This window comes from Pleurodeles waltl, chromosome 12 (assembly GCF_031143425.1).
Source record: "Pleurodeles waltl isolate 20211129_DDA chromosome 12, aPleWal1.hap1.20221129, whole genome shotgun sequence".
Classification (NCBI taxonomy): domain Eukaryota; kingdom Metazoa; phylum Chordata; class Amphibia; order Caudata; family Salamandridae; genus Pleurodeles; species Pleurodeles waltl.
The window spans coordinates 8,276,562-8,420,421 of record NC_090451.1 but is presented as its reverse complement, the minus strand read 5'-3'; positions in this window follow the sequence as shown (position 1 = coordinate 8,420,421).

The window sequence follows — 143,860 nt, the reverse complement described above, 5'->3', positions numbered from 1 at the left end:
TCCTCTACACCAGAGGTATGGCTGAGGTGGACCCCCGATTTCCACACTACCACTACCTGATTTCCACACTACACCTGAGGTAGTGCTGAGGTAGCCACCTGATTTCCATACTACACCTGAGGTACTGCTGAGGCGGGCACCTGATTTCCACACTACACCTGCGGTACTGCTGAAGCTGGCACCTGATTCCCATTGTACACCTGAGGCACGGCTGAGGCGGGCACCTGATTTCCACCCTACACCCGAGGTAGTGCTGAGGCGGGCACCTGATTCCCATCGTACACCTGAGGCACGGCTGAGGCGGACACCTGATTTCCATCCTACACCCGAGGTAGTGCTGAGGCGGGCACCTGATTTCATGCTACACCTGAGGTAGTGGTGAGCGGGCACTTGATTTCTCTCCTACACTTGAGTTATGGCTGAGGTGGGCACCGGATTTCCACACTACACCAGAGGTAGTGCTGATGTAGCCACCTGATTTCCATCCTACACCTCCGGTACGGCTGAGGCGGGCACCTGATTTCCACACTATCCCTGAGGTAGTGCTGAGGCGGGCACCTGATTTCCACACTACACCTAAGGTAGTGCTGATGTAGCCACCTGATTTCCACACTACACCTGAGGTAGTGCTGAGGTGGGAACCTGATTTCTACACTACACCTGAGGTACGGCTGAGGCGGGCACCTGATTTCCACACTACGCTTGAGGTAGTGCTGAGGCGGGCACCTGATTTCCACACTACACATCAGGTAGTGCTGATGTAGCCACCTGATTGCCACACTGCGCCTGAGGTACTGCTAAGGCGGGCGCCTGATTTCCACACTACACCTGAGGTACGGCTGAGGCGGGCACCTGATTTCCACACTACCCCTGAGGTACTGCTGAGGCGGGTGCCTGATTTCCACACTACACTTGAGGCAGTGTGAGGCGGGCACCTGATTTCCACACTACCCCTGAGGTAGTGCTGAGGCGGGCACCTGATTTTCACACTACACTTGAGGCAGTGTGAGGCGGGCACCTGATTTCCACACTACACCTCAGGTAGTGCTAATGTAGCCACATGATTTCCACACTACGCCTGAGGTACTGCTGAGGCGGGCACCTGATTTCCACACTACACTTGAGGCAGTGTGAGGCGGGCACCTGATTTCCACACTACCCCTGAGGTACTGCTGACGCGGGCACCTGATTTCCACACCACTTGAGGCAGTGTGAGGCGGGCACCTGATTTCCACACTACCCCTGAGGTAGTGCTGAGGCGGGCACCTGATTTCCACACTACCCCTGAGGCAGTGATGAGGTGTGCACCTGATTTCCACACTACCCCTGAGGTAGTGCTGAGGCGGGCACCTGATTTCCACACTACACCTCATGTAGTGCTGATGTAGCCACCTGATTTCCACACTACGCCTGAGGTACTGCTGAGGCGGGCACCTGATTTTCACACTACACTTGAAGCAGTGTGAGGCGGGGCACCTGATTTCCACACTACCCCTGAGGTACTGCTGAGGCGGGCACCTGATTTCCACACTACACTTGAGGCAGTGTGAGGCGGGCACCTGATTTCCACACTACCCCTGAGGCAGTGATGAGGCGGGCACCTGATTTCCACACTACCCCTGAGGTAGTGCTGAGACGGGCACCTGATTTCCACACTACCCCTGAGTCAGTGCTGAGGCAGGCACCTGATTTCCACACTACCCCTGAGGTACTGCTGTGGCGGGCACCTGATTTCCACACTACACTTGAGGCAGTGTGAGGCGGGCACCTGATTTCCACACTCCACTTGAGGCAGTGCTGAGGCGGGCACCTGATTTCCACACTACCCCTGAGGTAGTGCTGAGGCAGGCACCTGATTTCCACACTACCCCTGAGGCAGTGATGAGGCAGGCACCTGATTTCCACACTACACTTGAGGCAGTGTGAGGTGGGCACCTGATTTCCACACTGCACCTCAGGTAGTGCTGATGTAGCCACCTGATTTCCACACTACGCCTGAGGTACTACTGAGGCGGGCACCTGATTTCCACACTACCCCTGAGGTAGTGCTGAGGCGGGCACCTGATTTCCACACTGCACTTGAGGCAGTGTGAGGCGGGCACCTGATTTCCACACTACACTTGAGGCAGTGGTGAGGCAGGCACCTGATTTCCACACTGCACCTCAGGTAGTGCTGATGTAGCCACCTGATTTCCACACTTCGCCTGAGGTACTACTGAGGCGGGCACCTGATTTCCACACTACCCCTGAGGTAGTGCTGAGGCGGGCACCTGATTTCCACACTGCACTTGAGGCAGTGTGAGGCGGGCACCTGATTTCCACACTACACTTGAGGCAGTGGTGAGGCAGGCACCTGATTTCTACACTACACCTGAGGTACGGCTGAGGCGGGCACCTGATTTCCACACTACCCCTGAGGTACTGCTGAGGCCGGTGCCTGATTTCCACACTACACTTGAGGCAGTGTGAGGCGGGCACCTGATTTCCACACTACCCCTGAGGTAGTGCTGAGGCGGGCACCTGATTTCCACACTACACTTGAGGCAGTGTGAGGCGGGCACCTGATTTCCACACTACACCTCAGGTAGTGCTAATGTAGCCACATGATTTCCACACTACGCCTGAGATACTGCTGAGGCGGGCACCTGATTTCCACACTACACTTGAGGCAGTGTGAGGCGGGTACCTGATTTCCACACTACCCCTGAGGTACTGCTGACGCGGGCACCTGATTTCCACACCACTTGAGGCAGTGTGAGGCGGGCACCTGATTTCCACACTATCCCTGAGGTAATGCTGAGGCAGGCACCTGATTTCCACACTACACTTGAGGCAGTGTGAGGCGGGCACCTGATTTCCACACTACCCCTGAGGCAGTGATGAGGTGGGCACCTGATTTCCACACTACCCATGAGGCAGTGATGAGGCGGGTACCTGATTTCCACACTACCCCTGAGGTAGTGCTGAGGCGGGCACCTGATTTCCACACTACCCCTGAGGCAGTGCTGAGGCAGGCACCTGATTTCCACACTACCCCTGAGGTACTGCTGTGGCGGGCACCTGATTTCCACACTACACCTGCGGTACTGCTGAAGCTGGCACCTGATTCCCATTGTACACCTGAGGCACGGCTGAGGCGGTCACCTGATTTCCACCCTACACCCGAGGTAGTGCTGAGGCGGGCACCTGATTCCCATCGTACACCTGAGGCACGGCTGAGGCGGGCACCTGATTTCCATCCTACACCCGAGGTAGGGCTGAGGCGGGCACCTGATTTCATGCTACACCTGAGGTAGTGGTGAGCGGGCACTTGATTTCTCTCCTACACTTGAGTTATGGCTGAGGTGGGCACCGGATTTCCACACTACACCAGAGGTAGTGCTGATGTAGCCACCTGATTTCCATCCTACACCTCAGGTACGGCTGAGGCGGGCACCTGATTTCCACACTATCCCTGAGGTAGTGCTGAGGCGGGCACCTGATTTCCACACTACACCTAAGGTAGTGCTGATGTAGCCACCTGATTTCCACACTACACCTGAGGCAGTGATGAGGTGTGCACCTGATTTCCACACTACCCCTGAGGTAGTGCTGAGGCGGGCACCTGATTTCCACACTACACCTCATGTAGTGCTGATGTAGCCACCTGATTTCCACACTACGCCTGAGGTACTGCTGAGGCGGGCACCTGATTTTCACACTACACTTGAAGCAGTGTGAGGCGGGCACCTGATTTCCACACTACCCCTGAGGTACTGCTGAGGCGGGCACCTGATTTCCACACTACACTTGAGGCAGTGTGAGGCGGGCACCTGATTTCCACACTACCCCTGAGGCAGTGATGAGGCGGGCACTTGATTTCCACACTACCCCTGAGGTAGTGCTGAGGGGGGCACCTGATTTCCACACTACCCCTGAGGCAGTGCTGAGGCAGGCACCTGATTTCCACACTACCCCTGAGGTACTGCTGTGGCGGGCACCTGATTTCCACACTACACTTGAGGCAGTGTGAGGCGGGCACCTGATTTCCACACTCCACTTGAGGCAGTGATGAGGCGGGCACCTGATTTCCACACTACCCCTGAGGTAGTGCTGAGGTGGGCACCTGATTTCCACACTACCCCTGAGGCAGTGATGAGGCAGGCACCTGATTTCCACACTACACTTGAGGCAGTGTGAGGTGGGCACCTGATTTCCATACTACGCCTGAGGTACTACTGAGGCGGGCACCTGATTTCCACACTACCCCTGAGGCAGTGATGAGGCGGGCATCTGATTTCCACACTAACCCTGAGGTACTCCTGAGGCGGGCACCTGATTTCCATACTACCCCTGAGGTACTGCTGACGCGGGCACCTGATTTCCACACCACTTGAGGCAGTGTGAGGCGGGCACCTGATTTCCACACTACCCCTGAGGTAGTGCTGAGGCGGGCACCTGATTTCCACACTACCCCTGAAGCAGTGATGAGGTGTGCACCTGATTTCCACACTACCCCTGAGGTAGTGCTGAGGCGGGCACCTGATTTCCACACTACTCCTCATGTAGTGCTGATGTAGCCACCTGATTTCCAAACTACGTCTGAGGTACTGCTGAGGCGGGCACCTGATTTTCACACTACACTTGAAGCAGTGTGAGGCGGGCACCTGATTTCCACACTACCCCTGAGGTACTGCTGAGGCAGGCTCCTGATTTCCACACTACACTTGAGGCAGTGTGAGGCGAGCACCTGATTTCCACACTACCCCTGAGGCAGTGATGAGGCGGGCACCTGATTTCCACACTACCCCTGAGGTAGTGCTGAGGCGGGCACCTGATTTCCAACCTACCCCTGAGGCAGTGCTGAGGCAGGCACCTGATTTCCACACTACCCCTGAGGTACTGCTGTGGCGGGCACCTGATTTCCACACTACACTTGAGGCAGTGTGAGGCGGGCACCTGATTTCTACACTACACTTGAGGCAGTGATGAGGCGGGCACCTGATTTCCACACTACCCCTGAGGTAGTGCTGAGGCGGGCACCTGATTTCCACACTACCCCTGAGGCAGTGATGAGGCGGGCACCTGATTTCCACACTACACTTGAGGCAGTGTGAGGTAGGCACCTGATTTCCACACTGCACCTCAGGTAGTGCTGATGTAGCCACCTGATTTCCACACTACGCCTGAGGTACTACTGAGGCGGGCACCTGATTTCCACATTACCCCTGAGGCAGTGATGAGGCGGGCACCTGTTTTCCACACTACCCCTGAGGTACTCCTGAGGCAGGCACCTGATTTCCACACTACCCCTGAGGCAGTGATGAGGCGGGCACCTGATTTCCACACTACCCCTGAGGTAGTGCTGAGGCGGGCACCTGATTTCCACACTGCACTTGAGGCAGTGTGAGTCGGGCACCTGATTTCCACACTACACTTGAGGCAGTGTGAGGCGGGCACCTGATTTCCACACTGCACCTCAGGTAGTGCTGATGTAGCCACATGATTTCCACACTACGCCTGAGGTACTGCTGAGGCGGGCACCTGATTTCCACACTACACTTGAGGCAGTGTGAGGCGGGCACCTGATTTCCACACTACCCCTGAGGTACTGCTGACGCGGGCACCTGATTTCCACACCACTTGAGGCAGTGTGAGGCGGGCACCTGATTTCCACACTACACCTGAGATAGTGCTGACATGGCCACCTGATTTCCATCCTACACCTGAGGTAAGGCTGAGGCGGGCACCTGATTTCCACACTACACCTGAGGTACTTCTAAGGCTGGCACCTGAATTCCACACTACACCTGAGGTAGTGCTGAGAGAGCCACCTGATTTCCATCCTACACCTGAGGTATGGCTGAGGCGGGCACCTGATTTCCACACTACACCATAGGTAGTGCTGAGGCTGGTAATTGATTTCCACACTACATCTGAGGTTGTGCTGACGTAACCACCTGATTTCCATCCTACACCGGAGGTATGGCTGAGGCAGGCACTTGATTTCCACACTACACTTGAGGTAGTGCTGAGGCGGGCACCTGATTTCCACACTACACTGGAGGTAATGTTGAGGTAGCCACCTGATTTCCACAGTACACCTGAGTTGGTGCTGAGGCGGGCATCTGATTTCCACACTACACCTGAGGTAGTGCTGAGTTAGCCACCTGATTTCCATCCAACATCTGAGGTACTGCTGAGATGGGCACCTGATTTCCATACTACACCTGAGGTAGTGGTGAGGCGTGCACATGATTTCCATCCTACACCTGAGGTACAGCTGAGGCGGGCACCTGATTTCCACACTACACCTGAGGTAGTGCTGAGGCAGGCACCTGCTTTCCATACTACACCTGAGGCACGGCTGAACAGGCACCTGATTTCCACAGTACACCTGAGGTACTGCTGAGGCGGGCACCTGATTTTCATCCTACACCTGAGGTACGGCTGAGGTGGGCACCTGATTTCCACAGTACACCTGAGGTAATGCTGAGGTAGCCACCTGATTTCTTTCCGACACCTGAGGTACTGCTGAGGCTGGTACCTGATTTCCAAACTACCCCATAGGTAGTGCTGAGGTAGCCACCTGATTTCCACACCACACCTGAGGTACTGCTGGGGAGGGGCACTTGATTTCCACACTACACCTGAGGTACGGCTGAGGCGAGCACCTGATTTCCACACTACACCTGAGGTAGTGCTGAGGCGGGCACCCGATTTCCATGCTACACCTGAGGTAGTGCTGAGACGGGCAGCTGATTTCCATCTTACATCTGAGGTAGTGCTGAGGCGGGCACTTGATTTCAATCCTACATCTGAGGTAGTGGTGAGGTGGGCACCTGATTTCCACACTACACCTGAGGTAGTGCTGAGGTAGGCACCTGATTTCCTTCCTACACCTGAGGTAGTGCTGAGGCAGGCACCTGATTTCCATTCTACTTCTGAGGTAGTGGTGAGGCAGGCACCTGATTTCCATTCTACTTCTGAGGTAGTGGTGAGGCGGGCACCTGATTTTCATCCTACACCTGAGGTAGTGGTGAGGTGGGCACCTGATTTCCACACTACACCTGAGATAGTGCTGAGGTAGGACCTGTTTCCTTCCTGCACCTGTGGTAGTGCTGAGGCAGGCACCTGATTTCCTTCCTGCACCTGAGGTAGTGCTGAGGCGGGCACCTGATTTCCATTCTACACCTGAGGTAGTGCTGAGGCGGGCAGCTGATTTCCATCCTACACCTGAGGTAGTGGTGAGGAGGACACCTGATTTCCACACTACACCTGAGGTAGTGCTGAGGTAGGCACCTGATTTCCATCCTACACTTGAGGTAGTGGTGAGGCGGGCACCTGATTTCCACACTAAACCTGAGATAGTGCTAAGGTGTGACCTGTTTCCTTCCTACACTTGAGGTAGTGCTGAGGCGGGCACCTGATTTATATCCTACACCTGAGGTAGTGCTGAGGCGGGCACCTGATTTCCATCCTACACCTGAGGTAGTGGTGCGGCGGGCACTTGATTTCTCTTGTACCCCTGAGGTACGGCTGAGGCGGGCACCTGATTTCACACTACCCCTGAGGTAGTGCTGAGGCGGACACCTGATTTCCATCCTACACCTGAGGTAGTGCTGAGGCGGGCACCTGATTTCATGCTACACCTGAGGTAGTGGTGAGCCGGCACTTGATTTCTTTCCTACACCAAAGTTATGGCTGAGGTGGGCACCGGATTTCCACACTACACCATAGGTAGTGCTGATGTAGCCACCTGATTTCCATCCTACACCTGAGGTACGGCTGAGGAGGGCACCTGATTTGCACACTACCCCTGAGGTAGTGCTGAGGCGGGCACCTGATTTCCACACTACACCTGAGGTAGTGCTGATGTAGCTACCTGATTTCCACACTACACCTGAGGTAGTGCTGAGGCGGGCACTTAATTTCTACACTACACCTGAGGTACGGCTGAGGCGGGCACCGAATTTCCACACTACACCTGAGGCAGTGCTGAGGCGGGCACCTGATTTCCACACTACACCTGAGGTAGTGCTAACGTAGCCACCTGATTTCCTCTACACCAGAGGTATGGCTGAGGTGGACCCCCGATTTCCACACTACCACTACCTGATTTCCACACTACACCTGAGGTAGTGCTGAGGTAGCCACCTGATTTCCATACTACACCTGAGGTACTGCTGAGGCGGGCACCTGATTTCCACACTACACCTGCGGTACTGCTGAAGCTGGCACCTGATTCCCATTGTACACCTGAGGCACGGCTGAGGCGGGCACCTGATTTCCACCCTACACCCGAGGTAGTGCTGAGGCGGGCACCTGATTCCCATCGTACACCTGAGGCACGGCTGAGGCGGACACCTGATTTCCATCCTACACCCGAGGTAGTGCTGAGGCGGGCACCTGATTTCATGCTACACCTGAGGTAGTGGTGAGCGGGCACTTGATTTCTCTCCTACACTTGAGTTATGGCTGAGGTGGGCACCGGATTTCCACACTACACCAGAGGTAGTGCTGATGTAGCCACCTGATTTCCATCCTACACCTCCGGTACGGCTGAGGCGGGCACCTGATTTCCACACTATCCCTGAGGTAGTGCTGAGGCGGGCACCTGATTTCCACACTACACCTAAGGTAGTGCTGATGTAGCCACCTGATTTCCACACTACACCTGAGGTAGTGCTGAGGTGGGAACCTGATTTCTACACTACACCTGAGGTACGGCTGAGGCGGGCACCTGATTTCCACACTACGCTTGAGGTAGTGCTGAGGCGGGCACCTGATTTCCACACTACACATCAGGTAGTGCTGATGTAGCCACCTGATTGCCACACTGCGCCTGAGGTACTGCTAAGGCGGGCGCCTGATTTCCACACTACACCTGAGGTACGGCTGAGGCGGGCACCTGATTTCCACACTACCCCTGAGGTACTGCTGAGGCGGGTGCCTGATTTCCACACTACACTTGAGGCAGTGTGAGGCGGGCACCTGATTTCCACACTACCCCTGAGGTAGTGCTGAGGCGGGCACCTGATTTTCACACTACACTTGAGGCAGTGTGAGGCGGGCACCTGATTTCCACACTACACCTCAGGTAGTGCTAATGTAGCCACATGATTTCCACACTACGCCTGAGGTACTGCTGAGGCGGGCACCTGATTTCCACACTACACTTGAGGCAGTGTGAGGCGGGCACCTGATTTCCACACTACCCCTGAGGTACTGCTGACGCGGGCACCTGATTTCCACACCACTTGAGGCAGTGTGAGGCGGGCACCTGATTTCCACACTACCCCTGAGGTAGTGCTGAGGCGGGCACCTGATTTCCACACTACCCCTGAGGCAGTGATGAGGTGTGCACCTGATTTCCACACTACCCCTGAGGTAGTGCTGAGGCGGGCACCTGATTTCCACACTACACCTCATGTAGTGCTGATGTAGCCACCTGATTTCCACACTACGCCTGAGGTACTGCTGAGGCGGGCACCTGATTTTCACACTACACTTGAAGCAGTGTGAGGCGGGGCACCTGATTTCCACACTACCCCTGAGGTACTGCTGAGGCGGGCACCTGATTTCCACACTACACTTGAGGCAGTGTGAGGCGGGCACCTGATTTCCACACTACCCCTGAGGCAGTGATGAGGCGGGCACCTGATTTCCACACTACCCCTGAGGTAGTGCTGAGACGGGCACCTGATTTCCACACTACCCCTGAGTCAGTGCTGAGGCAGGCACCTGATTTCCACACTACCCCTGAGGTACTGCTGTGGCGGGCACCTGATTTCCACACTACACTTGAGGCAGTGTGAGGCGGGCACCTGATTTCCACACTCCACTTGAGGCAGTGCTGAGGCGGGCACCTGATTTCCACACTACCCCTGAGGTAGTGCTGAGGCAGGCACCTGATTTCCACACTACCCCTGAGGCAGTGATGAGGCAGGCACCTGATTTCCACACTACACTTGAGGCAGTGTGAGGTGGGCACCTGATTTCCACACTGCACCTCAGGTAGTGCTGATGTAGCCACCTGATTTCCACACTACGCCTGAGGTACTACTGAGGCGGGCACCTGATTTCCACACTACCCCTGAGGTAGTGCTGAGGCGGGCACCTGATTTCCACACTGCACTTGAGGCAGTGTGAGGCGGGCACCTGATTTCCACACTACACTTGAGGCAGTGGTGAGGCAGGCACCTGATTTCCACACTGCACCTCAGGTAGTGCTGATGTAGCCACCTGATTTCCACACTTCGCCTGAGGTACTACTGAGGCGGGCACCTGATTTCCACACTACCCCTGAGGTAGTGCTGAGGCGGGCACCTGATTTCCACACTGCACTTGAGGCAGTGTGAGGCGGGCACCTGATTTCCACACTACACTTGAGGCAGTGGTGAGGCAGGCACCTGATTTCTACACTACACCTGAGGTACGGCTGAGGCGGGCACCTGATTTCCACACTACCCCTGAGGTACTGCTGAGGCCGGTGCCTGATTTCCACACTACACTTGAGGCAGTGTGAGGCGGGCACCTGATTTCCACACTACCCCTGAGGTAGTGCTGAGGCGGGCACCTGATTTCCACACTACACTTGAGGCAGTGTGAGGCGGGCACCTGATTTCCACACTACACCTCAGGTAGTGCTAATGTAGCCACATGATTTCCACACTACGCCTGAGATACTGCTGAGGCGGGCACCTGATTTCCACACTACACTTGAGGCAGTGTGAGGCGGGTACCTGATTTCCACACTACCCCTGAGGTACTGCTGACGCGGGCACCTGATTTCCACACCACTTGAGGCAGTGTGAGGCGGGCACCTGATTTCCACACTATCCCTGAGGTAATGCTGAGGCAGGCACCTGATTTCCACACTACACTTGAGGCAGTGTGAGGCGGGCACCTGATTTCCACACTACCCCTGAGGCAGTGATGAGGTGGGCACCTGATTTCCACACTACCCATGAGGCAGTGATGAGGCGGGTACCTGATTTCCACACTACCCCTGAGGTAGTGCTGAGGCGGGCACCTGATTTCCACACTACCCCTGAGGCAGTGCTGAGGCAGGCACCTGATTTCCACACTACCCCTGAGGTACTGCTGTGGCGGGCACCTGATTTCCACACTACACCTGCGGTACTGCTGAAGCTGGCACCTGATTCCCATTGTACACCTGAGGCACGGCTGAGGCGGTCACCTGATTTCCACCCTACACCCGAGGTAGTGCTGAGGCGGGCACCTGATTCCCATCGTACACCTGAGGCACGGCTGAGGCGGGCACCTGATTTCCATCCTACACCCGAGGTAGGGCTGAGGCGGGCACCTGATTTCATGCTACACCTGAGGTAGTGGTGAGCGGGCACTTGATTTCTCTCCTACACTTGAGTTATGGCTGAGGTGGGCACCGGATTTCCACACTACACCAGAGGTAGTGCTGATGTAGCCACCTGATTTCCATCCTACACCTCAGGTACGGCTGAGGCGGGCACCTGATTTCCACACTATCCCTGAGGTAGTGCTGAGGCGGGCACCTGATTTCCACACTACACCTAAGGTAGTGCTGATGTAGCCACCTGATTTCCACACTACACCTGAGGCAGTGATGAGGTGTGCACCTGATTTCCACACTACCCCTGAGGTAGTGCTGAGGCGGGCACCTGATTTCCACACTACACCTCATGTAGTGCTGATGTAGCCACCTGATTTCCACACTACGCCTGAGGTACTGCTGAGGCGGGCACCTGATTTTCACACTACACTTGAAGCAGTGTGAGGCGGGCACCTGATTTCCACACTACCCCTGAGGTACTGCTGAGGCGGGCACCTGATTTCCACACTACACTTGAGGCAGTGTGAGGCGGGCACCTGATTTCCACACTACCCCTGAGGCAGTGATGAGGCGGGCACTTGATTTCCACACTACCCCTGAGGTAGTGCTGAGGGGGGCACCTGATTTCCACACTACCCCTGAGGCAGTGCTGAGGCAGGCACCTGATTTCCACACTACCCCTGAGGTACTGCTGTGGCGGGCACCTGATTTCCACACTACACTTGAGGCAGTGTGAGGCGGGCACCTGATTTCCACACTCCACTTGAGGCAGTGATGAGGCGGGCACCTGATTTCCACACTACCCCTGAGGTAGTGCTGAGGTGGGCACCTGATTTCCACACTACCCCTGAGGCAGTGATGAGGCAGGCACCTGATTTCCACACTACACTTGAGGCAGTGTGAGGTGGGCACCTGATTTCCATACTACGCCTGAGGTACTACTGAGGCGGGCACCTGATTTCCACACTACCCCTGAGGCAGTGATGAGGCGGGCATCTGATTTCCACACTAACCCTGAGGTACTCCTGAGGCGGGCACCTGATTTCCATACTACCCCTGAGGTACTGCTGACGCGGGCACCTGATTTCCACACCACTTGAGGCAGTGTGAGGCGGGCACCTGATTTCCACACTACCCCTGAGGTAGTGCTGAGGCGGGCACCTGATTTCCACACTACCCCTGAAGCAGTGATGAGGTGTGCACCTGATTTCCACACTACCCCTGAGGTAGTGCTGAGGCGGGCACCTGATTTCCACACTACTCCTCATGTAGTGCTGATGTAGCCACCTGATTTCCAAACTACGTCTGAGGTACTGCTGAGGCGGGCACCTGATTTTCACACTACACTTGAAGCAGTGTGAGGCGGGCACCTGATTTCCACACTACCCCTGAGGTACTGCTGAGGCAGGCTCCTGATTTCCACACTACACTTGAGGCAGTGTGAGGCGAGCACCTGATTTCCACACTACCCCTGAGGCAGTGATGAGGCGGGCACCTGATTTCCACACTACCCCTGAGGTAGTGCTGAGGCGGGCACCTGATTTCCAACCTACCCCTGAGGCAGTGCTGAGGCAGGCACCTGATTTCCACACTACCCCTGAGGTACTGCTGTGGCGGGCACCTGATTTCCACACTACACTTGAGGCAGTGTGAGGCGGGCACCTGATTTCTACACTACACTTGAGGCAGTGATGAGGCGGGCACCTGATTTCCACACTACCCCTGAGGTAGTGCTGAGGCGGGCACCTGATTTCCACACTACCCCTGAGGCAGTGATGAGGCGGGCACCTGATTTCCACACTACACTTGAGGCAGTGTGAGGTAGGCACCTGATTTCCACACTGCACCTCAGGTAGTGCTGATGTAGCCACCTGATTTCCACACTACGCCTGAGGTACTACTGAGGCGGGCACCTGATTTCCACATTACCCCTGAGGCAGTGATGAGGCGGGCACCTGTTTTCCACACTACCCCTGAGGTACTCCTGAGGCAGGCACCTGATTTCCACACTACCCCTGAGGCAGTGATGAGGCGGGCACCTGATTTCCACACTACCCCTGAGGTAGTGCTGAGGCGGGCACCTGATTTCCACACTGCACTTGAGGCAGTGTGAGTCGGGCACCTGATTTCCACACTACACTTGAGGCAGTGTGAGGCGGGCACCTGATTTCCACACTGCACCTCAGGTAGTGCTGATGTAGCCACATGATTTCCACACTACGCCTGAGGTACTGCTGAGGCGGGCACCTGATTTCCACACTACACTTGAGGCAGTGTGAGGCGGGCACCTGATTTCCACACTACCCCTGAGGTACTGCTGACGCGGGCACCTGATTTCCACACCACTTGAGGCAGTGTGAGGCGGGCACCTGATTTCCACACTACACCTGAGATAGTGCTGACATGGCCACCTGATTTCCATCCTACACCTGAGGTAAGGCTGAGGCGGGCACCTGATTTCCACACTACACCTGAGGTACTTCTAAGGCTGGCACCTGAATTCCACACTACACCTGAGGTAGTGCTGAGAGAGCCACCTGATTTCCATCCTACACCTGAGGTATGGCTGAGGCGGGCACCTGATTTCCACACTACACCATAGGTAGTGCTGAGGCTGGTAATTGATTTCCACACTACATCTGAGGTTGTGCTGACGTAACCACCTGATTTCCATCCTACACCGGAGGTATGGCTGAGGCAGGCACTTGATTTCCACACTACACTTGAGGTAGTGCTGAGGCGGGCACCTGATTTCCACACTACACTGGAGGTAATGTTGAGGTAGCCACCTGATTTCCACAGTACACCTGAGTTGGTGCTGAGGCGGGCATCTGATTTCCACACTACACCTGAGGTAGTGCTGAGTTAGCCACCTGATTTCCATCCAACATCTGAGGTACTGCTGAGATGGGCACCTGATTTCCATACTACACCTGAGGTAGTGGTGAGGCGTGCACATGATTTCCATCCTACACCTGAGGTACAGCTGAGGCGGGCACCTGATTTCCACACTACACCTGAGGTAGTGCTGAGGCAGGCACCTGCTTTCCATACTACACCTGAGGCACGGCTGAACAGGCACCTGATTTCCACAGTACACCTGAGGTACTGCTGAGGCGGGCACCTGATTTTCATCCTACACCTGAGGTACGGCTGAGGTGGGCACCTGATTTCCACAGTACACCTGAGGTAATGCTGAGGTAGCCACCTGATTTCTTTCCGACACCTGAGGTACTGCTGAGGCTGGTACCTGATTTCCAAACTACCCCATAGGTAGTGCTGAGGTAGCCACCTGATTTCCACACCACACCTGAGGTACTGCTGGGGAGGGGCACTTGATTTCCACACTACACCTGAGGTACGGCTGAGGCGAGCACCTGATTTCCACACTACACCTGAGGTAGTGCTGAGGCGGGCACCCGATTTCCATGCTACACCTGAGGTAGTGCTGAGACGGGCAGCTGATTTCCATCTTACATCTGAGGTAGTGCTGAGGCGGGCACTTGATTTCAATCCTACATCTGAGGTAGTGGTGAGGTGGGCACCTGATTTCCACACTACACCTGAGGTAGTGCTGAGGTAGGCACCTGATTTCCTTCCTACACCTGAGGTAGTGCTGAGGCAGGCACCTGATTTCCATTCTACTTCTGAGGTAGTGGTGAGGCAGGCACCTGATTTCCATTCTACTTCTGAGGTAGTGGTGAGGCGGGCACCTGATTTTCATCCTACACCTGAGGTAGTGGTGAGGTGGGCACCTGATTTCCACACTACACCTGAGATAGTGCTGAGGTAGGACCTGTTTCCTTCCTGCACCTGTGGTAGTGCTGAGGCAGGCACCTGATTTCCTTCCTGCACCTGAGGTAGTGCTGAGGCGGGCACCTGATTTCCATTCTACACCTGAGGTAGTGCTGAGGCGGGCAGCTGATTTCCATCCTACACCTGAGGTAGTGGTGAGGAGGACACCTGATTTCCACACTACACCTGAGGTAGTGCTGAGGTAGGCACCTGATTTCCATCCTACACTTGAGGTAGTGGTGAGGCGGGCACCTGATTTCCACACTAAACCTGAGATAGTGCTAAGGTGTGACCTGTTTCCTTCCTACACTTGAGGTAGTGCTGAGGCGGGCACCTGATTTATATCCTACACCTGAGGTAGTGCTGAGGCGGGCACCTGATTTCCATCCTACACCTGAGGTAGTGGTGCGGCGGGCACTTGATTTCTCTTGTACCCCTGAGGTACGGCTGAGGCGGGCACCTGATTTCACACTACCCCTGAGGTAGTGCTGAGGCGGACACCTGATTTCCATCCTACACCTGAGGTAGTGCTGAGGCGGGCACCTGATTTCATGCTACACCTGAGGTAGTGGTGAGCCGGCACTTGATTTCTTTCCTACACCAAAGTTATGGCTGAGGTGGGCACCGGATTTCCACACTACACCATAGGTAGTGCTGATGTAGCCACCTGATTTCCATCCTACACCTGAGGTACGGCTGAGGAGGGCACCTGATTTGCACACTACCCCTGAGGTAGTGCTGAGGCGGGCACCTGATTTCCACACTACACCTGAGGTAGTGCTGATGTAGCTACCTGATTTCCACACTACACCTGAGGTAGTGCTGAGGCGGGCACTTAATTTCTACACTACACCTGAGGTACGGCTGAGGTGGGCACCGAATTTCCACACTACACCTGAGGCAGTGCTGAGGCGGGCACCTGATTTCCACACTACACCTGAGGTAGTGCTAACGTAGCCACCTGATTTCCTCTACACCAGAGGTATGGCTGAGGTGGACCCCCGATTTCCACACTACCACTACCTGATTTCCACACTACACCTGAGGTAGTGCTGAGGTAGCCACCTGATTTCCATACTACACCTGAGGTACTGCTGAGGCGGGCACCTGATTTCCACACTACACCTGCGGTACTGCTGAAGCTGGCACCTGATTCCCATTGTACACCTGAGGCACGGCTGAGGCGGGCACCTGATTTCCACCCTACACCCGAGGTAGTGCTGAGGCGGGCACCTGATTCCCATCGTACACCTGAGGCACGGCTGAGGCGGACACCTGATTTCCATCCTACACCCGAGGTAGTGCTGAGGCGGGCACCTGATTTCATGCTACACCTGAGGTAGTGGTGAGCGGGCACTTGATTTCTCTCCTACACTTGAGTTATGGCTGAGGTGGGCACCGGATTTCCACACTACACCAGAGGTAGTGCTGATGTAGCCACCTGATTTCCATCCTACACCTCAGGTACGGCTGAGGCGGGCACCTGATTTCCACACTATCCCTGAGGTAGTGCTGAGGCGGGCACCTGATTTCCACACTACACCTAAGGTAGTGCTGATGTAGCCACCTGATTTCCACACTACACCTGAGGTAGTGCTGAGGTGGGAACCTGATTTCTACACTACACCTGAGGTACGGCTGAGGCGGGCACCTGATTTCCACACTACGCTTGAGGTAGTGCTGAGGCGGGCACCTGATTTCCACACTACACATCAGGTAGTGCTGATGTAGCCACCTGATTGCCACACTGCGCCTGAGGTACTGCTAAGGCGGGCGCCTGATTTCCACACTACACCTGAGGTACGGCTGAGGCGGGCACCTGATTTCCACACTACCCCTGAGGTACTGCTGAGGCGGGTGCCTGATTTCCACACTACACTTGAGGCAGTGTGAGGCGGGCACCTGATTTCCACACTACCCCTGAGGTAGTGCTGAGGCGGGCACCTGATTTTCACACTACACTTGAGGCAGTGTGAGGCGGGCACCTGATTTCCACACTACACCTCAGGTAGTGCTAATGTAGCCACATGATTTCCACACTACGCCTGAGGTACTGCTGAGGCGGGCACCTGATTTCCACACTACACTTGAGGCAGTGTGAGGCGGGCACCTGATTTCCACACTACCCCTGAGGTACTGCTGACGCGGGCACCTGATTTCCACACCACTTGAGGCAGTGTGAGGCGGGCACCTGATTTCCACACTACCCCTGAGGTAGTGCTGAGGCGGGCACCTGATTTCCACACTACCCCTGAGGCAGTGATGAGGTGTGCACCTGATTTCCACACTACCCCTGAGGTAGTGCTGAGGCGGGCACCTGATTTCCACACTACACCTCATGTAGTGCTGATGTAGCCACCTGATTTCCACACTACGCCTGAGGTACTGCTGAGGCGGGCACCTGATTTTCACACTACACTTGAAGCAGTGTGAGGCGGGGCACCTGATTTCCACACTACCCCTGAGGTACTGCTGAGGCGGGCACCTGATTTCCACACTACACTTGAGGCAGTGTGAGGCGGGCACCTGATTTCCACACTACCCCTGAGGCAGTGATGAGGCGGGCACCTGATTTCCACACTACCCCTGAGGTAGTGCTGAGACGGGCACCTGATTTCCACACTACCCCTGAGTCAGTGCTGAGGCTGGCACCTGATTTCCACACTACCCCTGAGGTACTGCTGTGGCGGGCACCTGATTTCCACACTACACTTGAGGCAGTGTGAGGCGGGCACCTGATTTCCACACTCCACTTGAGGCAGTGCTGAGGCGGGCACCTGATTTCCACACTACCCCTGAGGTAGTGCTGAGGCAGGCACCTGATTTCCACACTACCCCTGAGGCAGTGATGAGGCAGGCACCTGATTTCCACACTACACTTGAGGCAGTGTGAGGTGGGCACCTGATTTCCACACTGCACCTCAGGTAGTGCTGATGTAGCCACCTGATTTCCACACTACGCCTGAGGTACTACTGAGGCGGGCACCTGATTTCCACACTACCCCTGAGGTAGTGCTGAGGCGGGCACCTGATTTCCACACTGCACTTGAGGCAGTGTGAGGCGGGCACCTGATTTCCACACTACACTTGAGGCAGTGGTGAGGCAGGCACCTGATTTCCACACTGCACCTCAGGTAGTGCTGATGTAGCCACCTGATTTCCACACTTCGCCTGAGGTACTACTGAGGCGGGCACCTGATTTCCACACTACCCCTGAGGTAGTGCTGAGGCGGGCACCTGATTTCCACACTGCACTTGAGACAGTGTGAGGCGGGCACCTGATTTCCACACTACACTTGAGGCAGTGGTGAGGCAGGCACCTGATTTCTACACTACACCTGAGGTACGGCTGAGGCGGGCACCTGATTTCCACACTACCCCTGAGGTACTGCTGAGGCCGGTGCCTGATTTCCACACTACACTTGAGGCAGTGTGAGGCGGGCACCTGATTTCCACACTACCCCTGAGGTAGTGCTGAGGCGGGCACCTGATTTCCACACTACACTTGAGGCAGTGTGAGGCGGGCACCTGATTTCCACACTACACCTCAGGTAGTGCTAATGTAGCCACATGATTTCCACACTACGCCTGAGATACTGCTGAGGCGGGCACCTGATTTCCACACTACACTTGAGGCAGTGTGAGGCGGGCACCTGATTTCCACACTACCCCTGAGGTACTGCTGACGCGGGCACCTGATTTCCACACCACTTGAGGCAGTGTGAGGCGGGCACCTGATTTCCACACTATCCCTGAGGTAATGCTGAGGCAGGCACCTGATTTCCACACTACACTTGAGGCAGTGTGAGGCGGGCACCTGATTTCCACACTACTCCTGAGGCAGTGATGAGGTGGGCACCTGATTTCCACACTACCCATGAGGCAGTGATGAGGCGGGCACCTGATTTCCACACTACCCCTGAGGTAGTGCTGAGGCGGGCACCTGATTTCCACAGTACCCCTGAGGCAGTGCTGAGGCAGGCACCTGATTTCCACACTACCCCTGAGGTACTGCTGTGGCGGGCACCTGATTTCCACACTACACCTGCGGTACTGCTGAAGCTGGCACCTGATTCCCATTGTACACCTGAGGCACGGCTGAGGCGGTCACCTGATTTCCACCCTACACCCGAGGTAGTGCTGAGGCGGGCACCTGATTCCCATCGTACACCTGAGGCACGGCTGAGGCGGGCACCTGATTTCCATCCTACACCCGAGGTAGGGCTGAGGCGGGCACCTGATTTCATGCTACACCTGAGGTAGTGGTGAGCGGGCACTTGATTTCTCTCCTACACTTGAGTTATGGCTGAGGTGGGCACCGGATTTCCACACTACACCAGAGGTAGTGCTGATGTAGCCACCTGATTTCCATCCTACACCTCAGGTACGGCTGAGGCGGGCACCTGATTTCCACACTATCCCTGAGGTAGTGCTGAGGCGGGCACCTGATTTCCACACTACACCTAAGGTAGTGCTGATGTAGCCACCTGATTTCCACACTACACCTGAGGCAGTGATGAGGTGTGCACCTGATTTCCACACTACCCCTGAGGTAGTGCTGAGGCGGGCACCTGATTTCCACACTACACCTCATGTAGTGCTGATGTAGCCACCTGATTTCCACACTACGCCTGAGGTACTGCTGAGGCGGGCACCTGATTTTCACACTACACTTGAAGCAGTGTGAGGCGGGCACCTGATTTCCACACTACCCCTGAGGTACTGCTGAGGCGGGCACCTGATTTCCACACTACACTTGAGGCAGTGTGAGGCGGGCACCTGATTTCCACACTACCCCTGAGGCAGTGATGAGGCGGGCACTTGATTTCCACACTACCCCTGAGGTAGTGCTGAGGGGGGCACCTGATTTCCACACTACCCCTGAGGCAGTGCTGAGGCAGGCACCTGATTTCCACACTACCCCTGAGGTACTGCTGTGGCGGGCACCTGATTTCCACACTACACTTGAGGCAGTGTGAGGCGGGCACCTGATTTCCACACTCCACTTGAGGCAGTGATGAGGCGGGCACCTGATTTCCACACTACCCCTGAGGTAGTGCTGAGGTGGGCACCTGATTTCCACACTACCCCTGAGGCAGTGATGAGGCAGGCACCTGATTTCCACACTACACTTGAGGCAGTGTGAGGTGGGCACCTGATTTCCACACTACGCCTGAGGTACTACTGAGGCGGGCACCTGATTTCCACACTACCCCTGAGGCAGTGATGAGGCGGGCATCTGATTTCCACACTAACCCTGAGGTACTCCTGAGGCGGGCACCTGATTTCCATACTACCCCTGAGGTACTGCTGACGCGGGCACCTGATTTCCACACCACTTGAGGCAGTGTGAGGCGGGCACCTGATTTCCACACTACCCCTGAGGTAGTGCTGAGGCGGACACCTGATTTCCACACTACCCCTGAAGCAGTGATGAGGTGTGCACCTGATTTCCACACTACCCCTGAGGTAGTGCTGAGGCGGGCACCTGATTTCCACACTACTCCTCATGTAGTGCTGATGTAGCCACCTGATTTCCAAACTACGTCTGAGGTACTGCTGAGGCGGGCACCTGATTTTCACACTACACTTGAAGCAGTGTGAGGCGGGCACCTGATTTCCACACTACCCCTGAGGTACTGCTGAGGCAGGCTCCTGATTTCCACACTACACTTGAGGCAGTGTGAGGCGAGCACCTGATTTCCACACTACCCCTGAGGCAGTGATGAGGCGGGCACCTGATTTCCACACTACCCCTGAGGTAGTGCTGAGGCGGGCACCTGATTTCCACACTACCCCTGAGGCAGTGCTGAGGCAGGCACCTGATTTCCACACTACCCCTGAGGTACTGCTGTGGCGGGCACCTGATTTCCACACTACACTTGAGGCAGTGTGAGGCGGGCACCTGATTTCTACACTACACTTGAGGCAGTGATGAGGCGGGCACCTGATTTCCACACTACCCCTGAGGCAGTGCTGAGGCGGGCACCTGATTTCCACACTACCCCTGAGGCAGTGATGAGGCGGGCACCTGATTTCCACACTACACTTGAGGCAGTGTGAGGTAGGCACCTGATTTCCACACTGCACCTCAGGTAGTGCTGATGTAGCCACCTGATTTCCACACTACGCCTGAGGTACTACTGAGGCGGGCACCTGATTTCCACATTACCCCTGAGGCAGTGATGAGGCGGGCACCTGTTTTCCACACTACCCCTGAGGTACTCCTGAGGCAGGCACCTGATTTCCACACTACCCCTGAGGCAGTGATGAGGCGGGCACCTGATTTCCACACTACCCCTGAGGTAGTGCTGAGGCGGGCACCTGATTTCCACACTGCACTTGAGGCAGTGTGAGTCGGGCACCTGATTTCCACACTACACTTGAGGCAGTGTGAGGCGGGCACCTGATTTCCACACTGCACCTCAGGTAGTGCTGATGTAGCCACATGATTTCCACACTACGCCTGAGGTACTGCTGAGGCGGGCACCTGATTTCCACACTACACTTGAGGCAGTGTGAGGCGGGCACCTGATTTCCACACTACCCCTGAGGTACTGCTGACGCGGGCACCTGATTTCCACACCACTTGAGGCAGTGTGAGGCGGGCACCTGATTTCCACACTACACCTGAGATAGTGCTGACATGGCCACCTGATTTCCATCCTACACCTGAGGTAAGGCTGAGGCGGGCACCTGATTTCCACACTACACCTGAGGTACTTCTAAGGCTGGCACCTGAATTCCACACTACACCTGAGGTAGTGCTGAGAGAGCCACCTGATTTCCATCCTACACCTGAGGTATGGCTGAGGCAGGCACCTGATTTCCACACTACACCATAGGTAGTGCTGAGGCTGGTAATTGATTTCCACACTACATCTGAGGTTGTGCTGACGTAACCACCTGATTTCCATCCTACACCGGAGGTATGGCTGAGGCAGGCACTTGATTTCCACACTACACTTGAGGTAGTGCTGAGGCGGGCACCTGATTTCCACACTACACTGGAGGTAATGTTGAGGTAGCCACCTGATTTCCACAGTACACCTGAGTTGGTGCTGAGGCGGGCATCTGATTTCCACACTACACCTGAGGTTGTGCTGAGTTAGCCACCTGATTTCCATCTAACATCTGAGGTACTGCTGAGATGGGCACCTGATTTCCATACTACACCTGAGGTAGTGGTGAGGCGTGCACATGATTTCCATCCTACACCTGAGGTACAGCTGAGGCGGGCACCTGATTTCCACACTACACCTGAGGTAGTGCTGAGGCAGGCACCTGATTTCCATACTACACCTGAGGCACGGCTGAACAGACACCTGATTTCCACAGTACACCTGAGGTACTGCTGAGGCGGGCACCTGATTTCCATCCTACACCTGAGGTACGGCTGAGGTGGGCACCTGATTTCCACAGTACACCTGAGGTAATGCTGAGGTAGCCACCTGATTTCTTTCCGACACCTGAGGTACTGCTGAGGCTGGTACCTGATTTCCAAACTACCCCATAGGTAGTGCTGAGGTAGCCACCTGATTTCCACACCACACCTGAGGTACTGCTGGGGAGGGGCATTTGATTTCCACACTACACCTGAGGTATGGCTGAGGCGAGCACCTGATTTCCACACTACACCTGAGGTAGTGCTGAGGCGGGCACCCGATTTCCATGATACACCTGAGGTAGTGCTGAGGCGGGCAGCTGATTTCCATCTTACATCTGAGGTAGTGCTGAGACGGGCACCTGATTTCAATCCTACATCTGAGGTAGTGGTGAGGTGGGCACCTGATTTCCACACTACACCTGAGGTAGTGCTGAGGTAGGCACCTGATTTCCTTCCTACACCTGAGGTAGTGCTGAGGCAGGCACCTGATTTCCATTCTACTTCTGAGGTAGTGGTGAGGCAGGCAGCTGATTTCCTTCCTACACCTGAGGTAGTGGTGAGGCGGGCACCTGATTTTCATCCTACACCTGAGGTAGTGGTGAGGTGGGCACCTGATTTCCACACTACACCTGAGATAGTGCTGAGGTAGGACCTGTTTCCTTCCTGCACCTGTGGTAGTGCTGAGGCGGGCACCTGACTTCCTTCCTGCACCTGAGGTAGTGCTGAGGCGGGCACCTGATTTCCATTCTACACCTGAGGTAGTGCTGAGGCGGACAGCTGATTTCCATCCTACACCGAGGTAGTGCTGAGGCGGACACCTGATTTCCACACTACACCTGAGTTAGTGCTGAGGTAGGCACCTGATTTCCTACCTACACCTGAGGTATTGCTGAGGCGGGCACCTGATTTCCATCCTACACTTGAGGTAGTGGTGAGGCGGGCACCTGATTTCCACACTAAACCTGAGATAGTGCTAAGGTGTGACCTGTTTCCTTCCTACACTTGAGGTAGTGCTGAGGTGGGCACCTGATTTATATCCTACACCTGAGGTAGTGCTGAGGCGGGCACCTGATTTCCATCCTACACCTGAGGTAGTGGTGAGGCGGGCACCTGATTTCCACACTACACCTTAGATAGTGCTGAGGTAGGACCTGTTTCCTTCCTGCACCTAAGGTAGTGCTGAGGCAGGCACCTGATTTCCTTTCCTACACCTGAGGTAGTGCTGAGTCGGGCACCTGATTTCCATCCTACATTTGAGGTAGTGGTGCGGCGGGCACTTGATTTCTCTTGTACCCCTGAGGTACTGCTGAGGCGGGCACCTGATTTCACACTACCCCTGAGGTAGTGCTGAGGCGGACACCTGATTTCCATCCTACACCTGAGGTAGTGCTGAGGCGGGCACCTGATTTCATGCTACACCTGAGGTAGTGGTGAGCCGGCACTTGATTTCTCTCCTACACCAAAGTTATGGCTGAGGTGGGCACCGGATTTCCACACTACACCATAGGTAGTGCTGATGTAGCCACCTGATTTCCATCCTACACCTGAGGTACGGCTGAGGAGGGCACCTGATTTGCACACTACCCCTGAGGTAGTGCTGAGGCGGGCACCTGATTTCCACACTACACCTGAGGTAGTGCTGATGTAGCTACCTGATTTCCACACTACACCTGAGGTAGTGCTGAGGCGGGCACTTAATTTCTACACTACACCTGAGGTACGGCTGAGGCGGGCACCGAATTTCCACACTACACCTGAGGCAGTGCTGAGGCGGGCACCTGATTTCCACACTACACCTGAGGTAGTGCTAACGTAGCCACCTGATTTCCTCTACACCAGAGGTATGGCTGAGGTGGACCCCCGATTTCCACACTACCACTACCTGATTTCCACACTACACCTGAGGTAGTGCTGAGGTAGCCACCTGATTTCCATACTACACCTGAGGTACTGCTGAGGCGGGCACCTGATTTCCACACTACACCTGCGGTACTGCTGAAGCTGGCACCTGATTCCCATTGTACACCTGAGGCACGGCTGAGGCGGGCACCTGATTTCCACCCTACACCCGAGGTAGTGCTGAGGCGGGCACCTGATTTCCACACTGCACTTGAGGCAGTGTGAGTCGGGCACCTGATTTCCACACTACACTTGAGGCAGTGTGAGGCGGGCACCTGATTTCCACACTGCACCTCAGGTAGTGCTGATGTAGCCACATGATTTCCACACTACGCCTGAGGTACTGCTGAGGCGGGCACCTGATTTCCACACTACACTTGAGGCAGTGTGAGGCGGGCACCTGATTTCCACACTACCCCTGAGGTACTGCTGACGCGGGCACCTGATTTCCACACCACTTGAGGCAGTGTGAGGCGGGCACCTGATTTCCACACTACACCTGAGATAGTGCTGACATGGCCACCTGATTTCCATCCTACACCTGAGGTAAGGCTGAGGCGGGCACCTGATTTCCACACTACACCTGAGGTACTTCTAAGGCTGGCACCTGATTTCCACACTACACCTGAGGTAGTGCTGAGGGAGCCACCTGATTTCCATCCTACACCTGAGGTATGGCTGAGGCGGGCACCTGATTTCCACACTACACCATAGGTAGTGCTGAGGCTGGTAATTGATTTCCACACTACACTGGAGGTAATGTTGAGGTAGCCACCTGATTTCCACAGTACACCTGAGGTGGTGCTGAGGCGGGCATCTGATTTCCACACTACACCTGAGGTAGTGCTGAGTTAGCCACCTCATTTCCATCCAACATCTGAGGTACTGCTGAGATGGGCACCTGATTTCCATACTACACCTGAGGTAGTGGTGAGGCGTGCACATGATTTCCATCCTACACCTGAGGTACAGCTGAGGCGGGCACCTGATTTCCACACTACACCTGAGGTAGTGCTGAGGCAGGCACCTGATTTCCATACTACACCTGAGGCACGGCTGAACAGGCACCTGATTTCCACAGTACACCTGAGGTACTGCTGAGGCGGGCACCTGATTTCCATCCTACACCTGAGGTACGACTGAGGTGGGCACCTGATTTCCACAGTACACCTGAGGTAATGCTGAGGTAGCCACCTGATTTCTTTCCGACACCTGAGGTACTGCTGAGGCTGGTACCTGATTTCCAAACTACCCCATAGGTAGTGCTGAGGTAGCCACCTGATTTCCACACCACACCCGAGGTACTGCTGGGGAGGGGCACTTGATTTCCACACTACACCTGAGGTACGGCTGAGGCGAGCACCTGATTTCCACACTACACCTGAGGTAGTGCTGAGGCGGGCACCCGATTTCCATGCTACACCTGAAGTAGTGCTGAGGCGGGCAGCTGATTTCCATCTTACCCCTGAGGTAGTGCTGAGGCGGGCACCTGATTTCCACACTACCCCTGAGGTACTGCTGACGTGGGCACCTGATTTCCACACCACTTGAGGCAGTGTGAGGCGGGCACCTGATTTCCACACTACACCTGAGATAGTGCTGACATGGCCACCTGATTTCCATCCTACACCTGAGGTAAGGCTGAGGCGGGCACCTGATTTCCACACTACACCTGAGGTACTTCTAAGGCTGGCACCTGATTTCCACACTACACCTGAGGTAGTGCTGAGGGAGCCACCTGATTTCCATCCTACACCTGAGGTATGGCTGAGGCGGGCACCTGATTTCCACACTACACCATAGGTAGTGCTGAGGCTGGTAATTGATTTCCACACTACACTGGAGGTAATGTTGAGGTAGCCACCTGATTTCCACAGTACACCTGAGGTGGTGCTGAGGCAGGCATCTGATTTCCACACTACACCTGAGGTAGTGCTGAGTTAGCCACCTCATTTCCATCCAACATCTGAGGTACTGCTGAGATGGGCACCTGATTTCCATACTACACCTGAGGTAGTGGTGAGGCGTGCACATGATTTCCATCCTACACCTGAGGTACAGCTGAGGCGGGCACCTGATTTCCACACTACACCTGAGGTAGTGCTGAGGCAGGCACCTGATTTCCATACTACACCTGAGGCACGGCTGAACAGGCACCTGATTTCCACAGTACACCTGAGGTACTGCTGAGGCGGGCACCTGATTTCCATCCTACACCTGAGGTACGGCTGAGGTGGGCACCTGATTTCCACAGTACACCTGAGGTAATGCTGAGGTAGCCACCTGATTTCTTTCCGACACCTGAGGTACTGCTGAGGCTGGTACCTGATTTCCAAACTACCCCATAGGTAGTACTGAGGTAACCACCTGATTTCCACACCACACCTGAGGTACTGCTGGGGAGGGGCACTTGATTTCCACACTACACCTGAGGTACGGCTGAGGCGAGCACCTGATTTCCACACTACACCTGAGGTAGTGCTGAGGCGGGCACCCGATTTCCATGCTACACCTGAGGTAGTGCTGAGGCAGGCAGCTGATTTCCATCTTACATCTGAGGTAGTGCTGAGGCGGGCACCTGATTTCAATCCTACATCTGAGGTAGTGGTGAGGTGGGCACCTGATTTCCACACTACACCTGAGGTAGTGCTGAGGTAGGGACCTGATTTCCTTCCTACACCTGAGGTAGTGCTGAGGCAGGCACCTGATTTCCATTCTACTTCTGAGGTAGTGGTGAGGCAGGCAGCTGATTTCCTTCCTACACCTGAGGTAGTGGTGAGGCGGGCACCTGATTTTCATCCTACACCTGAGGTAGTGGTGAGGTGGGCATCTGATTTCCACACTACACCTGAGATAGTGCTGAGGTAGGACCTGTTTCCTTCCTGCACCTGTGGTAGTGCTGAGGCGGGCACCTGATTTCCTTCCTGCACCTGAGGTAGTGCTGAGGCGGGCACCTGATTTCCATTCTACACCTGAGGTAGTGCTGAGGCGGACAGCTGATTTCCATCCTACACCGAGGTAGTGCTGAGGCGGACACCTGATTTCCACACTACACCTGAGGTAGTGCTGAGGTAGGCACCTGATTTCCTTCCTACACCTGAGGTAGTGCTGAGGCAGGCACCTGATTTCCATTCTACTTCTGAGGTAGTGGTGAGGCAGGCAGCTGATTTCCTTCCTACACCTGAGGTAGTGGTGAGGCGGGCACCTGATTTTCATCCTACACCTGAGGTAGTGGTGAGGTGGGCACCTGATTTCCACACTACACCTGAGATAGTGCTGAGGTAGGACCTGTTTCCTTCCTGCACCTGTGGTAGTGCTGAGGCGGGCACCTGATTTCCTTCCTGCACCTGAGGTAGTGCTGAGGCGGGCACCTGATTTCCATTCTACACCTGAGGTAGTGCTGAGGCGGGCAGCTGATTTCCATCCTACACCTGAGGTAGTGGTGAGGCGGACACCTGATTTCCACACTACACCTGAGGTAGTGCTGAGGTGGGCACCGGATTTATATCCTACACCTGAGGTAGTGCTGAGGCGGGCACCTGATTTCCATCCTACACCTGAGGTAGTGGTGAGGCGGGCACCTGATTTCCACACTACACCTTAGATAGTGCTGAGGTAGGACCTGTTTCCTTCCTGCACCTAAGGTAGTGCTGAGACAGGCACCTGATTTCCTTTCCTACACCGGAGGTAGTGCTGAGTCGGGCACCTGATTTCCATCCTACACCTGAGGTAGTGGTGCGGCGGGCACTTGATTTCTGTTGTACCCCTGAGGTACGGCTGAGGCGGGCACCTGATTTCACACTACCCCTGAGGTAGTGCTGAGGCGGACACCTGATTTCCTTCCTGCACCTGTGGTAGTGCTGAGGCGGGCACCTGATTTCCTTCCTGCACCTGAGGTAGTGCTGAGGCGGGCACCTGATTTCCATTCTACACCTGAGGTAGTGCTGAGGCGGGCAGCTGATTTCCATCCTACACCTGAGGTAGTGGTGAGGCGGACACCTGATTTCCACACTACACCTGAGGTAGTGCTGAGGTAGGCACCTGATTTCCTTCCTACACCTGAGGTATTGCTGAGGCGGGCACCTGATTTCCATCCTACACTTGAGGTAGTGGTGAGGCGGACACCTGATTTCCACACTAAACATGAGATAGTGCTAAGGTGTTACCTGTTTCCTTCCTGCACCTAAGGTAGTGCTGAGACAGGCACCTGATTTCCTTTCCTACACCTGAGGTAGTGCTGAGTCGGGCACCTGATTTCCACACCACTTGAGGCAGTGTGAGGCGGGCACCTGATTTCCACACTACCCCTGAGGTAGTGCTGAGGCGGGGACCTGATTTCCACACTACCCCTGAGGCAGTGATGAGGTGTGCACCTGATTTCCACACTACCCCTGAGGTAGTGCTGAGGCGGGCACCTGATTTCCACACTACACCTCATGTAGTGCTGATGTAGCCACCTGATTTCCACACTACGCCTGAGGTACTGCTGAGGCGGGCACCTGATTTTCACACTACACTTGAAGCAGTGTGAGGCGGGCACCTGATTTCCACACTACCCCTGAGGTACTGCTGAGGCGGGCACCTGATTTCCACACTACACTTGAGGCAGTGTGAGGCGGGCACCTGATTTCCACACTACCCCTGAGGCAGTGATGAGGCGGGCACTTGATTTCCACACTACCCCTGAGGTAGTCCTGAGGCGGGCACCTGATTTCCACACTACCCCTGAGGCAGTGCTGAGGCAGGCACCTGATTTCCACACTACCCCTGAGGTACTGCTGTGTCGGGCACCTGATTTCCACACTACACTTGAGGCAGTGATGAGGCAGGCACCTGATTTCCACACTACACTTGAGGCAGTGTGAGGTTGGCACCTGATTTCCACACTACGCCTGAGGTACTACTGAGGCGGGCACCTGATTTCCACACTACCCCTGAGGCAGTGATGAGGCGGGCATCTGATTTCCACACTACCCCTGAGGTACTCCTGAGGCGGGCACCTGATTTCCACACTACCCCTGAGGCAGTGCTGAGGCGGGCACCTGATTTCCACACTACCCCTGAGGTAGTGCTGAGGCGGGCACCTGATTTCCACACTGCACTTGAGGCAGTGTGAGGCGGGCACCTGATTTCCACTCTACACTTGAGGCAGTGGTGAGGCAGGCACCTGATTTCTACACTACACCTGAGGTACGGCTGAGGCGGGCACCTGATTTCCACACTACCCCTGAGGCAGTGATGAGGCGGGCACCTGATTTCCACACTACCCCTGAGGTACTCCTGAGGCGGGCACCTGATTTCCACACTACCCCTGAGGCAGTGCTGAGGCGGGCACCTGATTTCCACACTACCCCTGAGGTAGTGCTGAGGCGGGCACCTGATTTCCACACTACACCTCAGGTAGTGCTAATGTAGCCACATGATTTCCACACTACGCCTGAGATACTGCTGAGACGGGCACCTGATTTCCACACTACACTTGAGGCAGTGTGAGGTGGGCACCTGATTTCCATACTACCCCTGAGGTACTGCTGTGGCGGGCACCTGATTTCCACACTACACTTGAGGCAGTGTGAGGCGGGCACCTGATTTCTACACTACACTTGAGGCAGTGATGAGGCGGGCACCTGATTTCCACACTACCCCTGAGGTAGTGCTGAGGCGGACACCTGATTTCCACACTACCCCTGAGGCAGTGATGAGGCGGGCACCTTATTTCTACACTACACTTGAGGCAGTGTGAGGTGGGCACCTGATTTCCACACTGCACCTCAGGTAGTGCTGATGTAACCACCTGATTTCCACACTACGCCTGAGGTACTACTGAGGCGGGCACCTGATTTCCACACTACCCCTGAGGCAGTGATGAGGCGGGCACCTGATTTCCACACTACCCCTGAGGTACTCCTGAGGCAGGCACCTGATTTCCACACTACCCCTGAGGCAGTGATGAGGCGGGCACCTGATTTCCACACTACCCCTGAGGTAGTGCTGAGGCGGGCACCTGATTTCCACACTGCACTTGAGGCAGTGTGAGTCGGGCACCTGATTTCCCCACTACACTTGAGGCAGTGTGAGGCGGGCACCTGATTTCCACACTGCACCTCAGGTAGTGCTGATGTAGCCACATGATTTCCACACTACGCCTGAGGTACTGCTGAGGCGGGCACCTGATTTCCACACTACACTTGAGGCAGTGTGAGGCGGGCACCTGATTTCCACACTACCCCTGAGGTACTGCTGACACGGGCACCTGATTTCCACACCACTTGAGGCAGTGTGAGGCGGGCACCTGATTTCCACACTACACCTGAGATAGTGCTGACATGGCCACCTGTTTTCCATCCTACACCTGAGGTAAGGCTGAGGCGGGCACCTGATTTCCACACTACACCTGAGGTACTTCTGAGGCTGGCACCTGATTTCCACACTACACCTGAGGTAGTGCTGAGAGAGCCACCTGATTTCCATCCTACACCTGAGGTATGGCTGAGGCGGGCACCTGATTTCCACACTACACCATAGGTAGTGCTGAGGCTGGTAATTGATTTCCACACTACATCTGAGGTTGTGCTGACGTAGCCACCTGATTTCCATCCTACACCGGAGGTATGGCTGAGGCAGGCACTTGATTTCCACACTACACTTGAGGTAGTGATGAGGCGGGCACCTGATTTCCACACTACACTGGAGGTAATGTTGAGGTAGCCACCTGATTTCCACAGTACACCTGAGGTGGTGCTGAGGCGGGCATCTGATTTCCACACTACACCTGAGGTAGTGATGAGTTAGCCACCTGATTTCCATCCAACATCTGAGGTACTGCTGAGATGGGCACCTGATTTCCATACTACACCTGAGGTAGTGCTGAGGTAGGCACCTGGTTTCCTTCCTACACCTGAGGTAGTGCTGAGGCAGGCACCTGATTTCCATTCTACTTCTGAGGTAGTGGTGAGGCAGGCAGCTGATTTCCTTCCTACACCTGAGGTAGTGGTGAGGCGGGCACCTGATTTTTATCCTACACCTGAGGTAGTGATGAGGTGGGCACCTGATTTCCATACTACACCTGAGATAGTGCTGAGGTAGGACCTGTTTCCTTCCTGCACCTGTGGTAGTGCTGAGGCGGGCACCTGATTTCCTTCCTGCAACTGAGGTAGTGCTGAGGCGGGCACCTGATTTCCATTCTACACCTGAGGTAGTGCTGAGGCGGGCAGCTGATTTCCATCCTACACCTGAGGTAGTGGTGAGGCGGAAACCTGATTTCCACACTACACCTGAGGTAGTGCTGAGGTAGGCACCTGATTTCCTTCCTACACCTGAGGTATTGCTGAGGCGGGCACCTGATTTCCATCCTACACTTGAGGCAGTGTGAGGCGGGCATCTGATTTCCACACTACCCCTGAGGTACTGCTGACGCGGGCACCTGATTTCCACACCACTTGAGGCAGTGTGAGGCGGGCACCTGATTTCCACACTATCCCTGAGGTAATGCTGAGGCAGGCACCTGATTTCCACACTACACTTGAGGCAGTGTGAGGCGGGCACCTGATTTCCACACTACCCCTGAGGCAGTGATGAGGTGGGCACCGATTTCCACACTACCCCTGAGGCAGTGATGAGGCGGGCACCTGATTTCCACACTACCCCTGAGGTAGTGCTGAGGCGGGCACCTGATTTCCACACTACCCCTGAGGCAGTGCTGAGGCAGGCACCTGATTTCCACACTACCCCTGAGGTACTGCTGTGGCGGGCACCTGATTTCCACACTACACCTGCGGTACTGCTGAAGCTGGCACCTGATTCCCATTGTACACCTGAGGCACGGCTGAGGCGGGCACCTGATTTCCACCCTACAGCCGAGGTAGTGCTGAGGCGGGCACCTGATTCCCATCGTACACCTGAGGCACGGCTGAGGCGGGCACCTGATTTCCATCCTACACCCGAGGTAGGGCTGAGGCGGGCACCTGATTTCATGCTACACCTGAGGTAGTGGTGAGCGGGCACTTGATTTCTCTCCTACACTTGAGTTATGGCTGAGGTGGGCACCGGATTTCCACACTACACCAGAGGTAGTGCTGATGTAGCCACCTGATTTCCATCCTACACCTCAGGTACGGCTGAGGCGGGCACCTGATTTCCACACTATCCCTGAGGTAGTGCTGAGGCGGGCACCTGATTTCCACACTACACCTAAGGTAGTGCTGATGTAGCCACCTGATTTCCACACTACACCTGAGGTAGTGCTGAGGTGGGAACCTGATTTCTACACTACACCTGAGGTACGGCTGAGGCGGGCACCTGATTTCCACACTACGCTTGAGGTAGTGCTGAGGCGGGCACCTGATTTCCACACTACACATCAGGTAGTGCTGATGTAGCCACCTGATTGCCACACTGTGCCTGAGGTACTGCTAAGACGGGCGCCTGATTTCCACACTACACTTGAGGCAGTGGTGAGGCAGGCACCTAATTTCTACACTACACCTGAGGTACGGCTGAGGCGGGCACCTGATTTCCACACTACCCCTGAGGTACTGCTGAGGCGGGTGCCTGATTTCCACACTACACTTGAGGCAGTGTGAGGCGGGCACCTGATTTCCACACTACCCCTGAGGTAGTGCTGAGGCGGGCACCTGATTTCCACACTACACTTGAGGCAGTGTGAGGCGGGCACCTGATTTCCACACTACACCTCAGGTAGTGCTAATGTAGCCACATGATTTCCACACTACGCCTGAGGTACTGCTGAGGCGGGCACCTGATTTCCATACTACACTTGAGGCAGTGTGAGGCGGGCACCTGATTTCCACACTACCCATGAGGTACTGCTGACGCGGGCACCTGATTTCCACACCACTTGAGGCAGTGTGAGGCGGGCACCTGATTTCCACACTACCCATGAGGTACTGCTGACGCGGGCACCTGATTTCCACACCACTTGAGGCAGTGTGAGGCGGGCACCTGATTTCCACACTACCCCTGAGGTAGTGCTGAGGCGGGCACCTGATTTCCACACTACCCCTGAGGCAGTGATGAGGTGTGCACCTGATTTCCACACTACCCCTGAGGTAGTGCTGAGGCGGGCACCTGATTTCCACACTACACCTCATGTAGTGCTGATGTAGCCACCTGATTTCCACACTACGCCTGAGGTACTGCTGAGGCGGGCACCTGATTTTCACACTACACTTGAAGCAGTGTGAGGCGGGCACCTGATTTCCACACTACCCCTGAGGTACTGCTGAGGCGGGCACCTGATTTCCACACTACACTTGAGGCAGTGTGAGGCGGGCACCTGATTTCCACACTACCCCTGAGGCAGTGATGAGGCGGGCACTTGATTTCCACACTACCCCTGAGGTAGTGCTGAGGCGGGCACCTGATTTCCACACTACCCCTGAGGCAGTGCTGAGGCAGGCACCTGATTTCCACACTACCCCTGAGGTACTGCTGTGGCGGGCACCTGATTTCCACACTACACTTGAGGCAGTGTGAGGCGGGCACCTGATTTCCACACTCCACTTGAGGCAGTGATGAGGCAGGCACCTGATTTCCACACTACCCCTGAGGTAGTGCTGAGGTGGGCACCTGATTTCCACACTACCCCTGAGGCTGTGATGAGGCAGGCACCTGATTTCCACACTACACTTGAGGCAGTGTGAGGTGGGCACCTGATTTCCACACTACGCCTGAGGTACTACTGAGGCGGGCACCTGATTTCCACACTACCCCTGAGGCAGTGATGAGGCGGGCATCTGATTTCCACACTAACCCTGAGGTACTCCTGAGGCGGGCACCTGATTTCCACACTACCGCTGAGGTACTGCTGACGCGGGCACCTGATTTCCACACCACTTGAGGCAGTGTGAGGCGGGCACCTGATTTCCACACTACCCCTGAGGTAGTGCTGAGGCGGGCACCTGATTTCCACACTACCCCTGAAGCAGTGATGAGGTGTGCACCTGATTTCCACACTACCCCTGAGGTAGTGCTGAGGCGGGCACCTGATTTCCACACTACACCTCATGTAGTGCTGATGTAGCCACCTGATTTCCAAACTACGTCTGAGGTACTGCTGAGGCGGGCACCTGATTTTCACACTACACTTGAAGCAGTGTGAGGCGGGCACCTGATTTCCACACTACCCCTGAGGTACTGCTGAGGCAGGCTCCTGATTTCCACACTACACTTGAGGCAGTGTGAGGCGAGCACCTGATTTCCACACTACCCCTGAGGCAGTGATGAGGCGGGCACCTGATTTCCACACTACCCCTGAGGTGATGCTGAGGCGGGCACCTGATTTCCACACTACCCCTGAGGCAGTGCTGAGGCAGGCACCTGATTTCCACACTACCCCTGAGGTACTGCTGTGGCGGGCTCCTGATTTCCACACTACACTTGAGGCAGTGTGAGGCGGGCACCTGATTTCTACACTACACTTGAGGCAGTGATGAGGCGGGCACCTGATTTCCACACTACCCCTGAGGCAGTGATGAGGCGGGCACCTGATTTCCACACTACACTTGAGGCAGTGTGAGGTAGGCACCTGATTTCCACACTGCACCTCAGGTAGTGCTGATGTAGCCACCTGATTTCCACACTACTCCTGAGGTACTACTGAGGCGGGCACCTGATTTCCACACTACCCCTGAGGCAGTGATGAGGCGGGCACCTGTTTTCCACACTACCCCTGAGGTACTCCTGAGGCAGGCACCTGATTTCCACACTACCCCTGAGGCAGTGATGAGGCGGGCACCTGATTTCCACACTACCCCTGAGGTAGTGCTGAGGCGGGCACCTGATTTCCACACTGCACTTGAGGCAGTGTGAGTCGGGCACCTGATTTCCACACTAACCTTGAGGCAGTGTGAGGCGGGCACCTGATTTCCACACTGCACCTCAGGTAGTGCTGATGTAGCCAATTGATTTCCACACTACGCCTGAGGTACTGCTGAGGCGGGCACCTGATTTCCACACTACACTTGAGGCAGTGTGAGGCGGGCACCTGATTTCCACACTACCCCTGAGGTACTGCTGACGCGGGCACCTGATTTCCACACCACTTGAGGCAGTGTGAGGCGGGCACCTGATTTCCACACTACACCTGAGATAGTGCTGACATGGCCACCTGATTTCCATCCTACACCTGAGGTAAGGCTGAGGCGGGCACCTGATTTCCACACTACACCTGAGGTACTTCTAAGGCTGGCACCTGATTTCCACACTACACCTGAGGTAGTGCTGAGAGAGCCACCTGATTTCCATCCTACACCTGAGGTATGGCTGAGGCGGGCACCTGATTTCCACACTACACCATAGGTAGTGCTGAGGCTGGTAATTGATTTCCACACTACATCTGAGGTTGTGCTGACGTAGCCACCTGATTTCCATCCTACACCGGAGGTATGGCTGAGGCAGGCACTTGATTTCCACACTACACTTGAGGTAGTGCTGAGGCGGGCACCTGATTTCCACACTACACTGGAGGTAATGTTGAGGTAGCCACCTGATTTCCACAGTACACCTGAGGTGGTGCTGAGGCGGGCATCTGATTTCCACACTACACCTGAGGTAGTGCTGAGTTAGCCACCTGATTTCCATCCAACATCTGAAGTACTGCTGAGATGGGCACCTGATTTCCATACTACACCTGAGGTAGTGGTGAGGCGTGCACATGATTTCCATCCTACACCTGAGGTACAGCTGAGGCGGGCACCTGATTTCCACACTACACCTGAGGTAGTGCTGAGGCAGGCACCTGATTTCCATACTACACCTGAGGCACGGCTGAACAGACACCTGATTTCCACAGTACACCTGAGGTACTGCTGAGGCGGGCACCTGATTTCCATCCTACACCTGAGGTACGGCTGAGGTGGGCACCTGATTTCCACAGTACACCTGAGGTAATGCTGAGGTAGCCACCTGATTTCTTTCCGACACCTGAGGTACTGCTGAGGCTGGCACTTGATTTCCACACTACCCCTGAGGCAGTGATGAGGCGGGCACCTGATTTCCACACTACCCCTGAGGCAGTGATGAGGCGGGCACCTGATTTCCACACCACCCCTGAGGTAGTGCTGAGGCGGGCACCTGATTTCCACACTACCCCTGAGGCAGTGCTGAGGCAGGCACCTGATTTCCACACTACCCCTGAGGTACTGCTGTGGCGGGCATCTGAGTTCCACACTACACCTGCGGTACTGCTGAAGCTGGCACCTTCTTCCCATTGTACACCTGAGGCACGGCTGAGGCGGGCACCTGATTTCCACCCTACACCCGAGGTAGTGCTGAGGCGGGCACCTGATTCCCATCGTACACCTGAGGCACGGCTGAGGCGGGCACCTGATTTCCATCCTACACCCGAGGTAGTGCTGAGGCGGGCACCTGATTTCATGCTACACCTGAGGTAGCGGTGAGCGGGCACTTGATTTCTCTCCTACACTTGAGTTATGGCTGAGGTGGGCACCGGATTTCCACACTACACCAGAGGTAGTGCTGATGTAGCCACCTGATTTCCATCCTACACCTCAGGTACGGCTGAGGCGGGCACCTGATTTCCACACTATCCCTGAGGTAGTGCTGAGGCGGGCACCTGATTTCCACACTACACCTAAGGTAGTGCTGATGTAGCCACCTGATTTCCACACTACACCTGAGGTAGTGCTGAGGTGGGAACCTGATTTCTACACTACACCTGAGGTACGGCTGAGGCGGGCACCTGATTTCCACACTACGCTTGAGGTAGTGCTGAGGCGGGCACCTGATTTCCACACTACACATCAGGTAGTGCTGATGTAGCCACCTGATTGCCACACTGCGCCTGAGGTACTGCTAAGGCGGGCGCCTGATTTCCACACTACACTTGAGGCAGTGGTGAGGCAGGCACCTAATTTCTACACTACACCTGAGGTACGGCTGAGGCGGGCACCTGATTTCCACACTACCCCTGAGGTACTGCTGAGGCGGGTGCCTCATTTCCACACTACACTTGAGGCAGTGTGAGGCGGGCACCTGATTTCCACACTACCCCTGAGGTAGTGCTGAGGCGAGCACCTGATTTCCACACTACACTTGAGGCACTGTGAGGCGGGCACCTGATTTCCACACTACACCTCAGGTAGTGCTAATGTAGCCACATGATTTCCACACTACGCCTGAGGTACTGCTGAGGCGGGCACCTGATTTCCACACTACACTTGAGGCAGTGTGAGGCGGGCACCTGATTTCCACACTACCCATGAGGTACTGCTGACGCGGGCACCTGATTTCCACACCACTTGAGGTAGTGCTGAGGCGGGCACCTGATTTCCACACTGCACTTGAGGCAGTGTGAGTCGGGCACCTGATTTCCACACTACACTTGAGGCAGTGTGAGGCGGGCACCTGATTTCCACACTACACTTGAGGCAGTGGTGAGGCAGGCACCTGATTTCTACACTACACCTGAGGTACGGCTGAGGCGGGCACCTGATTTCCACACTACCCCTGAGGTACTGCTGAGGCGGGCACCTGATTTCCACACTACACCTTAGATAGTGCTGAGGTAGGACCTGTTTCCTTCCTGCACCTAAGGTAGTGCTGAGTCAGGCACCTGATTTCCTTTCCTACACCTGAGGTAGTGCTGAGTCGGGCACCTGATTTCCATCCTACACCTGAGGTAGTGGTGCGGCGGGCACTTGATTTCTCTTGTACCCCTGAGGTACTGCTGAGGTGGGCACCTGATTTCACACTACCCCTGAGGTAGTGCTGAGGCGGACACCTGATTTCCACACTACCCCTGAGGCAGTGATGAGGCAGGCACCTGATTTCCACACTACACTTGAGGCAGTGTGAGGCGGGCACCTGATTTCCACACTCCACTTGAGGCAGTGATGAGGCGGGCACCTGATTTCCACACTACCCCTGAGGTAGTGCTGAGGCGGGCACCTGATTTCCACACTACCCCTGAGGCAGTGATGAGGCAGGCACCTGATTTCCACACTACACTTGAGGCAGTGTGAGGTGGGCACCTGATTTCCACACTACGCCTGAGGTACAACTGAGGCGGGCACCTGATTTCCACACTACCCCTGAGGCAGTGATGAGGCGGGCATCTGATTTCCACACTACCCCTGAGGTACTCCTGAGGCGGGCACCTGATTTCCACACTACCCCTGAGGCAGTGCTGAGGCGGGCACCTGATTTCCACACTGCACGTGAGGCAGTGTGAAGCGGGCACCTGATTTCTACACTACACTTGAGGCAGTGGTGAGGCAGGCACCTGATTTCTACACTACACCTGAGGTACGGCTGAGGCGGGCACCTGATTTCCACACTACCCCTGAGGCAGTGATGAGGCGGGCACCTGATTTCCACACTACCCCTGAGGTACTCCTGAGGCGGCCACCTGATTTCCACACTACCCCTGAGGCACTGCTGAGGCGGGCACCTGATTTCCACACTACCCCTGAGGTAGTGCTGAGGCGGGCACCTGATTTCCACACTGCACTTGAGGCAGTGTGAGGCGGGCACCTGATTTCCACACTACACTTGAGGCAGTGGTGAGGCAGGCACCTGATTTCTACACTACACCTGAGGTACGGCTGAGGCGGGCACCTGATTTCCACACTACCCCTGAGGTACTGCTGAGGCGGGCACCTGATTTCCACACTACACCTTAGATAGTGCTGAGGTAGGACCTGTTTCCTTCCTGCACCTAAGGTAGTGCTGAGGCAGGCACCTGATTTCCTTTCCTACACCTGAGGTAGTGCTGAGTCGGGCACCTGATTTCCATCCTACCCCTGAGGTAGTGGTGCGGCGGGCACTTGATTTCTCTTGTACCCCTGAGGTACTGCTGAGGCGGGCACCTGATTTCACACTACCCCTGAGGTAGTGCTGAGGCGGACACCTGATTTCCATCCTACACCTGAGGTAGTGCTGAGGCGGGCACCTGATTTCATGCTACACCTGAGGTAGTGGTGAGCCGGCACTTGATTTCTCTCCTACACCAAAGTTATGGCTGAGGTGGGCACCTGATTTCCACACTACACCATAGGTAGTGCTGATGTAGCCACCTGATTTCCATCCTACACCTGAGGTACGGCTGAGGAGGGCACCTGATTTGCACACTACCCATGAGGTAGTGCTGAGGCGGGCACCTGATTTCCACACTACACCTGAGGTAGTGCTGATGTAGCTACCTGATTTCCACACTACACCTGAGGTAGTGCTGAGGCGGGCACTTAATTTCTACACTACACCTGAGGTACGGCTGAGGCGGGCACCGAATTTCCACACTACACCTGAGGCAGTGCTGAGGCGGGCACCTGATTTCCACACTACACCTGAGGTAGTGCTAACGTAGCCACCTGATTTCCTCTACACCAGAGGTATGGCTGAGGTGGACCCCCGATTTCCACACTACCACTACCTGATTTCCACACTACACCTGAGGTAGTGCTGATGTAGCCACCTGATTTCCATACTACACCTGAGGTACTGCTGAGGCAGGCACCTGATTTCCACACTACACCTGCGGTACTGCTGAAGCTGGCACCTGATTCCCATTGTACACCTGAGGCACGGCTGAGGCGGGCACCTGATTTCCACCCTACACCCGAGGTAGTGCTGAGGCGGGCACCTGATTTCCACACTGCACTTGAGGCAGTGTGAGTCGGGCACCTGATTTCCACACTACACTTGAGGCAGTGTGAGGCGGGCACCTGATTTCCACACTGCACCTCAGGTAGTGCTTATGTAGCCACATGATTTCCACACTACGCCTGAGGTACTGCTGAGGCGGGCACCTGATTTCCACACTAAACTTGAGGAGGTGTGAGGCGGGCACCTGATTTCCACACTACCCCTGAGGTACTGCTGACGCGGGCAACTGATTTCCACACCACTTGAGGCAGTGTGAGGCGGGCACCTGATTTCCACACTACACCTGAGATAGTGCTGACATGGCCACCTGATTTCCATCCTACACCTGAGGTAAGGCTGAGGCGGGCACCTGATTTCCACACTACACCTGAGGTACTTCTAAGGCTGGCACCTGATTTCCACACTACACCTGAGGTAGTGCTGAGGGAGCCACCTGATTTCCATCCTACACCTGAGGTATGGCTGAGGCGGGCACCTGATTTCCACACTACACCATAGGTAGTGCTGAGGCTGGTAATTGATTTCCACACTACACTGGAGGTAATGTTGAGGTAGCCACCTGATTTCCATACTACACCTGAGGTACTGCTGAGGCAGGCACCTGATTTCCACACTACACCTGCGGTACTGCTGAAGCTGGCACCTGATTCCCATTGTACACCTGAGGCACGGCTGAGGCGGGCACCTGATTTCCACCCTACACCCGAGGTCGTGTTGAGGCGGGCACCTGATTTCCACACTGCACTTGAGGGAGTGTGAGTCGGGCACCTGATTTCCACACTACACTTGAGGCAGTGTGAGGCGGGCACCTGATTTCCACACTGCACCTCAGGTAGTGCTTATGTAGCCACATGATTTCCACACTACGCCTGAGGTACTGCTGAGGCGGGCACCTGATTTCCACACTACACTTGAGGCAGTGTGAGGCGGGCACCTGATTTCCACACTACCCCTGAGGTACTGCTGACGCGGGCAACTGATTTCCACACCACTTGAGGCAGTGTGAGGCGGGCACCTGATTTCCACACTACACCTGAGATAGTGCTGACATGGCCACCTGATTTCCATCCTACACCTGAGGTAAGGCTGAGGCGGGCACCTGATTTCCACACTACACCTGAGGTACTTCTAAGGCTGGCACCTGATTTCCACACTACACCTGAGGTAGTGCTGAGGGAGCCACCTGATTTCCATCCTACACCTGAGGTATGGCTGAGGCGGGCACCTGATTTCCACACTACACCATAGGTAGTGCTGAGGCTGGTAATTGATTTCCACACTACACTGGAGGTAATGTTGAGGTAGCCACCTGATTTCCACAGTACACCTGAGGTGGTGCTGAGGCAGGCATCTGATTTCCACACTACACCTGAGGTAGTGCTGAGTTAGCCACCTCATTTCCATCCAACATCTGAGGTACTGCTGAGATGGGCACCTGATTTCCATACTACACCTGAGGTAGTGGTGAGGCGTGCACATGATTTCCATCCTACACCTGAGGTACAGCTGAGGCGGGCACCTGATTTCCACACTACACCTGAGGTAGTGCTGAGGCAGGCACCTGCTTTCCATACTACACCTGAGGCACGGCTGAACAGGCACCTGATTTCCACAGTACACCTGAGGTACTGCTGAGGCGGGCACCTGATTTCCATCCTACACCTGAGGTACGGCTGAGGTGGGCACCTGATTTCCACAGTACACCTGAGGTAATGCTGAGGTAGCCACCTGATTTCTTTCCGACACCTGAGGTACTGCTGAGGCTGGTACCTGATTTCCCAACTACCCCATAGGTAGTGCTGAGGTAGCCACCTGATTTCCACACCACACCTGAGGTACTGCTGGGGAGGGGCACTTGATTTCCACACTACACCTGAGGTACGGCTGAGGCGAGCACCTGATTTCCACACTACACCTGAGGTAGTGCTGAGGCGGGCACCCGATTTCCATGCTACACCTGAGGTAGTGCTGAGGCGGGCAGCTGATTTCCATCTTACATCTGAGGTAGTGCTGAGGCGGGCACCTGATTTCAATCCTACATCTGAGGTAGTGGTGAGGTGGGCACCTGATTTCCACACGACACCTGAGGTAGTGCTGAGGTAGGCACCTGATTTCCTTCCTACACCTGAGGTAGTGCTGAAGCAGGCACCTGATTTCCATTCTACTTCTGAGGTAGTGGTGAGGCAGGCAGCTGATTTCCTTCCTACACCTGAGGTAGTGGTGAGGCGGGCACCTGATTTTCATCCTACACCTGAGGTAGTGGTGAGGTGGGCACCTGATTTCCACACTACACCTGAGATAGTGCTGAGGTAGGACCTGTTTCCTTCCTGCACCTGTGGTAGTGCTGAGGCGGGCACCTGATTTCCTTCCTGCACCTGAGGTAGTGCTGAGGCGGGCACCTGATTTCCATTCTACACCTGAGGTAGTGCTGAGGCGGGCAGCTGATTTCCATCCTACACCTGAGGTAGTGGTGAGGCGGACACCTGATTTCCACACTACACCTGAGGTAGTGCTGAGGTGGGCACCTGATTTATATCCTACACCTGAGGTAGTGCTGAGGCGGGCACCTGATTTCCATCCTACACCTGAGGTAGTGGTGAGGCGGGCACCTGATTTCCACACTACACCTTAGATAGTGCTGAGGTAGGACCTGTTTCCTTCCTGCACCTAAGGTAGTGCTGAGACAGGCACCTGATTTCCTTTCCTACACCGGAGGTAGTGCTGAGTCGGGCACCTAATTTCCATCCTACACCTGAGGTAGTGGTGCGGCGGGCACTTAATTTCTCTTGTACCCCTGAGGTACGGCTGAGGCGGGCACCTGATTTCACACTACCCCTGAGGTAGTGCTGAGGCGGACACCTGATTTCCTTCCTGCACCTGTGGTAGTGCTGAGGCGGGCACCTGATTTCCTTCCTGCACCTGAGGTAGTGCTGAGGCGGGCACCTGATTTCCATTCTACACCTGAGGTAGTGCTGAGGCGGGCAGCTGATTTCCATCCTACACCTGAGGTAGTGGTGAGGCGGACACCTGATTTCCACACTACACCTGAGGTAGTGCTGAGGTAGGCACCTGATTTCCTTCCTACACCTGAGGTATTGCTGAGGCGGGCACCTGATTTCCATCCTACACTTGAGGTAGTGGTGAGGCGGACACCTGATTTCCACACTAAACCTGAGATAGTGCTAAGGTGTGACCTGTTTCCTTCCTGCACCTAAGGTAGTGCTGAGACAGGCACCTGATTTCCTTTCCTACACCTGAGGTAGTGCTGAGTCGGGCACCTGATTTCCACACCACTTGAGGCAGTGTGAGGCGGGCACCTGATTTCCACACTACCCCTGAGGTAGTGCTGAGGCGGGCACCTGATTTCCACACTACCCCTGAGGCAGTGCTGAGGCGGGCACCTGATTTCCACACTACACCTCATGTAGTGCTGATGTAGCCACCTGATTTCCACACTACGCCTGAGGTACTGCTGAGGCGGGCACCTGATTTTCACACTACACTTGAAGCAGTGTGAGGCGGGCACCTGATTTCCACACTACCCCTGAGGTACTGCTGAGGCGGGCACCTGATTTCCACACTACACTTGAGGCAGTGTGAGGCGGGCACCTGATTTCCACACTACCCCTGAGGCAGTGATGAGGCGGGCACTTGATTTCCACACTACCCCTGAGGTAGTGCTGAGGCGGGCACCTGATTTCCACACTACCCCTGAGGCAGTGCTGAGGCGGGCACCTGATTTCCACACTACACTTGAGGCAGTGATGAGGCAGGCACCTGATTTCCACACTACACTTGAGGCAGTGTGAGGTGGGCACCTGATTTCCACACTACGCCTGAGGTACTACTGAGGCGGGCACCTGATTTCCACACTACCCCTGAGGCAGTGATGAGGCGGGCATCTGATTTCCACACTACCCCTGAGGTACTCCTGAGGCGGGCACCTGATTTCCACACTACCCCTGAGGTAGTGCTGAGGCGGGCACCTGATTTCCACACTGCACTTGAGGCAGTGTGAGGCGGGCACCTGATTTCCACACTACACTTGAGGCAGTGGTGAGGCAGGCACCTGATTTCCACACTACACTTGAGGCAGTGTGAGGTGGGCACCTGATTTCCACACTACGCCTGAGGTACTACTGAGGCGGGCACCTGATTTCCACACTACCCCTGAGGCAGTGATGAGGCGGGCATCTGATTTCCACACTACCCCTGAGGTACTCCTGAGGCGGGCACCTGATTTCCACACTACCCCTGAGGTAGTGCTGAGGCGGGCACCTGATTTCCACACTGCACTTGAGGCAGTGTGAGGCGGGCACCTGATTTCCACACTACACTTGAGGCAGTGGTGAGGCAGGCACCTGATTTCTACACTACACCTGAGGTACGGCTGAGGCGGGCACCTGATTTCCACACTACCCCTGAGGCAGTGATGAGGCGGGCACCTGATTTCCACACTACCCCTGAGGTACTCCTGAAGCGGGCACCTGATTTCCACACTACCCCTGAGGCAGTGCTGAGGCGGGCACCTGATTTCCACACTACCCCTGAGGTAGTGCTGAGGCGGGCACCTGATTTCCACACTGCACTTGAGGCAGTGTGAGGCGGGCACCTGATTTCCACACTACACTTGAGGCAGTGGTGAGGCAGGCACCTGATTTCTACACTACACCTGAGGTACGGCTGAGGCGGGCACCTGATTTCCACACTACCCCTGAGGTACTGCTGAGGCGGGTGCCTGATTTTCACACTACACTTGAGGCAGTGTGAGGCGGGCACCTGATTTCCACACTACCCCTGAGGTACTGCTGAGGCGGGCACCTGATTTCCACACTACACTTGAGGCAGTGTGAGGCGGGCACCTGATTTCCACACTACCCCTGAGGTAGTGCTGAGGCGGGCACCTGATTTCCACACTACACCTCAGGTAGTGCTAATGTAGCCACATGATTTCCACACTACGCCTGATATACTGCTGAGGCGGGCACCTGATTTCCACACTACACTTGAGGCAGTGTGAGGCGGGCACCTGATTTCCACACTACCCCTGAGGTACTGCTGATGCGGGCACCTGATTTCCACACCACTTGAGGCAGTGTGAGGCGGGCACCTGATTTCCACACTACGCCTGAGGTCCTGCTGAGGCGGGCACCTGATTTCCACACTACCCCTGAGGTACTGCTGAGGTGGGCACCTGATTTCCACACTACCCCTGAGGCAGTGTGAGGCGGGCACCTGATTTCCACACTACCCCTGAGGCAGTGGTGAGACGGGCACCTGATTTCCACACTGCACTTGAGGTAGTGTGAGGCGGGCACCTGATTTCCACACTACCCCTGAGGCAGTGATGAGACGGGCACCTGATTTCCACACTACACTTGAGGCAGTGTGAGGCGGGCACCTGATTTTCACACTACTCCTGAGGTACTGCTGAGGCAGGCACCTGATTTCAACACTGCACTTGAGGCAGTGTGAGGTGGGCACCTGATTTCCACACTACACCTCAGGTAGTGCTGAGGCGGGCACCTGATTTCCACACTACCCCTGAGGCAGTGATGAGGCGGGCACCTGATTTCCACACTACCCCTGAGGTACTGCTGAGGCGGGCACCTGATTTCCACACTGCACTTGAGGCAGTGAGAGGCGGGCACCTGATTTCCACACTACACCTCAGGTAGTGCTGAGGCGGGCACCTGATTTCCACACTACACTTGAGGCAGAGTGAGGCGGGCACCTGATTTCCACACTAACCCTGAGGCAGTGATGAGGTGGGCACCTGATTTCCACACTACCCCTGAGGTACTGCTGAGGCGGGCACCTGATTTCCACACTGAACTTGAGGCAGAGTGAGGCGGGCACCTGATTTATACACTAGACTTGATGCAGTGTGAGGCGGGCACCTGATTTCCACACTACCCCTGAGGCAGTGTGAGGCGGGCACCTGATTTCCACACTACCCCTGAGGCAGTGCTGAGACGGGCACCTGATTTCCACACTGCACTTGAGGTAGTGTGAGGCGGGCACCTGATTTCCACACTACCCCTGAGGTACTGCTGAGGCAGGCACCTGATTTCCACACTGCACTTGAGGCAGTGTGAGGTGGGCACCTGATTTCCACACTACACCTCAGGTAGTGCTGAGGCGGGCACCTGATTTCCACACTACCCCTGAGGCAGTGATGAGACGGGCACCTGATTTCCACACTGCACTTGAGGCAGTGTGAGGCGGGCACCTGATTTCCACACTAACCCTGAGGCAGTGATGAGGCGGGCACCTGATTTCCACACTACCCCTGAGGTACTGCTGAGGCGGGCACCTGATTTCCACACTACCCCTGAGGCAGTGATGAGGTGGGCACCTGGTTTCCACACTACCCCTGAGGTACTGCTGAGGCGGGCACCTGATTTCCACACTACCCCTGAGGCAGTGCTGAGGCGGGCACCTGAGTTCCACACTACACTTGAGGCAGTGTGAGGCGGGCACCTGATTTCCACACTACCCGTGAGGTAGTGCTAAGGCGGGCACCTGATTACCACACTAGCCCTGAGGCAGTGATGAGGTGGGCACCTGGTTTTCACACTACCCCTGAGGTACTGCTGAGGCGGGCACCTGATTTCCACACTACCCCTGAGGCAGTGCTGAGGCAGGCATCTGATTTCCACACTACACTTGAGGCAGTGTGAGGCGGGGACCTGATTTCCACACTACACTTGAGGCAGTGTGAGGCGGGCACCTGATTTCCACACTACACTTGAGGCAGTGATGAGGCGGGCACCTGATTTCCACACTACCCCTGAGGTACTGCTGAGGCGGGCACCTGATTTCCACACTGCACTTGAGGCAGAGTGAGGCGGGCACCTGATTTATACACTAGACTTGATGCAGTGTGAGGCGGGCACCTGATTTCCACACTACCCCTGAGGTACTGCTGAGGCGGGCACCTGATTTCCACACTGCACTTGAGGCAGTGTGAGGTGGGCACCTGATTTCCACACTGCACCTCAGGTAGTGCTGATGTAGCCACCTGATTTCCACACTACGCCTGAGGTACTGCTGAGGCGGGCACCTGATTTCCACACTACCCCTGAGGCAGTGATGAGGCGGGCACCTGATTTCCTAACTACCCCTGAGGTACTGCTGAGGCGGGCACCTGATTTCCACACTACCCCTGAGGCAGTGATGAGGCGGGCACCTGATTTCCACACTACACTTGAGGCAGTGTGAGGCGGGCACCTGATTTCCACACTACCCCTGAGGTAGTGCTGAGGTGGGCAGCTGATTTCTACACTACATGTGAGGCAGTGTGAGGCGGGCACCTGATTTCCACACTACACCTGAGGTCCTGCTGAGGCGGGCACCTGATTTCCACACTACCCCTGAGGTACTGCTGAGGTGGGCACCTGATTTCCACACTACCCCTGAGGCAGTGTGAGGCGGGCACCTGATTTCCACACTACCCCTGAGGCAGTGATGAGACGGGCACCTGATTTCCACACTGGACTTGAGGCAGTGTGAGGCGGGCACCTGATTTCCACACTAACGCTGAGGCAGTGATGAGGCGGGCACCTGATTTCCACACTACCCCTGAGGTACTGCTGAGGCGGGCACCTGATTTCCACACTGCACTTGAAGCAGAGTGAGGCGGGCACCTGATTTATACACTAGACTTGATGCAGTGTGAGGCGGGCACCTGATTTCCACACTACCCCTGAGGTACTGCTGAGGCGGGCACCTGATTTCCACACTGCACTTGAAGCAGAGTGAGGCGGGCACCTGATTTATACACTAGACTTGATGCAGTGTGAGGCGGGCACCTGATTTCCACACTACCCCTGAGGTACTGCTGAGGCGGGCACCTGATTTCCACACTGCACTTGATGCAGTGTGAGGCGGGCACCTGATTTCCACACTACCCCTGAGGCACGCATGCGCTGCATGCGGCCCAGCGCTGCCAGAGACTGACCTCTCTCCCCATTGGAAACATTAGTACTCGTCACGCGACACCAGGGCAGAAGGCGGCCTTCGCTTGGCTGACATTGCAGTCCGTCTTGGGTCCTCCCGCCTTCTGAGAATCCGCCTCTCATGACCGTCCCCGAAAGGAGGCGTAGACGTCAGGCGTCCCTCTCCCCGCCCCCCAGCAAGGGTTGGAGGCAGCAGGAGTACGCCAGGGCATGTCAGAGAATGGCTGAGGAGTTGGGGCAGAGGTTGAGAGGCAGCAGGAGTGTGCCAGGGATGTCAGAGGATGGCTGAGGAGTTGTGGCAGAGGGTGAGTGGCGGCAGGAGTATGCCAGGGATGTCAGAGGATGGCTGAGGAGTTGGGACAGAGGGTGAGAGGGGCAGGAGTGTGCCAGGGATGTCAGAGGATGGCTGAGGAGTGAGGCAGAGGGTGAGGTGGCAGTAGTATGCCAGGGATGTCAGAGGATGGCAGAGGAGTGAGGCAGAGGGTGAGGTGGCAGGAGTGTGCCAGGGATGTCAGAGGATGGCAGAGGAGTGAGGCAGAGGGTGAGAGGGGCAGGAGTATGCCAGGGATGTCAGAGGATGGCTGAGGAGTGAGGCAGAGGGTGAGAGGGGCAGGAGTGTGCCAGGGATGTCAGAGGATGGCTGAGGAGTGAGGCAGAGGGTGAGGTGGCAGGAGTGTGCCAGGGATGTCAGAGGATGGCAGAGGAGTGAGGCAGAGGGTGAGAGGGGCAGGAGTGTGCCAGGGATGTCGGAGGATGGCTGAGGAGTTGGGGCAGAGGGTGAGAGGCAGCAGGAGTGTGCCAGGGATGTCAGAGGATGGCTGAGGAGTGAGGCAGAGGGTGAGGTGGCAGGAGTGTGCCAGGGATGTCAGAGGATGGCAGAGGAGTGAGGCAGAGGGTGAGAGGGGCAGGAGTGTGCCAGGGATGTCGGAGGATGGCTGAGGAGTTGGGGCAGAGGGTGAGAGGTGGCAGGAGTGTGCCAGGGATGTCAGAGGATGGCTGAGGAGTGAGGCAGAGGGTGAGAGGGGCAGGAGTATGCCAGGGATGTCAGAGGATGGCTGAGGAGTGAGGCAGAGGGTGAGAGGGGCAGGAGTATGCTAGGGATGTCAGAGGATGGCTGAGGAGTTGGGGCAGAGGGTGAGAGGGGCAGGAGTATGCTAGGGATGTCAGAGGATGGCTGAGGAGTTGAGGCAGAGGGTGAGGTGGCAGGAGTGTGCCAGGGATGTCAGAGGATGGCTGAGGAGTTGGGACAGAGGGTGAGAGGGGTGCAGGAGTGTGCCAGGGATGTCAGAGGATGGCTGAGGAGTGAGGCAGAGGGTGAGGTGGCAGGAGTGTGCCAGGGATGTCAGAGGATGGCTGAGGAGTGAGGCAGAGGGTGAGAGGGGCAGGAGTATGCTAGGGATGTCAGAGGATGGCTGAGGAGTGAGGCAGTGGGTGAGAGGGGCAGGAGTGTGCCAGGGATGTCAGAGGATGGCTGAGGAGTTGAGGCAGAGGGTGAGTGGCGGCAGGAGTATGCCAGGGATGTCAGAGGATGGCTGAGGAGTTGGGACAGAGGGTGAGAGGGGCAGGAGTGTGCCAGGGATGTCAGAGGATGGCTGAGGAGTTGGGACAGAGGGTGAGAGGGGCAGGAGTATGCCAGGGATGTCAGAGGATGGCAGAGGAGTGAGGCAGAGGGTGAGAGGGGCAGGAGTGTGCCAGGGATGTCGGAGGATGGCTGAGGAGTTGGGGCAGAGGGTGAGAGGCAGCAGGAGTGTGCCAGGGATGTCAGAGGATGGCAGAGGAGTGAGGCAGAGGGTGAGGTGGCAGGAGTGTGCCAGGGATGTCAGAGGATGGCTGAGGAGTGAGGCAGAGGGTGAGAGGCGGCAGGAGTGTGCCAGGGATGTCAGAGGATGGCTGAGGAGTGGGGCAGAGGGTGAGAGGGGGGCAGGAGTATGCCAGGGATGTCAGAGGATGGCTGAGGAGTTGGGACAGAGGGTGAGAGGCGGCAGGAGTGTGCCAGGGATGTCAGAGGATGGCAGAGGAGTGAGGCAGAGGGTGAGGTGGCAGGAGTGTGCCAGGGATGTCAGAGGATGGCTGAGGAGTTGGGGCAGAGGGTGAGAGGTGGCAGGAGTGTGCCAGGGATGTCAGAGGATGGCTGAGGAGTTGGGGCAGAGGGTGAGTGGCGGCAGGAGTATGCCAGGGATGTCAGAGGATGGCTGAGGAGTTGGGACAGAGGGTGAGAGGGGGGCAGGAGTATGCCAGGGATGTCAGAGGATGGCTGAGGAGTTGGGGCAGAGGGTGAGAGGGGCAGGAGTGTGCCAGGGATGTCAGAGGATGGCTGAGGAGTGAGGCAGAGGGTGAGGCGGCAGGAGTGTGCCAGGGATGTCAGAGGATGGCTGAGGAGTGAGGCAGAGGGTGAGGTGGCAGGAGTGTGCCAGGGATGTCAGAGGATGGCTGAGGAGTTGAGGCAGAGGGTGAGGTGGCAGGAGTGTGCCAGGGATGTCAGAGGATGGCTGAGGAGTTGAGGCAGAGGGTGAGAGGCAGCAGGAGTGTGCCAGGGTTGGCAGAGGATGGCTGAGGAGTTGGGACAGAGGGTGAGAGGGGGGCAGGAGTGTGCCAGGGATGTCAGAGGATGGCAGAGGAGTGAGGCAGAGGGTGAGAGGGGCAGGAGTGTGCCAGGGATGTCGGAGGATGGCTGAGGAGTTGGGGCAGAGGGTGAGAGGCGGCAGGAGTGTGCCAGGGATGTCAGAGGATGGCTGAGGAGTGAGGCAGAGGGTGAGAGGGGCAGGAGTATGCTAGGGATGTCAGAGGATGGCTGAGGAGTGAGGCAGAGGGTGAGAGGGGCAGGAGTGTGCCAGGGATGTCGGAGGATGGCTGAGGAGTTGGGGCAGAGGGTGAGAGGCGGCAGGAGTGTGCCAGGGATGTCAGAGGATGGCTGAGGAGTGAGGCAGAGGGTGAGAGGGGCAGGAGTATGCTAGGGATGTCAGAGGATGGCTGAGGAGTTGGGGCAGAGGGTGAGGCGGCAGGAGTGTGCCAGGGATGTCAGAGGATGGCTGAGGAGTGAGGCAGAGGGTGAGAGGGGCAGGAGTATGCCAGGGATGTCAGAGGATGGCTGAGGAGTTGGGGCAGAGGGTGAGAGGGGCAGGAGTGTGCCAGGGATGTCAGAGGATGGCTGAGGAGTGAGGCAGAGGGTGAGAGGGGCAGGAGTGTGCCAGGGATGTCAGAGGATGGCTGAGGAGTTGGGGCAGAAGGTGAGAGGGGCAGGAGTGTGCCAGGGATGTCAGAGGATGGCAGAGGAGTGAGGCAGAGGGTGAGAGGGGCAGGAGTGTGCCAGGGATGTCGGAGGATGGCTGAGGAGTGAGGCAGAGGGTGAGAGGGGCAGGAGTATGCTAGGGATGTCAGAGGATGGCTGAGGAGTTGGGGCAGAGGGTGAGAGGGGCAGGAGTATGCTAGGGATGTCAGAGGATGGCTGAGGAGTTGAGGCAGAGGGTGAGGTGGCAGGAGTGTGCCAGGGATGTCAGAGGATGGCTGAGGAGTTGGGACAGAGGGTGAGAGGGGTGCAGGAGTGTGCCAGGGATGTCAGAGGATGGCTGAGGAGTGAGGCAGAGGGTGAGGTGGCAGGAGTGTGCCAGGGATGTCAGAGGATGGCTGAGGAGTGAGGCAGAGGGTGAGAGGGGCAGGAGTATGCTAGGGATGTCAGAGGATGGCTGAGGAGTGAGGCAGTGGGTGAGAGGGGCAGGAGTGTGCCAGGGATGTCAGAGGATGGCTGAGGAGTTGAGGCAGAGGGTGAGTGGCGGCAGGAGTATGCCAGGGATGTCAGAGGATGGCTGAGGAGTTGGGACAGAGGGTGAGAGGGGCAGGAGTGTGCCAGGGATGTCAGAGGATGGCTGAGGAGTTGGGACAGAGGGTGAGAGGGGCAGGAGTATGCCAGGGATGTCAGAGGATGGCAGAGGAGTGAGGCAGAGGGTGAGAGGGGCAGGAGTGTGCCAGGGATGTCGGAGGATGGCTGAGGAGTTGGGGCAGAGGGTGAGAGGCAGCAGGAGTGTGCCAGGGATGTCAGAGGATGGCAGAGGAGTGAGGCAGAGGGTGAGGTGGCAGGAGTGTGCCAGGGATGTCAGAGGATGGCTGAGGAGTGAGGCAGAGGGTGAGAGGCGGCAGGAGTGTGCCAGGGATGTCAGAGGATGGCTGAGGAGTGGGGCAGAGGGTGAGAGGGGGGCAGGAGTATGCCAGGGATGTCAGAGGATGGCTGAGGAGTTGGGACAGAGGGTGAGAGGCGGCAGGAGTGTGCCAGGGATGTCAGAGGATGGCAGAGGAGTGAGGCAGAGGGTGAGGTGGCAGGAGTGTGCCAGGGATGTCAGAGGATGGCTGAGGAGTTGGGGCAGAGGGTGAGAGGTGGCAGGAGTGTGCCAGGGATGTCAGAGGATGGCTGAGGAGTTGGGGCAGAGGGTGAGTGGCGGCAGGAGTATGCCAGGGATGTCAGAGGATGGCTGAGGAGTTGGGACAGAGGGTGAGAGGGGGGCAGGAGTATGCCAGGGATGTCAGAGGATGGCTGAGGAGTTGGGGCAGAGGGTGAGAGGGGCAGGAGTGTGCCAGGGATGTCAGAGGATGGCTGAGGAGTGAGGCAGAGGGTGAGGCGGCAGGAGTGTGCCAGGGATGTCAGAGGATGGCTGAGGAGTGAGGCAGAGGGTGAGGTGGCAGGAGTGTGCCAGGGATGTCAGAGGATGGCTGAGGAGTTGAGGCAGAGGGTGAGGTGGCAGGAGTGTGCCAGGGATGTCAGAGGATGGCTGAGGAGTTGAGGCAGAGGGTGAGAGGCAGCAGGAGTGTGCCAGGGTTGGCAGAGGATGGCTGAGGAGTTGGGACAGAGGGTGAGAGGGGGGCAGGAGTGTGCCAGGGATGTCAGAGGATGGCAGAGGAGTGAGGCAGAGGGTGAGAGGGGCAGGAGTGTGCCAGGGATGTCGGAGGATGGCTGAGGAGTTGGGGCAGAGGGTGAGAGGCGGCAGGAGTGTGCCAGGGATGTCAGAGGATGGCTGAGGAGTGAGGCAGAGGGTGAGAGGGGCAGGAGTATGCTAGGGATGTCAGAGGATGGCTGAGGAGTGAGGCAGAGGGTGAGAGGGGCAGGAGTGTGCCAGGGATGTCGGAGGATGGCTGAGGAGTTGGGGCAGAGGGTGAGAGGCGGCAGGAGTGTGCCAGGGATGTCAGAGGATGGCTGAGGAGTGAGGCAGAGGGTGAGAGGGGCAGGAGTATGCTAGGGATGTCAGAGGATGGCTGAGGAGTTGGGGCAGAGGGTGAGGCGGCAGGAGTGTGCCAGGGATGTCAGAGGATGGCTGAGGAGTGAGGCAGAGGGTGAGAGGGGCAGGAGTATGCCAGGGATGTCAGAGGATGGCTGAGGAGTTGGGGCAGAGGGTGAGAGGGGCAGGAGTGTGCCAGGGATGTCAGAGGATGGCTGAGGAGTGAGGCAGAGGGTGAGAGGGGCAGGAGTGTGCCAGGGATGTCAGAGGATGGCTGAGGAGTTGGGGCAGAAGGTGAGAGGGGCAGGAGTGTGCCAGGGATGTCAGAGGATGGCAGAGGAGTGAGGCAGAGGGTGAGAGGGGCAGGAGTGTGCCAGGGATGTCGGAGGATGGCTGAGGAGTGAGGCAGAGGGTGAGAGGGGCAGGAGTATGCTAGGGATGTCAGAGGATGGCTGAGGAGTTGGGGCAGAGGGTGAGGTGGCAGGAGTGTGCCAGGGATGTCAGAGGATGGCTGAGGAGTTGAGGCAGAGGGTGAGGTGGCAGGAGTGTGCCAGGGATGTCAGAGGATGGCTGAGGAGTTGGGACAGAGGGTGAGAGGGGTGCAGGAGTGTGCCAGGGATGTCAGAGGATGGCTGAGGAGTGAGGCAGAGGGTGAGGTGGCAGGAGTGTGCCAGGGATGTCAGAGGATGGCTGAGGAGTGAGGCAGAGGGTGAGAGGGGCAGGAGTATGCTAGGGATGTCAGAGGATGGCTGAGGAGTGAGGCAGAGGGTGAGAGGGGCAGGAGTGTGCCAGGGATGTCGGAGGATGGCTGAGGAGTTGGGGCAGAGGGTGAGAGGCGGCAGGAGTATGCCAGGGATGTCAGAGGATGGCTGAGGAGTGAGGCAGAGGGTGAGAGGGGCAGGAGTGTGCCAGGGATGTCGGAGGATGGCTGAGGAGTTGGGGCAGAGGGTGAGAGGGGCAGGAGTATGCTAGGGATGTCAGAGGATGGCTGAGGAGTTGGGGCAGAGGGTGAGGTGGCAGGAGTGTGCCAGGGATGTCAGAGGATGGCTGAGGAGTGAGGCAGAGGGTGAGGTGGCAGGAGTGTGCCAGGGATGTCAGAGGATGGCTGAGGAGTTGAGGCAGAGGGTGAGGTGGCAGGAGTGTGCCAGGGATGTCAGAGGATGGCTGAGGAGTGAGGCAGAGGGTGAGGTGGCAGGAGTGTGCCAGGGATGTCAGAGGATGGCTGAGGAGTTGAGGCAGAGGGTGAGGTGGCAGGAGTGTGCCAGGGATGTCAGAGGATGGCTGAGGAGTTGGGACAGAGGGTGAGAGGGGTGCAGGAGTGTGCCAGGGATGTCAGAGGATGGCTGAGGAGTGAGGCAGAGGGTGAGGTGGCAGGAGTGTGCCAGGGATGTCAGAGGATGGCTGAGGAGTGAGGCAGAGGGTGAGAGGGGCAGGAGTATGCTAGGGATGTCAGAGGATGGCTGAGGAGTTGGACCAGAGGGTGAGAGGGGCAGGAGTATGCCAGGGATATCAGAGGATGGCTGAGGAGTTGGGGCAGAGGGTGAGAGGGGCAGGAGTGTGCCAGGGATGTCAGAGGATGGCTGAGGAGTTGGGGCAGAGGGTGAGAGGGGCAGGAGTGTGCCAGGGATGTCAGAGGATGGCTGAGGAGTTGAGGCAGAGGGTGAGTGGCGGCAGGAGTATGCCAGGGATGTCAGAGGATGGCTGAGGAGTTGGGGCAGAGGGTGAGAGGGGGCAGGAGTATGCCAGGGATGTCAGAGGATGGCTGAGGAGTTGGGACAGAGGGTGAGAGGGGCAGGAGTGTGCCAGGGATGTCAGAGGATGGCAGAGGAGTTGGGGCAGAGGATGAGAGGGGCAGCAGTATGCCAGGGATGTCAGAGGATGGCAGAGGAGTTGGGGCAGAGGGTGAGAGGGGCAGGAGTGTGCCAGGGATGTCAGAGGATGGCTGAGGAGTTGGGGCAGAGGGTGAGAGGCAGCAGGAGTGTGCCAGGGATGTCAGAGGATCGCTGAGGAGTTGAGGCAGAGGGTGAGTGGCGGCAGGAGTATGCCAGGGATGTCAGAGGATGGCTGAGGAGTTGGGACAGAGGGTGAGAGGGGTGCAGGAGTGTGCCAGGGATGTCAGAGGATGGCTGAGGAGTGAGGCAGAGGGTGAGAGGGGCAGGAGTGTGCCAGGGATGTCAGAGGATGGCTGAGGAGTGAGGCAGAGGGTGAGAGGGGCAGGAGTGTGCCAGGGATGTCAGAGGATGGCTGAGGAGTTGGGGCAGAGGGTGAGAGGCGGCAGGAGTGTGCCAGGGATGTCAGAGGATGGCTGAGGAGTGAGGCAGAGGGTGAGAGGGGCAGGAGTGTGCCAGGGAGGTCGGAGGATGGCTGAGGAGTTGGGGCAGAGGGTGAGAGGGGCAGGAGTGTGCCAGGGATGTCAGAGGATGGCTGAGGAGTTGGGGCAGAGGGTGAGAGGGGCAGGAGTGTGCCAGGGATGTCAGAGGATGGCTGAGGAGTTGTGGCAGAGGGTGAGAGGGGCAGGAGTGTGCCAGGGATGTCAGAGGATGGCTGAGGAGTTGGGGCAGAGGGTGAGAGGCAGCAGGAGTGTGCCAGGGATGTCAGAGGATCGCTGAGGAGTGAGGCAGAGGGTGAGAGGGGCAGGAGTGTGCCAGGGATGTCAGAGGATGGCTGACGAGTTGGGGCAGAGGGTGAGAGGGGCAGGAGTGTGCCAGGGATGTCAGAGGATGGCTGAGGAGTTGGGGCAGAGGGTGAGAGGGGCAGGAGTGTGCCAGGGATGTCAGAGGATGGCTGAGGAGTTGGGGCAGAGGGTGAGAGGGGCAGGAGTGTGCCAGGGATGTCAGAGGATGGCTGAGGAGTTGTGGCAGAGGGTGAGAGGCAGCAGGAGTGTGCCAGGGATGTCAGAGGATGGCTGAGGAGTTGGGACAGAGGGTGAGAGGGGTGCAGGAGTGTGCCAGGGATGTCAGAGGATGGCTGAGGAGTTGGGGCAGAGGGTGAGAGGGGCAGGAGTGTGCCAGGGATGTCAGAGGATGGCTGAGGAGTTGAGGCAGAGGGTGAGGTGGCAGGAGTGTGCCAGGGATGTCAGAGGATGGCTGAGGAGTTGAGGCAGAGGGTGAGTGGCGGCAGGAGTATGCCAGGGATGTCAGAGGATGGCTGAGGAGTTGGGACAGAGGGTGAGAGGGGTGCAGGAGTGTGCCAGGGATGTCAGAGGATGGCTGAGGAGTGAGGCAGAGGGTGAGAGGGGCAGGAGTGTGCCAGGGATGTCAGAGGATGGCTGAGGAGTGAGGCAGAGGGTGAGAGGGGCAGGAGTGTGCCAGGGATGTCAGAGGATGGCTGAGGAGTTGGGGCAGAGGGTGAGAGGCGGCAGGAGTGTGCCAGGGATGTCAGAGGATGGCTGAGGAGTGAGGCAGAGGGTGAGAGGGGCAGGAGTGTGCCAGGGATGTCGGAGGATGGCTGAGGAGTTGGGGCAGAGGGTGAGAGGGGCAGGAGTGTGCCAGGGATGTCAGAGGATGGCTGAGGAGTTGGGGCAGAGGGTGAGAGGGGCAGGAGTGTGCCAGGGATGTCAGAGGATGGCTGAGGAGTTGTGGCAGAGGGTGAGAGGGGCAGGAGTGTGCCAGGGATGTCAGAGGATGGCTGAGGAGTGGGGCAGAGGGTGAGAGGGGGGCAGGAGTGTGCCAGGGATGTCAGAGAATGGCTGAGGAGTTGGGGCAGAGGGTGAGAGGCGGCAGTAGTATGCCAGGGATGTCAGAGGATGTCTGAGGAGTTGGGGCAGAGGGTGAGAGGCGGCAGTAGTGTGCCAGGGATGTCAGAGGATGTCTGAGGAGTTGGGGCAGAGGGTGAGAGGGGCAGGAGTGTGCCAGGGATGTCAGAGGATGGCTGAGGAGTTGGGGCAGAGGGTGAGAGGGGCAGGAGTGTGCCAGGGATGTCAGAGGATGGCTGAGGAGTGAGGCAGAGGGTGAGGTGGCAGGAGTGTGCCAGGGATGTCAGAGGATGGCTGAGGAGTGAGGCAGAGGGTGAGGTGGCAGGAGTGTGCCAGGGATGTCAGAGGATGGCTGAGGAGTGAGGCAGAGGGTGAGGTGGCAGGAGTGTGCCAGGGATGTCAGAGGATGGCTGAGGAGTTGGGACAGAGGGTGAGAGGGGTGCAGGAGTGTGCCAGGGATGTCAGAGGATGGCTGAGGAGTGACGCAGAGGGTGAGAGGGGCAGGAGTGTGCCAGGGATGTCAGAGGATGGCTGAGGAGTGAGGCAGAGGGTGAGAGGGGCAGGAGTATGCTAGGGATGTCAGAGGATGGCTGAGGAGTTGGGGCAGAGGGTGAGAGGCAGCAGGAGTGTGCCAGGGATGTCAGAGGATGGCTGAGGAGTTGGGGCAGAGGGTGAGAGGGGCAGGAGTGTGCCAGGGATGTCAGAGGATGGCTGAGGAGTTGGGGCAGAGGGTGAGAGGCGGCAGGAGTGTGCCAGGGATGTCAGAGGATGGCTGAGGAGTTGGGGCAGAGGGTGAGAGGGGCAGGAGTGTGCCAGGGATGTCAGAGGATGGCTGAGGAGTGAGGCAGAGGGTGAGAGGGGCAGGAGTATGCCAGGGATGTCAGAGGATGGCTGAGGAGTGAGGCAGAGGGTGAGAGGGGCAGGAGTATGCTAGGGATGTCAGAGGATGGCTGAGGAGTGAGGCAGAGGGTGAGAGGGGCAGGAGTATGCTAGGGATGTCAGAGGATGGCTGAGGAGTGAGGCAGAGGGTGAGAGGGGCAGGAGTATGCCAGGGATGTCAGAGGATGGCTGAGGAGTTGAGGCAGAGGGTGAGTGGCGGCAGGAGTATGCCAGGGATGTCAGAGGATGGCTGAGGAGTTGGGACAGAGGGTGAGAGGGGTGCAGGAGTGTGCCAGGGATGTCAGAGGATGGCTGAGGAGTGAGGCAGAGGGTGAGAGGGGCAGGAGTGTGCCAGGGATGTCAGAGGATGGCTGAGGAGTGAGGCAGAGGGTGAGAGGGGCAGGAGTGTGCCAGGGATGTCGGAGGATGGCTGAGGAGTTGGGGCAGAGGGTGAGAGGGGCAGGAGTGTGCCAGGGATGTCAGAGGATGGCTGAGGAGTTGGGGCAGAGGGTGAGAGGGGCAGGAGTGTGCCAGGGATGTCAGAGGATGGCTGAGGAGTTGTGGCAGAGGGTGAGAGGGGCAGGAGTGTGCCAGGGATGTCAGAGGATGGCTGAGGAGTGGGGCAGAGGGTGAGAGGGGGGCAGGAGTGTGCCAGGGATGTCAGAGAATGGCTGAGGAGTTGGGGCAGAGGGTGAGAGGCAGCAGGAGTATGCCAGGGATGTCAGAGGATGGCTGAGGAGTGGGGCAGGGGGTGAGAGGGGCAGGAGTGTGCCAGGGATGTCAGAGGATGGCTGAGGAGTTGTGGCAGAGGGTGAGAGGCAGCAGGAGTGTGCCAGGGATGTCAGAGGATGGCTGAGGAGTTGGGGCAGAGGGTGAGAGGGGCAGGAGTGTGCCAGGGATGTCAGAGGATGGCTGAGGAGTGAGGCAGAGGGTGAGAGGGGCAGGAGTATGCCAGGGATGTCAGAGGATGGCTGAGGAGTGAGGCAGAGGGTGAGAGGGGCAGGAGTATGCTAGGGATGTCAGAGGATGGCTGAGGAGTGAGGCAGAGGGTGAGAGGGGCAGGAGTATGCCAGGGATGTCAGAGGATGGCTGAGGAGTGAGGCAGAGGGTGAGAGGGGCAGGAGTATGCCAGGGATGTCAGAGGATGGCTGAGGAGTTGGGGCAGAGGGTGAGAGGGGCAGGAGTATGCCAGGGATGTCAGAGGATGGCTGAGGAGTGAGGCAGAGGGTGAGAGGGGCAGGAGTATGCTAGGGATGTCAGAGGATGGCTGAGGAGTGTGGCAGAGGGTGAGAGGGGCAGGAGTATGCTAGGGATGTCAGAGGATGGCTGAGGAGTGAGGCAGAGGGTGAGAGGGGCAGGAGTGTGCCAGGGATGTCAGAGGATGGCTGAGGAGTTGAGGCAGAGGGTGAGAGGGGCAGGAGTATGCCAGGGATGTCAGAGGATGGCTGAGGAGTGAGGCAGAGGGTGAGAGGGGCAGGAGTATGCTAGGGATGTCAGAGGATGGCTGAGGAGTGAGGCAGAGGGTGAGAGGGGCAGGAGTATGCTAGGGATGTCAGAGGATGGCTGAGGAGTGAGGCAGAGGGTGAGAGGGGCAGGAGTGTGCCAGGGATGTCAGAGGATGGCTGAGGAGTTGAGGCAGAGGGTGAGTGGCGGCAGGAGTATGCCAGGGATGTCAGAGGATGGCTGAGGAGTTGGGGCAGAGGGTGAGAGGCAGCAGGATTGTGCCAGGGATGTCAGAGGATGGCTGAGGAGTGAGGCAGAGGGTGAGAGGCAGCAGGAGTGTGCCAGGGATGTCAGAGGATGGCTGAGGAGTTGGGGCAGAGGGTGAGAGGCAGCAGGAGTATGCCAGGGATGTCAGAGGATGGCTGAGGAGTTGGGGCAGAGGGTGAGAGGGGCAGGAGTATGCCAGGGATGTCAGAGGGTGGCTGAGGAGTTGGGGCAGAGGGTGAGAGGCAGCAGGAGTATGCCAGGGATGTCAGAGGATGGCTGAGGAGTTGGGGCAGAGGGTGAGAGGCAGCAGGAGTGTGCCAGGGATGTCAGAGGATGGCTGGGGAGTTGTGGCAGAGGGTGAGAGGTGGCAGGAGTGTGCCAGGGATGTCAGAGGATGGCTGAAGAGTTGAGGCAGAGGGTGAGAGGGGGGCAGGAGTGTGCCAGGGATGTCAGAGGATGGCTGAGGAGTTGGGGCAGAGGGTGAGAGGGGGCAGGAGTGTGCCAGGGATGTCAGAGGATGGCTGAGGAGTTGGGGCAGAGGGTGAGAGGCAGCAGGAGTGTGCCAGGGATGTCAGAGGATGGCTGAGGAGTTGTGGCAGAGGGTGAGAGGCGGCAGGAGTATGCCAGGGATGTCAGAGGATGGCTGAGGAGTTGGGACAGAGGGTGAGAGGGGTGCAGGAGTGTGCCAGGGATGTCAGAGGATGGCTGAGGAGTGAGGCAGAGGGTGAGAGGGGCAGGAGTGTGCCAGGGATGTCAGAGGATGGCTGAGGAGTGAGGCAGAGGGTGAGAGGGGCAGGAGTGTGCCAGGGATGTCGGAGGATGGCTGAGGAGTTGGGGCAGAGGGTGAGAGGGGCAGGAGTGTGCCAGGGATGTCAGAGGATGGCTGAGGAGTTGGGGCAGAGGGTGAGAGGGGCAGGAGTGTGCCAGGGATGTCAGAGGATGGCTGAGGAGTTGTGGCAGAGGGTGAGAGGGGCAGGAGTGTGCCAGGGATGTCAGAGGATGGCTGAGGAGTGGGGCAGAGGGTGAGAGGGGGGCAGGAGTGTGCCAGGGATGTCAGAGAATGGCTGAGGAGTTGGGGCAGAGGGTGAGAGGCGGCAGTAGTATGCCAGGGATGTCAGAGGATGTCTGAGGAGTTGGGGCAGAGGATGAGAGGCAGCAGGAGTATGCCAGGGATGTCAGAGGATCGCTGAGGAGTGAGGCAGAGGGTGAGAGGGGCAGGAGTGTGCCAGGGATGTCAGAGGATGGCTGAGGAGTTGGACCAGAGGGTGAGAGGCAGCAGGAGTATGCCAGGGATGTCAGAGGATGGCTGAGGAGTTGGGGTAGAGGATGAGAGGGGCAGGAGTGTGCCAGGGTTGGCAGAGGATGGCTGAGGAGTTGGGGCAGAGGGTGAGAGGCAGCAGGAGTGTGCCAGGGATGTCAGAGGATGGCTGAGGAGTTGGGGCAGAGGGTGAGAGGGGCAGGAGTGTGCCAGGGATGTCGGAGGATGGCTGAGGAGTTGGGGCAGAGGGTGAGAGGGGCAGGAGTATGCCAGGGATGTCAGAGGATGGCTGAGGAGTTGGGGCAGAGGGTGAGAGGGGGCAGGAGTGTGCCAGGGATGTCAGAGAATGGCTGAGGAGTTGGGGCAGAGGATGAGAGGCGGCAGTAGTATGCCAGGGATGTCAGAGAATGGCTGAGGAGTTGGGGCAGAGGGTGAGAGGCGGCTGGAGTATGCCAGGGATGTCAGAGGATGGCTGAGGAGTTGGGGCAGAGGATGAGAGGCAGCAGGAGTATGCCAGGGATGTCAGAGGATCGCTGAGGAGTGAGGCAGAGGGTGAGAGGGGCAGGAGTATGCCAGGGATGTCAGAGGATGGCTGAGGAGTTGGGGCAGAGGGTGAGAGGGGCAGGAGTGTGCCAGGGATGTCAGAGGATCGCTGAGGAGTGAGGCAGAGGGTGAGAGGGGCAGGAGTATGCCAGGGATGTCAGAGGATGGATGAGGAGTTGGGGCAGAGGGTGAGAGGCAGCAGGAGTGTGCCAGGGATGTCAGAGGATGGCTGAGGAGTGGGGCAGAGGGTGAGAGGGGCAGGAGTGTGCCAGGGATGTCAGAGGATGGCTGAGGAGTTGGGGCAGAGGGTGAGAGGGGCAGGAGTGTGCCAGGGATGTCAGAGGATGGCTGAGGAGTTGGGGCAGAGGGTGAGAGGGGCAGGAGTGTGCCAGGGATGTCAGAGGATGGCTGAGGAGTTGGGTCAGAGGATGAGAGGGGCAGGAGTGTGCCAGGGTTGGCAGAGGATGGCTGAGGAGTTGGGGCAGAGGGTGAGAGGGGCAGCAGTATGCCAGGGATGTCAGAGGATGGCTGAGGAGTTGGGGCAGAGGGTGAGAGGGGCAGGAGTGTGCCAGGGATGTCAGAGGATGGCTGAGGAGTTGGGGCAGAGGGTGAGAGGCAGCAGGAGTGTGCCAGGGATGTCAGAGGATGGCTGAGGAGTTGGGGCAGAGGGTGAGAGGCAGCAGGAGTGTGCCAGGGATGTCAGAGGATGGCTGAGGAGTTGGGTCAGAGGGTGAGAGGGGCAGGAGTATGCCAGGGATGTCAGAGGATGGCTGAGGAGTTGGGGCAGAGGGTGAGAGGCATCAGGAGTGTGCCAGGGATGTCAGAGGATGGCTGAGGAGTGGGGCAGAGGGTGAGAGGGGCAGGAGTGTGCCAGGGATGTCAGAGGATGGCTGAGGAGTTGGGGCAGAGGGTGAGAGGGGCAGGAGTGTGCCAGGGATGTCAGAGGATGGCTGAGGAGTTGGGGCAGAGGGTGAGAGGGGCAGGAGTGTGCCAGGGATGTCAGAGGATGGCTGAGGAGTTGGGTCAGAGGATGAGAGGGGCAGGAGTGTGCCAGGGTTGGCAGAGGATGGCTGAGGAGTTGGGGCAGAGGGTGAGAGGGGCAGCAGTATGCCAGGGATGTCAGAGGATGGCTGAGGAGTTGGGGCAGAGGGTGAGAGGGGCAGGAGTGTGCCAGGGATGTCAGAGGATGGCTGAGGAGTTGGGGCAGAGGGTGAGAGGCAGCAGGAGTGTGCCAGGGATGTCAGAGGATGGCTGAGGAGTTGGGGCAGAGGGTGAGAGGCGGCAGGAGTATGCCAGGGATGTCAGAGGATGGCTGAGGAGTTGGGGCAGAGGGTGAGAGGCAGCAGGAGTGTGCCAGGGATGTCAGAGGATGGCTGAGGAGTTGGGGCAGAGGGTGAGAGGCAGCAGGAGTATGCCAGGGATGTCAGAGGATGGCTGAGGAGTTGGGGCAGAGGGTGAGAGGGGCAGGAGTGTGCCAGGGATGTCAGAGGATGGCTGAGGAGTTGGGACAGAGGGTGAGAGGGGCAGGAGTGTGCCAGGGATGTCAGAGGATGGCAGAGGAGTTGGGGCAGAGGATGAGAGGGGCAGCAGTATGCCAGGGATGTCAGAGGATGGCAGAGGAGTTGGGGCAGAGGGTGAGAGGGGCAGGAGTGTGCCAGGGATGTCAGAGGATGGCTGAGGAGTTGGGGCAGAGGGTGAGAGGCAGCAGGAGTGTGCCAGGGATGTCAGAGGATCGCTGAGGAGTTGAGGCAGAGGGTGAGTGGCGGCAGGAGTATGCCAGGGATGTCAGAGGATGGCTGAGGAGTTGGGACAGAGGGTGAGAGGGGTGCAGGAGTGTGCCAGGGATGTCAGAGGATGGCTGAGGAGTGAGGCAGAGGGTGAGAGGGGCAGGAGTGTGCCAGGGATGTCAGAGGATGGCTGAGGAGTGAGGCAGAGGGTGAGAGGGGCAGGAGTGTGCCAGGGATGTCAGAGGATGGCTGAGGAGTTGGGGCAGAGGGTGAGAGGCGGCAGGAGTGTGCCAGGGATGTCAGAGGATGGCTGAGGAGTGAGGCAGAGGGTGAGAGGGGCAGGAGTGTGCCAGGGAGGTCGGAGGATGGCTGAGGAGTTGGGGCAGAGGGTGAGAGGGGCAGGAGTGTGCCAGGGATGTCAGAGGATGGCTGAGGAGTTGGGGCAGAGGGTGAGAGGGGCAGGAGTGTGCCAGGGATGTCAGAGGATGGCTGAGGAGTTGTGGCAGAGGGTGAGAGGGGCAGGAGTGTGCCAGGGATGTCAGAGGATGGCTGAGGAGTTGGGGCAGAGGGTGAGAGGCAGCAGGAGTGTGCCAGGGATGTCAGAGGATCGCTGAGGAGTGAGGCAGAGGGTGAGAGGGGCAGGAGTGTGCCAGGGATGTCAGAGGATGGCTGACGAGTTGGGGCAGAGGGTGAGAGGGGCAGGAGTGTGCCAGGGATGTCAGAGGATGGCTGAGGAGTTGGGGCAGAGGGTGAGAGGGGCAGGAGTGTGCCAGGGATGTCAGAGGATGGCTGAGGAGTTGGGGCAGAGGGTGAGAGGGGCAGGAGTGTGCCAGGGATGTCAGAGGATGGCTGAGGAGTTGTGGCAGAGGGTGAGAGGCAGCAGGAGTGTGCCAGGGATGTCAGAGGATGGCTGAGGAGTTGGGACAGAGGGTGAGAGGGGTGCAGGAGTGTGCCAGGGATGTCAGAGGATGGCTGAGGAGTTGGGGCAGAGGGTGAGAGGGGCAGGAGTGTGCCAGGGATGTCAGAGGATGGCTGAGGAGTTGAGGCAGAGGGTGAGGTGGCAGGAGTGTGCCAGGGATGTCAGAGGATGGCTGAGGAGTTGAGGCAGAGGGTGAGTGGCGGCAGGAGTATGCCAGGGATGTCAGAGGATGGCTGAGGAGTTGGGACAGAGGGTGAGAGGGGTGCAGGAGTGTGCCAGGGATGTCAGAGGATGGCTGAGGAGTGAGGCAGAGGGTGAGAGGGGCAGGAGTGTGCCAGGGATGTCAGAGGATGGCTGAGGAGTGAGGCAGAGGGTGAGAGGGGCAGGAGTGTGCCAGGGATGTCAGAGGATGGCTGAGGAGTTGGGGCAGAGGGTGAGAGGCGGCAGGAGTGTGCCAGGGATGTCAGAGGATGGCTGAGGAGTGAGGCAGAGGGTGAGAGGGGCAGGAGTGTGCCAGGGATGTCGGAGGATGGCTGAGGAGTTGGGGCAGAGGGTGAGAGGGGCAGGAGTGTGCCAGGGATGTCAGAGGATGGCTGAGGAGTTGGGGCAGAGGGTGAGAGGGGCAGGAGTGTGCCAGGGATGTCAGAGGATGGCTGAGGAGTTGTGGCAGAGGGTGAGAGGGGCAGGAGTGTGCCAGGGATGTCAGAGGATGGCTGAGGAGTGGGGCAGAGGGTGAGAGGGGGGCAGGAGTGTGCCAGGGATGTCAGAGAATGGCTGAGGAGTTGGGGCAGAGGGTGAGAGGCGGCAGTAGTATGCCAGGGATGTCAGAGGATGTCTGAGGAGTTGGGGCAGAGGGTGAGAGGCGGCAGTAGTGTGCCAGGGATGTCAGAGGATGTCTGAGGAGTTGGGGCAGAGGGTGAGAGGGGCAGGAGTGTGCCAGGGATGTCAGAGGATGGCTGAGGAGTTGGGGCAGAGGGTGAGAGGGGCAGGAGTGTGCCAGGGATGTCAGAGGATGGCTGAGGAGTGAGGCAGAGGGTGAGGTGGCAGGAGTGTGCCAGGGATGTCAGAGGATGGCTGAGGAGTGAGGCAGAGGGTGAGGTGGCAGGAGTGTGCCAGGGATGTCAGAGGATGGCTGAGGAGTGAGGCAGAGGGTGAGGTGGCAGGAGTGTGCCAGGGATGTCAGAGGATGGCTGAGGAGTTGGGACAGAGGGTGAGAGGGGTGCAGGAGTGTGCCAGGGATGTCAGAGGATGGCTGAGGAGTGACGCAGAGGGTGAGAGGGGCAGGAGTGTGCCAGGGATGTCAGAGGATGGCTGAGGAGTGAGGCAGAGGGTGAGAGGGGCAGGAGTATGCTAGGGATGTCAGAGGATGGCTGAGGAGTTGGGGCAGAGGGTGAGAGGCAGCAGGAGTGTGCCAGGGATGTCAGAGGATGGCTGAGGAGTTGGGGCAGAGGGTGAGAGGGGCAGGAGTGTGCCAGGGATGTCAGAGGATGGCTGAGGAGTTGGGGCAGAGGGTGAGAGGCGGCAGGAGTGTGCCAGGGATGTCAGAGGATGGCTGAGGAGTTGGGGCAGAGGGTGAGAGGGGCAGGAGTGTGCCAGGGATGTCAGAGGATGGCTGAGGAGTGAGGCAGAGGGTGAGAGGGGCAGGAGTATGCCAGGGATGTCAGAGGATGGCTGAGGAGTGAGGCAGAGGGTGAGAGGGGCAGGAGTATGCTAGGGATGTCAGAGGATGGCTGAGGAGTGAGGCAGAGGGTGAGAGGGGCAGGAGTATGCTAGGGATGTCAGAGGATGGCTGAGGAGTGAGGCAGAGGGTGAGAGGGGCAGGAGTATGCCAGGGATGTCAGAGGATGGCTGAGGAGTTGAGGCAGAGGGTGAGTGGCGGCAGGAGTATGCCAGGGATGTCAGAGGATGGCTGAGGAGTTGGGACAGAGGGTGAGAGGGGTGCAGGAGTGTGCCAGGGATGTCAGAGGATGGCTGAGGAGTGAGGCAGAGGGTGAGAGGGGCAGGAGTGTGCCAGGGATGTCAGAGGATGGCTGAGGAGTGAGGCAGAGGGTGAGAGGGGCAGGAGTGTGCCAGGGATGTCGGAGGATGGCTGAGGAGTTGGGGCAGAGGGTGAGAGGGGCAGGAGTGTGCCAGGGATGTCAGAGGATGGCTGAGGAGTTGGGGCAGAGGGTGAGAGGGGCAGGAGTGTGCCAGGGATGTCAGAGGATGGCTGAGGAGTTGTGGCAGAGGGTGAGAGGGGCAGGAGTGTGCCAGGGATGTCAGAGGATGGCTGAGGAGTGGGGCAGAGGGTGAGAGGGGGGCAGGAGTGTGCCAGGGATGTCAGAGAATGGCTGAGGAGTTGGGGCAGAGGGTGAGAGGCAGCAGGAGTATGCCAGGGATGTCAGAGGATGGCTGAGGAGTGGGGCAGGGGGTGAGAGGGGCAGGAGTGTGCCAGGGATGTCAGAGGATGGCTGAGGAGTTGTGGCAGAGGGTGAGAGGCAGCAGGAGTGTGCCAGGGATGTCAGAGGATGGCTGAGGAGTTGGGGCAGAGGGTGAGAGGGGCAGGAGTGTGCCAGGGATGTCAGAGGATGGCTGAGGAGTGAGGCAGAGGGTGAGAGGGGCAGGAGTATGCCAGGGATGTCAGAGGATGGCTGAGGAGTGAGGCAGAGGGTGAGAGGGGCAGGAGTATGCTAGGGATGTCAGAGGATGGCTGAGGAGTGAGGCAGAGGGTGAGAGGGGCAGGAGTATGCCAGGGATGTCAGAGGATGGCTGAGGAGTGAGGCAGAGGGTGAGAGGGGCAGGAGTATGCCAGGGATGTCAGAGGATGGCTGAGGAGTTGGGGCAGAGGGTGAGAGGGGCAGGAGTATGCCAGGGATGTCAGAGGATGGCTGAGGAGTGAGGCAGAGGGTGAGAGGGGCAGGAGTATGCTAGGGATGTCAGAGGATGGCTGAGGAGTGTGGCAGAGGGTGAGAGGGGCAGGAGTATGCTAGGGATGTCAGAGGATGGCTGAGGAGTGAGGCAGAGGGTGAGAGGGGCAGGAGTGTGCCAGGGATGTCAGAGGATGGCTGAGGAGTTGAGGCAGAGGGTGAGAGGGGCAGGAGTATGCCAGGGATGTCAGAGGATGGCTGAGGAGTGAGGCAGAGGGTGAGAGGGGCAGGAGTATGCTAGGGATGTCAGAGGATGGCTGAGGAGTGAGGCAGAGGGTGAGAGGGGCAGGAGTATGCTAGGGATGTCAGAGGATGGCTGAGGAGTGAGGCAGAGGGTGAGAGGGGCAGGAGTGTGCCAGGGATGTCAGAGGATGGCTGAGGAGTTGAGGCAGAGGGTGAGTGGCGGCAGGAGTATGCCAGGGATGTCAGAGGATGGCTGAGGAGTTGGGGCAGAGGGTGAGAGGCAGCAGGAGTGTGCCAGGGATGTCAGAGGATGGCTGAGGAGTGAGGCAGAGGGTGAGAGGCAGCAGGAGTGTGCCAGGGATGTCAGAGGATGGCTGAGGAGTTGGGGCAGAGGGTGAGAGGCAGCAGGAGTATGCCAGGGATGTCAGAGGATGGCTGAGGAGTTGGGGCAGAGGGTGAGAGGGGCAGGAGTATGCCAGGGATGTCAGAGGGTGGCTGAGGAGTTGGGGCAGAGGGTGAGAGGCAGCAGGAGTATGCCAGGGATGTCAGAGGATGGCTGAGGAGTTGGGGCAGAGGGTGAGAGGCAGCAGGAGTGTGCCAGGGATGTCAGAGGATGGCTGGGGAGTTGTGGCAGAGGGTGAGAGGTGGCAGGAGTGTGCCAGGGATGTCAGAGGATGGCTGAGGAGTTGAGGCAGAGGGTGAGAGGGGGGCAGGAGTGTGCCAGGGATGTCAGAGGATGGCTGAGGAGTTGGGGCAGAGGGTGAGAGGGGGCAGGAGTGTGCCAGGGATGTCAGAGGATGGCTGAGGAGTTGGGGCAGAGGGTGAGAGGCAGCAGGAGTGTGCCAGGGATGTCAGAGGATGGCTGAGGAGTTGTGGCAGAGGGTGAGAGGCGGCAGGAGTATGCCAGGGATGTCAGAGGATGGCTGAGGAGTTGGGACAGAGGGTGAGAGGGGTGCAGGAGTGTGCCAGGGATGTCAGAGGATGGCTGAGGAGTGAGGCAGAGGGTGAGAGGGGCAGGAGTGTGCCAGGGATGTCAGAGGATGGCTGAGGAGTGAGGCAGAGGGTGAGAGGGGCAGGAGTGTGCCAGGGATGTCGGAGGATGGCTGAGGAGTTGGGGCAGAGGGTGAGAGGGGCAGGAGTGTGCCAGGGATGTCAGAGGATGGCTGAGGAGTTGGGGCAGAGGGTGAGAGGGGCAGGAGTGTGCCAGGGATGTCAGAGGATGGCTGAGGAGTTGTGGCAGAGGGTGAGAGGGGCAGGAGTGTGCCAGGGATGTCAGAGGATGGCTGAGGAGTGGGGCAGAGGGTGAGAGGGGGGCAGGAGTGTGCCAGGGATGTCAGAGAATGGCTGAGGAGTTGGGGCAGAGGGTGAGAGGCGGCAGTAGTATGCCAGGGATGTCAGAGGATGTCTGAGGAGTTGGGGCAGAGGATGAGAGGCAGCAGGAGTATGCCAGGGATGTCAGAGGATCGCTGAGGAGTGAGGCAGAGGGTGAGAGGGGCAGGAGTGTGCCAGGGATGTCAGAGGATGGCTGAGGAGTTGGACCAGAGGGTGAGAGGCAGCAGGAGTATGCCAGGGATGTCAGAGGATGGCTGAGGAGTTGGGGTAGAGGATGAGAGGGGCAGGAGTGTGCCAGGGTTGGCAGAGGATGGCTGAGGAGTTGGGGCAGAGGGTGAGAGGCAGCAGGAGTGTGCCAGGGATGTCAGAGGATGGCTGAGGAGTTGGGGCAGAGGGTGAGAGGGGCAGGAGTGTGCCAGGGATGTCGGAGGATGGCTGAGGAGTTGGGGCAGAGGGTGAGAGGGGCAGGAGTATGCCAGGGATGTCAGAGGATGGCTGAGGAGTTGGGGCAGAGGGTGAGAGGGGGCAGGAGTGTGCCAGGGATGTCAGAGAATGGCTGAGGAGTTGGGGCAGAGGATGAGAGGCGGCAGTAGTATGCCAGGGATGTCAGAGAATGGCTGAGGAGTTGGGGCAGAGGGTGAGAGGCGGCAGGAGTATGCCAGGGATGTCAGAGGATGGCTGAGGAGTTGGGGCAGAGGATGAGAGGCAGCAGGAGTATGCCAGGGATGTCAGAGGATCGCTGAGGAGTGAGGCAGAGGGTGAGAGGGGCAGGAGTATGCCAGGGATGTCAGAGGATGGCTGAGGAGTTGGGGCAGAGGGTGAGAGGGGCAGGAGTGTGCCAGGGATGTCAGAGGATCGCTGAGGAGTGAGGCAGAGGGTGAGAGGGGCAGGAGTATGCCAGGGATGTCAGAGGATGGATGAGGAGTTGGGGCAGAGGGTGAGAGGCAGCAGGAGTGTGCCAGGGATGTCAGAGGATGGCTGAGGAGTGGGGCAGAGGGTGAGAGGGGCAGGAGTGTGCCAGGGATGTCAGAGGATGGCTGAGGAGTTGGGGCAGAGGGTGAGAGGGGCAGGAGTGTGCCAGGGATGTCAGAGGATGGCTGAGGAGTTGGGGCAGAGGGTGAGAGGGGCAGGAGTGTGCCAGGGATGTCAGAGGATGGCTGAGGAGTTGGGTCAGAGGATGAGAGGGGCAGGAGTGTGCCAGGGTTGGCAGAGGATGGCTGAGGAGTTGGGGCAGAGGGTGAGAGGGGCAGCAGTATGCCAGGGATGTCAGAGGATGGCTGAGGAGTTGGGGCAGAGGGTGAGAGGGGCAGGAGTGTGCCAGGGATGTCAGAGGATGGCTGAGGAGTTGGGGCAGAGGGTGAGAGGCAGCAGGAGTGTGCCAGGGATGTCAGAGGATGGCTGAGGAGTTGGGGCAGAGGGTGAGAGGCAGCAGGAGTGTGCCAGGGATGTCAGAGGATGGCTGAGGAGTTGGGTCAGAGGGTGAGAGGGGCAGGAGTATGCCAGGGATGTCAGAGGATGGCTGAGGAGTTGGGGCAGAGGGTGAGAGGCATCAGGAGTGTGCCAGGGATGTCAGAGGATGGCTGAGGAGTGGGGCAGAGGGTGAGAGGGGCAGGAGTGTGCCAGGGATGTCAGAGGATGGCTGAGGAGTTGGGGCAGAGGGTGAGAGGGGCAGGAGTGTGCCAGGGATGTCAGAGGATGGCTGAGGAGTTGGGGCAGAGGGTGAGAGGGGCAGGAGTGTGCCAGGGATGTCAGAGGATGGCTGAGGAGTTGGGTCAGAGGATGAGAGGGGCAGGAGTGTGCCAGGGTTGGCAGAGGATGGCTGAGGAGTTGGGGCAGAGGGTGAGAGGGGCAGCAGTATGCCAGGGATGTCAGAGGATGGCTGAGGAGTTGGGGCAGAGGGTGAGAGGGGCAGGAGTGTGCCAGGGATGTCAGAGGATGGCTGAGGAGTTGGGGCAGAGGGTGAGAGGCAGCAGGAGTGTGCCAGGGATGTCAGAGGATGGCTGAGGAGTTGGGGCAGAGGGTGAGAGGCGGCAGGAGTATGCCAGGGATGTCAGAGGATGGCTGAGGAGTTGGGGTAGAGGATGAGAGGGGCAGGAGTGTGCCAGGGTTGGCAGAGGATGGCTGAGGAGTTGGGGCAGAGGGTGAGAGGCAGCAGGAGTGTGCCAGGGATGTCAGAGGATGGCTGAGGAGTTGGGGCAGAGGGTGAGAGGGGCAGGAGTGTGCCAGGGATGTCAGAGGATGGCCGAGGAGTTGGGGCAGAGGGTGAGAGGGGCAGCAGTATGCCAGGGATGTCAGAGGATGGCTGAGGAGTTGGGGCAGAGGGTGAGAGGCAGCAGGAGTGTGCCAGGGATGTCAGAGGATGGCTGAGGAGTTGGGGCAGAGGGTGAGAGGGGCAGGAGTGTGTCAGGGATGTCAGAGGATGGCTTAGGAGTTGGGGCAGAGGGTGAGAGGCGGTAGTATGCCAGGGATGTCAGAGGATGGCTGAGGAGTTGGGGCAGAGGATGAGAGGGGCAGGAGTGTGCCAGGGTTGTCAGAGGATGGCTGAGGAGTTGGGGCAGAGGATGAGAGGGGCAGGAGTGTGCCAGGGATGTCAGAGGATGGCTGAGGAGTGGGGCAGAGGGTGAGAGGGGGGCAGGAGTGTGCCAGGGATGTCAGAGGATGACTGAGGAGTTGGGGCAGAGAGTGAGAGGCGGCAGGAGTATGCCAGGGATGTCAGAGGATGGCTGAGGAGTTGGGGCAGAGGGTGAGAGGCGGCAGTAGTATGCCAGGGATGTCAGAGGATGGCTGAGGAGTTGGGGCAGAGGATGAGAGGGGCAGGAGTGTGCCAGGGATGTCAGAGGATGGCTGAGGAGTTGGGGCAGAGGGTGAGAGGCAGCAGGAGTGTGCCAGGGATGTCAGAGGATGGCTGAGGAGTTGGGGCAGAGGGTGAGAGGGGCAGGAGTGTGCCAGGGATGTCAGAGGATGGCTGAGGAGTTGGGGCAGAGGGTGAGAGGCGGCAGTAGTATGCCAGGGATGTCAGAGGATGGCTGAGGAGTTGGGGCAGAGGGTGAGAGGCAGCAGGAGTGTGCCAGGGATGTCAGAGGATGGCTGAGGAGTGGGGCAGAGGGTGAGAGGGGCAGGAGTATGCCAGGGATGTCAGAGGATGGCTGAGGAGTTGGGGCAGAGGGTGAGAGGCAGCAGGAGTGTGCCAGGGATGTCAGAGGATGGCTGAGGAGTTGGGGCAGAGGGTGAGAGGGGCAGGAGTGTGCCAGGGATGTCAGAGGATGGCTGAGGAGTTGGGGCAGAGGGTGAGAGGGGCAGGAGTGTGCCAGGGATGTCAGAGGATGGCAGAGGAGTGGGGCAGAGGGTGAGAGGGGGCAGGAGTGTGCCAGGGATGTCAGAGGATGGCTGAGGAGTTGGGACAGAGGGTGAGAGGGGCAGGAGTGTGCCAGGGATGTCAGAGGATGGCTGAGGAGTTGGTGCAGAGGGTGAGAGGGGCAGGAGTGTGCCAGGGATGTCAGAGGATGGCTGAGGAGTTGGGGTCAGAGGGTGAGAGGGGCAGCAGTATGCCAGGGATGTCAGAGGATGGCTGAGGAGTTGGGGCAGAGGGTGAGAGGCAGCAGGAGTATGCCAGGGATGTCAGAGGATGGCTGAGGAGTTGGGGCAGAGGGTGAGAGGGGCAGGAGTGTGCCAGGGATGTCAGAGGATGGCTGAGGAGTTGGGACAGAGGGTGAGAGGGGCAGGAGTGTGCCAGGGATGTCAGAGGATGGCTGAGGAGTTGGGGCAGAGGGTGAGAGGCAGCAGGAGTATGCCAGGGATGTCAGAGGATGGCTGAGGAGTTGGGACAGAGGGTGAGAGGGGGGCAGGAGTGTTTAACAAAATCCTTTAAAAGAATGGTTAAATTAACATTTACAAGACTTAACATATCCTTAAACTCTATTAAAACCACAGCAAGGAATAAAGAACTTTGTTTTAATTCTATGAATTTTGAGAAAGGACTGAATGTGCCGCTGACATCTGCCAGGGATGTCAGAGGATGGCTGAGGAGTTGAGGCAGAGGGTGAGTGGTGGCAGAAGTATGCCAGGGATGTCAGAGGATCGCTGAGGAGTGGGACAGAGGGTGAGAGGCAGCAGGAGTATGCCAAGGATGTCAGAGGATGGCTGAGGAGTTGAGGCAGAGGGTGAGTGGCGGCAGGAGTATGCCAGGGATGTCAGAGGATGGCTGAGGAGTTGGGGCAGAGGGTGAGAGGCGGCAGGAGTATGCCAGGGATGTCAGAGGAGGGCTGAGGAGTTGGTGCAGAGGGTGAGAGGCAGCAGGAGTATGCCAGGGATGTCAGAGGATGACTGAGGAGTTGGGGCAGAGAGTGAGTGGCGGTAGGAGTATGCCCGGGATGTCAGAGGATGGCTGAGGAGTTGAGGCAGAGGGTGAGGCGGCAGGAGTGTGCCAGGCATGTCAGAGGATGGCTGAGGAGTTGGGGCAGAGGGTTAGAGGGGGGCAGGAGTGTGCCAGGGATGTCAGAAGATGGCTGAGGAGTTGGGGCAGAGGGTGAGAGGGGGCAGGAGTGTGCCAGGGATGTCAGAGGATGGCAGAGGAGTTGGGGAAGAGGGTGAGAGGCAGCAGGAGTATGCCAGGGATGTCAGAGGATAGCTGAGGAGTTGGGGCAGAGGGTGAGAGGTGGCAGGAGTGTGCCAGGGATGTCAGAGGATGGCAGAGGAGTTGGGGAAGAGGGTGAGAGGCGGCAGTAGTATGCCAGGGATGTCAGAGGATCGCTGAGGAGTGAGGCAGAGGGTGAGAGGGGCAGGAGTATGCCAGAGATGTCAGAGGATGGCTGAGGAGTTGGGGCAGATGGTGGAAGGGTGAGAGGCGTTAGGAGTATGCCAGGCATGTCAGAGAATGGCTGAGGAGTAGGGTCAGAGAGTGAGAGGGTGCAGGAGTGTGCCAGGGATGTCAGAGGATGTCAGAGGAGTTGGGGAAGATGGTGAGAGGCGGCAGTAGTATGCCAGGGATGTCAGAGGATCGCTGAGGAGTGAGGCAGAGGGTGAGAGGGGCAGGAGTATGCCAGGGATGTCAGAGGATGGCTGAGGAGTTGGGGCAGAGGGTGAGAGGGGGCAGGAGTATGCCAGGGATGTCAGAGTATGACTGAGGAGTGGGGCAGAGGGTGAGAGGCGGCAGGAGTGTGGCAGGGATGTCAGAGGGTGACTGAGGAGGTGGGGAAGAGGGTGAGAGGCAGCAGGAGTATGCCAGGGATGTCAGAGGATGTCTGAGGAGTTGGGGCAGAGGGTGAGAGGGGCAGGAGTGTGCCAGGGTTGGCAGAGAATGGCAGAGGAGTTGGGGAAGAGGGTGAGAGGCGGCAGGAGTATGCCAGGGATATCAGAGGGTGGCTGAGGAGTTGGGGCAGAGGGTGAGGTGGCAGGAGTGTGCCAGTGATGTCAGAGGATGGCTGAGGAGTTGGGGCAGAGGGTGAGGCGACAGGCGTGTGCCAGGGATGTCAGAGGATGGCTGAGGAGTTGGGGCAGAGGGTGAGAGGTGGCAGGAGTATGCCAGGGATGTCAGAGGATGGCTGAGGAGTTGGGCCAGAGGGTGAGAGGGGCAGGAGTATGCCAGGGATGTCAGAGGATGGCTGAGGAGTTGGACCAGAGGGTGAGAGGCAGCAGGAGTATGCCAGGGATGTCAGAGGATGGCTGAGAACTTGGACCAGAGGGTGAGAGGCAGCAGGAGTGTGCCAGTGATGTCCGAGGGTGGCTGAGGAGTTGGGGCAGAGGGTGAGAGGCAGCAGGAGTATGCCAGGGATGTCAGAGGATGGCTGAGGAGTTGGGGCAGAGGGTGAGACGCGGCAGTAGTATGCCAGGGATGTCAGAGGATGGCTGCGGAGTTGGACCAGAGGGTGAGAGGCAGCAGGAGTATGCCAGGGATGTCAGAGGATGGCTGAGAACTTGGACCAGAGGGTGAGAGGCAGCAGGAGTGTGCCAGGGATGTCAGAGGATGGCTGAGGAGTTGGGGCAGAGGGTGAGAGGCGGCAGGAGTATGCCAGGGATGTCAGAGGATGGCTGAGGAGTTGGGGCAGAGGGTGAGAGGGGCAGGAGTATGCCAGGGATGTCAGAGGATGGCTGAGGAGTTGGGGCAGAGGGTGAGAGGCAGCAGGAGTGTGCCAGGGATGTCAGAGGACGGCTGAGGAGTTGGGGCAGAGGGTGAGAGGCGGCAGGAGTGTGCCAGGGATGTCAGAGGATGGCTGAGGAGTTGGGGCAGAGGGTGAGAGGGGCAGGAGTATGCCAGGGATGTCAGAGGATGGCTGAGGAGTTGGGGCAGAGGGTGAGAGGCAGCAGGAGTGTGCCAGGGATGTCAGAGGACGGCTGAGGAGTTGGGGCAGAGGGTGAGAGGCGGCAGGAGTATGCCAGGGATGTCAGAGGACGGCTGAGGAGTTGAGGCAGAGGGTGAGAGGGGCAGGAGTATGCCAGGGATGTCAGAGGATGGCTGAGGAGTTGGGGCAGAGGGTGAGAGGGGGCAGGAGTATGCCAGGGATGTCAGAGGATGGCTGAGGAGTTGGGGCAGAGGGTGAGAGGTGGCAGGAGTGTGCCAGGGATGTCAGAGGATGGCTGAGGAGTTGGGGCAGAGGGTGAGAGGGGCAGGAGTGTGCCAGGGATGTCAGAGGATGGCTGAGGAGTTGGGGTCAGAGGGTGAGAGGGGCAGCAGTATGCCAGGGATGTCAGAGGATGTCAGAGGAGTGGGGCAGAGGGTGAGAGGGGGCAGGAGTGTGCCAGGGATGTCAGAGGATGGCTGAGGAGTTGGGGCAGAGGGTGAGAGGCGGCAGGAGTATGCCAGGGATGTCGGAGGATGGCTGAGGAGTTGGGGCAGAGGGTGAGAGGCGGCAGGAGTATGCCAGGGATGTCGGAGGATGGCTGAGGAGTTGGGGCAGAGGGTGAGAGGCGGCAGGAGTATGCCAGGGATGTCAGAGGATGGCTGAGGAGTTGGGGCAGAGGGTGAGAGGCGGCAGGAGTATGCCAGGGATGTCAGAGGATAGCTGAGGAGTGGGGTCAGAGGGTGAGAGGCGGCAGGAGTGTGCCAGGGATGTCAGAGGATGGCTGAGGAGGTGGGGAATAGGGTGAGAGGCAGCAGGAGTATGCCAGGGATGTCAGAGGATGGCTGAGGAGTTGGGGCAAAGGGTGAGAGGGGGCAGGAGTGTGCCAGGGATGTCAGAGGATGTCTGAGGAGTTGAGGCAGAGGGTTAGAGGCGGCAGGAGTATGCCAGGCATGTCAGAGGATGGCTGAGGAGTTGGGGCAGAGGGTGAGAGGCAGCAGGAGTGTGCCAGGGATGTCAGAGGAGGGCTGAGGAGTGGTGAAGAGGGTGAGAGGGGGCAGGAGTATGCCAGGGATGTCAGAGGATGGCTGAGGAGTTGGGGCAGAGGGTGAGAGGCGGCAGGAGTATGCCAGGGATGTCAGAGGATGGCTGAGGAGTTGGGGCAGAGGGTGAGAGGCAGCAGGAGTGTGCCAGGGATGTCAGAGGATGGCTGAGGAGTTGGGGCAGAGGGTGAGAGGCGGCAGGAGTGTGCCAGGGATGTCAGAGGATGGCTGAGGAGTTGGGGCAGAGGGTGAGAGGCGGCAGGAGTGTGCCAGGGATGTCAGAGGATGGCTGAGGAGTTGGGGCAGAGGGTGAGAGGCAGCAGTAGTATGCCAGGGATGTCAGAGGATGGCTGAGGAGTTGGGGCAGAGGGTGAGAGGCAGCAGGAGTGTGCCAGGGATGTCAGAGGATGGCTGAGAACTTGGACCAGAGGGTGAGAGGCAGCAGGAGTGTGCCAGGGATGTCAGAGGATGGCTGAGGAGTGGGACAGAGGGTGAGAGGCGGCAGGAGTATGCCAGGGATGTCAGAGGATGGCTGAGGAGTTGGGGCAGAGGGTGAGAGGCGGCAGGAGTATGCCAGGGATGTCAGAGGATGGCTGAGGAGTTGGGGCAGAGGGTGAGAGGCGGCAGGAGTATGCCAGGGATGTCAGAGAATGGCTGAGGAGTTGGGGCAGAGGGTGAGAGGCGGCAGGAGTATGCCAGGGATGTCAGAGAATGGCTGAGGAGTTGGGGCAGAGGGTGAGAGGCGGCAGGAGTATGCCAGGGATGTCAGAGGATGGCTGAGGAGTTGGACCAGAGGGTGAGAGGCGGCAGGAGTATGCCAGGGATGTCAGAGGATGGCTGAGGAGTTGGACCAGAGGGTGAGAGGCAGCAGGAGTATGCCAGGGATGTCAGAGGATGGCTGAGAACTTGGACCAGAGGTTGAGAGGCAGCAGGAGTGTGCCAGGGAAGTCAGAGGATGGCTGAGGAGTGGGACAGAGGGTGAGAGGCAGCAGGAGTATGCCAGGGATGTCAGAGGATGGCTGAGGAGTTGGGGCAGAGGGTGAGAGGCGGCAGGAGTATGCCAGGGATGTCAGAGGATGGCTGAGGAGTTGGACCAGAGGGTGAGAGGCGGCAGGAGTATGCCAGGGATGTCAGAGGATGGCTGAGGAGTTGGACCAGAGGGTGAGAGGCAGCAGGAGTATGCCAGGGATGTCAGAGGATGGCTGAGGAGTGGGGCAGAGGGTGAGAGGCAGCAGGAGTGTGCCAGGGATGTCAGAGAATGGCTGAGGAGTTGGGGCAGAGGGAGAGAGGGGGGCAGGAGTGTGCCAGGGGTGTCCGAGGATGGCTGAGGAGTGGGGCAGAGGGTGAGAGGGGGGCAGGAGTGTGCCAGGGATGTCAGAGGATGGCTGAGGAGTTGGGGCAGAGGGTGAAAGGCAGCAGGAGTATGCCAGGGATGTCAGAGGATGGCTGACGAGTGGGGAAGAGGGTGAGAGGCGGCAGGAGTATGCCAGGGATGTCAGAGGATGGCTGAGGAGTTGGGGCAGAGGGTGAGAGGAAGCAGGAGTGTGCCAGGGATGTCAGAGGATGGCTGAGGAGTGGGGCAGAGGGTGAGAGGGGCAGGAGTATGCCAGGGATGTCAGAGGGTGGCTGAGGAGTTGGGGCAGAGGGTGAGGGGGGCAGGAGTATGCCAGGGATGTCAGAGGATGGCTGAGGAGTTGGGGCAGAGGGTGACAGGCGGCAGGAGTATGCCAGGGATGTCAGAGGATGGCTGAGGAGTTGGGGTAGAGGGTGAGAGGGGCAGGAGTGTGCCAGGGATGTCAGAGGATGGCTGAGGAGTTGGGGCAGAGGGTGAGAGGCTGCAGGAGTGTGCCAGGGATGTCAGAGGATGGCTGAGGAGTTGGGGCAGAGGATGAGAGGGGCAGGAGTATGCCAGGGATGTCAGAGGATGGCTGAGGAGTTGGGGCAGAGGGTGAAAGGCAGCAGGAGTGTGCCAGGGATGTCAGAGGATGGCTGAGGAGTTGGGACAGAGGGTGAGAGGCGGCAGGAATATGCCAGGGATGTCAGAGGATGGCTGAGGAGTTGAGGCAGAGGGTGAGGCGGCAGAGGTGTGCCAGGGATGTCAGAGGATGGCTGAGGAGTTGGGGCAGAGGGTGAGGCGGCAGGAGTGTGCCAGGGATGTTAGAGAATGTCTGAGGAGTTGGGGCAGAGGGTGAGAGGGGCAGGAGTATGCCAGGGATGTCAGAGGATGGCTGAGGAGTTGAGGCAGAGGATGAGAGGCGGCAGGAGTGTGCCAGGGATGTCAGAGGATGGCTGAGGAGTTGAGGCAGAGGGTGAGTGGCGGCAGGAGTATGCCAGGGATGTCAGAGGATGGCTGAGGAGTGGGGCAGAGGGTGAGAGGCAGCAGGAGTATGCCAGGGTTGTCAGAGGATGGCTGAGGAGTTAGGGCAGAGGGTGAGAGGGGCAGGAGTGTGCCAGGGATGTCAGAGGATGGCTGAGGAATTGGGGCAGAGGGTGAGGGGCAGCAGGAGTGTGCCAGGGATGTCAGAGGAGGGCTGAAGAGTTGGGACAGAGGGTGAGAGGGGGCAGGAGTATGCCAGGGATGTCAGAGGATGGCTGAGGAGTTGGGGCAGAGGGTGAGAGGCAGCAGGAGTATGCCAGGGATGTCAGAGGATGGCTGAGGAGTTGGGTCAGAGGGTGAGTGGTGGCAGGAGTATGCCAGGGATGTCAGAGGATGGCTGAGGAGTGGGGCAGAGGGTGAGAGGGGCAGGAGTATGCCATGGATGTCAGATAATGGCTAAGGAGTTGGGGCAGAGGGTGAGAGGGGGCAGGAGTATGCCAGGAATGTCAGAGGATGGCTGAGGAGTTGGGCCAGAGGGTGAGAGGGGCAGAAGTATGCCAGGGATGTCAGAGGATGGCTGAGGAGTTGGGGCAGAAGGTGAGAGGGGGCAGGAGTGTGCCAGGGATGTCAGAGGATGGCTGAGGAGTTGAGGCAGAGGATGAGAGGCGGCAGGAGTGTGCCAGGGATGTCAGAGGATGGCTGAGGAGTTGAGGCAGAGGGTGAGTGGCGGCAGGAGTATGCCAGGGATGTCAGAGGATGGCTGAGGAGTGGGGCAGAGGGTGAGAGGCAGCAGGAGTATGCCAGGGTTGTCAGAGGATGGCTGAGGAGTTAGGGCAGAGGGTGAGAGGGGCAGGAGTGTGCCAGGGATGTCAGAGGATGGCTGAGGAATTGGGGCAGAGGGTGAGAGGCAGCAGGAGTGTGCCAGGGATGTCAGAGGAGGGCTGAGGAGTTGGGACAGAGGGTGAGAGGGGGCAGGAGTATGCCAGGGATGTCAGAGGATGGCTGAGGAGTTGGGGCAGAGGGTGAGAGGCAGCAGGAGTATGCCAGGGATGTCAGAGGATGGCTGAGGAGTTGGGTCAGAGGGTGAGTGGTGGCAGGAGTATGCCAGGGATGTCAGAGGATGGCTGAGGAGTGGGGCAGAGGGTGAGAGGGGCAGGAGTATGCCATGAATGTCAGATAATGGCTAAGGAGTTGGGGCAGAGGGTGAGAGGGGGCAGGAGTATGCCAGGAATGTCAGAGGATGGCTGAGGAGTTGGGCCAGAGGGTGAGAGGGGCAGAAGTATGCCAGGGATGTCAGAGGATGGCTGAGGAGTTGGGGCAGAGGGTGAGAGGGGGCAGGAGTGTGCCAGGGATGTCAGAGGATGGCTGAGGAGTTGGGGTCAGAGGGTGAGAGGGGCAGCAGTATGCCAGGGATGTCAGAGGATGGCTGAGGAGTTGGGGCAGAGGGTGAGAGGGGGCAGGAGTGTGCCAGGGATGTCAGAGGATGGCTGAGGAGTTGGGGCAGAGGGTGAGAGGCGTCAGGAGTGTGCCAGGGATGTCAGAGGATGGCTGAGGAGTTGGGGCAGAGGGTGAGAGGGGCAGCAGTATGCCAGGGATGTCAGAGGATGGCTGAGGAGTTGGGGCAGAGGGTGAGAGGGGCAGGAGTGTGCCAGGGATGTCAGAGAATGGCTGAGGAGTTGGGGCAGAGGGTGAGAGGCAGCAGGAGTGTGCCAGGGATGTCAGAGGATGGCTGAGGAGTTGGGGCAGAGGGTGAGAGGGGCAGGAGTGTGCCAGGGATGTCAGAGAATGGCTGAGGAGTTGGGGCAGAGGGTGAGAGGCAGCAGGAGTGTGCCAGGGATGTCAGAGGATGGCTGAGGAGTTGGGGCAGAGTGTGAGAGGGGGCAGGAGTGTGCCAGGGATGTCAGAGGATAGCTGAGGAGTGGGGTCAGAGGGTGAGAGGCGGCAGGAGTGTGCCAGGGATGTCAGAGGATGGCTGAGGAGGTGGGGAAGAGGGTGAGAGGCAGCAGGAGTATGCCATGGATGTCAGAGGATGTCTGAGGAGTTGGGGCAGAGGGTGAGAGGGGCAGGAGTGTGCCAGGGTTGGCAGAGGATGGCAGAGGAGTTGGGGAAGAGGGTGAGAGGTGGCAGGAGTATGCCAGGGATGTCAGAGGGTGGCTGAGGAGTTGGGGCAGAGGGTGAGAGGGGCAGGAGTGTGCCAGGGATGTCAGACGATGGCTGAAGAGTTGGGGCAGAATGTGAGAGGCAGCAGGAGTGTGCCAGGGATGTCAGAGGATGGCTGAGGAGTTGGGTCAGAGGGTGAGCGGGGGCAGGAGTGTGCTAGGGATGTCAGAGGATGGCTGAGGAGTTGGGGCAGAGGGTGAGAGGTGGCAGGAGTGTGCCAGGGATATCAGAGGGTAGCTGAGGAGTTGGTGCAGAGGGTGAGAGGCAGCAGGAGTATGCCAGGGATGTCAGAGGATGGCTGAGGAGTTGGGGCAGAGGGTGAGAGGGGGCAGGAGTGTGCCAGGGATGTCAGAGGGTGGCTGAGGAGTTGGGGGAGAGGGTGAGAGGCAGCAGGAGTATGCCAGGGATGTCAGAGGATGGCTGAGGAGTTGGGGCAGAGGGTGAAGCAGCAGGAGTGTGCCAGGGATGTCAGAGGAGATGAGGCAGAGGGTGAGAGGCGGCAGGAGTGTGCCAGGGATGTCAGAGGATGGCTGAGGAGTTGGGGCAGAGGGTGAGAGGGGGCAGGAGTATGCCAGGGATGTCAGAGGATGGCTGAGGAGTTGAGGCAGAGGGTGAGAGGTGGCAGGAGTATGCCAGGGATGTCAGAGGATGGCTGAGGAGTTGGGGCAGAGGGTGAGAGGGGCAGGAGTGTGCCAGGGATGTCAGAGGATGGCTGAGGAGTTGGGGCAGAGGGTGAGAGGCGGCAGGAGTTTGCCAGGGATGTCAGAGGATGGCTGTGGAGTTGGGGCAGAGGGTGAGAGGCGGCTGGAGTGTGCCAGGGATGTCAGAAGGTGGCTGAGGAGTTGGGGCAGAGGGTGAGACACGGCAGTAGTATGCCAGGGATGTCAGAGAATGGCTGAGGAGTTGGGGCAGAGGGTGAGAGGCAGGCACCTGATTTCCATTCTACATCTGAGGTAGTGGTGAGGCAGGCAGCTGATTTCCTTCCTACACCTGAGGTAGTGGTGAGGCGGGCACCTGATTTTCATCCTACACCTGAGGTAGTGGTGAGGTGGGCACCTGATTTCCACACTACACCTGAGATAGTGCTGAGGTAGGACCTGTTTCCTTCCTGCACCTGTGGTAGTGCTGAGGCGGGCACCTGATTTCCTTCCTGCACCTGAGGTAATGCTGAGGTAGGCACCTGATTTCCTTCCTACACCTGAGGTATTGCTGAGGCGGGCACCTGATTTCCATCCTACACTTGAGGTAGTGGTGAGGCGGGCACCTGATTTCCACACTAAACCTGAGATAGTGCTAAGGTGTGACCTGTTTCCTTCCTACACCTGAGGTAGTGCTGAGGTGGGCACCTGATTTATATCCTACACCTGAGGCAGTGCTGAGGCGGGCACCTGATTTCCATCCTACACCTGAGGTAGTGGTGAAGCGGGCACCTGATTTCCACACTACACCTTAGATAGTGCTGAGGTAGGACCTGTTTCCTTCCTGCACCTAAGGTAGTGCTGAGACAGGCACCTGATTTCCTTTGCTACACCTGAGGTAGTGCTGAGGCGGGCACCTGATTTCCATCCTACACCTGAGGTAGTGGTGCGGCGGGCACTTGATTTCTCTTGTACGCCTGAGGTACGGCTGAGGCGGGCACCTGATTTCACACTACCCCTGAGGTAGTGCTGAGGTGGACACCTGATTTCCATCCTACACCTGAGGTAGTGCTGAGGCGGGCACCTGATTTCATGCTACACCTGAGGTAGTGGTGAGCCGGCACTTAATTTCTCTCCTACACCAGAGTTATGGCTGAGGTGGGCACCGGATTTCCACACTACACCATAGGTAGTGCTGATGTAGCCACCTGATTTCCATCCTACACCTGAGGTACGGCTGAGGAGGGCACCTGATTTGCACACTACACCTGAGGTAGTGCTAACGTAGCCACCTGATTTCCTCTACACCAGAGGTATGGCTGAGGTGGACCCCTGATTTCAACACTACACCTGAGGTAGTGCTGAGGTAGCCACCTGATTTCCATACTACACCTGAGGTACTGCTGAGGCGGGCACCTGATTTCCACACTACACCTGCGGTACTGCTGAAGCTGGCACCTGATTCCCATCGTACACCTGAGGCACGGCTGAGGCGGGCACCTGATTGCCATCCTACACCCGAGGTAGTGCTGAGGCGGGCACCTGATTCCCATTGTACACCTGAGGCATGGCTGAGGCGGGCACCTGATTTCCATCCTACACCCGAGGTAGTGCTGAGGTGGGCACCTGATTTCATGCTACACCTGAGGTAGTTGTGAGCGGGCACTTGATTTCTCTCCTACACTTGAGTTATGGCTGAGGTGGGCACCGAATTTCCACACTACACCAGAGGTAGTGCTGATGTAGCCACCTGATTTCCATCCTACACCTCAGGTACGGCTGAGGCGGGCACCTGATTTCCACACTACCCCTGAGGTAGTGCTGAGACGGGCACCTGATTTCCACACTACACCTAAGGTAGTGCTGATGTAGCCACCTGATTTCCACACTACACCTGAGATAGTGCTGAGGTGGGAACCTGATTTCTACACTACACCTGAGGTACGGCTGTGGCGGGCATCTGATTTCCACACTACACCTGAGGTACTGCTGAGGCGGGAACCTGATTTCTACACTACACCTGAGGTACGGCTGAGGCGGGCACCTGATTTCCACATTACCCCTGAGTTAGTGCTGAGGCGGGCACCTGATTTACACACTACACCTCAGGTAGTGCTGATGTAGCCACCTGATTTCCACAGTACAGCTGAGGTAGTGCTGAGGCGGGAACCTGATTTCTACACTACACCTGAGGTACGGCTGAGGCGGGCACCTGATTTCCACACTGCACCTGAGGCAGTGGTGAGGCAGGCACCTGATTTCTACACTACATCTGAGGTACGGCTGAGGCGGTTACCTGATTTCCACACTACCCCTGATGTACTGCTGAGGTGGGTGCCTGATTTCCACACTACACTTGAGGCAGTGTGAGGCGGGCACCTGATTTCCACACTACCCCTGAGGTAGTGCTTAGGCGGTCACCTGATTTCCACACTACTCTTGAGGCAGTGTGAGGCGGGCACCTGATTTCCACACTACACTTCAGGTAGTGCTAATGTAGCCACATGATTTCCACACTACGCCTGAGGTACTGCTGAGACGGGCACCTGATTTCCACACTACACTTGAGGCAGTGTGAGGCGGGCACCTGATTTCCACACTTTCCCCGAGGTACTGCTGACGCGGGCACCTGATTTCCACACCACTTGAGGCAGTGTGAGGCGGGCACCTGATTTCCACACTACCCCTGAGGTAGTGCTGAGGCGGGCACCTGATTTCCACACTACCTCTGAGGCAGTGATAAGGTGGGCACCTGATTTCCACACTACCCCTGAGGTAGTGCTGAGGCAGGCACCTGATTTCCACACTACACCTCATGTAGTGCTGATGTAGCCACCTGTTTTCCACACTACGCCTGAGGTACTGCTGAGGCGGGCACCTGATTTCCACACTACACTTGAAGCAGTGTGAGGCGGGCACCTGATTTCCACACTACCCCTGAGGTGCTGCTGAGGCGGGCACCTGAGTTCCACACTACACTTGAGGCAGTGTGAGGCGGGCACCTGATTTCCACACTACCAGTGAGGTAGTGCTAAGGCGGGCACCTGATTTCCACACTACCCCTGAGGCAGTGATGAGGTGGGCACCTGGTTTCCACACTACCCCTGAGGTACTGCTGAGGCGGGCACCTGATTTCCACACTACCCCTGAGGCAGTGCTGAGGCGGGCACCTGAGTTCCACACTACACTTGAGGCAGTGTGAGGCGGGCACCTGATTTCCACACTACCCGTGAGGTAGTGCTAAGGCGGGCACCTGATTACCACACTAGCCCTGAGGCAGTGATGAGGTGGGCACCTGGTTTCCACACTACCCCTGAGGTACTGCTGAGGCGGGCACCTGATTTCCACACTACCCCTGAGGCAGTGCTGAGGCAGGCATCTGATTTCCACACTACACTTGAGGCAGTGTGAGGCGGGGACCTGATTTCCACACTACACTTGAGGCAGTGTGAGGCAGGCACCTGATTTCCACACTACACTTGAGGCAGTGATGAGGCGGGCACCTGATTTCCACACTACCCCTGAGGTACTGCTGAGGCGGGCACCTGATTTCCACACTGCACTTGAGGCAGAGTGAGGCGGGCACCTGATTTATACACTAGACGATGCAGTGTGAGGCGGGCACCTGATTTCCACACTACCCCTGAGGTACTGCTGAGGCGGGCACCTGATTTCCACACTGCACTTGAGGCAGTGTGAGGTGGGCACCTGATTTCCACACTGCACCTCAGGTAGTGCTGATGTAGCCACCTGATTTCCACACTACGCCTGAGGTACTGCTGAGGCGGGCACCTGATTTCCACACTACCCCTGAGGCAGTGATGAGGCGGGCACCTGATTTCCTAACTACCCCTGAGGTACTGCTGAGGCGGGCACCTGATTTCCACACTACCCCTGAGGCAGTGATGAGGCGGGCACCTGATTTCCACACTACACTTGAGGCAGTGTGAGGCGGGCACCTGATTTCCACACTACCCCTGAGGTAGTGCTGAGGTGGGCAGCTGATTTCCACACTACATGTGAGGCAGTGTGAGGCGGGCACCTGGTTTCCACACTGCACCTCAGTTAGTGCTGATGTAGCCACCTGATTTCCACACTACACCTGAGGTCCTGCTGAGGCGGGCACCTGATTTCCACACTACCCCTGAGGTACTGCTGAGGTGGGCACCTGATTTCCACACTACCCCTGAGGCAGTGTGAGGCGGGCACCTGATTTCCACACTACCCCTGAGGCAGTGATGAGACGGGCACCTGATTTCCACACTGGACTTGAGGCAGTGTGAGGCGGGCACCTGATTTCCACACTAACGCTGAGGCAGTGATGAGGCGGGCACCTGATTTCCACACTACCCCTGAGGTACTGCTGAGGCGGGCACCTGATTTCCACACTGCACTTGAAGCAGAGTGAGGCGGGCACCTGATTTATACACTAGACTTGATGCAGTGTGAGGCGGGCACCTGATTTCCACACTACCCCTGAGGTACTGCTGAGGCGGGCACCTGATTTCCACACTGCACTTGATGCAGTGTGAGGCGGGCACCTGATTTCCACACTACCCCTGAGGCACGCATGCGCTGCATGCGGCCCAGCGCTGCCAGAGACTGACCTCTCTCCCCATTGGAAACATTAGTACTCGTCACGCGACACCAGGGCAGAAGGCGGCCTTCGCTTGGCTGACATTGCAGTCCGTCTTGGGTCCTCCCGCCTTCTGAGAATCCGCCTCTCATGACCGTCCCCGAAAGGAGGCGTAGACGTCAGGCGTCCCTCTCCCCGCCCCCCAGCAAGGGTTTGCGCGCTATTGGTGGAATGCGCCGATCAATATCTCAAACCCCGCCCCTGCCTACCTGCACAGACTGGGGGGCGAGGCTGGCTTGCGGTGCTGACAGCTGTGCGCGCTCGCGCTGCCCTAGGTCACGTGACTCGCCGGTGACGCGCCGGTGACGCGCTCTCCCGCGCTCCGCCGCCGCTCAGCCGTCAGTGCGCGCTCCCGCCGCCGCCCGCGAGACTGGTGAGTGTGCCAGGGATGTCAGAGGATGGCTGAGGAGTTGGGGCAGAGGGTGAGAGGGGCAGGAGTGTGCCAGGGATGTCAGAGGATGGCTGAGGAGTTGGGACAGAGGGTGAGAGGGGTGCAGGAGTGTGCCAGGGATGTCAGAGGATGGCTGAGGAGTTGGGGCAGAGGGTGAGAGGGGCAGGAGTGTGCCAGGGATGTCAGAGGATGGCTGAGGAGTTGTGGCAGAGGGTGAGAGGCAGCAGGAGTGTGCCAGGGATGTCAGAGGATGGCTGAGGAGTGGGGCAGAGGGTGAGAGGCAGCAGGAGTGTGCCAGGGATGTCAGAGGATGGCTGAGGAGTTGGGGCAGAGGGTGAGAGGGGCAGGAGTGTGCCAGGGATGTCAGAGGATCGCTGAGGAGTGAGGCAGAGGGTGAGAGGGGCAGGAGTATGCCAGGGATGTCAGAGGATGGCTGAGGAGTTGTGGCAGAGGGTGAGAGGCAGCAGGAGTGTGCCAGGGATGTCAGAGGATGGCTGAGGAGTTGGGGCAGAGGGTTAGAGGCGGCAGGAGTATGCCAGGGATGTCAGAGGATGGCTGAGGAGTGAGGCAGAGGGTGAGGTGGCAGGAGTGTGCCAGGGATGTCAGAGGATGGCTGAGGAGTTGAGGCAGAGGGTGAGGTGGCAGGAGTGTGCCAGGGATGTCAGAGGATGACTGAGGAGTGAGGCAGAGGGTGAGAGGGGCAGGAGTATGCCAGGGATGTCAGAGGATGGCTGAGGAGTTGGGGCAGAGGGTGAGAGGGGCAGGAGTGTGCCAGGGATGTCAGAGGATGGCTGAGGAGTTGGGGCAGAGGGTGAGAGGGGCAGGAGTGTGCCAGGGATGTCAGAGGATGGCTGAGGAGTTGTGGCAGAGGGTGAGAGGGGGCAGGAGTGTGCCAGGGATGTCAGGAGGAGTTGGGGCAGAGGGTGAGAGGCGGCAGGAGTGTGCCAGGGATGTCAGAGGATGGCTGAGGAGTTGGGGCAGAGGGTGAGAGGGGGCAGGAGTGTGCCAGGGATGTCAGAGGATGGCTGAGGAGTTGGGGCAGAGGGTGAGAGGGGCAGGAGTGTGCCAGGGATGTCAGAGGATGGCTGAGGAGTTGTGGCAGAGGGTGAGAGGCAGCAGGAGTGTGCCAGGGATGTCAGAGGATGGCTGAGGAGTTGGGACAGAGGGTGAGAGGGGTGCAGGAGTGTGCCAGGGATGTCAGAGGATGGCTGAGGAGTTGGGGCAGAGGGTGAGAGGGGCAGGAGTGTGCCAGGGATGTCAGAGGATGGCTGAGGAGTTGAGGCAGAGGGTGAGGTGGCAGGAGTGTGCCAGGGATGTCAGAGGATGGCTGAGGAGTTGAGGCAGAGGGTGAGTGGCGGCAGGAGTATGCCAGGGATGTCAGAGGATGGCTGAGGAGTTGGGACAGAGGGTGAGAGGGGTGCAGGAGTGTGCCAGGGATGTGAGAGGATGGCTGAGGAGTGAGGCAGAGGGTGAGAGGGGCAGGAGTGTGCCAGGGATGTCAGAGGATGGCTGAGGAGTGAGGCAGAGGGTGAGAGGGGCAGGAGTGTGCCAGGGATGTCAGAGGATGGCTGAGGAGTTGGGGCAGAGGGTGAGAGGCGGCAGGAGTGTGCCAGGGATGTCAGAGGATGGCTGAGGAGTGAGGCAGAGGGTGAGAGGGGCAGGAGTGTGCCAGGGATGTCGGAGGATGGCTGAGGAGTTGGGGCAGAGGGTGAGAGGGGCAGGAGTGTGCCAGGGATGTCAGAGGATGGCTGAGGAGTTGGGGCAGAGGGTGAGAGGGGCAGGAGTGTGCCAGGGATGTCAGAGGATGGCTGAGGAGTTGTGGCAGAGGGTGAGAGGGGCAGGAGTGTGCCAGGGATGTCAGAGGATGGCTGAGGAGTGGGGCAGAGGGTGAGAGGGGGGCAGTAGTGTGCCAGGGATGTCAGAGAATGGCTGAGGAGTTGGGGCAGAGGGTGAGAGGCGGCAGTAGTATGCCAGGGATGTCAGAGGATGTCTGAGGAGTTGGGGCAGAGGATGAGAGGCAGCAGGAGTATGCCAGGGATGTCAGAGGATCGCTGAGGAGTGAGGCAGAGGGTGAGAGGGGCAGGAGTGTGCCAGGGATGTCAGAGGATCGCTGAGGAGTGAGGCAGAGGGTGAGAGGGGCAGGAGTATGCCAGGGATGTCAGAGGATGGCTGAGGAGTTGGGGCAGAGGGTGAGAGGGGCAGGAGTGTGCCAGGGATGTCAGAGGATGGCTGAGGAGTTGTGGCAGAGGGTGAGAGGCAGCAGGAGTGTGCCAGGGATGTCAGAGGATGGCTGAGGAGTTGGGACAGAGGGTGAGAGGGGTGCAGGAGTGTGCCAGGGATGTCAGAGGATGGCTGAGGAGTTGGGGCAGAGGGTGAGAGGGGCAGGAGTGTGCCAGGGATGTCAGAGGATGGCTGAGGAGTTGGGGCAGAGGGTGAGAGGGGCAGGAGTGTGCCAGGGATGTCAGAGGATGGCTGAGGAGTTGGGGCAGAGGGTGAGCCAGGGATGTCAGAGGAGGGCTGAGGAGTTGGGACAGAGGGTGAGAGGGGTGCAGGAGTGTGCCAGGGATGTCAGAGGATGGCTGAGGAGTTGGGGCAGAGGGTGAGAGGGGGCAGGAGTGTGCCAGGGATGTCAGAGGATGGCTGAGGAGTTGGGACAGAGGGTGAGAGGGGCAGGAGTGTGCCAGGGATGTCAGAGGATGGCAGAGGAGTTGGGGCAGAGGATGAGAGGGGCAGCAGTATGCCAGGGATGTCAGAGGATGGCAGAGGAGTTGGGGCAGAGGGTGAGAGGGGCAGGAGTGTGCCAGGGATGTCAGAGGATGGCTGAGGAGTTGGGGCAGAGGGTTAGAGGCGGCAGGAGTATGCCAGGGATGTCAGAGGATGGCTGAGGAGTTGGGGCAGAGGGTGAGAGGGGCAGGAGTGTGCCAGGGATGTCAGAGGATGGCTGAGGAGTTGGGGCAGAGGGTTAGAGGCGGCAGGAGTATGCCAGGGATGTCAGAGGATGGCTGAGGAGTTGGGGCAGAGGGTGAGAGGGGCAGGAGTGTGCCAGGGATGTCAGAGGATGGCTGAGGAGTTGGGGTCAGAGGGTGAGAGGGGCAGCAGTATGCCAGGGATGTCAGAGGAGGGCAGAGGAGTGGGGCAGAGGTTGAGAGGGGGCAGGAGTGTGCCAGGGATGTCAGAGGATGGCTGAGGAGTTGGGGCAGAGGGTGAGAGGCGGCAGGAGTATGCCAGGGATGTCAGAGGATGGCTGAGGAGTTGGGGCAGAGGGTGAGAGGCAGCAGGAGTGTGCCAGGGATGTCAGAGGATGGCTGAGGAGTTGGGGCAGAGGGTGAGAGGGGCTGGAGTGTGCCAGGGATGTCAGAGGATCGCTGAGGAGTGAGGCAGAGGGTGAGAGGGGCAGGAGTGTGCCAGGGATGTCAGAGGATCGCTGAGGAGTGAGGCAGAGGGTGAGAGGGGCAGGAGTGTGCCAGGGATGTCAGAGGGTGGCTGAGGAGTTGGGGCAGAGGGTGAGAGGGGGCAGGAGTATGCCAGGGATGTCAGAGGATGGCTGAGGAGTTGGGGCAGAGGGTGAGAGGGGGGCAGGAGTGTGCCAGGGATGTCAGAGGATGGCTGAGGAGTTGGGGCAGAGGGTGAGAGGGGCAGGAGTGTGCCAGGGATGTCAGAGGATGGCTGAGGAGTTGTGGCAGAGGGTGAGAGGGGCAGGAGTGTGCCAGGGATGTCAGAGGATGGCAGAGGAGTTGGGGCAGAGGATGAGAGGGGCAGCAGTATGCCAGGGATGTCAGAGGATGGCAGAGGAGTTGGGGCAGAGGGTGAGAGGGGCAGGAGTGTGCCAGGGATGTCAGAGGATGGCTGAGGAGTTGTGGCAGAGGGTGAGAGGCAGCAGGAGTGTGCCAGGGATGTCAGAGGATGGCTGAGGAGTTGGGACAGAGGGTGAGAGGGGTGCAGGAGTGTGCCAGGGATGTCAGAGGATGGCTGAGGAGTTGGGGCAGAGGGTGAGAGGGGCAGGAGTGTGCCAGGGATGTCAGAGGATGGCTGAGGAGTTGGGACAGAGGGTGAGAGGGGTGCAGGAGTGTGCCAGGGATGTCAGAGGATGGCTGAGGAGTTGGGGCAGAGGGTGAGAGGGGGCAGGAGTGTGCCAGGGATGTCAGAGGATGGCTGAGGAGTTGGGACAGAGGGTGAGAGGGGCAGGATTGTGCCAGGGATGTCAGAGGATGGCAGAGGAGTTGGGGCAGAGGATGAGAGGGGCAGCAGTATGCCAGGGATGTCAGAGGATGGCAGAGGAGTTGGGACAGAGGGTGAGAGGGGCAGGAGTGTGCCAGGGATGTCAGAGGATGGCTGAGGAGTTGGGGCAGAGGGTGAGAGGCAGCAGGAGTGTGCCAGGGATGTCAGAGGATGGCTGAGGAGTTGGGGCAGAGGGTGAGAGGGGGCAGGAGTGTGCCAGGGATGTCAGAGGATGGCTGAGGAGTTGGGACAGAGGGTGAGAGGGGCAGGAGTGTGCCAGGGATGTCAGAGGATGGCTGAGGAGTTGGGGCAGAGGGTGAGAGGCGGCAGGAGTATGCCAGGGATGTCAGAGGATCGCTGAGGAGTGAGGCAGAGGGTGAGAGGGGCAGGAGTGTGCCAGGGATGTCAGAGGATGTCTGAGGAGTTGGGGCAGAGGATGAGAGGCAGCAGGAGTATGCCAGGGATGTCAGAGGATCGCTGAGGAGTGAGGCAGAGGGTGAGAGCGGCAGGAGTGTGCCAGGGATGTCAGAGGATCTCTGAGGAGTGAGGCAGAGGGTGAGAGGGGCAGGAGTATGCCAGGGATGTCAGAGGATGGCTGAGGAGTTGGGGCAGAGGGTGAGAGGGGCAGGAGTGTGCCAGGGATGTCAGAGGATGGCTGAGGAGTTGTGGCAGAGGGTGAGAGGCAGCAGGAGTGTGCCAGGGATGTCAGAGGATGGCTGAGGAGTTGGGACAGAGGGTGAGAGGGGTGCAGGAGTGTGCCAGGGATGTCAGAGGATGGCTGAGGAGTTGGGGCAGAGGGTGAGAGGGGCAGGAGTGTGCCAGGGATGTCAGAGGATGGCTGAGGAGTTGGGACAGAGGGTGAGAGGGGCAGGAGTGTGCCAGGGATGTCAGAGGATGGCTGAGGAGTTGGGGCAGAGGGTGAGAGGGGCAGGAGTGTGCCAGGGATGTCAGAGGATGGCTGAGGAGTTGGGACAGAGGGTGAGAGGGGTGCAGGAGTGTGCCAGGGATGTCAGAGGATGGCTGAGGAGTTGGGGCAGAGGGTGAGAGGGGGCAGGAGTGTGCCAGGGATGTCAGAGGATGGCTGAGGAGTTGGGACAGAGGGTGAGAGGGGCAGGAGTGTGCCAGGGATGTCAGAGGATGGCAGAGGAGTTGGGGCAGAGGATGAGAGGGGCAGCAGTATGCCAGGGATGTCAGAGGATGGCAGAGGAGTTGGGGCAGAGGGTGAGAGGGGCAGGAGTGTGCCAGGGATGTCAGAGGATGGCTGAGGAGTTGGGGCAGAGGGTTAGAGGCGGCAGGAGTATGCCAGGGATGTCAGAGGATGGCTGAGGAGTTGGGGCAGAGGGTGAGAGGGGCAGGAGTGTGCCAGGGATGTCAGAGGATGGGTGAGGAGTTGGGGCAGAGGGTTAGAGGTGGCAGGAGTATGCCAGGGATGTCAGAGGATGGCTGAGGAGTTGGGGCAGAGGGTGAGAGGGGCAGGAGTGTGCCAGGGATGTCAGAGGATGGCTGAGGAGTTGGGGTCAGAGGGTGAGAGGGGCAGCAGTATGCCAGGGATGTCAGAGGATGGCAGAGGAGTGGGGCAGAGGTTGAGAGGGGGCAGGAGTGTGCCATGGATGTCAGAGGATGGCTGAGGAGTTGGGGCAGAGGGTGAGAGGCAGCAGGAGTATGCCAGGGATGTCAGAGGATGCCTGAGGAGTTGGGGCAGAGGGTGAGAGGCAGCAGGAGTGTGCCAGGGATGTCAGAGGATGGCTGAGGAGGTGGGGCAGAGGGTGAGAGGCGGCAGGAGTGTGCCAGGGATGTCAGAGGATGTCTGAGGAGTTGGGGCAGAGGGTGAGAGGGGCAGGAGTGTGCCAGGGATGTCAGAGGATGGCTGAGGAGTTGGGGCAGAGGATGAGAGGCAGCAGGAGTATGCCAGGGATGTCAGAGGATGGCTGAGGAGTTGGGCAGAGGGTGAGAGGGGCAGGAGTGTGCCAGGGATGTCAGAGGATGGCTGAGGAGTTGGGGCAGAGGGTGAGAGGCAGCAGGAATGTGCCAGGGATGTCAGAGGATGGCTGAGGAGTTGGGGCAGAGGGTGAGAGGCAGCAGTAGTATGCCAGGGATGTCAGAGGATGGCTGAGGAGTTGGGGCAGAGGGTGAGAGGCAGCAGGAATGTGCCAGGGATGTCAGAGGATGGCTGAGGAGTTGGGGCAGAGGGTGAGAGGCAGCAGCAGTATGCCAGGGATGTCAGAGGATAGCTGAGGAGTTGGGGCAGAGGGTGAGGGGTGCAGGAGTGTGCCAGGGATGTCAGAGGATGGCTGAGGAGTTGGGACAGAGGGTGAGAGGCGGCAGGAGTGTGCCAGGGATGTCAGAGGATGGCTGAGGAGTTGGGGCAGAGGGTGAGAGGCAGCAGGAGTGTGCCAGGGATGTCAGAGGATGGCTGAGGAGTTGGGGCAGAGGGTGAGAGGGGCAGGAGTGTGCCAGGGATGTCAGAGGATCGCTGAGGAGTGAGGCAGAGGGTGAGAGGGGCAGGAGTATGCCAGGGATGTCAGAGGATGGCTGAGGAGTTGGGGCAGAGGGTGAGAGGGGCAGGAGTGTGCCAGGGATGTCAGAGGATGGCTGAGGAGTTGGGGCAGAGGGTGAGAGGGGCAGGAGTGTGCCAGGGATGTCAGAGGATGGCTGAGGAGTTGGGGCAGAGGGTGAGAGGGGCAGGAGTGTGCCAGGGATGTCAGAGGATGGCTGAGGAGTTGGGGCAGAGGGTGAGAGGGGCAGGAGTGTGCCAGGGATGTCAGAGGATGGCTGAGGAGTTGGGGCAGAGGGTGAGAGGCAGCAGGAGTGTGCCAGGGATGTCAGAGGATGGCTGAGGAGTTGGGGCAGAGGGTGAGAGGGGGCAGGAGTGTGCCAGGGATGTCAGAGGATGGCTGAGGAGTTGGGACAGAGGGTGAGAGGGGCAGGAGTGTGCCAGGGATGTCAGAGGATGGCTGAGGAGTTGGGGCAGAGGGTGAGAGGGGCAGGAGTGTGCCAGGGATGTCGGAGGATGGCTGAGGAGTTGGGGCAGAGGGTGAGAGGCGGCAGGAGTATGCCAGGGATGTCAGAGGATCGCTGAGGAGTGAGGCAGAGGGTGAGAGGGGCAGGAGTGTGCCAGGGATGTCAGAGGATGTCTGAGGAGTTGGGGCAGAGGATGAGAGGCAGCAGGAGTATGCCAGGGATGTCAGAGGATCGCTGAGGAGTGAGGCCGAGGGTGAGAGGGGCAGGAGTGTGCCAGGGATGTCAGAGGATCGCTGAGGAGTGAGGCAGAGGGTGAGAGGGGCAGGAGTATGCCAGGGATGTCAGAGGATGGCTGAGGAGTTGGGGCAGAGGGTGAGAGGGGCAGGAGTGTGCCAGGGATGTCAGAGGATGGCTGAGGAGTTGTGGCAGAGGGTGAGAGGCAGCAGGAGTGTGCCAGGGATGTCAGAGGATGGCTGAGGAGTTGGGACAGAGGGTGAGAGGGGTGCAGGAGTGTGCCAGGGATGTCAGAGGATGGCTGAGGAGTTGGGGCAGAGGGTGAGAGGGGCAGGAGTGTGCCAGGGATGTCAGAGGATGGCTGAGGAGTTGGGGCAGAGGGTGAGAGGGGCAGGAGTGTGCCAGGGATGTCAGAGGATGGCTGAGGAGTTGGGGCAGAGGGTGAGAGGGGCAGGAGTGTGCCAGGGATGTCAGAGGATGGCTGAGGAGTTGGGACAGAGGGTGAGAGGGATGCAGGAGTGTGCCAGGGATGTCAGAGGATGGCTGAGGAGTTGGGGCAGAGGGTGAGAGGGGGCAGGAGTGTGCCAGGGATGTCAGAGGATGGCTGAGGAGTTGGGACAGAGGGTGAGAGGGGCAGGAGTGTGCCAGGGATGTCAGAGGATGGCAGAGGAGTTGGGGCAGAGGATGAGAGGGGCAGCAGTATGCCAGGGATGTCAGAGGATGGCAGAGGAGTTGGGGCAGAGGGTGAGAGGGGCAGGAGTGTGCCAGGGATGTCAGAGGATGGCTGAGGAGTTGGGGCAGAGGGTTAGAGGCGGCAGGAGTATGCCAGGGATGTCAGAGGATGGCTGAGGAGTTGGGGCAGAGGGTGAGAGGGGCAGGAGTGTGCCAGGGATGTCAGAGGATGGCTGAGGAGTTGGGGCAGAGGGTGAGAGGGGCAGGAGTGTGCCAGGGATGTCAGAGGATCGCTGAGGAGTGAGGCAGAGGGTGAGAGGGGCAGGAGTATGCCAGGGATGTCAGAGGATGGCTGAGGAGTTGGGGCAGAGGGTGAGAGGGGCAGGAGTGTGCCAGGGATGTCAGAGGATGGCTGAGGAGTTGGGGCAGAGGGTGAGAGGGGCAGGAGTGTGCCAGGGATGTCAGAGGATGGCTGAGGAGTTGGGGCAGAGGGTGAGAGGGGCAGGAGTGTGCCAGGGATGTCAGAGGATGGCTGAGGAGTTGGGGCAGAGGGTGAGAGGGGCAGGAGTGTGCCAGGGATGTCAGAGGATGGCTGAGGAGTTGGGGCAGAGGGTGAGAGGCAGCAGGAGTGTGCCAGGGATGTCAGAGGATGGCTGAGGAGTTGGGGCAGAGGGTGAGAGGGGGCAGGAGTGTGCCAGGGATGTCAGAGGATGGCTGAGGAGTTGGGACAGAGGGTGAGAGGGGCAGGAGTGTGCCAGGGATGTCAGAGGATGGCTGAGGAGTTGGGGCAGAGGGTGAGAGGGGCAGGAGTGTGCCAGGGATGTCGGAGGATGGCTGAGGAGTTGGGGCAGAGGGTGAGAGGCGGCAGGAGTATGCCAGGGATGTCAGAGGATCGCTGAGGAGTGAGGCAGAGGGTGAGAGGGGCAGGAGTGTGCCAGGGATGTCAGAGGATGTCTGAGGAGTTGGGGCAGAGGATGAGAGGCAGCAGGAGTATGCCAGGGATGTCAGAGGATCGCTGAGGAGTGAGGCCGAGGGTGAGAGGGGCAGGAGTGTGCCAGGGATGTCAGAGGATCGCTGAGGAGTGAGGCAGAGGGTGAGAGGGGCAGGAGTATGCCAGGGATGTCAGAGGATGGCTGAGGAGTTGGGGCAGAGGGTGAGAGGGGCAGGAGTGTGCCAGGGATGTCAGAGGATGGCTGAGGAGTTGTGGCAGAGGGTGAGAGGCAGCAGGAGTGTGCCAGGGATGTCAGAGGATGGCTGAGGAGTTGGGACAGAGGGTGAGAGGGGTGCAGGAGTGTGCCAGGGATGTCAGAGGATGGCTGAGGAGTTGGGGCAGAGGGTGAGAGGGGCAGGAGTGTGCCAGGGATGTCAGAGGATGGCTGAGGAGTTGGGGCAGAGGGTGAGAGGGGCAGGAGTGTGCCAGGGATGTCAGAGGATGGCTGAGGAGTTGGGGCAGAGGGTGAGAGGGGCAGGAGTGTGCCAGGGATGTCAGAGGATGGCTGAGGAGTTGGGACAGAGGGTGAGAGGGATGCAGGAGTGTGCCAGGGATGTCAGAGGATGGCTGAGGAGTTGGGGCAGAGGGTGAGAGGGGGCAGGAGTGTGCCAGGGATGTCAGAGGATGGCTGAGGAGTTGGGACAGAGGGTGAGAGGGGCAGGAGTGTGCCAGGGATGTCAGAGGATGGCAGAGGAGTTGGGGCAGAGGATGAGAGGGGCAGCAGTATGCCAGGGATGTCAGAGGATGGCAGAGGAGTTGGGGCAGAGGGTGAGAGGGGCAGGAGTGTGCCAGGGATGTCAGAGGATGGCTGAGGAGTTGGGGCAGAGGGTTAGAGGCGGCAGGAGTATGCCAGGGATGTCAGAGGATGGCTGAGGAGTTGGGGCAGAGGGTGAGAGGGGCAGGAGTGTGCCAGGGATGTCAGAGGATGGCTGAGGAGTTGGGGCAGAGGGTTAGAGGCGGCAGGAGTATGCCAGGGATGTCAGAGGATGGCTGAGGAGTTGGGGCAGAGGGTGAGAGGGGCAGGAGTGTGCCAGGGATGTCAGAGGATGGCTGAGGAGTTGGGGTCAGAGGGTGAGAGGGGCAGCAGTATGCCAGGGATGTCAGAGGATGGCAGAGGAGTGGGGCAGAGGTTGAGAGGGGGCAGGAGTGTGCCAGGGATGTCAGAGGATGGCTGAGGAGTTGGGGCAGAGGGTGAGAGGCAGCAGGAGTATGCCAGGGATGTCAGAGGATGCCTGAGGAGTTGGGGCAGAGGGTGAGAGGCAGCAGGAGTGTGCCAGGGATGTCAGAGGATGGCTGAGGAGGTGGGGCAGAGGGTGAGAGGCGGCAGGAGTGTGCCAGGGATGTCAGAGGATGTCTGAGGAGTTGGGGCAGAGGGTGAGAGGGGCAGGAGTGTGCCAGGGATGTCAGAGGATGGCTGAGGAGTTGGGGCAGAGGATGAGAGGCAGCAGGAGTATGCCAGGGATGTCAGAGGATGGCTGAGGAGTTGGGGCAGAGGGTGAGAGGGGCAGGAGTGTGCCAGGGATGTCAGAGGATGGCTGAGGAGTTGGGGCAGAGGGTGAGAGGCAGCAGGAATGTGCCAGGGATGTCAGAGGATGGCTGAGGAGTTGGGGCAGAGGGTGAGAGGCAGCAGTAGTATGCCAGGGATGTCAGAGGATGGCTGAGGAGTTGGGGCAGAGGGTGAGAGGCGGCAGGAGTATCCAGGGATGTCAGAGGATGGCTGAGGAGTTGTGGCAGAGGGTGAGAAGGGGGCAGGAGTATGCCAGGGATGTCAGAGGATGGCTGAGGAGTTGGGGCAGAGGGTGAGAGGCAGCAGGAGTGTGCCAGGGATGTCAGAGGATGGCTGAGGAGTTGGGGCAGAGGGTGAGAGGGGGCAGGAGTGTGCCAGGGATGTCAGGAGGAGTTGGGGCAGAGGGTGAGAGGCGGCAGGAGTGTGCCAGGGATGTCAGAGGATGGCTGAGGAGTTGGGGCAGAGGGTGAGAGGGGGCAGGAGTGTGCCAGGGATGTCAGAGGATGGCTGAGGAGTTGGGGCAGAGGGTGAGAGGGGGCAGGAGTGTGCCAGGGATGTCAGAGGATGGCTGAGGAGTTGGGGAAGAGGGTGAGAGGGGGCAGGAGTGTGCCAGGGATGTCAGAGGATGGCTGAGGAGTTGGGGCAGAGGGTGAGAGGCGGCAGGAGTATGCCAGGGATGTCAGAGGATGGCTGAGGAGTTGGGGCAGAGGGTGAGGCGGCAGGAGTGTGCCAGGGATGTCGGAGGATGGCTGAGGAGTTGGGACAGAGGGTGAGAGGCAGCAGGAGTGTGCCAGGGATGTCGGAGGATGGCTGAGGAGTTGGGACAGAGGGTGAGAGGCAGCAGGATTATGCCAGGGATGTTAGAGGATGGCTGAGGAGTGGGGCAGAGGGTGAGAGGCAGCAGGAGTGTGCCAGGGATGTCAGAGAATGGCTGAGGAATTGGGGCAGAGGGTGAGAGGGGGGCAGGAGTGTGCCAGGGATGTCAGAGGATGGCTGAGGAGTGGGGCAGAGGGTGAGAGGGGGGCAGGAGTGTGCCAGGGATGTCAGAGGATGGCTGAGGAGTTGGGGCAGAGGGTGAAAGGCAGCAGGAGTATGCCAGGGATGTCTGAGGATGGCTGAGGAGTTGGGCCAGAGGGTGAGAGGGGGCAGGAGTGTGCCAGGGATGTCAGAGGATGGCTGAGGAGTTGGGGTCAGAGGATGAGAGGCAGCAGGAGTATGCCAGGGATGTCAGAGGATGGCTGAGGAGTTGGGGCAGAGGGTGAGAGGGGCAGGAGTGTGCCAGGGATGTCAGAGGATGGCTGAGGAGTTGGGGCAGAGGGTGAGAGGCAGCAGGAATGTGCCAGGGATGTCAGAGGATGGCTGAGGAGTTGGGGCAGAGGGTGAGAGGCAGCAGTAGTATGCCAGGGATGTCAGAGGATGTCTGAGGAGTTGAGGCAGAGGGTTAGAGGCGGTAGGAGTATGCCAGGGATGTCAGAGGATTTCTGAGGAGTTGGACCAGAGGGTGAGAGGCAGCAGGAGTGTGCCAGGGATATCAGAGGATGGCTGAGGAGTTGGGGCAGAGGGTGAGAGGCGGCAGGAGTATCCAGGGATGTCAGAGGATGGCTGAGGAGTTGTGGCAGAAGGTGAGAGGGGGGCAGGAGTATGCCAGGGATGTCAGAGGATGGCTGAGGAGTTGGGGCAGAGGGTGAGAGGCAGCAGGAGTGTGCCAGGGATGTCAGAGGATGGCTGAGGAGTTGGGGCAGAGGGTGAGAGGGGGCAGGAGTGTGCCAGGGATGTCAGGAGGAGTTGGGGCAGAGGGTGAGAGGCGGCAGGAGTGTGCCAGGGATGTCAGAGGATGGCTGAGGAGTTGGGGCAGAGGGTGAGAGGGGGCAGGAGTGTGCCAGGGATGTCAGAGGATGGCTGAGGAGTTGGGGCAGAGGGTGAGAGGGGGCAGGAGTGTGCCAGGGATGTCAGACGATGGCTGAGGAGTTGGGGAAGAGGGTGAGAGGGGGCAGGAGTGTGCCAGGGATGTCAGAGGATGGCTGAGGAGTTGGGGCAGAGGGTGAGAGGCGGCAGGAGTATGCCAGGGATGTCAGAGGATGGCTGAGGAGTTGGGGCAGAGGGTGAGGCGGCAGGAGTGTGCCAGGGATGTCGGAGGATGGCTAAGGAGTTGGGAGAGAGGGTGAGAGGCAGCAGGAGTGTGCCAGGGATGTCGGAGGATGGCTGAGGAGTTGGGACAGAGGGTGAGAGGCAGCAGGATTATGCCAGGGATGTTAGAGGATGGCTGAGGAGTGGGGCAGAGGGTGAGAGGCAGCAGGAGTGTGCCAGGGATGTCAGAGAATGGCTGAGGAGTTGGGGCAGAGGGTGAGAGGGGGGCAGGAGTGTGCCAGGGATGTCAGAGGATGGCTGAGGAGTGGGGCAGAGGGTGAGAGGGGGGCAGGAGTGTGCCAGGGATGTCAGAGGATGGCTGAGGAGTTGGGGCAGAGGGTGAAAGGCAGCAGGAGTATGCCAGGGATGTCTGAGGATGGCTGAGGAGTTGGGCCAGAGGGTGAGAGGGGGCAGGAGTGTGCCAGGGATGTCAGAGGATGGCTGAGGAGTTGGGGTCAGAGGATGAGAGGCAGCAGGAGTATGCCAGGGATGTCAGAGGATGGCTGAGGAGTTGGGGCAGAGGGTGAGAGGGGCAGGAGTGTGCCAGGGATGTCAGAGGATGGCTGAGGAGTTGGGGCAGAGGGTGAGAGGCAGCAGGAATGTGCCAGGGATGTCAGAGGATGGCTGAGGAGTTGGGTGAGAGGCAGCAGTAGTATGCCAGGGATGTCAGAGGATGTCTGAGGAGTTGAGGCAGAGGTTAGAGGCGGCAGGAGTATGCCAGGGATGTCAGAGGATGGCTGAGGAGTTGGACCAGAGGGTGAGAGGCAGCAGGAGTGTGCCAGGGATGTCAGAGGATGGCTGAGGAGTTGGGGCAGAGGGTGAGAGGCGGCAGGAGTATCCAGGGATGTCAGAGGATGGCTGAGGAGTTGTGGCAGAGGGTGAGAGGGGGGCAGGAGTATGCCAGGGATGTCAGAGGATGGCTGAGGAGTTGGGGCAGAGGGTGAGAGGCAGCAGGAGTGTGCCAGGGATGTCAGAGGATGGCTGAGGAGTTGGGGCAGAGGGTGAGAGGGGGCAGGAGTGTGCCAGGGATGTCAGGAGGAGTTGGGGCAGAGGGTGAGAGGCGGCAGGAGTGTGCCAGGGATGTCAGAGGATGGCTGAGGAGTTGGGGCAGAGGGTGAGAGGGGGCAGGAGTGTGCCAGGGATGTCAGAGGATGGCTGAGGAGTTGGGGCAGAGGGTGAGAGGGGGCAGGAGTGTGCCAGGGATGTCAGAGGATGGCTGAGGAGTTGGGGAAGAGGGTGAGAGGGGGCAGGAGTGTGCCAGGGATGTCAGAGGATGGCTGAGGAGTTGGGGCAGAGGGTGAGAGGCGGCAGGAGTATGCCAGGGATGTCAGAGGATGGCTGAGGAGTTGGGGCAGAGGGTGAGGCGGCAGGAGTGTGCCAGGGATGTCGGAGGATGGCTGAGGAGTTGGGACAGAGGGTGAGAGGCAGCAGGAGTGTGCCAGGGATGTCGGAGGATGGCTGAGGAGTTGGGACAGAGGGTGAGAGGCAGCAGGATTATGCCAGGGATGTTAGAGGATGGCTGAGGAGTGGGGCAGAGGGTGAGAGGCAGCAGGAGTGTGCCAGGGATGTCAGAGAATGGCTGAGGAGTTGGGGCAGAGGGTGAGAGGGGGGCAGGAGTGTGCCAGGGATGTCAGAGGATGGCTGAGGAGTGGGGCAGGGGGTGAGAGGGGGGCAGGAGTGTGCCAGGGATGTCAGAGGATGGCTGAGGAGTTGGGGCAGAGGGTGAAAGGCAGCAGGAGTATGCCAGGGATGTCTGAGGATGGCTGAGGAGTTGGGCCAGAGGGTTAGAGGGGGCAGGAGTGTGCCAGGGATGTCAGAGGATGGCTGAGGAGTTGGGGAAGAAGGTAAGAAGCGGCAGGAGTGTAGGAGGCTGGCCTGGCTTGTAGTGGGTACCAAGAGGTACTTACACCTTGCACCAGGTCCAGGTATCCCTTATTAGTGTAGAGGGGGCGTCCAGCAAGACAAAGAGCCCACTGAGAAGCAAGCAGCACCCGCAGAAGTGCCGGAACAGGCACTTCGAAGTGGAGTGAACCGGAGCTCACCCGAAGTCACAAAGGAGATCCCACGACGCCGGAGGACAACTCAGCGTGTTGTGCACTGCAGGACGGAGTGCCGGGGACCCAGGCTTGGCTGTGCACAAAGGAAATCCTGGAAGAGTGCACAGGAGCCGGAGCAGCTGCAAATCACGCGGTACCCAGCAATGCAGCCTGGCGTGGGAAGGCAAGGACTTACCTCCACCAAACTTGGACTGAAGAGTCACTGGACTGTGGGAGTCACTTGGACAGAGTTGCTGAGTTCAAGGGACCTCACTCGTCGTGCTGAGAGGAGACCCAGAGGACATGTGATGCAGTTCTTTGGTGCCTGCAGTTGCAGGGGGGAAGATTCCGTCGACCGACAGGAGATTTCTTCGGAGCTTCTAGTGCAGACAGGAGGCAGACTACCCCCACAGCATGCACCACCAGGAAAACAGTCGAGAAAGCGGCAGGATCAGCGTTACAAGGTCGCAGTAGTCTTTGCTACATTGTTGCATTTTTGCAGGCTTCCAGAGCAGTCAGCGGTCGATTCCGTGGCAGAAGGTGAAGAGAGAGATGCAGAGGAACTCTGATGAGCTCTTGTATTCGTTATCTAAAGAATTCCCCAAAGCAGAGACCCTAAATAGCCAGAAAAGGAGGTTTGGCTACCTAGGAGAGAGGATAGGCTAGCAACACCTGGAGGAGCCTATCAGGAGTCTCTGACGTCACCTGCTGGCACTGGCCACTCAGAGCAGTCCAGTGTGCCAGCAGCACCTCTGTTTCCAAGATGGCAGAGGTCTGGAGCACACTGGAGGAGCTCTGGGTAACTCCCCTATCCTTTGTCCAGTTTCGCGCCAGAGCAGGGCTGGGGGATCCCTGAACCCGTGTAGAATGGCTTATGCAGAAATGGGCACCATCTGTGCCCATGAAAGCATTTCCAGAGGCTGGGGGAGGCTACTCCTCCTCAGCCCTAACACATTTTTCCAAAGGGAGAGGGTGTAACACCCTCTCTCTGAGGAAGTCCTTTGTTCTGCCTTCCTGGGCCAAGCCTGGCTGGACCCCAGGAGGGCAGAAACCTGTCTGAGGGGTTGGCAGCAGCTGCAGTGAAACCCTGGGGAAAGGTAGTTTGGCAGTACCCGGGTCTGAGCTAGTGACTCGGGGGATCATGGAATTGTCTCCCCAATGCCAGAATGGCATTGGGATGACAATTCCATGATCTTAGACATGTTACATGGCCATGTTCGGAGTTACCATTGTGACGCTATACATATGTCGTGACATATGTATAGTGCACGCGTGTAATGGTGTCCCCGGACTCACAAAGTCCGGGGAATTTGCCCTGAACAATGTGGGAGCACCTTGGCTAGTGCCAGGGTGCCTACACACTAAGTAATTTAGCACCCAACCTTTACTAGGTAAAGGTTAGACATATAGGTGACTTATAAGTTACTTAAGTGCAGTGGTAAATGGCTGTGAAATAACGTGGACGTTATTTCACTCAGGCTGCTGTGGCAGGCCTGTGTAAGAATTGTCAGAGCTCCCTATGGGTGGCAAAAGAAATGCTGCAGCCCATAGGGATCTTCTGGAACCCCAATACCCTGGGCACCTCAGTACCATATACTAGGGAATTATAAGGGTGTTCTAGTATGCCAATGTAAATTGGTGAAATTGGTCACTAGCCTGTTAGTGACAATTTGGAAAGAAATGAGAGAGCATAACCACTGAGGTTCTGGATAGCAGAGCCTCAGTGAGACAGTTAGTCATAACACAGGTAACACATATAGGGCACACTTATGAGCACTGGGGCCCTGGCTGGCAGGGTCCCAGTGACACATACAACTAAAAGAACATATATACAGTGAAATATGGGGGTAACATGCCAGGCAAGATGGTACTTTCCTACATAACCCACCCCAAACGAAGGACAATAAGACTAGCCATGACCTGATGAGTCTTCATTGTCTAAGTGGAAATATCTGGAGAGTCCATCTGCATTGGAGTGGGTACTCCCAGGTCTATGTTCCACTGTATAGTCCATTCCCTGTAGGGATATGGACCACCTCAACAATTTAGGGTTTGCCCCTTTCATTTGTTTTAGCCAAAGTAGAGGTTTGTGGTCTGTCTGAACAATGAAGTGAGTGCCAAACAGGTGTGGCCTCAACTTCTTCAGTGGCCAGACCACAGCAAAGGCCTCCCTCTCTATGGCAGACCAACGCTTTTCTCTAGGGGTCAACCTCCTGCTGATAAAAGCAACAGGTTGATCCTGGCCCTCAGAATTAAGTTGTGATAAGACTGCCCCTACCCCTAATTCAGATGCATCAGTTTGGACAATTAATTTTTTGGAGTAACAGGGGCTTTTCAGGACAGGTGCAGAGCCCATGGCCTGCTTCAGCTCCTCAAAAGCTTTCTGACAGTTTGCTGTCCATAATACCTTTTTAGGCATTTTCTTAGATGTGAGGTAATTAAGAGGGGCTGCAATGGAGCCATAGTTCTTTATGAACCTCCTGTAGTACCCAGTGAGACCTAAGAAGGCTCTCACCTGAGTCTGAGTTGTAGGGGGAACCCAATCTATAATAGTTTAGATTTTCCCCTGAAGTGGTGCAATCTGTTCTCCACCTACCAGGTGTCCCAGATAAGCCACTTTCCCCTACCCTATCTGGCACTTTGAAGTCTTGATAGTGAGGCCTGCCTTTTGCAGGGCCTCCAAAACTTTCCATAGGTGGACCAGGTGATCATCCCAGCTGGAGCTAAAGACAGCTATATCATCTAGATATGCTGCACTAAAAGCTTCCAGCCCTTGCAGGACTGTGTTCACCAACCTTTGAAAAGTGGCAGGTGCATTTTTCAAACCAAAGGGCATTACTGTGAATTGGTAGTGCCCTCCAATGGTGGAAAATGTAGTTTTTGCTTTTGCATCCTCTGATAACTTGATCTGCCAATACCCTGCAGTCAAATCAAAGGTGCTTAGATACTTGGCAGATGCCAGTGTATCTATTAGCTCATCTGCCCTGGGTATAGGGTGAGCATCAGTTTTAGTTACCTGGTTGAGACCTCTGTAGTCAACACAAAATCTCATTTCCCTTTTACCATCTTTGGAATGAGGTTTTGGTACAAGTACCACAGGAGAGGCCCATGGACTTTCAGAGTGCTCAACCACTCCCAGTTCAAGCATTTTCTGAACCTCTTGTTTTATGCAGTCTCTGACATGGTCAGGCTGCCTATAGATCTTACTTTTGACAGGCAAGCTGTCTCCAGTATCTATAGTGTGCTCACACCAAGAAGTGGTGCCTGGCACAGTAGAAAAGAGTTCAGAAAACTGACCCAGGAGAATTATGCAGTGGTCTTTCTGCTCAGCAGTAAGACAATCTGCCAGTACTACATCTTCCACTAGAGCATCTTGTTCTGTGGAAGAGAAGAGGTCAGGGAGAGGGTCACTCTCTTCTTCCTGTCCTTCATCTGTTTCCATGAGCAGGGTGAGATCAGCCCTGTCATAGTAGGGTTTCAGGCGATTGACATGGAGCACCCTAAGGAGACTCCTGGCAGTGCCTAAGTCAACCAAGTAGGTGACTTCTCCCTTTTTCTCAACAATAATGTGGGGTCCACTCCATTTGTCTTGGAGTGCTCTTGGCGCCACAGGCTCCAAGACCCACACTTTCTGCCCTGGTTGGTACTGAATCAGAACAGCCTTCTGGTCATGCCATTGCTTTTGGAGCTCTTGGCTGGCCTGATTGTTTTTACTGGCCTTTTTCATGTACTCAGCCATCCTAGATCTTAGGCCAAGTACATAGTCCACTATGTCTTGCTTAGGAGCTTTTAAAGGTTGTTCCCAGCCCTCCTTCACAAGTGTTAGAGAACCTCTCACAGAGTGTCCAAATAGGAGTTCAAAGGGGCTGAAGCCCACTCCTTTTTGGGGTACCTCCCTGTAAGCAAAAAGGAGGCAAGGTAACAGGACATCCCATCTCCTGCGGAGTTTTTCAGGGAGTCCCATTATCATTCCTTTGAAAGTTTTATTAAACCTCTCAACCAGTCCATTTGTTTGTGGATGATAGGGTGTGGTGAACTTGTATGTAACACCACATTCCTTCCACATGGCCTTTAAGTAAGCAGACATGAAATTGCTTCCTCTGTCTGATACCACCTCTTTTGGGAAGCCCACCCTGGAAAAGATTCCCAGGAGGGCCTTTGCCACTGCAGGAGCTGTAGTGGTCCTTAGAGGAATTGCTTCAGGATATCTGATGGCATGGTCCACTACCACCAAGATAAACCTATTGCCTGAAGCAGTAGGAGGGTCAAGGGGGCCAACTATGTCAACCCCTACCCTTTCAAAGGGAACCCCAACCACAGGTAGTGGAATAAGGGGTGCCTTTGGGGTGCCACCTGTCTTGCCACTGGCTTGACAGGTTTCACAGGACTTACAAAATTCCTGTGTGTCCGCTGACATTCTAGGCCAATGAAACAAGGGCACAAGCCTGTCCCAAGTTTTCATTTGCCCTAAATGTCCAGCTAAGGAAATGTCATGGGCTAGAGTTAGGAGGAACTCTCTGTATTGCTGAGGAATCACCAATCTCCTGGCTGCTCCAGGTTTTGGATCCCTTGCTTCAGTATACAAGAGGTTGTCCTCCCAGTAAACTCTGTGAGAGTCACTGACATCCCCATTTGCTTGTTTGACAGCTTGCTGTCTTAGACCCTCTAGTGTGGGACAGGTCTGTTGTGCCACACTCAGCTCCTCCCTGGCAGGCCCCCATCCACCCAAAAGCTCAGCAGTGTCTGCTTCCAGCTCCTCTGGTGTAGGTTCTGCACAGAGTGGAAATTCTTCTTCCTCAGAAGTTGAATCCACTGTAGAGGGAGGGATAGTAGGTAGTGTTTTACCTTTACTAACCCTAGCTTTAGGGAGCACTTGGTCCATTCTTCCAGGATCCAAGTCACCCTGTCCTTTTTTTGCTGTTTGGCCTGAGCCCTTGTCAAAGCAAAAATATGCCCTGGAATACCCAGCATTGCTGCATGAGCCTCCAACTCCACTTCTGCCCAAGCTGATGTCTCTAAATCATTCCCTAGTAGACAGTCTACAGGTAAATCTGAGGCAACCACAACTTTCTTTGGACCAGTAACCTTCCCCCCCAGTTGAGATTCACAACAGGCATTGGGTGGCTAAGAGTGTTGTTATGAGCATCAGTCACTTGGTACTGGTGACCAAGTAGGTGTTGTTCAGGGTGGACCAGTTTCTCTATTACCATGGTAACACTGGCACCTGTGTCCCTGTAGGCCTGAACCTCAACACCATTTATTAGGGGAAGTTGCTTGTACTTATCCATATTAAGGGGACAAGCAACCAAGGTGGCCAAATCAATGGCCCCCTCAGAGACTAACACAGCCTCTGTGGTCTCCCTAACAAGACCAACCCCAACTAAATTCCCAAAAGTGAGCCCAGCTACTCCCTTGGATTGGCTATTAGTAGGTTTGCTCCCACTACCACTGCTATTACTAGGGGCACTAGGTGTAGCAGCAGGGGTTGTAGTGGTAGGAGGCTTGGTGCTTTTCTTTGGGCAACTGGTATCAGTTGTCCAATGGCCTTTTATTTTACATAAATAGCACCATGGTTTCTTTTCTTTGTTTTGATTTGAAGAGGATTTGGGCCCACCACCCCCACCAGAGTGTTTTTGTGGGCCTGATGAAGACTCATTTTTAGATTTGTCCCCACCCTTGTCAGAAGACTTACCATCCTTCTTCTTGCCATCCTTGTCACCCCCTGTATGAACTTTTCTGTTCACCCTTGTTCTGACCCATTTGTCTGCCTTCTTTCCCAATTCTTGGGGAGAGGTCAGATCAGAGTCTTCCAGGTACTGGTGTAACAAATCAGACACACAATTATTAAGAATATGCTCTCTTAGGATTAAGTTATACAGGCTTTCATAGTCAGAAACTGTACTGCCATGTAACCACCCCTCCAAGGCCTTCACTGAATGGTCAACAAAGTCTACCCAGTCTTGTGAAGACTCCTTTTTGGTTTCTCTGAACTTGATCCTGTACTGTTCAGTGGTTAAGCCATAACCATCAAGGAGTGCATTCTTAAGAACTTTGAAATCATTGGCATCACTTTCCTTAACAGTAAGGAGCCTATCCCTACCCTTTCCACTGAAAGATAGCCATAGGATAGCAGCCCACTGCCTTTGAGGGACCCCCTTTACATTACAGGCCCTCTCAAGTGCAGCAAACCACTTGTTAATGTCATCCCCTCCTTGTAAGGGGGAACTATCTTGTGCAGATTCCTAGAATCATGCTCTTTTACAGGATTATTATCTGTAATACTGCTGCTGCCACCATGGGGTCCAAACCCCAACCTCTGTCTTTCTTTTTCTAAGTCAAATGCTTGTCTATCTAAATCCAGCTGTTGCTTCTTGAGCTTCAGCCTGGATTCTTCCACTCTCAATCTATTGAGTTCCCTTTCTAACACTCTGTCTTCAGGGAGGGTGGGTTGGGCATGCCTTGACACAGAAAAATGGTTTGAATGAACAGAGGGAGACCTGTCCCTAACAGATGGCACTCTAACAACCTGGCCTACAGAGGTAACACTCCTTCTGTGATGAGAAGTCACATTAGTACCAGCTATGCTAGGTGGTCTGCTAATGGGCAGGTTGGGAAGGTTCCCTTCTAACTCTTTTACTAGGGGTGCCCCAGAATCAGACTGGGAGCCATCAGCTAATCTCTCACCAGAAGTGCCAACTAAGGTCTTATCTCGTTCAATGAGCATATTAACTAACAGTTCTCTTGAGGGATTCTTCCCTACCCCTAAACCTCTTTCAATGCAGAGACTCCTTGCTCCTTTCCAACTAAGGTGATCATAAGCAAGTTTAGTCAGATCAACAGTTTGACCTGTACCAGACATTATAGAAAAGGTTTAAGGGACAGAAAAAGAAAGAAAAAGTTTCAGAACTTTTTAAAGAACAGAAAAAAACATTTAAAACTTTTTAAGAACTTTTTGAAAGTTTTAGAGGTACTTTTCAGCACTTTGCAAAGGAGTAAGAGAAGAAAAGCAAAACTTTTTGGTTAGGTGTACATACACTGAACTTGTTTTCTATATTTTTCTCTTATGAAAAGTACAAAATGACAAAGTGGTAAGTAGTTGCAAGTACTTATCCCACCGCTGCACAACCAATGTAGGAGGCTGGCCTGGCTTGTAGTGGGTACCAAGAGGTACTTACACCTTGGACCAGGTCCAGGTATCCCTTATTAGTGTAGAGGGGTGTCTAGCAGCTTAGGCTGATAAGAAAGGTAGCTTAGCAGAGCAGCTTAGGCTGAACTAGGAGACGAGTGAAGCTCCTAAAGTACCACTAGTGTCATATGCACAATATCATAAGAAAATACAATACACAGATATACTAAAAAACAAGGTACTTTATTTTTATGACAATATGCCAAAGTATCTCAGTGAGTACCCTCAGTATGAGGATAGCAAATATACATAAGATATATGTACACAATACCAAAATATGCAGTAATAGCAATAGAAAACAGTGCAAACAATGTATAGTCACAATAGAATGCAATGGGGGCACATAGGGATAGGGGCAACACAAACCATATACTCTAGAAGTGGAATGCGAACCACAAATGGATCCCAAACCTATGTGACCTTGTAGAGGGTCGCGGGGACTGTAAGAAAACAGTGAGGGTTAGAAAAATAGCCCACCCCAAGACCTTGAAAAGTGGGTGCAAAGTGCACCTAAGTTCCCCAAAGAGCACAGAAGTCGTGATAGGGGAATTCTGCAAGGAAGACCAACACCAGCAATGCAACAACAATGGATTTCCTGACGAGAGTACCTGTGGAACAAGGGGACCAAGTCCAAGAGTCACGATCAAGTCGGGAGTGGGCAGATGCCCAGGAAATGCCAGCTGTGGGTGCAAAGAAGCTGCCACCGGATGGTAGAAGCTGTGGATTCTGCAAGAACGACAAGAGCTAGAAACTTCCCCTTTGGAGGATGGATGTCGCACATCGTGAAGAGTCGTGCAGAGGTGTTTCCGTGCAGAAAGACCGCAAACAAGCCTTGCGAGCTGCAAGGGTCGCGGTGAGGGTTTTTGGATGCTGCTGTGGCCCAGGAGGGACCAGGATGTCGCCAATTGCGTGAGGAGACAGAGGGGGCGTCCAGCAAGACAAAGAGCCCACTCAGAAGCAAGCAGCACCCGCAGAAGTGCCAGAACAGGCACTACGAAGTGGAGTGAACCGGAGCTCACCCAAAGTCACAAAGGAGGGTCCCACGACGCCGGAGGACAACTCAGGAGGTCGTGCACTGCAGGTTAGAGTGCCGGGGACCCTGGCTTGGCTGTGCACAAAGGAAATCCTGGAAGAGTGCACAGGAACCGGAGCAGCTGCAAATCACGCGGTACCCAGCAATGCAGTCTAGCGTGGGGAGGCAAGGATTTACCTCCACCAAACTTGGACTGAAGAGTCACTGGACTGTGGGAGTCACTTGGACAGAGTTGCTGAGTTCAAGGGACCTCGCTCGTCATGCTGAGAGGAGACCCAGAGGACCGGTGACGCAGTTCTTTGGTGCCTGCGGTTGCAGGGGGAAGATTCCGTCGACCCACAGGATATTTCTTCGGAGCTTCTAGTGCAGAGAGGAGGCAGACTACCCCCACAGCATGCACCACCAGGAAAACAGTCGAGAAGGCGTCCGGATCAGCGTTACAAGGTCGCAGTAGTCGTCTTTGCTACTTTGTTGCAGTTTGGCAGGCTTCCAGAGCAGTCAGCGGTCGATTCCGTGGCAGAAGGTGAAGAGAGAGATGCAGAGGAACTCTGATGAGCTCTTGCATTCGTTATCTAAAGAATCCCCCAAAGCAGAGAACCTAAATAGCCAGATAAGGAGGTTTGGCTACTTAGGAGAGAGGATAGGCTAGCAACACCTGGAGGAGCCTATCAGAAGGAGTCTCTGACGTCACCTGCTGGCACTGGCCACTCAGAGCAGTCCAGTGTGCCAGCAGCACGTATGTTTCCAAGATGGCAGAGGTCTGGAGCACACTGGAGGAGCTCTGGGCACCCCCATTTCCTTTGTCCAGTTTCATGCCAGAGCAGGGCTGGGGGATCCCTGAACCGGTGTAGACTGGCTTCTGCAGAAATGGGCACCATCTGTGCCCATGAAAGCATTTCCAGAGGCTGGGGGAGGCTACTCCTCCCCAGCCCTAACACCTTTTTCCAAAGGGAGAGGGTGTAACACCCTCTCTCTGAGGAAGTCCTTTGTTCTGCCTTCCTGGGCCAAGCCTGGCTGGACCCCAGGAGGGCAGAAACCTGTCTGAGGGGTTGGCAGCAGCTGCAGTGAAACCCCGGGAAAGGTAGTTTGGCAGTACCCGGGTCTGAGCTAGAGACTCAGGGGATCATGGAATTGTCTCCCCAATGCCAGAATGGCATTGGGGTGACAATTCCATGATCTTAGACATGTTGCATGGCCATGTTCGGAGTTACCATTGTGACGCTATACATATGTCATGACATATGTATAGTGCACGCGTGTAATGGTGCCCCCCACTCACAAAGTCCGGGGAATTTGCCCTGAACAATGTGGGAGCACCTTGGCTAGTGCCAGGGTGCCCACACACTAAGGGGGTCATTCTGACCTTGGCGGTCTTTTCGCAAGACCGCCGAGTTACCGCGGCGGTGAAGACGCTGACCGCGGCGGTATGCCGCTGTGCGCATTCCGACCGCTGGGAGCGTTCCGCCGGAAAACCGCCAGCAGCCACACTGGCGGTCGGCAGGAAAGTGGAGACTGGTCAACCTCCACCGCCACGCCAGCAGAACACCGTCCACAGAATTACGACCCACATTTCTGTGTGGCGGTCTTCTGTTGGCGGTCTTCTGTTGGCGGTCACCTCCCCATGGCTCCTGTCGCCTCCCGGAGGACCAACGCACAAGGTAAGTTGATCGTCCGTGAGGGGAGGGGGTGGAGGGGTGTTGTGTGATGTGTGCGTGCATGGGGGTGTGCGTGTGAGTGTGTAGAGGGGGTGTGTGAGTGCGTGCATGCGGGCGGGGAGTGCTGCTGTGCCTATGGGCAATGTGTGTAGTTCGGCGGGTGCGCATGTCGGCATGTATGTGTGCGGGTATGTGTCCCCGTTGTGTATGTGTGTGTGTAGGGGGTGTGTATATGTGCATGTTGGGGGTGTGTGCATGTCGGGGTGCGTGTATGTGCATGTCGGGGTGGGGGTGGGGAGGGGGTTCGTACCACCTCTGGGGGGTGGCAGGGGGGTGGAGGGTGTGGGGGGAGGACTCGGGGGGGCAGTGGGGGGTGGGGGAGACCCCTATCAGTGCCAGGGAAGGAATTCCCTGGCCCCGATAGTGCCTACCGCCATGGTTCGCATGGCGGTTCCCGACCGCCAGAAACCGCGGCGGTAAGCAGGGTCATGATACCGTTGGCGGTCTTGGGTCGACCGCCGGACCGGAGTGCGCAGACTCCAGCCCGTCGGTCATGACCGCCGTGGCTGTCGGAGTGGGGAAGTGGCGGTTGATCGCGGCGGTGACCGCCGCGGTCAGAATGCCATTTTTTTGACCGCCGGTCTGTTCGCGGTCCGACCGCCGCCTCTCCGCCGACCGCCAAGGTCAGAATGAGGGCCTAAGTAACTTAGCACCCAACCTTTACCAGGTAAAGGTTAGACATATAGGTGACTTATAAGTTACTTAAGTGCAGTGGTAAATGGCTGTGAAATAACGTGGATGTTATTTCAATCAGGCTGCTGTGGCAGGCCTGTGTAAGAATTGTCAGAGCTCCCTATGGGTGGCAAAAGAAATGCTGCAGCCCATAGGGATCTCCTGGAACCCCAATACCCTGGGCACCTCAGCACCATACACTAGGGAATTATAAGGGTGTTCCAGTATGCCAATGTAAATTGGTGAAATTGGTCACTAGCCTGTTAGTGACAATTTGGAAAGAAATGAGAGAGCATAACCACTGAGGTTCTGGATAGCAGAGCTTCAGTGAGACAGTTAGTCATAACACAGGTAACACATACAGGGCACACTTATGAGCACTGGGGCCCTGGCTGGCAGGGTCCCAGTGACACATACAACTAAAACAACTTATATACAGTGAAATATGGGGGTAAAATGTCAGGCAAGATGGTACTTTCCTACAAGGAGTATGCCAGGGATGTCAGAGGATGGCTGAGGAGTTGGACCAGAGGGTGAGAGGCAGCAGGAGTATGCCAGGGATGTCAGAGGATGGCTGAGGAGTTGGACCAGAGGGTGAGAGGAAGCAGGAGTACCCCAGGGATGTCAGAGGGTGGCTGAGGAGTTGGGGAAGAGGGTGAGAGGCAGCAGGAGTATGCCATGGATGTCAGAGGATGGCTAAGGAGTTGGGGCCAGAGGGTTAGAGGCAGCAGGAGTACGCCAGGGCATGTCAGAGAATGGCTGAGGAGTTGGGGCAGAGGTTGAGAGGCAGCAGGAGTGTGCCAGGGATGTCAGAGGATGGCTGAGGAGTTGGGGCAGAGGGTGAGAGGGGGCAGGAGTATGCCAGTGATGTCAGAGGGTGGCTGAAAGAGTTGAGCCAGAGGGTGAGAGGAAGCAGGAGTATGCCAGGGATGTCAGAGGATGGCTGAGGAGTTGGGGATGAGGGTGAGAGGCAGCAGGAGTATGCCAGGGATGTCAGAGGATGGCTGAGGAGTGGGGCCAGAGGGTGAGAGGAAGCAGGAGTATGCCAGGGACGTCAGAGGATGGCTGAGGAGTTGGGGCCACAGGGTTGGAGGCAGCAGGAGTACGCCAGGGCATGTCAGAGAATGGCTGAGGAGTTGGGGCAGATGTTGAGAGGCAGCAGGAGTGTGCCAAGGATGTCAGAGGATGGCTGAGGAGTTGGGGCAGAGGGTGAGAGGGGACAGGAGTATGCCAGGGATGTCAGAGGGTGGATGAGGAGTTGGGGCAGAGGTTGAGAGGCAGCAGAAGTGTGCCAGGGATGTCAGAGGATGGCTGATGAGTTACAAGGACCAGGTGACCCGAGTACATGGTCAGAATGAAGACAGTGGCAGCGCTTGCAGGTTCACCAGTCTGGAGAAGCTCCAAGATCAGGTGACCTGAGTGCATCGTCAGAGTGAAGACAGTGACAATGCCATCCGGTTCACCAGTCTGGACACGCCCCAGGATCAGCTGACCCGAGTACATGGTCACAGTGATGACAGTGACAGCACCTTCAGGGTCACCAGTCTGGAAACGCATCAGGATCAGGTGATCCGAGTACATGGTCAGTAAAGACAGTGACAGCACCTGCAGGTTCACCAGTCTGGACACTCGCCAGGATCAGGTGATCTGAGTACATGGTCAGTGAAGACAGTGACAGCGCCTGCAGGTTCACCAGTCTGGACACAAGCCAGGAGCACCTCACATAAGTACATGGTCAGAGTGAAGACAGTGACAGCGCCTGCAGGTTCACAGTTTTGATACGTGCCAGGATCAGGAGACCCGAGTGCATGGTCAGAGTGAAGACAGTGACAGCGCCTGCAGGTAAAACAGTCTGGACACGCACCAGGATCAGGTGACCTCAGTACATGGTCAGTGAAGACAGTGACAGCACCTCCATGTTCACCAGTCGCGACACATGCCAGGATCAGGTGACCCGAGTACATGGTCAGAGTGAAGACAGTGACAGCGCCTGCAGGTTCACCAGCCTGGACACACGTGAGGTTGAGGTGATCCGAGTACATGGCCAGTGAAGACACTGACAGCGCCTGTAGGTTCACTAGTCTGGACACAAGCCAGGAGCACCTGACATAAGTACATGGTCAGAGTGAAGACAGTGACAACGCCTGCAGGTTCACAGTTTGGATACGTGCCAGGATCAGGAGACCCGAGTGCATGGTCAGCGTGAAGACAGTGACAGTGCCACCCAGTTCACCAGTCTGGACACGCACCAGGATCAGGTGACCCGAGGACATGGTCAGAGTGAAGACAGTGAAAGCGCCTGCAGGTAAAACAGTCTGGACACGCGCCAGGATCAGGTGACCTGAGTACATGGTCAGTGAAGACAGTGACAGCGCCTGCAGGTTCAGCAGTCTGGACACATGCCAGGATCAGGTGACCTGAATACATGGTCAGAGTGAAGACAGGGAAAGCGCTTGCAGGTTCACCAGTCTGGACACACGCCAGGATCAGGTTTTCTGTGTACATGGTCAGTGAAGACAGTGACAGCGCCTGCAGGTTCACCAGCCTGGACACACGTGAGGTTGAGGTGATCTGAGTACATGGCCAGTGAAGACAGTGACAGCGCCTGCAGGTTCACCAGTCTGGACACAAGCCAGGAGCACCTGACATAAGTACATGGTCAGAGTGAAGACAGTGACAGCGCCTGCAGGTTCATAGTTTTGATACGTGCCAGGATCAGGAGACCCGAGTGCATGGTCAGAGTGAAGACAGTGACAGCGCCTGCAGGTAAAACAGTCTGGACACGCGCCAGGATCAGGTGACCTGAGTACATGGTCAGTGAAGACAGTGACAGCGCCTGCAGTTTCACCAGTCTGGACACACGCCAGGATCAGGTGACCCAAGGACATGGTAAGAGTGAAGACAGTTACAGCGCCTGCAGGTTCACCAGTCTGGACACAAATGCCAGGATGAGGTGACCTGAGTACATGGTCAAAGTGAAGACAGTGACAGCGCTTGCAGGTTCACCAGTCTGGACACACGCCAGGATCAGGTTTTCTGTGTACATGGTCAGAGTGAACACAGTGACAGCAGCTGAAGGTTCACCAATCTGAACACGCGCCAGGATCAGGTGACCTCAGTACATGGTCAGTGAAGACAGTGACAGCACCTCCATGTTCACCAGTCGCGACACATGCCAGGATCAGGTGACCCGAGTACATGGTCAGAGTGAAGACAGTGACAGCGCCTGCAGGTTCACCAGCCTGGACACACGTGAGGTTGAGGTGATCCGAGTACATGGCCAGTGAAGACACTGACAGCGCCTGTAGGTTCACTAGTCTGGACACAAGCCAGGAGCACCTGACATAAGTACATGGTCAGAGTGAAGACAGTGACAACGCCTGCAGGTTCACAGTTTGGATACGTGCCAGGATCAGGAGACCCGAGTGCATGGTCAGCGTGAAGACAGTGACAGCGCCACCCAGTTCACCAGTCTGGACACGCACCAGGATCAGGTGACCCGAGGACATGGTCAGAGTGAAGACAGTGACAGCGCCTGCAGGTAAAACAGTCTGGACTCGCGCCAGGATCAGGTGACCTGAGTACATGGTCAGTGAAGACAGTGACAGCACCTGCAGGTTCACCAGTCTGGACACATGCCAGGATCAGGTGACCCGAGGACATGGTAAGAGTGAAGACAGTTATAGCGCCTGCAGGTTCACCAGTCTGGACACGCACCAGGATGAGGTGACCTGAGTACATGGTCAGAGTGAAGACAGGGACAGCGCTTGCAGGTTCACCAGTCTGGACACACGCCAGGATCAGGTTTTCTGTGTACATGGTCAGAGTGAAGACAGTGACAGTAGCTGCAGGTTCACCAATCTGGACACGCGCCAGGATCAAGTGACCTCAGTACATGGTCAGTGAAGACAGTGACAGCGCCTCCATGTTCACCAGTCTCGACACGTGCCAGGATCAGGTGACCCGAGTACATGGTCAGAGTGAAGACAGTGACAGCGCCTGCAGGTTCACCAGTCTGGACAGACACCAGGATCAGGTTTCCTGTGTACATGGTGAGAGTGAATACACTGACAGCGCCTGCAGGTTTACCATTCTGGACACACGCCAGGATCAGGTAACCAAAGTACATGGTCAGAGTGAAGATAGGGACAGTGCCAGCCAGTTCACCAGTCTGGACACGCACCAGGATCAGGTGACCCGAGTATATGGTCAGAGTCAAGACATTGTCAGTGCTTGCAGGTTCACCAGTCTGGACACGGTCCAGGATCAGGTGACCCGAGTGCATGGTCAAAGTGAAGACAGTGACAGCTCCAGCCGGTTCACCAGTCTGGACATGCACCACGATGAGGTGACCTGAATATATGGTCAGAGTGAAGACAGTGACAGCGCCTACAGGTTCACTAGTCTGGACACGCACCAAGATCAGGCTACCCGAGAACAGGGTCAGGCAAGACAGTGACAGCGCCTGTAGGTTCACCAGTCTGGACACATGCCAGGATCAGGTAACCGAAGTACACGGTCAGAGTGAAGAAAGTGACAGCGCCTGCAGCTTCACCAGTTTGGGCACACACCAGGATCAGTAGACCATAGTAAACGGTCAGTGAAGACAGTGACAGTGCTTGCAGGTTCACCGGTCTAGACAGACACCAGGATCAAGTTTCCTGTGTACATAGTCAGAGTGAAGACAGTGACAGTGCCTAAAGGTTCACCAATCTGGTCACGCGCCACGTTCAGGTGACCTGAGTACATGGTCAGTGAAGACAGTGACAGTGCCTGCAGTTTCACCAGTTTGGACACACGCCAGGATCAGGTAACCGGAGTACATGGACAGAGTGAAGACAGTGACAGTGCATGCAGCTCACCATTTTGGACACGCGCCAGGATCAGTAGACCCTAGTAAACGGTCAGAGTGAAGGCAGTGACTGCGCTTACAGGTTCACCAGTCTGGACATGCACAAAGACCAGGTGAATGGTCAGAGTGAAGGCAGTGACAGTGCTTGCAGGTTCACCACTCTGGGCACGTGTCAGGATTAGGTGACCCAAGTGCATGGTGAAAGTGAAGACAGTGACAGCGCCAGCCAGTTTACCAGTCTGGACATACACCAGGATCACGTGACCTGAGTACATGGTCAGAATGAAGACAGTGACAGCGCCTGCAGGTTCACCAGTCCAGACATGCGCCAAGATCAGGTTACCCGAGGACATGGTCAGAGTGAAGACAGTGACAGCGCCTGCAGGTAAAACATTCTGGACACGCACCAGAATCAGGTGACATGAGTATGTGGTCAGAGTGAAGATAGTGACAGCGCCTACAGGTTCACCAGTCTGGACATGCACCAGGATCAAGCGACCCGAGAACATAGTCAGTGAAGACAGTGACCGCGCCTGCAGGTTCACCAGTCTGGACATGAGCTAGCATCAGGAGACCCTAGTATATGGTCAGAGTGAAGACAGTGACAGCGCTTGCAGGTTCACCAGTCTGGACACGCCCAAGGACCAGGTGGCCCGAGTACATGGTCAGAATAAAGACAGTGACAGTGTCTGCAGGTTCACCAGTCTGGACACACGCCAGGATCAGGTTTCTGTGTACATGGTCAGAGTGAAGACAGTGACAGCGCCTACAGGTTCACCAATCTGGACACGCGCCAGGATCAGGTGATCTGAGTACATGGTCAGTGAAGTCAGTGACAGCGCCTCCATGTTCACCAGTCTCGACACATGCCAGGCTCAGGTGACCCGAGTACATGGTCAGAGTGAAGACAGTGACAGCGCCTGCAGGTTCACCAGTCTGGACAGACACCAGGATCCGGTTTCCTGTGTACATGGTCAGAGCGAAGATACTGACAGCGCCTGCAGGTTCACCAATCTGGACACGCGCCAGAAACAGGTACCCTGAGTACATGGTCAGTGAAGACAGTGACAGCGCCTGCAGGTTCACCATTCTGAACACACGCCAGGATCAGGTAACCAAAGTAGATGGTGAGAGTGAAGACAGGGACAGTGCCAGCCAGTTCACCAGTCTGGATACGCACCAGGATCAGGTGACCCGAGTACATGGTCAGAGTGAAGACAGTGTCAGTGCTTACAGGTTCACCAGTCTGGATACGCGCCAGGATCAGGTGACCCGAGTGAAGACAGTGACAGCGCCAGCCGGTTCACCATTCTGGACACGCACCAGGATCAGGCTACCCGAGAACATGGTCAGGGAAGACAGTGACAGCACCTGCAGGTTCACCAGTCTGGACACACGCCAGGATCAGGTAACTGAAGTACATGGTCAGAGTGAAGACATTGACAGCGCCTGCAGCTTCACCAGTTTGGACACACACCAGGATCAGTAGACCATAGTACATGGTCAGAGTGAAGACAGTGACAGTGCTTGCAGGTTCACCAGTCTAGACAGACACCAGGATCAGGTTTCCTGTGTACATGGTCAGAGTGAAGACAGTGACAGTGCCTACAGGTTCACCAATCTGGACACACGCCAGGATCAGGTGACCTGAGTACATGGTCAGTAAAGACAGTGACAGTGCTTGCAGGTACACCAGTCTAGACAGACACCAGGATCAAGTTTCCTGTGTACATAGTCAGAGTGAAGACAGTGACAGTGCCTAAAGGTTCATCAATCTGGTCACGCGCCAGGTTCAGGTGACCTGAGTACATGGTCAGTGAAGACAGTGACAGTGCCTGCAGCTTCACCAGTTTGGACAGGCGCCAGGATCAGGAGACCCGAGTACATGGACTGAGTGAAGACAGTGACAGCGCATGCAGCTCACCATTTTGGACACGCGCCAGGATCAGTAGACCCTAGTAAACGGTCAGAGTGAAGGCAGTGACAGCGCTTGCAGGTTTACCAGTCTGGACACGCACAAAGACCAGGTGAATGGTCAGAGTGAAGACAGTGACAGTGCTTGCAGGTTCACCATTCTGGGCACGTGCCAGGATCAGGTGACCCAAGTGCATGGTGAAAGTGAAGACAGTGACAGCGCCAGCCAGTTCACTAGTCTGGACACACACCAGGATCAGGTGACCTGAGTACATGGTCAGAATGAAGACAGTGAGAGCGCCTGCAGGTTCACCAGTCCAGACATGCGCCAAGATCAGGTTACCCGAGGACATGGTCAGAGTGAAGACAGTGACAGCGCCTGCAGGTAAAACATCCTGGGCACGCACCAGAATCAGGTGACATGAGTACATGGTCAGAGTGAAGATAGTGACAGCGCCTACAGGTTCACCAGTCTGGACATGCACCAGGATCAAGCGTCCCGAGAACATAGTCAGTGAAGACAGTGACAGCGCCTGCAGGTTCACCAGTCTGGACATGAGCTAGCATCAGGAGACCCTAGTATATGGTCAGAGTGAAGACAGTGACAGCGCTTGCAGGTTCACCAGTCTGGACACGCCCAAGGACCAGGTGGCCCGAATACATGGTCAGAAAAAAGACTGTGACAGTGTCTGCAGGTTCACCAGTCTGGACACACGCCAGGATCACGTTTTCTGTGTACATATTCAGAGTGAAGACAGTGACAGCGCCTGCAGGTTCACCAGTCTGGACAGACACCAGGATCCGGTTTCCTGTGTAGATGGTCAGAGCGAAGACACTGACAACGCCTGCAGGTTCACCAATCTGGACACGCGCCAGGAACAGGTAACATGAGTACATGGTCAGTGAAGACAGTGACAGCGCCTGCAGGTTCACCATTCTGAACACACGCCAGGATCAGGTAACCAAAGTAGATGGTGAGAGTGAAGACAGGGACAGTGCCAGCCAGTTCACCAGTCTGGACACGCACCAGGATCAGGTGACCCAAGTACATGGTCAGAGTGAAGACAGTGTCAGTGCTTGCAGGTTCACCAGTCTGGACACGCGCCAGGATCAGGTGACCCGAGTGAAGACAGTGACAGCGCCAGCCGGTTCACCATTCTGGACACGCACCAGGATGAGGTGACCTGAGTATATGGTCAGAGTGAAGACAGTGACAGCGCCGACAGGTTCACCAGTCTAGACACGCACCAAGATCAGGCTACCCGAGAACATGGTCAGGGAAGACAGTGACAGCACCTGCAGGTTCACCAGTCTGGACACACGCCAGGATCAGGTAACTGAAGTACATGATCAGAGTGAAGACATTGACAGCGCCTGCAGCTTCACCAGTTTGGACACACACCAGGATCAGTAGACCATAGTACATGGTCAGAGTGAAGACAGTGACAGTGCTTGCAGGTTCACCAGTCTAGACAGACACCAGGATCAGGTTTCCTGTGTACATGGTCAGAGTGAAGACAGTGACAGCGCCTACAGGTTCACCAATCTGGACACGCGCCAGGATCAGGTGACCTGAGTACATGGTCAGTGAAGACAGTGACAGTGCTTGCAGGTTCACCAGTCTAGACAGACACCAGGATCAAGTTTCCTGTGTACATAGTCAGAGTAAAGACAGTGACAGTGCCTAAAGGTTCATCAATCTGGTCACGCGCCAGGTTCAGGTGACCTGAGTACATGGTCAGTGAAGACAGTGACAGTGCCTGCAGCTTCACCAGTTTGGACAGCCGCCAGGATCAGGAGACCCGAGTACATGGACTGAGTGAAGACAGTGACAGCGCATGTAGCTTCACCAGTTTGGCGACGCGCCAGGATCAGTAGACCCTAGTACATGGTCAGAGTGAAGACAGTGACAGCGCTTGCAGGTCCACCAGTCTGGAAACGTACAAGGACCAGGTGACCCGAGTACATGGTCTGAGTGAAGACAGTGACAGTGCTTGCAGGTTCACCAGTCTGGACACACGCCAGGATCAGGTAACCGAAGTACATGGTCAGAGTGAAGACAGTGACAGTGCCTGCAGCTTCACCGGTTTGGACACGCGCCAGGATCAGGAGACCCGAGTACATGGTCTGAGTGAAGACAGTGACAGCGCATGCAGCTTCACCTGTTTGGAGACGCACCGGGATCAGTAGACCCTAGTACATGGTCAGAGTGAAGACAGTGACAGCATTTGCAGGTTCACCAGTCTGGACACGCACAAGGACCAGGTGACCCGAGTACATGGTCAGAATGAAGACAGTGGCAGCGCTTGCAGGTTCACCAGTCTGGAGACGCTCCAATGTCAGGTGACCCGAGTGCATAGGCAGAGTGAAGACAGTGACAGTGCCATCCGGTTCACCAGTCTGGACACACCCCAGGATCAGGTGACCCGTGTACATGGTCACAGTGATGACAGTGACAGCACCTGCAGGGTCACCAGTCTTGAAACGCACCAGGATCAGGTGCTCCGAGTACATGGTCAGTAAAGACAGTGACAGCACCAGCAGGTTCACCAGTCTGGACACTCACCAGGATCAGGTGATCTGAGTACATAGTCAGTGAAGACAGTGACAGCGCCTGCAGGTTCACCAGCCTGGACACACGTGAGGTTGAGGTGATCCGAGTACATGGCCAGTGAAGACAGTGACAGCGCCTGCAGGTTCACCAGTCTGGACACAAGCCAGGAGCACCTGATCCAAGTACATGGTCAGAGTGAAGACAGTGACAGCGCCTGCAGGTTCACAGTTTGGACACATGCCAGTATCAGGAGACCCGAGTCCATGGTCAGAGTGAAGACAGTGACAGCGCCACCCAGTTCACCAGTCTGGACACGCACCAGGATCAGGTGACCCAAGGACATGGTCAGAGTGAAGACAGTGACAGCGCCTGCAGGTAAAACAGTCTGGACACGTGCCAGGATCAGGTGACCTGAGTACCTGGTCAGTGAAGACAGTGAAAGCGCCTGCAGGTTCACCAGTCTGGACACACGCCAGGATCAGGTGACCCGAGGACATGGTGAGAGTGAAGACAGTTACAGCGCCTGCAGGTTCACCAGTCTGGACACTCACCAGGATCAGGTGACTTGAGTACATGGTCAGAGTGAAGACAGTGACAGCGCTTGCAGGTTCACCAGTCTGGACACACGCCAGGATCAGGTTTTGTGTACATGGTCAGAGTGAAGACAGTGACAGCAGCTGCAGGTTCACCAATCTGGACACGCACCAGGATCAGGTGACCTCAGTACATGGTCAGTGAAGACAGTGACAGCGCCTCCATGTTCCCCAGTCGCGACACATGCCAGGATCAGGTGACCCGAGTACATGGCCAGAGTGAAGACAGTGACAGCGCCTGCAGGTTCACCAGTCTGGACAGACACCAGGATCAGGTTTCCTGTGTACATGGTCAGAGTGAAGACAGTGACAGCGCCTGCAGGTTCACCATTCTGGACACACGCCAGGATCAGGTAACCAAAGTACATGGTCAGAGTGAAGACAGTGACAGCTCCAGCCGGTTCACCAGTCTGGACACGCACCAGGATGAGGTGACCTGAGTATATGGTCGGAGTGTAGACAGTGACAGCGCCTACAGGTCCACCAGTCTGGACACGCACCAAGATCAGGCTACCCGAGGACATGGTCAGAGTGAAGACAGTGACAGCATTTGCAGGTTCACTGGTCTGGACACGTGCCAGGATCAGGTGACCTGAGTACATGGTCAGAGTGAAGACAGTTACAGTGCCTGCAGTTTCACCAGTTTGAACACGCGCCAGGATCAAGAGACCCAAGTATATGGTCTGAGTGAAGACAGTGACAGCACATGCAGCTTCACCAGTTTGGACACACGCCAGGATCAGTAGACCCTAGTACATGGTCAGAGTGAAGACAGTGACAGCACTTGCAGGTTTACCAGTCTGGACAGACACCAGGATTAGGTTTCCTGTGTACATGGTCAGAGTGAAGACACTGTCAGCGCCTAAAGGTTCACCAATCTGGACACGCGCCAGGATCAGGTGACCTGAGTACATGGTCTGATTGAAGACAGTGATAGCGCATGTAGCTTCAGCAGTTTGGACATGCGCCAGGATCAGTAGACCCTAATACATGGTCAGAGTGAAGACAGTGACAGCGCTTGCAGGTTCACCAGTCTGGACACATACAAGGACCAGGTGACCCAAGTACATGGTCAGAATGAGGACAGTGACACTGCTTGCAGGTTCACCAGTCTGGACAGACACCAGAATCAGGTTTCCTGTGTACATGGCCAGAGTGAATACACTGACAGCGCCTGCAGGTTCACCAATCTGGACACGTTCCAGGATCAGGTGACCTGAGTACATGGTCAGTGAAGACAGTGACAGCGACTGCAGGTTCTCCAGTCTGGACACACGCCAGTATCAGGCAACCAAAGTACATGGTCAGAGTGAAGACAGTGACAGTGCCTGCAACTTCACCAGTTTGGACAGGCGCCAGAATCAGGAGACCCGAGTTCATGGTCTGAGTGAAAACAGTGACAGCGCATGCAACTTCACCAGTTTGGACACGCGCCAGGATCAGTAGACCCTAGTACATGGTCAGAGTGAAGACAGTGACAGCGTTTGCAGGTTCACCTGTCTGGACACGCACAATGACCATGTGACCTGAGTACATGGTCAGAATGAAGACAGGGACAGCACTTGCAGGTTCACCAGTCTGGACACGCACCAAAGATCAGGTGACCCGACTGCACGGTCAGAGTGAAGACAGTGACAGTGCCATCCGGTTCACCAGTCTGGACATGCCCCAGGATCAGGTGACCCGAGTACATGGTCAGAGTGATGACAGTGACAGCGCCTGCAGATTTACCAGTCTGGACATGCTTCAGAATCAGGTGATATAAGTACATGGTCTGGAAAGTCAGTGACAGCACCTGCATGTTCACCAGTCTGGACACTCGCCAGGATCAGGTATTCTGAGTACATACTCAGTGAAGACAGGGACCGCGCCTGCAGGTTCAGCAGTATGGACACACGCCAGTATCATGTGACAGGATTACGTGGTCAGAATGAATACAGTGACAGCGCCAGCTGGTTCACCCATCTGGACTGCACCAGGATTTGGTGACCAGAGAACATGGTCAGTGAAGACAGTGACAGCACTTCCATTTTCACCAGTCTCGACACACACCAGGATCAAGTGACCCAAGTACATGGTCAGAGTGAAGACAATGACAGCGCCTGCAGGTTCACCAGTCTGGACACGCGCCAGGATCAGGTAACCGAAGGACATTTTGAGAGTAAAGACAGTGACTGCGCCTGCACGTTCACCAATCTGGACATGCGCCAGGATCAGGTGACCCGAGCACATGGTCAGTGAAGACAGTGACAGCTCCTGCAGGTTCAGCAGTATAGACACACGTCAGTATCATGTGACAGGATTACGTGGTCAGAATGAATACAGTGAAAGCGCCAGCCGGTTCACCCATCTGGACTGCACCAGGATCAGGTGACCCGAGAACATGGTCAGTGAAGACAGTGACAGCGCCTGCAGGTTCACCACTCTGGACACGCGCCAGGATCAGGTGACCCGAGGACATGGTCAAAGTGAAGACAGTGACAGCGACTGCACGTAAAACAGCCTGGAAACGCACCAGCATCAGGTGACCTGAGTACATGGTCAGTGAAGACAGTGACAGCGAATGCAGGTTCACCAGTCTGGACACGTGCCAGGATCAGGTGACCTGAGGACATGGTCAGAGTGAAGACAGTGACAGCGCCAGCAGGTTCACCAGTCTGGACACACGGCAGGATCATTTGACCTGAGTACATGGTCAGAGTGAAGACAGTGACAGCGCCTACAGGTTCACCAGTCTGGATACGCACCAGGATCAGGCAACCCGAGAACATGGTCAGTGAAGACAGTGATAGCGCCTGCAGGTTCACCAGTCTAGACACACACTAGGATCAGGTGACCTGAGTACATGGTCAGTGAAGACAGTGACAGCGCCTGCAGGTTCACCATTCTGGACACATGCCAGGATCAGGTGACCTGAGTACATGGTCAGTGAAGACAGTGACAGCGCCTGCAGGTTCGCCAGTCTGGACACACGCCAGGATCAGGTTTCCTGTGTACATGGTCAGAGTGAAGACAATTACCGCGCTTACAGGTTCACTAGTCTGGACACGCACAAGGACTAGGTGAACCGAGTACATGGTCAGAATAAAGACAGTGACAGTGCTTGCAGGTTCACCAGTCTGGACACGCACAAGGACCAGGTGACCCAAGTACATGCTCAGAATGAAGACAGTGACAGTGCTTGCAGGCTCACCAGTCTGGACACTCGCCAGGATCAGGTAATCCGAGTACATGGCCAGTGAAGACAGTGCCTGTATGTTCACCAGTCTAGACACACGCCAGGACCATGTGACCCGAGTACATGGTCAGAGTGAAGACAGTGACAGCGGCTGCAGGTTCACCAGTCTGGACACGCACGAGCATCAGGTGATCCGAGTACATGGCCAGTCAAGACAGTGACAGCGACTGCAGGTTCACCAGTCTGGACACACGCCAGGATCAGGTGACCTGAGTACATGGTCAGAGTGAAGACAGTGACAGCGCCTACAGGTTCACCAGTCTGGATACGCACCAGGATCAGGCAACCCGAGAACATGGTCAGTGAAGACAGTGATAGCGCCTGCAGGTTCACCAGTCTAGACACACACTAGGATCAGGTGACCTGCGTACATGGTCAGTGAAGACAGTGACAGCGCCTGCAGGTTCACCATTCTGGACACATGCCAGGATCAGGTTTCCTTTGTACATTGTCAGAGTGAAGACAGTTACAGCGCCTGCAGGTTCACCAATCTGGACACGCGCCAGGATCAGGTGACCTGAGTACATGGTCAGTGAAGACAGTGATACCGCCTGCAGGTTCGCCAGTCTGGACACACGCCAGGATCAGGTTTCCTGTGTACATGGTCAGAGTGAAGACAGTTACCGCGCTTGCAGGTTTACCAGTCTGGACACGCTCAAGGACCAGGTGACCCGAGTACATGGTCAGAATGAAGACAGTGACAGTGCTTGCAGGTTCACCAGTCTGGACACGCACCAAGATCAAGTGACCCGAGTGCATGGTCAGAGTGAAGACAGCGCCTGCAGGTTCACAAGCCTGGACAGACGCGAGAATGAGGTGATCCGAGTACATGGCCAGTGAAGACAGTGACAGCATCTCTATGTTCACCAGTCTAGACACACGCCAGGACCAGGTGACCGGAGTACATGGTCAGAGTGAAGATAGTGACAACGGCTGCAGGTTCACCAGTCTGGACACGCGAAAGGATCAGGTGATCTGAGTACATGGCCAGTCAAGACAGTGACAGAGCCTGCAGGTTCACCAGTCTGGACGCAAGCCAGGATCACCTGACCCTAGTACATGGTCAGAGTGAAGACAGTGACAGTGTATGCAGCTTCACCAGTGTGATCACGTGCCAGGATCAGGACACCCGAGTGCATGGTCAAAGTGAAGACAGTGACAGCGCCAGCCGGTTCACCAGTCTGGACACGCACCAGGATCAGGTGACCCGAGGACATGGTCAGAGTGAAGACAGTGACAGCGCCTACAGGTAAAACAGTCTGGACACGCGCCAGGATCAGGTGACCGGAGTACATGGTCAGTGAAGACAGTGACAGTGCCTGCAGGTTCACTAGTCTGGAAATGCGCCAGGATAAGGTGACCCGAGGACATGGTCAAAATGAAGACAGTGACAGCGTCTGCAGGTTCGCCAGTCTGGACACGCGCCAGGATCAGGTGACCTGAGCACATGGTTAGAGTGAAGACAGTGACAGCGCCTACAGGTTCACTAGTCTGGATACGCACCAGGATCAGGCAACCCGAGAACATGGTCAGTGAAGACAGTGACAGCGCCTGCAGGTTCACCAGTCTGGATACACACTAGGATCAGGTGACCTGAGTACATGGTCAGTGAAGACATTGACAGTGCCTGCAGGTTCATCAGTCTGGACACATGCCAGAATGAGGTTTCCTGTGTACATGGTCGGAGTGAAGACAGTTACAGAGCCTTCAGGTTCACCAATCTGGACATGCACCAGGATCAGGTGACCTGAGTACATGGTCAGTGAAGACAGTGACAGTGCCTCCATGTTCACCAGTCTTGACACACGCCAGGATCAGGTGACCAAAGTACATGGTCAGAGTGAAGACAGTGACAGCGCCTGCAGGTTCACCAGTCTGGAGACGTGCCAGGATCAGGTGACCTAAGTACATTGTCAAGTGAAGACAGTGACACCTCCTGCACGTTCACCAATCTGGACACGCGCCAGGATCAGGTGACCCGAGCCATGGTCAGTGAAGACAGTGACAGCACCTGCAGTTTCAGCTGTATGGACACGCCGGTATCATGTGACAGGATTATGTGGTTGGGGTGAAGACAGTGACAGCGCCAGCCGGTTCACCCGTCTGGACACGCACCAGGATCAGGTGACCCGAGAACATGATCAGAGTGAAGACAGTGACAGCGCTTGCAGGTTTACCAGACTGGACACGCACAAGGACCAGGTGACCCGAGGACATGGCCAGAATTAAGACAGTGACAGTTCTTGAAGGTTCACCAGTCTGGACACGCGCCAAGATCAGGTGACCCGAGTGCATGGTGAGAGTGAAGACAGTGACAGCGCCTGCAGGTTCACCAGTCTGGACCCGCGCCAAGATCAGGTGACCCGAGTGCATGGTGAGAGTGAAGACAATGACACCGCCTACAGGTTCACCAGTCTGGACACGCACAAGGACCAGGTGACCCGAGTACATGGCCAGAATGAAGACAGTGACAGCGCCTACAGGTTCACCAGTCTGGATACGCACCAGGATCAGGTGACCTGAGAACATGGTCAGTGAAGACAGTGACAGCACTTGCAGGTTTACAAGTCTGGACACACACAAGGACCAGGTGACCCGAGCACATGGCCAGAATGAAGATAGTGACAGTGCTTGCAGGTTCACCAGTCTGGACACGCGCCAGGATCAGGTGACCTGAGTACATAGTCAGTGAAGAAAGTGACAGCGCCTGCAGGTACACCAATCTGGATAGGGGCCAGGATCAGGTGACCTGAGTACATGGTCAGGGAAGACAGTGACAGCGCCTGCAGGTTCACCAGTCTGGACACATGCCAGGATCAGGTAACCGAAGTACATGGTCAGAGTAAAGACAGTGACAGTGCCTGCAGCTTCACCAGTTTGGACACACACCAGGATCAGGAGACCCGAGCAGATGGTCTGAGTGAAGACAGTGACAGCGCATGTAGCTTCACCAGTTTGGACACGGGCCAGGATCAGTAGACCCTAGTACATGGTCAGAGTGAAGACAGTGACAGCACTTGCAGGTTCACCAGTCTGGACATGTACAAGGACCAGGTGACCCGAGTACATGGTCAGAATGAAGACAGTGACAGCGCTTGCAGGTTCACCTGTCTGGGCATGCACAAGGACCATGTGACCCGAGTACATGGTGAGAAAGAAGACAGTGACAGTGCTTGCAGGTTCACCAGTCTGAAGATGCGCCAAGATGAGGTGACCCAAGTGCATGGTGAGAGTGAAGACAGTGACAGCGCCTACAGGTTCACCAGTCTGGACATGGGCCAGGATCAGGGGATCTGAGTACATGGTCAGTGAAGACAGTGACAGCGCCTGCAGGTTCACCAGTCTAGACACTCGACAGGATCAGGTGATCTGAGTACATGGTCAGTGAAGACAGTAACAGCGCCTGCAGGTTCACCAGCCTGGACACACGTGAGTATGAGGTGATCTGAGTACATGGCCAGTGAAGACAGTGACAGCGCCTGTAGGTCCACCAATCTAGACACACGCCAGGATCAGGAGACCCGAGTACATGGTCAGAGTGGAGACAGTGACAGCGGCTGCATGTTCACTAGTCTGGACACGTGCGAGGATCAGGTGATCCGAGTACATGGCCAGTGAAGACAGTGACAGCGGCTGCAGGTTCAACAGTCTGGACTCAAGACAGGATCACCTGACCCTAGTAGATGGTCAGAGTGAAGACAGTGACAGAGCCAGACGGTTTACCCGTCTGGAGACGCACCAGGCTCAGGTGACCTGAGTACATGGTCAGAGTGAAGACAGTGACAGCGCCTACAGGTTCACCAGTCTGGATACACGCAAGGATCAGGTGTCCTGTGCACATGGTCAGAGTGAAGACAGTGACAGCACCTGCAGCTTCACCAATCTGTGCACGCGGCAGGATCAGGTGACCTGAGTAGATGGTCAGTGAAGACAGTGAGAGCGCCTCCATGTTCACCAGTCTTGACACACGCCAGGATCAGGTGTTCCGAGTACATGGTCAGAGTGAAGACAGTGACAGCGCCTGCAGGTGCACCAGTGTGGACACGTGCCAGGATCAGGTGACCCGAGGACATGGTCACTGTGAATACAGTGACAGCGCCTGCAGGTTCACAGTGAAGACAGTGACAGCGCCTGCAGGTTCACCAGTCTGGACACAGGCCAGGATCAGGTGACCCGAGGACATGGTCAGAGTGAAGACAGTGACAGCATTTGCAGGTTCACTGGTCTGGACACGTGCCAGGATCAGGTGACCTGAGTACATGGTCAGAGTGAAGACAGTTACAGTGCCTGCAGTTTCACCAGTTTGAACACGCGCCAGGATCAAGAGACCCAAGTATATGGTCTGAGTGAAGACAGTGACAGCGCATGCAGCTTCACCAGTTTGGACACACGCCAGGATCAGTAGACCCTAGTACATGGTCAGAGTGAAGACAGTGACAGCACTTGCAGGTTTACCAGTCTGGACAGACACCAGGATTAGGTTTCCTGTGTACATGGTCAGAGTGAAGACACTGTCAGCGCCTGAAGGTTCACCAATCTGGACACGTGCCAGAATCCGGTGACCTGAGTACATGGTCTGAGTGAAGACAGTGATAGCACATGTAGCTTCAGCAGTTTGGACACGCGCTAGGATCAGTAGACCCTAGTACATGGTCAGAGTGAAGACAGTGACAGCGCTTGCAGGTTCACCAGTCTGGACACATACAAGGACCAGGTGACCCAAGTACATGGTCAGAATGAGGACAGTGACACTGCTTGCAGGTTCACCAGTCTGGACAGACACCAGAATCAGGTTTCCTGTGTACATGGCCAGAGTGAATACACTGACAGCGCCTGCAGGTTCACCAATCTGGACACGTTCCAGGATCAGGTGACCTGAGTACATGGTCAGTGAAGACGGCGACTGCAGGTTCACCAGTCTGGACACACGCTAGTATCAGGCAACCAAAGTACATGGTCAGAGTGAAGACAGTGACAGTGCCTGCAACTTCACCAGTTTGGACAGGCGCCAGAATCAGGAGACCCTAGTACATGGTCAGAGTGAAGACAGTGACAGCGTTTGCAGGTTCACCTGTCTGGACACGCACAATGACCATGTGACCTGAGTACATGGTCAGAATGAAGACAGGGACAGCACTTGCAGGTTCACCAGTCTGGACACGCATCAAAGATCAGGTGACCCGACTGCACAGTCAGAGTGAAGACAGTGACAGTGCCATCCGGTTCACCAGTCTGGACATGCCCCAGGATCAGGTGACCCGAGTACATGGTCAGAGTGATGACAGTGACAGCGCCTGCAGATTTACCAGTCTGGACATGATTCAGAATCAGGTGATATAAGTACATGGTCAGGAAAGTCAGTGACAGCACCTGCATGTTCACCAGTCTGGACACTCGCCAGGATCAGGTATTCTGAGTACATACTCAGTGAAGACAGTGACCGCGCCTGCAGGTTCAGCAGTATGGACACACGCCAGTATCATGTGACAGGATTACGTGGTCAGAATGAATACAGTGACAGCGCCAACCGGTTCACCCATCTGGACTGCACCAGGATTTGGTGACCAGAGAACATGGTCAGTGAAGACAGTGACAGCGCCTCCATTTTCACCAGTCTCCACACACACCATGATCAAGTGACCCAAGTACATGGTCAGAGTGAAGACAATGACAGGGCCTGCAGGTTCACAAGTCTGGACACGCGCCAGGATCAGGTAACCGAAGTACATTTTGAGACTGAAGACAGTGACAGCGCCTGCACGTTCACCAATCTGGACATGCGCCAGGATCAGGTGACCCGAGCACATGGTCAGTGAAGACAGTGACAGCTCCTGCAGGTTCAGCAGTATGGACACACGTCAGTATCATGTGACAGGATTACGTGGTCAGAATGAATACAGTGAAAGCGCCAGCCGGTTCACCCATCTGGACTGCACCAGGATCAGGTGACCCGAGAACATGGTCAGTGAAGACAGTGACAGCGCCTGCAGGTTCACCACTCTGGACACGCGCCAGGATCAGGTGACCCGAGGACATGGTCAAAGTGAAGACAGTGACAGCGACTGCACGTAAAACAGCCTGGAAACGCACCAGCATCAGGTGACCTGAGTATATGGTCAGTGAAGACAGTGACAGCGAATGCAGGTTCACCACTCTGGACACGCGCCAGGATCAGGTGACCCGAGGACATGGTCAAAGTGAAGACAGTGACAGCGCCAGTAGGTTCACCAGTCTGGACACACGCCAGGATCAGGTGACCTGAGTACATGGTCAGAGTGAAGACAGTGACAGCGCCTACAGGTTCACCAGTCTGGATACGCACCAGGATCAGGCAACCCGAGAACATGGTCAGTGAAGACAGTGATAGCGCCTGCAGGTTCACCAGTCTAGACACACACTAGGATCAGGTGACCTGAGTACATGGTCAGTGAAGACAGTGACAGCGCCTGCAGGTTCACCATTCTGGACACATGCCAGGATCAGGTGACCTGAGTACATGGTCAGTGAAAACAGTGACAGCGCCTGCAGGTTCACCACTCTGGACACGCGCCAGGATCAGGTGACCCGAGGACATGGTCAAAGTGAAGACAGTGACAGCGAATGCACGTAAAACAGCCTGGAAACGCACCAGCATCAGGTGACCTGAGTACATGGTCAGTGAAGACAGTGACAGCGAATGCAGGTTCACCAGTCTGGACACGTGCCAGGATCAGGTGACCCGAGGACATGGTCAGAGTGAAGACAGTGACAGCGCCAGCAGGTTCACCAGTCTGGACACACGCCAGGATCAGGTGACCTGAGTACATGGTCAGAGTGAAGACAGTGACAGCACCAACAAGTTCACCAGTCTGGATACGCACCAGGATAGACAACCCGAGAACATGGTCAGTGAAGACAGTGACAGCGCCTGCAGGTTCACCATTCTGGACACATGCCAGGATCAGGTGACCTGAGTACATGGTCAGAGAAGACAGTGACAGCGCCTGCAGGTTCGCCAGTCTGGACACACGCCAGGATCAGGTTTCCTGTGTACATGGTCAGAGTGAAGACAGTTACCGCGCTTACAGGTTCACTAGTCTGGACACGCACAAGGACCAGGTGAACCGAGTACATGGTCAGAATAAAGACAGTGACAGTGCTTGCAGGTTCACCAGTCGGGACACGCACAAGGACCAGGTGACCCGAGGACATGCTCAGAATGAAGACAGTGACAGTGCTTGCAGGTTCACCAGTCTGGACACTCGCCAGGATCAGGTAATCCGAGTACATGGCCAGTGAAGACAGTGACAGTGCCTGTATGTTCACCAGTCTAGACACACGCCAGGACCATGTGACCCGAGTACATGGTCAGAGTGAAGACAGTGACAGCGGCTGCAGGTTCACCAGTCTGGACACGCACGAGCATCAGGTGATCCGAGTACATGGCCAGTCAAGACAGTGACAGCGACTGCAGGTTCACCAGTCTGGACACACGCCAGGATCAGGTGACCTGAGTACATGGTCAGAGTGAAGACAGTGACAGCGCCTACAGGTTCACCAGTCTGGATACGCACCAGGATCAGGCAACCCGAGAACATGGTCAGTGAAGACAGTGATAGCGCCTGCAGGTTCACCAGTCTAGACACACACTAGGATCAGGTGACCTGAGTACATGGTCAGTGAAGACAGTGACAGCGCCTGCAGGTTCACCATTCTGGACACATGACAGGATCAGGTTTCCTTTGTACATTGTCAGAGTGAAGACAGTGACAGCGCCTGCAGTTTCACCAGTCTGAACGCGAGTCAGGATCAGGTGACCCGAGTACATGGTCCAAGTGAAAACAGTGACAGAGCTTGCAGATTCACCAGTCTGGACATGCACTGGGATCACGTGACCCTAGCGCATGGCCAGAGTGAAGCGAGTGATAGCGTCTGCAGGTTCACCAGTCTGGACACAAGCCAGGATCAGGTGACCTGAGTACATGGTCAGTGAAGACAGTGACAGCACCTGCAGGTTCACCCAGTCAGACATGGGTCAGGATCAGGTGACAGAAGTACATGGTCAGTGAAGACATTGACAGCACATGCAGGTTCACCAGTCTGGACACGTTCCAGGATCAGGTGTCCCGAATACATGGTCAGTGAAGACAGTGACAGCTCCTGCAGGTTCACCAGTCTGGACACGCGCCAGGATCATGCGACCCGAATACAGGGTCAGTCAAGACAATGACAGCACCTGCAGGTTCACTAGTCTGGCCACGTACCATCATCACGTGACCCTAGTACATGGTCAGAGTGAAGACAGTGTCAGCGCCTGCAGGTTCACCAGTCTGGACACACACCAGTATCAGGTGACCCGAGTACATGGTAGTAGTGAAGACAGTGACAGCACCTGCAGGTTCACCAGTCTGGACACGCGCTAGGATCAGGTGACTCGAGCACATGGTCAGATTGAAGACAGCGACAGCACCTGCAGGTTCACCGTTCTGGACACATGCCAAGGTAAGGTGACCTGGGTATATGGTCAGATTGAACTCAGTGATAGCGCCTGCAGGTTGATCAGTCTGGAAATGCGCCAGGATCAGTTGACCCAAGTACATGGTCAGAGTGAAGACAGTGACAGTGCCTGCAGGGTCACCAGTCTGGACGCGCGTCAGTATCAGACAACCCGAGTACATGGTCAGTGAAGACAGTGACAGCGCTTCCAGGTTCACCAGTCTGGACACTCGCCAGGATCAGGCAACCCGACTACATGGTCAGTGAAGACAGTGACAGCGCGTGCAGGTTCACCAGTCTGAAAACACACTAGGATCAGATGACCCGAGTACATGGTCAGAGTGAAGACAGTGACAGCGCCTTCAGGTTCACCTGTCTGAACACGTGCCAGGATCAGGTGACCCGAGTACATGGTCAATGAAGGCAGTGACAGTGCCTGCACGTTCACCAGTCTGGAAACGCGCCAGGATCAGATGACCAGAGTACATGGTCAAAGTGAAGACAGAGACAGCACCTGCAAGTTCACTAGTCTAGACACGCGATAGGATCAGTCTACCTGAGTACATAGTGAAAGTAAAGAAAGTGCCAGAACCTGCAGGATCACCTATCTGGAAATGCGCCAGGGTCAGATGACCTGAGGACATGGTCAATGAAGACACTGACAACACCTGCAGGTTCACCAGTCTGGACACGCACCAGGATCATGTGACCTGAGCACATGGTCAGACTGAAGACAGTGACAGGGCCTGCAGGTTCGCCAGTCTGGACACGCTCCAGGATCAGTTGACCCGAGTACATGGTGAAAGTGAAACAGTGCCAGAGCCTGTAGGTTCACCAGTCTAGGCATGCGCCAGGATCAGGTGACCTGAGTACATGGTCAGAGTGAAGACAGTGACAGGGCCTGCAGGTTCACCATTGTGGACACGCGCCAGGATCAAGTGACCCGAGTGCATGGTCAGAGTGAAGACAGTGACAGGGCCTGCAGGTTCACCATTGTGGACACGCGCCAGGATTAGGTGACCCGAGTACATGGTCAGGGTGAAGACAGATGACAGTGCCTGCAGGTTCACCAGTCTGAACAAAGACCAAGATCAGGTGACCCTGCTCCATGGTCAGAGTGAAAACAGTGACAGTGCCTGGAGGTGTCTTGACACGCGCCAGCATCAGGTGACCTGAGTACATGGTCAGAGTGAAGACAGTGACAGCACCTGGAGGTTCACCAGTCTGGACATGCAACAGCATCAGGTGACCCGAGTACAAGGTGAGAGTGAAGAGAGTGACAGCACCTCTAGGTTCACCAGTATGGACATGCACCAAGATCAGGTGACCCAAGTACATGGTCAGAGTGAAGAGAGTGACAGCGCCTGCAGGTTCACCAGTCTGGACATGCACCAGGATCAGGTGACCCGAGTAATTGTCGGTGATGACAGTGACAGTGCCTGCAAATTCACCTTAATGGACATGTGCCAGGATCAGTTGACCCGTGTACATGGTCAGAGTGAAGACAGTGACATCCCCTGCAGGTTCACCAGTCTGTACACTTACCAGGATCAGGTGACCCGTGTACATGGTCTGAGTGAAGACAGTGACATCCCCTGCAGGTTCAACAGTCTGGACACTTACCAGGATCAGGTGACCCGTGTACATGGTGTGAGTGAAGACAGTGCCAGAGCCTGCAGGTTCATCAGTCTGGACATGCGCCGGGATCAGGTGACCAGAGTACATTGTCAGAGTGAAGACAGTGACATCCCCTGCAGGTTCACCAGTCTGTACACCTACCAGGATCAGGTGACCCGTGTACATGGTCTGAGTGAAGACAGTGACATCCCCTGCAGGTTCAACAGTCTGGACACTTACCAGGATCAGGTGACCCGTGTACATGGTGTGAGTGAAGACAGTGCCAGAGCCTGCAGATTCATCAGTCTGGACATGCGCCGGGATCAGGTGACCAGAGTACATTGTCAGAGTGAAGACAGTGACACCGCCTGCAGGTTCACCAGTCTGGACACACGCCAGAATCAGTTGACCCGAGTATATGGTCAGAGTGAAGACAGTGACAGCGCCTGCAGGCTCACCAGTCTGGATACCCGCTGGGATCAGGTGACCTGACTTCATGGTTAGTCAAGACAGTGACAGCACCTGCAGGTTCACCAGTCTGCACACGCATCATGATCAGGTGACCTGAGTACATGGTCAGAGTGAAGACAATGACAGCACCTGCAGGTTCACCCGTCTGGACACGCTCCAGGATCAGTTGACCCGAATACATGGTCAAAGTGAAGACAATGACAGTGCATGCAGGTTCACCAGTCTGGACACGTGCCGGGATCAGGTGACCCGAGTACATGGTCTGAGTCAAGAATGTGACAGCGCCTGCAGGTTCACCAGTCTGGACACTCGCCGGGATCAAGTGCCCGAATACATGGTCATAGTGAAGAGAGTGACAGCGCCTGCAGGTTCACCAGTCTGGACACGCGCCAAGATCTGATGACCTGAGTACATGGTCAGAGTGAAGACTGTGACAGTGTCTCCAGGTTCACCATTCTGGAGACGCACCAGAATCAGGTGACCCGAGTACATGGTCAGTGAAGACAGTGACAGCGCCTGCCGGATCACCAGTCTGGACACATGCCAGTATTAGGTGACCCGGCTTAATGGTCAATCTAGACAGTGACAGCACCTACAAGTTCACCAGTCTGGACACGCACCAGGATCACGTGACCTGACTACATGGTAAGTCTAGACAGTGACAGCACCTGCAGGTTCACCACTCTGGGCACGTGTCAGGATCACGTAACCCTAGTACATGGTCAGAGTGAAGACAGTGACAGCGCCTGCAGGTTCACCAGCCTTAACAAGCGTCGGGATCAGGTGACCAGAGTACATGGTCAGAGTGAAGACATTGACAGCACCTGCAGGTTCACCAGTCTGGACATGTGCCAGAATCAGTTGACCCGAGAATATGTTCAGAGTGAAGACCGTTACAGCGCCTGTAAGCTCACCAGTCTGGAGACGCACTGGGATCAGTTGACTTGACTTCAAGACAGTGACAGCACCTGCAGGTTAACCATTCTTGCACACGCGTCGTGATCAGGTGACCCGAGTACATGGTCAGAGTGAAGACAATGACAGCGCCTGCAGGTTCACCCGTCTGGACACGCGCCCGGATCGGTTGACCCGAGTACATGGTCAAAGTGAAGACAGTGACAGCGCATGCAGGTTCACCAGTCTGGACACGTGCCGGGATCAGGTGACCCAAGTACATGGTTCGAGTCAAGACAGTGACAGCGCCTGCATGTTCACCAGTCTGGACATGCGCCGGAATCAAGTGACCCGAGTACATGGTCATAGTGAAGACAGAGACAGCACCTGCAGGATCACCAGTCTGGACACATGCCAGGAACAGGTGACCCGGCTTCATGGTCAGTCAAGACAGCGCCTGCAAGTTCACCAGTCAGGACTCGTGCCAGGATCACATGACCTGACTACATGGTAAGTCAAGACAGTGACAGCGCCTGCAGGTTCACCAGTCTAGACACGTGCCAGGATCACGTGACCCTAGCGCATGGCCAGAGTGAAGACAGTGATAGCGTCTGCAGGTTCACCAGTCTGGAAATGCGCCAGGATCAGTTGACCCAAGTACATGGTCAGAGTGAAGACAGTGACAGAACCTGCAGGTTCACCAGTCTGGACATGCGTCAGGATCAGACGACCTGAGTACATGGTCAGTGAAGACAGTGACAGCGCTTCCAGGTTCAGCAGTCTGGACACTCGCCAGGATCAGGCAACCCGACTACATGGTCAGTGAAGACAGTGACAGCGCGTGCAGGTTCATCAGTCTGAAAACGCACTAGGATCAGATGACCCGAGTACATGGTCAGAGTGAAGACAGTGACAGCGCCTGCAGGTTCACCTGTCTGAACAAGCGCCAGGATCAGGTGACCCGAGCACATGGTCAACGAAGGCAGTGACAGCGCTTGCACGTTCACCAGTCTGGAAACGCACCAGGATCAGGTGACCTGAGTACATGGTCAGAGTGAAGACAGTGACAGCACCTGCAAGTTCATCAGTCTGGACAAGCGCCAGGATCAGGCGACCCGAGTACATAGTGAAAGTAAAGACAGTGCCAGAGCCTGCAGGTTCACCAGTCTAGGCACGCGCCAGGATCAGGTGACCTAAGTACATGGTCAGACTGAAGACAGTGACAGCGCCTGTAGGTTCACCAGTTCGGAAATGGGCCAGTATTAGGTGACCCGGCTTCATGGTCAATCTAGACAGTGACAGCACCTGCAAGTTCACCAGTCTGGACACGCACCAGGATCACGTGACCTGACTACATGGTAAGTTTAGATAGTGACAGCGCCTGCAGGTTCACCACTCTGGGCACGCTCCAGGATCACGTGACCCTAGTACATGGTCAGAGTGAAGACAGTGACAGCGCCTGCAAGTTCACCAGTCTGGACACACGCCAGGATCAGGTGACCTGAGCACATCGTCAGAGTGAAGACAGTGACAGCGCGTGCACGTTCACCAGTCTGGACACGCGCCAGGATCAGGCAACCCCAGTACATGGTGAGAGTGAGGACAGTGACAGCGCCTGCAGGTTCACCTGTCTGAACACGTGCCAGGATCAGGTGACCGGAGTACATGGTCAATGAAGGCAGTGACAGCGCCTGCACGTTCACCATTCTGGAAACTCGCCAGGATCAGGTGTCCTGAGTACATGGTCAAAGTGAAGACAGAGACAGCACCTACAAGTTCACTAGTCTGGACACGCACCAGGGTCAGTCGACCTGAGTACATAGTGAAAGTGAAGACAGTGCCAGAACCTGCAGGTTCACCTATCTGGACATGCGCCAGGGTCAGAGGACCCGAGGACATGGTCAGCGAAGACAGTGATAGCACCTGCAGGTTCACCAGTCTGGACACGCACCAGGATCATGTGACCGGAGCACATGGTCAGAGTGAAGACAGTGACAGGGCCTGCAGGTTCGCCAGTATGGACATGCGCCAGGATCAGTCGACCCGAGTACATGGTGAAAGTGAAGACAGTGCCAGAGCCTGGAGGTTCACCAGTCTAGGCACACACCAGGATCAGGTGACCTGAGTACATGGTCAGAGTGAAAACAGTGACAGCACCTGCAGGTTCAGCAGTTCGGACATGGGCCAGGATCAGGTGACAGGAGTACATGGTCAGTGAAGACAGTGACAGCACCTGCAGGTTCACCAGTCTGGACACGCTCCAGGGTCAGGTGACCCGAGTACATGGTCTGAGTGAAGACAGTGACAGCGCCTGCAGGTTCACCAGTCTGGACACTTACCAGGATCAGGTGACCCAAGTACATGATCTGAGTGAAGACAGTGACAGCACCTGCAGGTTCACCAGTCTGCACACGCGCCAGGATCATGAGACCTGAGCACAAGGTTTGAGTGAAAACAGTGACAGTGCCTGCAGGTTCACCTGTCTGGACAAGCGCCAGGATCTGATGACCCTCGCACATGGTCAGAGTGAAAACAATGACAGGGCCTGCAAGTTCACCAGTCTAGATACACGCCAGGATCAGTCGACCCGACTACATGGTGAGAGTGAAGACAATGCCAGAGCCTGCAGGTTCGCCAGTCTACACACGCACCAGGATAAGGTGACCTGAGTACATGGACAGAGTGAAGACAGTGACAGCGCCTGCAGTTTCACCAGTCTGAACACGAGTCAGGATCAGGTGACCCGAGTACATGGTCCAAGTGAAAACAGTGACAGAGCCTGCAGCTTCACCAGTCTGGATGCGCGCCTATATCAGGTGACCCGAGGACATGGTCAGAGTGAAGACAGGGACAACGCCTGCAGGTTCACCTGTCTGGACACAAGCCAGGATCAGGTGACCTGAGTACATGGTCAGTGAAGACAGTGATAGCACCTGCAGGTTCACCCAGTCGGACATGGGTCAGGATCAGGTGTCCCGAGTACATGGTCAGTGAAGACATTGACAGCACATGCAGGTTCACCAGTTTGGACACGTTCCAGGATCAGGTGTCCCGAGTACATGGTCAGTGAAGACAGTGACAGCTCCTGCAGGTTTACCAGTCGGGACACGCGCCAGGATCATGCGATCCGAATACAGGGTCAGTCAAGACAATGACATCACCTGCAGGTTCACTAATCTGGCCACGTACCATCATCACATGACCCTAGTACATGGTCAGAGTGAAAACAGTGACATCGCCTGCAGGTTCACCAGTCTGGACACACACCAGTATCAGGTTACCCGAGTACATGGTAGTAGTGAAGACAGAGACAGCACCTGCAGGTTCACCAGTCTGGACACGCGCTAGGATCAGGTGACTCGAGTACATGGTCAGATTGAATACAGCGACAGCACCTGCAGGTTCACCGTTCTGGACACATACCAAGGTAAGGTGACCTGGGTATATGGTCAGAGTGAACTCAGTGATAGCGCCTGCAGGTTCATCAGTCTGGAAATGCGCGAGGATCAGTTGACCCAAGTATATGGTCAGAGTGAAGACAGTGACAGAACCTGCAGGTTCACCAGTCTGGACACGCACCAGGATCATGTGACCGGAGCACATGGTGAAAGTGAAGACAGTGCCAGAGCCTGGAGGTTCACCAGTCTAGGCACACACCAGGATCAGGTGACCTGAGTACATGGTCAGAGTGAAAACAGTGACAGCGCCTGCAGGTTCACCAGTTCGGACATGGGCCAGGATCAGGTGACAGGAGTACATGGTCAGTGAAGACAGTGACAACACCTGCAGGTTCACCAGTCTGGACACGCTCCAGGGTCAGGTGACCCGAGTACATGGTCTGAGTGAAGACAGTGACAGCGCCTGCAGGTTCACCAGTCTGGACACTTACCAGGATCAGGTGACCCAAGTACATGGTTTGAGTGAAAACAGTGACAGTGCCTGCAGGTTCCCCTGTCTGGACAAGCGCCAGGATCTGATGACCCTCGCACATGGTCAGAGTGAAGACAATGACAGAGCCTGCAAGTTCACCAGTCTAGATACACGCCAGGATCAGTTGACCCAAGTATATGGTCAGAGTGAAGACAGTGACAGCGCCTGCAGGTTCACCAGTCTGGACACACGCCAGGATCAGGTGACCCAAGTATATGGTCAGAGTGAAGACAATGACAGAGCCTGCAAGTTCACCAGTCTAGATACACGCCAGGATCAGTTGACCCAAGTATATGGTCAGAGTGAAGACAGTGACAGCGCCTGCAGGTTCACCAGTCTGGACACGCGCCAGGATCAGGCAATCCCAGTACATGGTGAGAGTGAGGACAGTGACAGCTCCTGCAGGTTCACCAATCTGAACACGCCCCAGGATCAGGCAAGCTGATTACACGGTCAGAGTGAAAACAGTGACAGCGCTTGCACGTTCACCAGTCTGGACACGCGCCACTATCAGGTGACCCGAATACATGGTCAGAATGAAGACAGTTACAGCACCTGCAGGTTCACCAGTCTGGACACACACCAGGATCAGGTGAATCGAGTACACGGTCAGAGTGAAGACAGTGACAGCACCTGCAGGTTCACCAGTATGGATACGCACCAGGAACAGGCAACCCGAGTACATCGTCAGAGTGAAGACAGTGACAGCGCCTGCAGGTTCACAAGTCTGCACATATGCCAGAATCAGGAGACCTGAGCACATGGTCAGAGTGAAGACAGTGACAGTGCCTGCAGGTTCACCTGTCTGGACACGCCCCAGGATCAGATGACCCGAGCACATGCTCAGTGAAAACAGTGACAGCACCTGCAGGTTCACCAGTCTGGACACGCCCCAGGATCATGTGACCTGAGAACATGGTCAGAGTGAAGACAGTGACAGAGCCTGCAGGTTCACCAGTCTGGACACACGCCAAGATCACATGACCGGAGTATATGGTTAGAGTGAAGACAGTGACAGCGCCTGGATGTTCACCGGTCTGGACACGTGCTAGGATCAGGTGTCCCGAGTCCAGGGTGAGTGAAGACAGGGACAGCACCTGGAGGTTCTCCAGTCTGGACACGCTCCAGGATCAGTCGACCCAAGTACATGGTGAAAGTGAAGACAGTGCCAGAGCCTGTAGGTTCACCAGTCTAGGCACGCGCCAGGATCAGGTGACCTGAGTACATGGTCAGAGTGAAGACAGTGACAGGGCCTTCAGGTTCACCATTGTGGACATACGCCAGGATCAGGTGACCCGAGTACATGGTCAGAGTGAAGACAGTGACAGGGCCTCTAGGTTCACCATTGTGGACACGCGCCAGGATCAGGTGACCCGAGTACATGGTCAGGGTGAAGACAGATGACAGTGCCTGCAGGTTCACCAGTCTGAACAAAGACCAAGATCAGGTGACCCTGCTCCATGGTCAGAGTGAAAACAGTGACAGTGCCTGGAGGTGTCTTGACATGCGCCAGCATCAGGTGACCGAGTACATGGTCAGAGTGAAGACAGTGACAGCACCTGGAGGTTCACCAGTCTGGATATGGACCAGCATCAGGTGACCCGAGTACAAGGTGAGAGTGAAGAGAGTGACAGCACCTCTAGGTTCACCAGTATGGACATGCGCCAAGATCAGGTGACCCAAGTACATGGTCAGAGTGAAGAGAGTGACAGCGCCTGCAGGTTCACCAGTCTGGACATGCACCAGGATCAGGTGACCCAAGTAATTGTCGGTGATGACAGTGACAGTGCCTGCAAATTCACCTGTATGGACATGTGCCAGGATCAGTTGACCCTTGTACATGGTCAGAGTGAAGACAGTGACATCCCCTGCAGGTTCACCAGTCTGGACACTTACCAGGATCAGGTGACCCGTGTACATGGTCTGAGTGAAGACAGTGACATTCCCTGCAGGTTCAACAGTCTGGACACTTACCAGGATCAGGTGACCCGTGTACATGGTGTGAGTGAAGACAGTGCCAGAGCCTGCAGGTTCACCAGTCTGGACATGCGCCGGGATCAGGTGACCAGAGTACATTGTCAGAGTGAAGACAGTGACACCGCCTGCAGGTTCACCAGTCTGGACACACGCCAGAATCAGTTGACCCGAGTATATGGTCAGAGTGAAGACAGTGACAGCACCTGCAGGCTCACCAGTCTGGATACGCGCTGGGATCAGGTGACCTGACTTCATGGTTAGTCAAGACAGTGACAGCACCTGCAGGTTCACCAGTCTGCACACGCATCATGATCAGGTGACCTGAGTACATGGTCAGAGTGAAGACAATGACAGCACCTGCAGGTTCACCCGTCTGGACACGCTCCAGGATCAGTTGACCCGAGTACATGGTCAAAGTGAAGACAATGACAGTGCATGCAGGTTCACTAGTTTGGACACGTGCCGGGATCAGGTGACCCGAGTACATGGTCCGAGTCAAGACAGTGACAGCGCCTGCAGGTTCACCTGTCTGGACACTCACCGGGATCAAGTGACCCGAATACATGGTCATAGTGAAGAGAGTGACAGCGCCTGCAGGTTCACCAGTCTGGACACGCGCCAAGATCTGATGACCTGAGTACATGGTCTGAGTGAAGACTGTGACAGTGCCTCCAGGTTCACCATTCTGGAGACGCACCAGAATCAGGTGACCCGAGTACATGGTCAGTGAAGACAGTGAGAGTGCCTGCAGGATCACCAGTCTGGACACGCGCCGGGATCAGATAACCGAAGGACATTGTCAGAGTGGAGACAGTGACAGCACCTGCAGGATCACCAGTCTGGACACATGCCAGTATTAGGTGACCCGGCTTCATGGTCAATATAGACAGTGACAGCACCTGCAAGTTCACCAGTCTGGACACGCACCAGGATCACGTGACCTGACTACATGGTAAGTCTAGACAGTGACAGCACCTGCAGGTTCACCACTCTGGGCACGTGTCAGGATCACGTGACCCTAGTACATAGTCAGAGTGAAGACAGTGACAGCGCCTGCAGGTTCACCAGCCTTAACAAGCGTCGGGATCAGGTGACCGGAGTACATGGTCAGAGTGAAGACATTGACAGCACCTGCAGGTTCACCAGTCTGGACACGTGCCAGAATCAGTTGACCCGAGAAAATGTTCAGAGTGAAGACCGTTACAGCGCCTGTAAGCTCACCAGTCTGGAGACGCACTGGGATCAGGTGACCTGACTTCAAGACAGTGACAGCACCTGCAGGTTCACCATTCTTGCACACGCGTCGTGATCAGGTGACCCGAGTACATGGTCAGAGTGAAGACAATGACAGCGCCTGCAGGTTCACCCGTCTGGACACGCCCCTGGATCGGTTGACCCGAGTACATGGTCAAAGTGAAGACAGTGACAGCGCATGCAGGTTCACCAGTCTGGACACGAGCCGGGATCAGGTGACCCAAGTACATGGTTCGAGTCAAGACAGTGACAGCTCCTGCATGTTCACCAGTCTGGACATGCGCCGGAATCACGTGACCCGAGTACATGGTCATAGTGAAGACAGAGACAGCACCTGCAGGATCACCAGTCTGGACACATGCCAGGAACAGGTGACCCGGCTTCATGGTCAGTCAAGACAGTGACAGCGCCTGCAAGTTCACCAGTCAGGACTCGTGCCAGGATCACATGACCTGACTACATGGTAAGTCAAGACAGTGACAGCGCCTGCAGGTTCACCAGTCTAGACACGTGCCAGGATCACGTGACCCTAGCACATGGCCAGAGTGAAGACAGTGATAGCGTCTCCAGGTTCACCAGTCTGGACATGCGCCGTGATCAGTTGACCTGAGTACATGGTCAGAGTGAAGACAGTGACAACGCCTGCAGTTTCACCAGTTCAGACACGCACCATGGTTCACCGGACCCAAGTACTTAGTCAGAGGGAAGACAGTGACAGCGCCTCCATGTTCTCCCGTCTGGACACACGCCAGAATCAGGTGACGTGAGAACATGGTCAGAGTGAAGACAGTGACAGTGCCAGCAGGTTCAGTAGTCTGCACACGTGCCAGGATCAGGAGACCTGAGCACATGGTCAGGGTGAGGACAGTGACAGGGCCTGCAGGTTTGCGAGTCTGGACACGCGCCAGGATCAGTCGACCCGA